The 104994-nt window shown below is 33.9% G+C and overlaps 16 protein-coding genes across 21 annotated transcripts; 11 read left to right on the forward strand and 5 right to left on the reverse strand.

The window, feature by feature from the left end:
• The first annotated feature begins 7793 nt into the window (after positions 1-7793).
• Positions 7794-11494, forward strand: LOC127900229 (cysteine-rich receptor-like protein kinase 10). 2 transcript variants are annotated; one of them, XM_052434655.1, is made up of 7 exons: positions 7794-8780; positions 9257-9419; positions 9521-9642; positions 9736-9946; positions 10121-10358; positions 10493-10643; positions 10773-11494. In XM_052434655.1, the coding sequence occupies exons 1-7, from the start codon at positions 7986-7988 to the stop codon at positions 11106-11108; spliced, it is 2016 nt and encodes a 671-aa protein (XP_052290615.1). In that variant the 5' UTR covers positions 7794-7985; the 3' UTR covers positions 11109-11494. The 2 variants fall into 2 exon arrangements, with proteins under 2 accessions (XP_052290615.1, XP_052290614.1); XM_052434654.1 differs by having other exon boundaries at positions 7795-8817; positions 9282-9419.
• Positions 11495-12381: 887 nt separating this feature from the next.
• LOC102622319 (cysteine-rich receptor-like protein kinase 44) lies at positions 12382-15535 on the reverse strand. The gene is made up of 7 exons (XM_006467898.4): positions 14523-15535; positions 14289-14426; positions 13999-14117; positions 13689-13899; positions 13134-13371; positions 12898-13048; positions 12382-12810 (listed from the first exon to the last, which is right to left on the reverse strand). Exons 1-7 carry the CDS (start codon positions 15319-15321, stop codon positions 12484-12486), a joined length of 1983 nt encoding a protein of 660 aa, XP_006467961.2. The 5' UTR covers positions 15322-15535; the 3' UTR covers positions 12382-12483.
• A 6448-nt stretch (positions 15536-21983) lies between these two features.
• Positions 21984-23303, forward strand: LOC102622014 (cysteine-rich repeat secretory protein 38-like). The gene is made up of 2 exons (XM_006467897.4): positions 21984-22904; positions 23048-23303. The coding sequence occupies exons 1-2, from the start codon at positions 22028-22030 to the stop codon at positions 23119-23121; spliced, it is 951 nt and encodes a 316-aa protein (XP_006467960.2). The 5' UTR covers positions 21984-22027; the 3' UTR covers positions 23122-23303.
• A 2809-nt stretch (positions 23304-26112) lies between these two features.
• On the forward strand, positions 26113-27059 carry LOC102628783 (cysteine-rich repeat secretory protein 38-like). Its single transcript, XM_006468164.2, has one exon. It carries the CDS (start codon positions 26150-26152, stop codon positions 26903-26905), a length of 756 nt encoding a protein of 251 aa, XP_006468227.2. The 5' UTR covers positions 26113-26149; the 3' UTR covers positions 26906-27059.
• A 12213-nt stretch (positions 27060-39272) lies between these two features.
• Positions 39273-42688, forward strand: LOC102621729 (cysteine-rich receptor-like protein kinase 44). Its single transcript, XM_025094880.2, has 7 exons — positions 39273-40436; positions 40537-40653; positions 40862-40980; positions 41070-41280; positions 41506-41743; positions 41924-42074; positions 42169-42688. The coding sequence occupies exons 1-7, from the start codon at positions 39926-39928 to the stop codon at positions 42514-42516; spliced, it is 1695 nt and encodes a 564-aa protein (XP_024950648.2). The 5' UTR covers positions 39273-39925; the 3' UTR covers positions 42517-42688.
• A 4003-nt stretch (positions 42689-46691) lies between these two features.
• LOC112497188 (cysteine-rich receptor-like protein kinase 44) lies at positions 46692-50146 on the forward strand. Its single transcript, XM_025094879.2, has 7 exons — positions 46692-47630; positions 47720-47848; positions 48002-48135; positions 48524-48734; positions 49088-49325; positions 49423-49573; positions 49669-50146. Exons 1-7 carry the CDS (start codon positions 46865-46867, stop codon positions 50017-50019), a joined length of 1980 nt encoding a protein of 659 aa, XP_024950647.2. The 5' UTR covers positions 46692-46864; the 3' UTR covers positions 50020-50146.
• A 1250-nt stretch (positions 50147-51396) lies between these two features.
• On the forward strand, positions 51397-54649 carry LOC102628483 (cysteine-rich receptor-like protein kinase 10). Its single transcript, XM_025094876.2, has 7 exons — positions 51397-52441; positions 52525-52638; positions 52724-52926; positions 53168-53378; positions 53622-53859; positions 53977-54127; positions 54217-54649. Exons 1-7 carry the CDS (start codon positions 51610-51612, stop codon positions 54532-54534), a joined length of 2067 nt encoding a protein of 688 aa, XP_024950644.2. The 5' UTR covers positions 51397-51609; the 3' UTR covers positions 54535-54649.
• Positions 54650-60982: 6333 nt separating this feature from the next.
• On the forward strand, positions 60983-64143 carry LOC102621436 (hypothetical protein). Of its 2 annotated transcripts, XM_006467895.4 has the most exons (4): positions 60988-62008; positions 63200-63334; positions 63451-63600; positions 63680-64143. In XM_006467895.4, exons 1-4 carry the CDS (start codon positions 61205-61207, stop codon positions 63986-63988), a joined length of 1398 nt encoding a protein of 465 aa, XP_006467958.2. In that variant the 5' UTR covers positions 60988-61204; the 3' UTR covers positions 63989-64143. The 2 variants fall into 2 exon arrangements, with proteins under 2 accessions (XP_052291200.1, XP_006467958.2); XM_052435240.1 differs by lacking the exon at positions 63200-63334 and having other exon boundaries at positions 60983-62008.
• Positions 64144-64371: 228 nt separating this feature from the next.
• Positions 64372-66880, reverse strand: LOC102621154 (transcription factor ILR3). The gene is made up of 5 exons (XM_006467894.4): positions 66472-66880; positions 65644-65706; positions 65420-65497; positions 65183-65345; positions 64372-64893 (listed from the first exon to the last, which is right to left on the reverse strand). The coding sequence occupies exons 1-5, from the start codon at positions 66606-66608 to the stop codon at positions 64627-64629; spliced, it is 708 nt and encodes a 235-aa protein (XP_006467957.1). The 5' UTR covers positions 66609-66880; the 3' UTR covers positions 64372-64626.
• A 485-nt stretch (positions 66881-67365) lies between these two features.
• On the reverse strand, positions 67366-69331 carry LOC102620863 (thioredoxin-like protein CXXS1). 2 transcript variants are annotated; one of them, XM_015526702.3, is made up of 3 exons: positions 69018-69331; positions 68817-68939; positions 67366-67746 (listed from the first exon to the last, which is right to left on the reverse strand). In XM_015526702.3, exons 1-3 carry the CDS (start codon positions 69132-69134, stop codon positions 67594-67596), a joined length of 393 nt encoding a protein of 130 aa, XP_015382188.1. In that variant the 5' UTR covers positions 69135-69331; the 3' UTR covers positions 67366-67593. The 2 variants fall into 2 exon arrangements, with proteins under 2 accessions (XP_015382188.1, XP_006467956.1); XM_006467893.3 differs by having other exon boundaries at positions 69027-69235.
• Positions 69332-70522: 1191 nt separating this feature from the next.
• On the reverse strand, positions 70523-75983 carry LOC102620602 (kinesin-like protein KIN-14C). Of its 2 annotated transcripts, none has more exons than XM_025094596.2 (17): positions 75691-75983; positions 75224-75478; positions 75002-75146; positions 74817-74926; positions 74612-74731; positions 74296-74499; positions 73950-74159; positions 73779-73853; positions 73498-73644; positions 73288-73426; positions 73088-73197; positions 72518-72679; positions 72216-72436; positions 71995-72067; positions 71799-71903; positions 71582-71686; positions 70523-70959 (listed from the first exon to the last, which is right to left on the reverse strand). In XM_025094596.2, the coding sequence occupies exons 1-17, from the start codon at positions 75733-75735 to the stop codon at positions 70780-70782; spliced, it is 2406 nt and encodes an 801-aa protein (XP_024950364.1). In that variant the 5' UTR covers positions 75736-75983; the 3' UTR covers positions 70523-70779. The 2 variants fall into 2 exon arrangements, with proteins under 2 accessions (XP_024950364.1, XP_006467955.1); XM_006467892.4 differs by having other exon boundaries at positions 71986-72067; positions 75691-75982.
• A 5257-nt stretch (positions 75984-81240) lies between these two features.
• On the forward strand, positions 81241-82347 carry LOC102620317 (oxygen-evolving enhancer protein 3, chloroplastic). Its single transcript, XM_006467891.4, has 3 exons — positions 81241-81639; positions 81733-82028; positions 82135-82347. Exons 1-3 carry the CDS (start codon positions 81333-81335, stop codon positions 82231-82233), a joined length of 702 nt encoding a protein of 233 aa, XP_006467954.2. The 5' UTR covers positions 81241-81332; the 3' UTR covers positions 82234-82347.
• Positions 82348-86313: 3966 nt separating this feature from the next.
• On the forward strand, positions 86314-87754 carry LOC102620034 (probable transcription factor At1g11510). Its single transcript, XM_052435569.1, has one exon. The coding sequence runs from the start codon at positions 86392-86394 to the stop codon at positions 87571-87573; it is 1182 nt and encodes a 393-aa protein (XP_052291529.1). The 5' UTR covers positions 86314-86391; the 3' UTR covers positions 87574-87754.
• Positions 87755-90332: 2578 nt separating this feature from the next.
• Positions 90333-91851, reverse strand: LOC102619757 (protein DESIGUAL 2). 2 transcript variants are annotated; one of them, XM_006467889.4, is made up of 3 exons: positions 91199-91734; positions 90915-91120; positions 90340-90824 (listed from the first exon to the last, which is right to left on the reverse strand). In XM_006467889.4, exons 1-3 carry the CDS (start codon positions 91295-91297, stop codon positions 90614-90616), a joined length of 516 nt encoding a protein of 171 aa, XP_006467952.1. In that variant the 5' UTR covers positions 91298-91734; the 3' UTR covers positions 90340-90613. The 2 variants fall into 2 exon arrangements, with proteins under 2 accessions (XP_024950508.1, XP_006467952.1); XM_025094740.2 differs by having other exon boundaries at positions 90333-90824; positions 90915-91851.
• Positions 91852-92292: 441 nt separating this feature from the next.
• On the forward strand, positions 92293-95032 carry LOC102619258 (hypothetical protein). Its single transcript, XM_006467887.4, has 5 exons — positions 92293-92610; positions 93037-93228; positions 93327-93537; positions 94335-94558; positions 94651-95032. Exons 1-5 carry the CDS (start codon positions 92479-92481, stop codon positions 94759-94761), a joined length of 870 nt encoding a protein of 289 aa, XP_006467950.2. The 5' UTR covers positions 92293-92478; the 3' UTR covers positions 94762-95032.
• A 138-nt stretch (positions 95033-95170) lies between these two features.
• Positions 95171-99194, forward strand: LOC102618954 (anthocyanidin reductase ((2S)-flavan-3-ol-forming)). The gene is made up of 6 exons (XM_006467886.3): positions 95171-95710; positions 97727-97893; positions 98003-98203; positions 98297-98456; positions 98530-98743; positions 98856-99194. Exons 1-6 carry the CDS (start codon positions 95584-95586, stop codon positions 98995-98997), a joined length of 1011 nt encoding a protein of 336 aa, XP_006467949.2. The 5' UTR covers positions 95171-95583; the 3' UTR covers positions 98998-99194.
• Positions 99195-104994: the final 5800 nt, after the last annotated feature.

The raw sequence follows: 104994 nt of genomic DNA on the forward strand, positions 1-104994 counted from the left end.
AGCTGTAATTATGAAATAAAAGTTAATAATATATAATAAATATAAATTTTAAATAATAATTTTATCAAAATTATTAAAGATATAATAAATTTTATATTATACAAGTGAAAAATTATATCAATATAACTTAAAAGCTACAGCAGCTAATATTTACCAAACACTTTAGTGCTGTACCTTTTAAGCTACAGCTGCCCAACCTCAATCCCAAACGCACCCTATAACTAGCAAGAGAAACAACAGTTTTTATCAAACAAACGATGCTGAAGATCTTTTGAGCTTTGTAAGCGTAAACAAGATAATATGTTGACACTTTCGCCTTTATTAATGCGAATATAATCACACACGAGTTAAAAGTTACACAAAATTTACGGACATTTCGGTTATGACTTGATAATATATAATTTGCAGGGTTGAAAACATTGGAGGGATGGAACACCTTTGTAGTTGTTGGATTCAAATCTGGCAGATTCATACTGAAGAAATGAAATGATCAGATGCATCCATATAAGCTTATTGTGTATCCAGGGAGATCCAGCTGAGAGGCCATCAATGGTGACATTTTCGGGGAGAGTATGTCTTTTTTTTAAATAAAAAAAAATGTTGTGTCATTTTAGTTTTGTTTTATTTTGTTTAATTATTTTTTTAAAAAATCTTTGGAAGCCTAGATCAGGCCTTGTTCCATAATGGGCCTGGCCCTGCTTTGGTCCATCAGACTTGAACGGACCTAGCACGGACTTTGGCCAATTCTCTCAAACATAGACGGACCTGGCCCGACCATTCACTTGCCACTGAAACCTGGATCTTAATTAAATAAATGGGCAATTTTCAGAAACCTCCCCTGAGGTTTGATATAATTTCACTTAGATGGCGAGTTTAATTGTATTCTCACTTACCTCCCCTGCCGTTAGTATACATACGGTTTGACCGTTAGTTGACGAGGGCAAATATATAAAAGACAAGGTGAAATTATAAAAAAATCAAATAACAATAAAAAATAGTTTAAAATCTATTGGACAATTGTATTAACCGATTAGACACAATATCCATTGTGTAAAAGAGTGCATTTCTCTTTCTCTTTTCTTTCCCCAGCACCAAAAAGCAATGGATGACATTCTCTCACAATTTTCATTGTACTCACCTACTCTTATTTGCTGGAACAAAAAGAAATACACATCAAGAGCATACATAACCCATGAAGAAGAAAAACATAGGTGGTCGGAGAAGGTCACCGACCAATGATGATCAACGGCGGCCGGAAGATGCCACTGTTATTGGAGTTTGTAAGAGGTTAGTTACTTTATCAAAGTCTAAAATTTTTAAATACCTTTGATTTTCTTGTTTTTGGAGTTTTATAAGTGGTTGTTGGTTGTGTTTGATTTGTCTTATTCATGGGTTGGTACTGGAAAAATTGATTAAAAGGAGAATGAGTTTAGCCATATGTGGCTATGAGTTGAAAAAATTTAATTATTAGCTATTTTATGTTTGTGATTTACACCATACATAGCGTAATAAGGATATAAAGTCAAAAATTTGTTATTGTTATGCAAATGGGTGTGTAAAATAGAAGTAGTCTTAGCTGTAATTTTTATTTTTCCCGCCGAAGTTTGCTTAAGTTGATATGTTTATGAATTTGCAGTGTTTATATGCGCCTGTCGCAGAAACACAGTTTCTGCGTTTGTGGGTGACAAGTTTGTCTCCCATGCGACAAGTCCTTATCGCACTAATACAAACTGTGTTTTTGGGTAACAATATTGTCGCATGTACGATGAACTGATGTCGCCTGTATTGAGTTTCTGTGTTTTTAGGTGACAAAATTGTCGCACGGGGGACAAGTCTTGTCGCACAAAAACACTGTTTTTGTCTGTTGTGCGGCGATATGTTTTTGTCGCAATACATTCTGTGTTTTTGGGCGACAGCTTTATGTCTCCCGTGCGACAGCTTTATGTCTCCCGTGCGACAGTTTTTTTGTCGCACGAACGCAATTTCTTTTTTTTTAGGCGACAAATAGGATTTTTGGGCGACAAGTGAAACAATATTTTTGTGTTTTGTGCCGTGACATGCTCTTATCTCACATACAGACATTCTGTGTTATCTGACATGCATATGACATGAAAAACATTAAAATGTATTACTATTATCATTTTTTCTTTATTACTTTAACTGTTGTTGATATTGTTTAGCAATGTCATTAATATTATTATTCATAATTATTACTTTACTTTCACTTATTAACGTGTGCTTAATCACATATGATAGAGACGAAAGGCCAGTTGAAATGGACTGCTTTGACTTAGCGGATGAGAATGAGTTTGCTCTCTTTTATTTGAATGATGAGGTTCACATTGAGCAAGTGACGGCAATAGAAGATTTTGTTGAGATGATGGCAACAAATGACGATAGAGATGTCTTTGCAGATGAATGTACATAAGATTTTTGTATATTTTGTATAAATGTGATACTAACACGGTGACAATGCCATGTATAAAGTATAACTCAGCTATCTATCATGGCACATTGTTAGTGTAGTTATTATTTTTGTTCTTTTTGTGTATATGGGCGACTTCTGGATGTATCGGCTGATGAAATTCAGTCAAATTGTGATTGTGACCAACTGTAAACTGCGGAAATGCACATGTGACTGTTATTTAAGTGATGGTGTCATTCTTGTTAGTGTTATTTTCCAATTCAATTAACTGATATTAATGTTTTTTAGGTCTCAGCACAAATTAAAATGTTTGTTATTTGTGTTGTCGGTTGAGTGACAAACAACTTGATGGATTCAATTTTAGTCTGTTGCTAAGAGAAGTAAATTATGTTGGTGTAGTTTTTTATTTCACCTCCAGGCAAACATCCTGTAATTTGGGGAGACAAGATTTATCTCCCGGGAGACGAGCAGTCGTCGCTCCAACTTTTCGAGAGAAGTATGCTGTAATTTGGGGAGACAACATTTATCTCTCGTGCGACATGTTGTTGTCTCCCCAAATTACAGCATACTTGGCTCGAAATTACATAAACAAGATATTGTCTGTAATTTGGGAAGACAACAACATGTCCCACAGGAGATAAATCTTGTCTCCCCAAATTACATGATGTTTGCCTGGAGGTGAAATAAAAAACTACACCAACATAATTTACTTCTCTCAGCAACAGACCATTCCAGTCTCCACCAGCAAGGGATTCAATTTTGCTACAAAAAACCAAACCACCAATATTTGACACAAGCTACTATTAACCTATAACACAACACAGATTCTCACCGACCAACATCTCAATGAAATTACAAAAAGAATGCAACTCATGATTTTCACCAAGCAACAATCAACTCATTAACACAAGGTATCAAAACAGACATAATAACAATATTAAATATATGAATGGAAATTCGGTCGACACAAGATTCAATAATTAATATAAAATATTAATATATCATTTATAATATAATATCACCATTAAATATGTCAATGACAACCTTCCTCCTAAAATATTATACATGCCAACTGTCAAAATTAAATTGTAACTTGAACATTAAGTACATCGTAAACATTAACATAAATACCCCACAATCACCGCTTCCGGGTTGTTGTTGAGGCACATCATCAATGCTCACCAGTTTCCAGGGTTCCGCACTATGTAAGTTTGGCCGGATGTCGTAAAACCCAACATCTTCCAGCCATTGGGGAAAGATAACTTGAAATGGCTTCAATAGCTGACCATACGTTTTGTCCTCGCGAAACTGCTTCATTGAGTCAAAGATAGAGATCTGCTTGCGCCGGAAGTCTACCCGGGCTAAAACCCAAAGGTTGTCTTCCAAGGTAATTGGAATTAAAACCTGTAAATAGCTTTTTAAGCCCTTTTTCGCAGATTTTTCATGCTACATGATGAGCTTACAAAATTTGTCTTCCCATCAATGTGTCATTCTACTTAATCTACTTAAAATGAGACAAACAAACCGTCATAGGCATTTTGTCGAACACCTTATGTGCCATTTTTTACCTACCAATTTAATTAAACCGTTTTTGATATTTACACAATAATCAATCATAATACTCATCTATAATCAATCTTACACTCATCTAGCTATCAACATCATTTCATTTCATTTCGGTATAAATAAATATGGTTAAAAAAGAAAAAGAAAAATGATTTATATAAAAGGAAGAAGGAGATGGGTTGAATCCACCTTTTTAATCTAAATATTGAGTACTTACAGTAATAATTAATTAAGAGAGCAGATGGGCTTGAGAAAATGTTTGTTCCTTTCTTGTAAAATTAAAAAAAATTAAAAACATATAAATTAATTGATTAATGGAGAATGGGGGGAAGCAAGTATTGTGTAATGTGTGTAGAATATATAGATGGATGAGAGTCCTAGTACCAAGAGCTGCAACTTATTCTGGAAAATCCGGCCAAAATGGGGAGAGCAAATCGTTTCTGTTTTTTGTCATAATATTCATTTATTTATATATGAAATACGAAAATAATATTTTATTACTTTATATTATAAATTAAAAACAACAATATATGTGTGTATTTTACTTAACTGCTCTTGTCTCTACATGTTTTTTAAAAAAATAATGGAATGAGGAAAAAACCTTTCCAGAGAGAGAAAGGTGATGGGGAAACAAGAGAGAGATTCATTCGTACTAGAGATAGACCTTCTCACCGAAAAAAAAAAAAACACATGAACATGAAAATGAACATGGTGATTTTTTTATTTTTTATTTTGTTAAAATGAGAAACAAAAGGAGTTTGCAATATAAGCATAGCCAAGATTACCGATAACTTGGCAGAAATATTACGGTCAAAATTGGCGGAGGTAGAGCCACGCGCTGCCGGAGATCAATTTGCTGTCAAAAGCCCGTCCACCCACCGTCGATTGTTGTCGGAAAAGTCAAGACCTAGGTTGAATTTGGAGAGAAGAGGAGGTAAATGTATGGTACCCTATTTTTGCCCATAAACACACTCATTGGTAAAAGCACCCGTATGAAGTTGTTGGTGCCAAATCTTAGGCTTTGTTTAAGTGGTTTGGATATTTTAGTAATTTTATAAGTCAACTAACAGTCAAATCGTATGTGTACTAACATCAGGGGAGGTAAGTGAGAATACAATCAAACTCATCATCTAAATGAAATTATATCAAACCTCAGGGGAGATTTCTGAAAATTGCCCTTAAATAAATCATCATGTAAGCTCTGGCCATATATACCCCAACATAATGGGCTGATTATAAAATACTCTCCAAAATCTGTTGAACTTGAATCCCCCAATCAGTGTGATTTAAATCTCGTTTCGCGTAAAATCAATTATCGAAGGCAACTGTTGCTTTTAAATTTAAAAATTATAATAATCAACTTTTCATCGTCGAAAGCATGTGTACGGTAATCGGACTGGATAAAGGTATCTCAATATTAGAATGAAGGCAAATGCTATGTTACAATTAATGTAACATACACACTCAACAATAACCACACAAATTATGTGGACCCATCATTTGTGTGGTTATTGTTGAGTGTGTATGTTACATTAATTGTAACATAGGAGCTCCCTAGAATGAAGGACCTGTCTATGGTACAGCTTCTGTAACAAACATTTCCCGTCAACCCACCATCCGATTGTCTATTGTTTAGTTTCTCACTCCACATCCAACCACATCCAACGGCTGATGCTGCAGTCAGTAGCTTACAGATTCTGTAAGCTAGTCAAGTCCTAGAATGAAACACTTGATTTGGCTAACTTGGCTTCTGAGAAACATCAAACGATGACTTTTTTATACCCGACCATCCTTCACTCTCTCTCTTTATTTTGAAAAAAAAAAAAAACAATTGTAATAAAATTTTGTTACGCCTATCTTGTGAAAATCGAAATTTAACCCCAACCTAATTTTGAGCTATTAATATTCTACAATAAGTAGTGGACAAAAATGAATAATAATATATGTACAATAATTAATACAACAATTAGTACAACATCCATAAGAGATCCAATATATATATATATATATATATATATATATATATATATCTTATAGTGAAAATTTCTTTTGTCTTATTGTTAAATTTTTTTGTCCTATAGTGATGTTGTACTAATTGTGGAAGGTACATCATTATCGGGACAAAATACTCTCTTCATATATCTTCAAAATTAGGAAAGATTGGGACTATTTTAACTTAAAAATTAAAATTAAAATTAAAATTTTTAAGAAAAAACTAAGCAATTAATTTTACATAATCTAATAATACATATTAAAAATCAAAATAGTATTTAATGGTGAATTTATCAACTATTTAATCATATAAAAATAATGAATTGAAATTGATTTAAAAATTAAAATAATTTAACCCATTAAAAAAATAATGTTGGGAATTCCGATAGTTGAGTCTAAATATCCAAGTAACATGTGTCATTCATTTATTAAATCATAAATTTTATAATTAGTCAAATTAATATTCTATCGTTAGCATTACTCATTACAAAATTCCACATAGCCATCGAAATGCTCCAACTCCCATAGATTCATGTGGAGGTGGCAAAATGGGTAAAACACAATTACATGATATGGATACATCACAATTTTTTCGCATTCATATTGACAAATATTGACACAATTAATAAATAAATTAACACGACGCCACATGATAAGAGAAGATAAATAATTGTGTTGTAGACCACCTCAACACAATTACATGTTTCTAACATGAATATCAATTAATATGTTGTAATATTATTAAAAAAATAATATATATATACCGAACACTAAATTATTATTCGTATTATATTCATATTGTGTTATAAACTTATTTGTGTCATATTAACTTTTTTATAAAATATTTTTAATAGTAATATTGACATATTTTTAATTTTTAATTTTTTTATATAAAAAATGCTGAACGGATAAAACACGATTAACATGATTAATAAATAATTTGTGTTTATGTTTTAATGTTTGATGGGGTTAATAAATATTAAATAGATCCTATTAGTAATTACTTAAATTTAACACCACATAATTACTTAGAACACCACACGATTACTGGAATTCACACCTCCGCTTCTGTCTTAATCAATTTAATTTAATATATTTAATTTATACAATGAAAATGACATCATGTAACATCTACCTTGTACCAGCCGTCACGCTCACGCATCCACTTCTGTCTTAATCAATTTAATTTAATATATATATATATATATTTTCTCATCTTAACCGTTCACAAATTTTGACTGAGATTTTCTGATTATTTTTTTCTCTCCATGTGATCAGAATTCAGAAACAAAACAACTATATGTAGTTGGAATGGGACCATTTGTTGACTTTGTATGCAGACTAGTGACAAGTCTACATTGCCAACAGGGAATATTATTGCAAGTGCTCTAAAATGTATGATCACTCACACCCGGCCGCTGGATGAAAAATATCTTTAAAAATATTTTAAAATGAATGAAAATACAAAATTCAAGTGAAACTCAATATATATAACCACTTAATCACGTGGCGATCGCTTTGAAAAGGTATAAAATTGATTCAGAAATTATGAAAATTGACGAAATTACGTGCCGAAAGCCAAATAAAACAAAAAAAAAAAATTGATACAAATTTAACGGTAGAAAAATGAATTACAAAATTTGAAGATTTAAATCAAGCAACCAAAATCTCTCGCCAAGTCCGAATTTCAGTCATGTTCTCGCCAAATTAAGAGAAAATCAAAATAATTTATGAAAATTCATTAAAAAGTGACTAAACACGAACTCACAAGAACGAGTCTCTTTTACAAGACATCAAAAGTCAAGGAAAGCTTTTATCCGGAGGATTTTGCTACCTTACATGTAATGTAAGGTAGCAGCTCCCTTATCCGGATCATTGAAAAGTTTTTTACATAAAATCTCACCACTGACATAAAAAAAAAAAAAAAAAGTACAAAACTAAAAACAATAAAATTAAAAAAGCAGAAGAAGAGATTATACTCCGTAGTTAAGTACGCAACAAAATGCTGGGAATTCAAATGCCTCCCTCGAAATTCTTCATGCTGTTTCTGTTTGTGATCTATCTTTCAATAAGCTTCCAATCCAGTTTTACAGCTGCAGCTGACCCAACATACGCTTATCATGTATGCTCAGCAAATTTCACCGGAAACAGCACCTATCAAACTAACCGCAATCTTCTGCTATCTTCGCTTCCCACAAACGCCAGCCGAGGCAATGGATACTCCAGCGGTTTCTACAACGAAACCACCGGTCAAGACCCTAACAAGGTCTATGGCCTCTTTCTCTGCCGCGGGGATCAAACTGCCAGCAGCTGCCAAGACTGTGTCACTTTTGCCACCAGAGATTTAGTTCAGCGTTGCCCAGATGGCAAACAAACCATAATATGGTACGATCAGTGCCTTTTGCGTTATTCAAATCGGTCTATCTTTTCAACCATGGACACAGTGCCCTATGTCTCTTTGTTGAATACACAAAATGTTACGGACCGAGGCAGATTTAACCAGATTTTGGCGTCTTTGATGAGCCAAGTTGTAAATCAGGCTGTGAATAATTCCAGAAAGTTCGCGACACGAACGGCAAATTTCACAGCCTTACAAACACTTTACAGTCTCGCACAGTGTACCCCTGACCTGTCAAGTTCTGACTGTAACGTATGTCTTCAAGCAGCTATTGCAGAGTTGCCGAATTGCTGTAGCGGAAAAACAGGAGCACAAGTCTTGATTCCGAGTTGTATTGTCCGGTATGAATTTTACCCGTTTTACAATTTATCAGCCACATCGCCACCGCCACCTGCTCCGGTTCTTCTTCCTCCTCCACCCCCTGGTTCCGCTCGAGGTAAAATTGAAGTTGAACCCCCAGTTTATATGGCCCTTTTTTATTTTTTTAAATTATTTAAGTTAATGCTTTATCCTTCTTAATGCTTTATTTATCTTTTTCTTTTGACGGGAGAGGGTACGGTCAGGGTGTATGATATTCTGTAATTTAAATATAATTCTAAGGGAAACAAACTGGGATTTTTTTTTTTAATTTATTTGCTCCTCTGTTCTGTTTATTCTATTGAAAGTTTGGCTAAGGAGTAAACTCAAGACAGAAAAAATAGCCTTCATTCTCTACTCTATCTAACTCAACACTAATAAAAAGTCGGATTTACATTGATTTCATAAATGGACGTAATTGATGATTTTAACCATTAAAGATAATGTTTTTTTTTTTTAATGTTTAATTATTCAATTCGATTCCTATATTTACACTCATGAATTTCTAGTATGCCTAGAGAAACATATTGTTGTTTCCTGCAGGGAAAAGCGGAATCTCATCATCAACAATTATAGCCATTGTTGCTCCAATTGCTGTCACTGCAGTGCTTTTTATTGTGGGCTTATGCTACTTTATAAGGAAAGCAAAAAATAAGTATAATGCTGTACCGGAAGTGAATGGTAAACACGAGAGCTACTTTATTACTAAATCAAACAATCTTTTGACAAGAGTACGTACGCATACAACTGTTGCAAATTCCTTTTTTTTTTCTTTTTTGCAGCGGATAATGATATCACAACTCTAGAATCCTTGCAATTTGATTTCGAGACAATTGAGGTTGCCACAAACAATTTCTCAACTGATAACAAGTTGGGTGAAGGTGGATTTGGTGAAGTTTACAAGGTATACCATCATTAACACTTCTGAAAGTTTCTGGTAGTTGCAAAAGGTTACACAGTATAGATTTTCTAATGATTGATTAATGTACATTTGCAGGGTGTACTTCCTAGTGGACAAGAAATAGCTGTAAAGAGGCTATCGAGAAGCTCCGGACAAGGTGGACAAGAATTTAAGAATGAGGTCGTGTTGGTCGCCAAGCTTCAACATAGAAATCTGGTTAGGCTACTGGGATTTTGCTTGGAGGGCGAAGAAAAGATACTTGTCTACGAATTCGTACCCAACAAAAGCCTTGACTACTTTCTATATGGTTAGATCATTTCCTTAAACTGTAAAGACTTAAAAAGAGTTGAACATCCAAGATTAGTATTGATTATTCAAATATTTTCATTAGTCTTCTCAAGAGTGACATAATTACTTTAGTTAGCATTTGAATTCAATTTCCTAATTTCAATTTGAAATTTTTATTTTGATGTAAGCACAGAGCCCGAAAAACAACAACAATTGGATTGGTCAAGACGCTACAAGATAATTGGAGGGATTGCTCGAGGGATTCTTTATCTTCACGAAGATTCTCGGCTCAGAATTATACATCGTGATCTAAAAGCTAGTAATATACTGTTAGATGCAGAGATGAACCCAAAAATTTCTGATTTTGGCATGGCAAAGATATTCGGAGTTGATCAAACTCAAGGAAATACAAACAGAATTGTTGGTACATAGTAAGTATTGACTACTATTTCATACTTTGCATCCCTTAGTAGAACCATTTAGCCTGGATGATAAATTAATTGGATAGAGTTGTTGAATAGTTTCGAAATATTGTCTTTAGACTGACTTGGTTGCTGGTTTACAGTGGTTACATGGCCCCAGAATATGCTATGCATGGACAATTCTCTGTCAAATCAGATGTATATAGTTTTGGTGTCCTCGTCCTGGAGATTATAACTGGCAAGAAGAACAGCAGCTTTTATCAAACAGATGGTGCTGCAGATCTTTTGAGCTATGTAAGCATAAATAGAGTTATAAATCTTTAAATTTTCCACTTTGTTAGTGTATACATCATCACTTACAAATAAAAGCACTAAAAGGGAGGTAGAAATTGCAACCCTGTTTCATTACACTTCACTTTTCAGGCTTGGAAACATTGGAGGGATGGAACACCTTTGCAGTTGCTGGATTCAAATCTGACAGATTCTTACTCAAGAAATGAAGTGATTAGATGCATCCAATTGGGCTTATTATGCGTCCAGGAAGATCCAGCTGAGAGGCCATCAATGGCAACAATAGTTCTCATGCTCAATAGTTACTCTGTCACACTTCCGTCGCCTCAACATCCTGCATTTTTCATAGGCAGTCGAACTGAGAGGGACTTGCCCACAAAAGAATTTGAGTGCTCTGATAAATCTACAAGCAAGTCGATTCCATGGTCTGTTGATGAAGCGTCAATTACTGAAGTATACCCCCGTTAACTTGTAAGAACTGTTAATGATGCTTCTTCTTTATGTTAGTATATGATCTACCGAGGGGCAGGGCTGGTACGGTATGGGGGAGAATGGCATGGTTTACGACAAGCAATAATGAAAAAGAGGAGGTGCCCTTCGAATTGAATTATGCCGCGTTGCTTTATCCAAAGTTTTTATTCGTTGAAGTATATGAATATTGTATGTGTGAGTAATGATACAACGTTGGGATATCAAATTTTCCATTACCATGTAGTTTTTGTTCTATGTCGTCTCGTTAGTGTCTGCTGGGTAGGGAGCCCAAAGTTCAGTGAAGTTATTCAAAGTGATAAAATGGCTTGGCCAGTATTGATATAACATCTTCATGGTTTTAATTTAAATTTTTCTTTGGGTCTTGTGCTATGTTTTTACACTTTAACATGTGGGGATATCAAGATTAGCTTTGCTGGGCATTCGATCTGAAACATTATTTTAAGAGTTGCATCAGCAGGTATTCCATGCCATATTTTTCTTCATTAGTTTGTGAGTTCGTTCTTTCTATGTGCATTCAGTGAAATAAAAGCCGAAACAACACTTATCATTCCAGTGGTTGCAAAATAACAAATAAGATTGACGAAAGTTGTTATACCCAACCTATTTTAATCTATTAATAATATTACACAATAATTAAAGGACAAAATACTCTGGAAAATATCTTCAAAATTTAGAAAATTCCAAATAGCCATCGAATTAGCCTGACTCCCACGCATGTACTGTTGTTTAACCTATTTTCTGCCTCAATCTATTTAATGTCGTTTTTCCTCGAGTGTTGATATTGAGTCCCACTTTGTTGACCCATTTTCCTGCAAACGGTAATTTGCCTGTCGTTTTTACTTCTGTCATTAACTCATTTTAAAATACATTCACACGTAAATTTAAAATCAAAGTCATTGTTTGATTAATGGCATGGTAGTCATGAACCCTTCGGTATCCGGTGGTCTCTGATCATGCTTTGCAACTTTTGGGATCAATTACAATTATACTGACAAGACTTAATCACAATCAACATAAAGGAGTGTAACAACATAAAGGAGTGTAACATGGGGTCAAAATCATGAAAATTATTTTGGCACTTAGCTTCAATTACCTAAAATAACGTATGGGACAAGATTTACATTGATTTGATGATATAATCTTTAAACTACTCTTGTTATATACAAAGTTGTGATGTTATGTTAATTTGATAAGAATATATATGTAATTAATTCTTAATTATCTTCTATAAGTAATTAACAATACGCAATGAGACAAAATCTTTAAAAGATTAGCATCGATCCAAATTCATCTCATACAATAAATATCATAGAACAAACTTGTTTAAAGATAGAGCCTCTGTCCCTGAAAGTTAGCGAGGGTCTAGCTCACTAACTGTAACTTCATTGACGGTAAAATGGATGGAACCGCTTTTAGATTGATCAGATGCGGTGAATTCCAAATTATCCTGCTCCATTGTAGTGTGCATAAAAAATGCAGGCTGCGAAGGTAGTGGCAGGGAGAGAGAGCTGCTATTAAGCATGACAACAACCGAAGCCATGGTTGGTCTATTTGCAACATTTTCTTGAACACATAGCAATCCGATGTGGATACATCTCATTATTTCACTACTGGAACCATTCCTCAGTGTGGGATCTATCAGATTTAAAGCTGTTCCTTCGTTCCAATTTTTCCATGCCTACAAAAAAATACAATGGCGTTAAATGTTTTGTTTGATCTCTAAACATTTCAGACTTTAGTATAGTATATGAAGATTATTACTTACGTAGGTCAGTAAGTCCTCAGCCTCCTCTCCAATACGGAAACTATTATTCTTTTGACCACTGATGATTTCCAAGACTAACACACCAAAGCTAAAAACATCAGATTTAATGGAGAAGTGCCCTCGCGTTACATATTCTGGAGCCATGTAGCCACTGAAAAAAAAAAAAAAAGTTGTCAATATAATTTTAGACTTCAAACATAAAATGAACAATCTGAAGTTCATCTCCGTATACTTACAATGTCCCGACAATTCTACTTGTATCGCCTTGACTTTGATCCATTTCAAACAACCTTGCCATTCCAAAGTCTGAAATTTTTGGAATCATGTCTGCATCTAAAAGAATATTGCTTGCTTTGAGGTCACGATGAATGATCCGTAACCTTGAATCTTCGTGAAGGTAAAGAATTCCTCGAGCTATGCCCCCAATGATTTTGTATCGAGTTTCCCAATCTAGTTGCACGCGCTTGATTGCATCTACCAATTTACAAAGGCCACAAAACTTATAATTTTGGTCGCAAAAAGGTAATAAACAACAAGCTACAGGAGATATTACACAAACAAGAATAGCAACATTTGATGCATTGAAAATTTGCATCGATGTCAAGAGAACTTTATTATGTATAGATGCTATCAAGTTCAGTGTAGATTAATAGAGTCCTTCATGACATCTGCCTTAACGAGATCATTTTAATTATTTAGACAAGCATCTAAACCACAAAGTGCAATATGAGTGAATTAGGATAACTGGAATAATATCTTTAAAAGCTTAAAAGGAAACGTGCAACCATTACCAAATATAAATTTATCTACGCTTGAATTAGGCACAAACTCATAGATGAGAAGCCTTTCGGTTCCTTCAAAGGAGAAACCTAGAAGCCTAACCAAATTTCTATGTTGAAGCCTGGCCACCAATAGGACCTCGTTTTTAAATTCTAGTTCTCCTTGAACCGAATTTTTAGACAGCCTCTTTACTGCTATTTCCTGTCCGTGTGAAAGCCTTCCCTGAAATCATTTTACCAACAAAACAAAACAGGGTAAGTGCCAAATGATTTGCACTAACGATCAGTATTATTTTCGACGTTCATGTAATGGTTCAAGTACCTTGTAAACAGCACCAAATCCACCTTGTCCAAGCTTATTATCTGTGGAGAAGTTATTTGTTGCATCTCTGATGGTGCTGAAGTCAAATTGCAAGGATTCCACAGTATTGATTTCATCAGCTTCAAAATAGCGATAAGTTAGCATATAGATTTGTATAAAATCAATAACAATTTAAAAAAAAAAAATCTTTATTAAAGAAGAACGCAACGGGCAACTTCTAATGACAGCATATTGGTTTCTTTGTTTCGGCGGAAGTCGTTTTATTGGTTGTAGCACATGTAAAATTTTACCTTTTGTGAGATCCTGCTTCTGCTTCCTCCTTCGTAGAAAGACACAAGTGACCAAAGCAACAAGTGCAATGATGAAAATACTCGTAGAAACAACAATGATTATGACAGTTCCAGATGAAATGCTATTGCCTCCTTTGTCTGCAAAAATAAATCATAGAGATATGCGCGAATGTTAACTCGTGTTGAGATTGGATATTAGTGAAATACTAACAGTGGCGGTGGGCGTGAAAATACCTTTGGTGGTTGTCGTATCAGTAGTAGTACTGGGTGGACTCAGAGGAGATGGCGATAAAGAATCGGCAGTAGCTCCATAGAATGGATACATTTCCCAGCGAAATATACAGCTGGGTCCCAAAACATAACTTCCTTTTTTCCCATAACAGCAACTCTGCAAATCAGCCATACTTTGACGTAGACAAAATTCACAGTCACTCTGGGATATATCTGGAGTGCACTGCATTAGTGCATAAATCGTTTCAGAGCTTGTCAAATTTGCCTCTTCAGTTGCAAATTTGAGCTTCGAATTTCCCGAAGAAGCTTTTGCCAGTACGCGATCCATTAAACTCCTCCAGATCCGATCAAACTGTGTCAAACTTGAAGTGATGTTATTTATATTATGGTTGACTTCTGTAGGTTTCAGCTCTAGTTTTCCAAAGAACGAGCGGTTTGAATAGCGTACAACGCATGGAAAATCCATTCCTCCCCATGAAATTGCTTCTTTTTGGTTCGGACAGTTCTTCATCATATCACGAACTGTGAAATTAAGGCAGCTGGCACATGATTCTGGAGTAGAATCTCCTCTGCAGAGTGCAAGACCATAAACTGCGTCGGGAATTTGGCCAATGGTGGAAGTGTAGAAACCCTTGTTCGCGGTTACGTTAGAAGCAAGAGATGAGAGAAACAGGTCCCGATTCTTACCGTAGGTACTATTAGTGGTGAAGTTTCCTGTGTCGTAACATGTCTGGCCGGAGGTAAGACGAATGATACTCAGAAGCATGTAAGAAACGAAACCAAGCAAAATTTTAAAACCCATTATATATCTAAAGTAAACTAGTTGAAGAGCAATGAGAGATCAGCGACCAATATACGGTTTAGAGCAAATAGAGCTAGTGCAGTTGCTTTGCCGGAAGGGCTTTTATTGCTTCCACAAATACATTAGCCATATTAATGTAGAGCTAGTGCAGTTGCTTTGCCGGAAGGGCTTTTATTGCTTCCACCAATACATTAGCCATATTAACATCTAATTGAGCAGGACATATCCCTTTTGCGGGGCAATAACTTTTTAATGTATCCAATCACGATTCCAAAAGGCAGTCCCCTCGTGTCTGCCTTCATTTCCACGTAAGATTTTCTCTTACAATCGAGAGGTTGACTTCATTTCCACGTAAGAGTCTTTGAGAGTTGGTTCCAAAGAGACGGCTGGCGGCTTCACTATATGTGTGGACTAGTCTTCTCAGTTAAGAGAGCGCTTACATTTTGGATTGAATTGGGAATTTTGAGAAGTGAGAATCATGAAATTAAAAGTGTGGAGTGGGAATGAGAGTATGTTATTTACTTACACTGAAATGAAAGTATGAAATTAAAACTAAAATCTAATTTATGTGTTTACATTGTCTTGAATTGAGAGTAAATGATTTTAAATTACAGTTTTACTCTTATTTAAAGAATTATAGTTTTTAATTACAAAATTAATATAAAATATATTTGAAATATAAAATATTCACTTTATTATATTTGTAAATTAATAATAATTATTAACATTCTTAATGATGTAAATCACAATTTTTTATTAATTTAAATTTAAATTATGTAAATAAAAAATTATTAATAAGAGCAACACAAATGAAACATTATTATTGATAATATAGTACAAAATTAATATTTTCATAGAATAAAATATTTATCATTATTAATTAATAATATTAAATAAATATAATACTATTATTTTTAAATAAATATAATAATATTATATTTAAATATGTTTAATATTATTATTTTTAATAAATGAAATTTATAAAATAATATAATAATAATATTTAAATAAATATGATGTTATTTATTTTATTTTATTAAATTTAATAAAATAACTATGTTTAATATTATTATTTTTAATAAATATAATTTATAAAATAATATAATAATATCATTTAAATAAATATGATATTATTTATTTTATTTTTTTAAATATAATATTTTTTTAAATATTATTTATTTTATTTTATTAAATATAAGGATAAAAAGAGAAGAGGAGGAATATATTTCCACTCTCACTTCCCCCCATAGAAGTGGGAATCCTTCACTCCAAAATTAGGTGGGATCCATGAGTGAGATTTCCACTCTCCTCTTAAAATTTGTAAGTAAACACCGGAGTGTGGGGAATTCACACTCCTCACTCCCACTTTAAAAAATAAACACTATATAAGCTTACGGAAAAATAAAGGGAAAATATCCACCGTCCACCCGTTTTTTCCGACTTTATCAAAAATACACAATTTTTTTTTTTTTTTGCCTGAAATCCACCTAAAATTACGTTTCGTTTCACTTCTCCACTTCTGTTTGCAGTCCGTTATAACATTACTAATGTCGTAGGGGTAAATCGGTCATTTCAGCAGAGCATTCCTGTCAACAACTCTAAATCACCCACGTCACTCTCGAAATTCTTCTCCCTTTTCACTTCCTCCACTTTCTCAACCCTCTCAATCCCAATCTTGTTCACGGTCAAACATGGCATTTTAACCTCAGAATCCGCAAGCAAATTCACTCCCCACCTCAAATTCATCATTACCTTTTTAGTCACCGACAACAATGTTCTTGCTTTTACAGCAATCCCACCTTTTTTTATCATCATCTTTCAACAATGACGTTCTATCTCTAACAAACCCAATTCCATCACTACGAATTGATACAACCACATTAAAGAAACTACCATTCCCATTGCCACTACGCGGCTCCAATTTCAAATCTTGCCACCCGAACGATTCATCCGAAATCGACCTATTTGCAAACTTAATATTGGAAGGCGACCCAGATTGCAAATGGGGCCCATAATTTGCAGGACTAGGGTTTGAAGACGACGTAGTTTTGTGAAGAGAAAAGTTGCCAAATTGAGGCTTGAAATGGAGTAAAAACGTAGGAGTGAAATTGGTTGGGTTTCTGTAAGAAAGAGAGAAGTGGGCAGAGAAGATAAGAGGGGTGAACCAAACAAACCAAGGCCTGATTTCAAAGAGAAAGAGAAAGGGGTTGTGCTTGTGCACGTTGTAGAGAGAGGTGTATGGTTGAGTTTGAAGGAAGGGCCTGATGGAAAGTTGGTGCCAAGAGAAAAGGAAAGGTGTTGACTGCCGGCGGTGGTGAGAGAACAAATGAAAGGTTGATTGAAAATGGTGATGGGTATTTTGACCTTTAGGATTGGTGGGTTTTGGGTGTTTTGGGAATCATCTGGGAGCTTCAGAGACAACTTCATCTCTCTGTGACTGTGTGTGTGCCTGAGATTGTGGAAGATGGTGATGGCTTTCAGTGATGAGGATATTGGGTTAATTTTTTTTTAATATTTCTTATGCTTGTTTGCTTTTTTTAGGATAACATTGTAATTTTTGTACTAGAGGCAAAATAGTCATTTTACTGAATTTCCGTTAGTTTTCGTAACGAGCTACAGACGGAAGTGGAGAAGTGAAACGAAACGTAATTTTAGGTGGATTTCAGACAAAAAAAAGAAGAATTGTGTATTTTTAATAAAGTCGAAAAAAATAGGTGGACGGTGGATATTTTCCCAAAAATAAATTGATTGATTGTTGATGCGAGTTATCCACGCATGCCGCGTCTACTTGCGCAAGGTGCATACGAGCTGTCGGCCAATCCACAACGACTCTTGAAGCCTTGCCAACTTTTCTTTTCCATCGCGCCAAATTGGCTAGTGTGTGAGAGTGAGGGTGGAAGGTCAGTCGTTGTGTGGTATCCCAACAAAATTGTAAAAATGTTCAAAAATTCTAATCTTAATTTCATTGGGTTATTCTATTGATTTTTTTTTAAAATGATGATTTCTGGAGATGGGCTTGGATTGTTGAATTTTGGAGATAGCTTCGAAATGACCCACGGCATGGATCAAGATAAACTGAGATATGGTTTAATTTGACGTTTTCTAATCGGATCAAAACCATGATACTGTTCGGTTTCAAATCAAGAAATTCCAACTTTTGCTATTTTAAATATTTTTTGTTGAAGGTTGATATTTAAAACCAGACGTATGACTTAATTTTAGAGCGAAGTTATTGGCACTCGTCCATTAATCTCTTAAAACTTCTTTTCTAAAAATACACCGTCAAATAATTTAAAGTATCATGTTACTTCTATTAAAACCTAATCAATTTCAACATATAAACCAACCCCCCCCCCCCCCCCCCCCCCCAAATCACTTTTGACCAAACCCCCATCTGTCACTTTCTGTTGCTTGTTTCAGTTTTCAAATAACAATTTCACGAATAAAACAAATTCATCTCCATGCTCATTTTCTTTAGCAGCTGCGTTTGTTGAAATTTGTCAATTGCTCAAACTTCTCATTTGAGCTTGAAAATTTCGAAAATCCATAGCGACAACGAGGAAGCTCAATATATTGTAGTGGCATAAATACTTGGGTGATGTAATAATTAAACTGCAATTTGCTGTATTGAATTCTAAACTTAATTATTATAAATTCGTCAGTACGTAGTTCAATATTTTTTCTAACTTATTGCAATTATTTCATAGGCACAAACAAATTCTTTTCAACTTCTTGAAAAGTAATAACCAATCAAATAAAATTATTTTTTTACTACTCGAGTAACCCAAGCACTTGACATTCTTAAGTTAAAACATACCAGAAATTCGGGCCAGGCCACGGACCCAGACTTTTGGGTTCATTAAAGTTGACCTACATCTTAGGATTTCTCAGTTTCAGTGTCGTCCGTTTGTGTTCATTAAAGTTGCCATCGACATGAAACTAAAATTCCCAGCTCCTAAGCAATACCCACATCCCAGTCCGAGTATCACTTTCATCCGCAACTCTTAGTTTACAACACTAGTAATTTAATATTACTTGGCTGAATGCAAAAGATTCTTGAAGCGAAGTTGAATATGGATCTAGTGAGTACAAGCACTTTTAATATGCGTTTTTGATTCAGAGAGGATTGTGCTAATAAAGTAGTTTTTATACATAATTTAAAAACAAAGAAATTTCTTATAAAAAAAAAATTTGAAGTTAAAAGTAATACTATTTTGGAAATTTGGCATTTTATAAGGATAAAAATATTAATATTAAATTGATGCTAAAGCAACCTTAGCAAAACTTAATAAAAAAATCCTTCTTCATTTAAATTTCCCATTTTCTGATTAGTTTAAAAATAAATATAGAGAGAGAAAGATAGACGACCGAGCGTAAGAGCAGAGGCCTCCAAATTGACCAAATTCTACTGTTTGGTTAGGTACGGGTCTTCCATTATCTGAGGGCTTAACAGTTCCTTATGTGGAAAGACACCAACACCGTAACACGCGCTATTTTTATCTCTTGGACTTTTGGCACCCATCGCTTTCTCATCCTTTCTGGAGCCACTAAATGAAACTCTTACACCAATCCATGCTATTCTACGTCAAGACTTCAAGGTAAAATTAACCTTAAAATAATAATAATAATAATAATGATTTCCTTCTTCGTTACTTCTACTCTTGCAAATGAAAATTTCCCATAAATATTCACGTTTATTATTATGAAAAATAAATGAAAAAATTATAATTCTTTGTGAGAAAATAAGAGTTATAGCTAAGTAAAGTGTTGATAGATGAGAGATTAAGAGATGTTTTATATATATTCATGTTTATTTTAATAAATTTATTTTAAAGTTATATACATTTTTTTTTTAAATTGCCTTAATTTAGTCTTGCATTTTGCCTTGAAAAATGAGTTAATTTTGAAGCCAAAGGTCTAGGTGAGTAGTAATACAATTTCATGGATATCTACTTTAAATATCTGGTAATTTGAATTTGTTTAGTACATTATTTGTGAGATGAATTTGATTATTTTCTTGTTAGATAAAATAAGTTGAGGATGATTGTTCTTGTATTGTTTACCATGAGATGGATGAGATGAGAAATTTGAAAATGATTGTTTTTGTATTTTTTACTAATATTTATTTGTTACAGATTTTAATTTCACTTTTTTTTATTTTACACTTTTAATAATAATTCCGTTTACTAAAAGTTATTTTAGTTTATCTATGTTTCCAAACATGAAAACAAAGGATGAAATAGTAAAATAATTAATAAAGTTAACATTATAATAACTTATAAAAGTAGTGTCGTGTTTAGACGTATTTTAAAAAGTTTAGAGCAGCACCAAAAGAGTCTATTTATTTAATTTTTTAAATATTTATTTACTTACTTATGTGGCAAACAAAAGAGTGAAAAAATAAATCATCTCTTAAAAGATTATTGAAATAAAAATAAGTTTATATTATATTTATTAAAAAAAATTCTCTACCAAAATAATAGCAATTATAACACTTTATCTTTCTTCAAGAATAAGAAGATAAAAAAAATATAATATTAAATGAAGACTGCAAAAGACTTTTTAAATAAAGGTTATTTAAATGAGACAATGCTCTTCTCTCTTCAATAATATTATTTGAAAGAGTGATGATACATCAACAAACTCTTGTATAAACTGACGTGACACTAATTTATTGGTTGAATGAAAATATAAAACAATAAAAATAAATCATGTGGGTAAAAAAATATTTAATTTTATCAATTTTATCATACCATATCAGTTTGTACAAAATAAATTTGTATAATAATTTATGACTATATCAGTACTCTATTTAAAAAGTTTTTTCGTGATGCTCTTTAGAGTAAATAATATGGTTATTTTTCTTAAATCCAAAGTATATATACAAGATAATAAAATCATCTAATGAAAATATGATATGTGGATTTTGTGTTAAAATATTTTCCACTTATTTGTTAGTTTTCAACCCGAATATATTGATGAATGAATTATTAATTTGTTGTATGGATTCATGTTATCTCAAATCTACTTGTGTTTATTATATATTCAATACAGGAGTCAACGGTATATATTTTTACATTAATAGGAGTCAACGGAAAACGGTGACCAAACGTCAAGATTGGAAAAATATATATAAATATATATTGGAACCAACTACAAGTTGCAGTGACCCACTTCTGACAAGACTAGCGGATCATCATTTCCAATGAGAGGTCTGCCCACCTTATCGTTTAACGTAGGGTACGCTCTCTCACACAGTTATAAAATGGGTCCTAATGAGATCTACTGCTGCAGACTTTACGTTAAATCTAAGGTTGCAGCCCCCTCAAACCAGAAAAGTTTTTTCTTTTTTTTTTTAATTTTTATTAAAGACCAAAGGACAAAGCAGCAAGCATCATGATCGGTGGAAAACTCATATACCAATTACTAAGTTGCAGGGACCCACTCCATGATCTCTTGCATTAATACGTATGTGTAATACATATAACTAAATTTAATACAACCATTTTTTATATAATAAATTTTAAGATAAATACACGTATATTTTTATATATCATAATATTATTTATTTATTACGTAATTGACATGATATTTTCAAATGTATTGTAGAATTTATTCTCACAAGACTAACGTATCATGATTTGACTCCAGCAAATTTTGTATTTTAAAGACCCAAACACGGAACAGAGACTAAAGCGAATTAGCAATGACTTCTTCAAGCTTGTTACTCTCGTTTTGCACCAATATTCTCTTACAACTTGTTGCTCTCACTATTGCCCAAGTCCAGGATACGTTACTGTACAGCGTGTGTTCAAGCAACCAGGGTAACTTCACCGTAAATAGTACCTACCAAGCAAATCTCAATCACCTACTCTCATCCCTCACCTCTAACACTAAAATCGACACTGGCTTTTTCAATATCTCCTACGGCCAAAATCTCGATAAAGTTAATGCAATGGGACTCTGCAGAGGAGATGTTAAGCCAGACAGTTGCCGCAGTTGCATCGCTACTGCTACTCTTGCGCTCCCAACGCGTTGTCCTAACCAGAAAGAGGCTATCATATGGTACGATAATTGTATGTTAAGGTACTCAAACCGCTTTTTCTTTGGCAACATGGAATTCGGGCCCCGGTTCTCGATGTATAACTTGAAAAACGCATCGGATGCAAGTACCTTCAATCAGGCTGTAAAAAGCTTGTTGGATAGCCTGAAAATTAAAGCAGCCCCTGGTGATAAATTTGCAACAGGAAATGCCAATACGTCTGCAGGTGCAGGCTCTCAAACCATATATGCACTTGTGCAGTGTACCCCTGATTTGTCTGAGCAGCAATGCATTGATTGCCTAAATAATGCCACCGAATTGCTTCCCAAGTGTTGTGATGGAAGACTAGGAGGGAGAGTTATCGCACCCAGTTGTAATTTTCGTTACGAGATTGATCGTTTCTATGACGTCACAGCTGATGCCCCGACGACATCTCCATCTCCATCCCCAGCATCATTACCACCCCCACCGACACCGACACCGACGGCTGATCAGCCGCCAGCATCACAAGACAAATCTACAAATTCCGCAACTCAGAAAGGTACCATGCACTTGCGCGCTCAAACCACATGACCATTTTTTTTTTTCAATTTTTTTGTCATGCTGAGGTGAGATTTGTAGATGTATATAAAAATTCCGTAATTTTTTTTCATTTTAATAAAATTTTATTCTTGGTCTTTGCAGGAAAGGCGAGTCCTTCGACATCTGCAACTTTTGTCCTCGTTTTAGTACCCTTATTATTTTGGCAATACTTGTAATCTGTATCTGCGTAGTTCTAAGTGATCCGAAGCCAAAGGGGAAAAATAAGGAATATCGTTTTTATAATTTCATGTTATTCAAAAAAGCTTGTACTCTGTTTTATTGCAATGGAGATCAACTGCTCCTCTAGAAATAAGAATAAAAAGAAATCGAAACTATTGACGCAAAATTTTATATTCAATTGACTGGGCTCAAATTTCTTTACAGTCGTTGCAGAAGCAATTCATCTTTTCATGAGCACAGAGCATATAGCTGGTGGTAATCTGAACATGAGTGAAAGTCTATTCAACATATTTAATTTAACATTTAAGAAATCATAGCTTCAAAGTTGTTGAATTTTTGTGAGTGAGTTTGGTGAAAAAGGGTTTGACTGACTCAGTCTACGGAAGGAAATCCTCATTTAATATTCCTATGTAATAATTGACCAAACGATTAAGCTCCAATTTTAACCTCTCGTTTCTAAAAAAATTGCACTACATACATAGATATCGGTATTCGCCAGAAGACCTTTCTTAGGCATGGTGGTCAACGGTTCGAAATGGCCTTGATTTCTCAGTTGACTGGTTTCGACGTTTCGTGTATTGTAATGGCAATTGTTTGACCAATACCACTAAGTAATGAATACTGATATTAACCTTAGAAACCACGGTAGAACTTCGATAAAAATTAATAGTTTTTGAACCATGAGAATTAAGAAATTTATTAATTTAGAAAATATTAATATATTGATAGATTAATAATTATTAATTTGTTGATAATTTAGTAAATTATTATTTTTTAAAGATAATATCACTTTCATAATAAAACTTTTAATGAAGTATAGAGATAGTACAATTAAATAATGTAGTGATTTTATCAAGGTGTCTAATACGATTTTGATATGATTTTGATTGAGTGAATCAGTCATTTAATAATCATTTGTTGGATCATGATTACATTGTAACTCATCAAATAGGAACTTTGCAGGCAATATATTTAGTCGATCTCTCTCTTACTTCTCTTAACATAACATATAGAATACAACAATAACTTCTTATATGAAAGGTATAAAGAAAGCAACAATGATCGATAAATTGTGTAGAGCGTTATCCCAATACAACAAAGAAAATTATAAATATATCATATGTATTTAGTTTTAAACTAGTTTATTATTAATTTATGTAATAATTGGGTCATACATAAAAATATTTTTTAAAAAAATTAATTTTATAAATTTATTAAATTATTAATTCATCACATTGGTCCTAAGTCGGGTTGACAAAAAATATTATTTAATCAAGTTATTATCAGATATTAATTTAAGCAGTATCTACTGTACTTAGGCTTCTAGAGAAAATTTGACTTTCAATCTCTTATACTTAGATTTCGGTGATTTCAACAAGTATGTGGTTTCATAATAATAATCAAATTAAAAAGCAATAAAGAATATTTGAGGGAAAAATAGGAAAGGCAATAGAGCGCCACGTGTCAACCAATGGAATGATTTCAGCACAATCGGAGGTACCCTGCACAATCCGAGGTGCCCGGCATGACTTGAGGTACCCCGTATAAATAGAGGTACCCTGCACAATTAGAGGTATCCCACACAAATAGAGGTACCCCATATAATATGAGGTACCCCATACGAATAGAGGTACCCCATATAAATAGGGGTATCCCGCGTAATAGGGGGTACCCCACGTAACTCGAGGTACCCGGCAAAGCGGATGTAAGAGAATCCACTGAAAATACCCGCCATGAGAAACGTCTCCGCCTCCTAAAAGATATTATTTGATTTTTTCAGAATTAGGAATCAAAAGCGACGTGCTAAAAGGAGGGACAGCCGCCTGCTACCTCTGCCAAAAGTGGTGGTCCCCAGCCGCCTACCCGACAGCTACTGCAGAGGTACCCTGGACCACTCTCCAGCGCGTGCCACGTTTCCAAAAGATGAGATACGCCGCGAACATGCAGATAATGGCCCAAAAAAATCATAAAGAGGTAAAAGAACGTTAGCAAAAAAGGATACGCCACGTGGCAGCTGAGGTACTCCATATATAAAGGCGCCTAGGTTTCATCCTCCATCATGCTCTCATTCGCCCAAAAACACTCACACTCCAAAAAAAAAGAGGTTTTCTTCAACCTTAAACCCTAATTTACAGAGGGCTAGCTAGCTCTCTTTGCCATAAAAGCTTGAGTTTGCTAACTTGAGCGTCGGAGTGTGAACGCCGGGGTACCCCGGCTTCACCTCTAACCTCTATTTCACTGTTTTGCTGGCGTGAAGCTCATTTTGAAGGACACCTCTCTTGTTTCTGACCTTCCACCATTGTTACCACTCTCTCTCCCCTTTTCACCTCCCACGAATCTCAGATACACCGCCCAACACACAATAAATCAGTGAGGTACCCCATCTCCCCCAAGAATATAAATTCATTGTTTAAGATAGATTTTAGCTTTTTCTACCCCAAAACCAGTTGAAAACAAAGAAGAAGACAAAATATAAACATAAATATATGCATCTATGCCAGCACGCATGATCATCCCTTTGTCCGTAGGGGCGCCAGAAACAGAAGTAATCAATGATGAATATGCACCAGTAAGAGAAGTAATCAATGATGAATAAATATTTTAATTTAAAATCACATTTACAAAAACACAATCAATTTTTATTTTAATGGCTTCCACTATACAACAAACTAGGCTAGTTCCCTGTTTAATTTGCTTGCTCTGCCACATCGCATTGGCATTCTCCACTAACTTCCACAACTTGTGTGCTTTAAAAAGTTTTAAATATTTCGGTGGTTGGGTTCAAACTTCAAAATGGCCGCGGCAGCTTATTAAATTTACTGCATCTGTAACGCAAGTTGTTCAACAAGAGACATAACATTAAAATCGAAGTGTCAAATAGTTGACACCTACCGACAAGATAATCACCGGCATAACGAGTAAGTAATATGTATATATATGGACAAGCAATCACTCCATTAGTTCCCACAAAACAAAAAGATATTCAATCCAACTCATTCTCCATTTTTTTAGCTTTCAAAGACAATGGCTTCTTCAAGACTGCCATTATTCTTGTGTTCCATTGTCTTACAACTGGTTGCTCATACTATTGCCCAGCAAGATACGCCTCTGGATGAACTTTGTTTAAGTGAAATGGGCAACTTTGCCAAAAAGAGTAAATACAAGGCAAACCTCGATCGCGTACTCTCCACCATCTCTTCTAACACTAAAATCAACTATGGGTTCTACACTGCCTCCTACGGCGGAAACAACGATCAAGTTAATGCAATGGCACTTTGCAGAGGAGATGTTAATCCCAACAGTTGCCGTAGTTGCATTAAAACTTCTGCTGTGGAGCTCCGGAAACATTGTCCCAACCAGAAAGAGGCTGTTATCTGGTACGATTATTGTATGTTAAGGTACTCGAACCGATACTTCTTTGGCAACATGGAGTTCGGGCCTTGGTTCTGGATATATAACTTGCATAATGTGTCGGATGCGACTACTTTCAACAGAGATGTAGCGACCTTGTTGAATATTCTTAAAAATAAAGCGGCCTCTGGTGATAATTGTCGTAAGTTTGCAACAGGAAATGCTACAACCACAAATTCTCTTACAATATATGCACTTGTGCAGTGTACCCCTGATTTGGAGAAGCAGCAATGCATTGACTGCTTAAGTAATGCCACCGCATTGCTTCCTAAATGTTGTGATGGAAGACAAGGAGGTAGAGTTATCGCCCCCAGTTGTAATTTTAGGTACGAGATAGGTCGTTTCTATGACCTTACTGTCACATGTTAGAATATTAAATTTACACTTCTAATTAAAAGGGAGAATATAAGTACCTTTCCCCATTATTGTTCGATCTTTTAGCACTTACTCTTCTATAGCTTTTGTGACATTCAGTTACCCACACGTCAATGGTTTTTCAGAAAAACTAACTCTGTAATTTTGGCGTTAGAGGAGGGGTAACGGGATATTATGAAAACTATAGAGATAGAAGATATATATGTGGTAGAACAAAAATATTGAGGGGAAAGTTAGCGATCTCTAAATAAAGAAACATATTCAGTTACCTTGATTGGAAAACTACTATATATATAACGTAATGATGTGATGGAAGCAATAAAGGTTTTATCCAATCTTTTTGTAAGCACTACTAAGTGGTTGTTTAATAATTTTGTGGAGATCAATATCTGAAGAAATTCTAAAATATCTTTGATGTATTACAACCAATTGATGCATGCATGATATGTGTGGTTGAATTTAATATAACAATCACTTGCATGATGGTTTTTTAAAATAAATTTACACATATCATAACATCATTTACTTATTGTATAACTGACATGGTACTTCTAATGTATTCTAAAAAATTTTCAATAGCTGAAGTGAGAATTGCTATGGAAAGGCATTAACGAATAATGCGCGTGATCTTTGGCGTTGGTGGAAGAAAGCTAACTCCAAGCATTATGTTTTTGCGACATTCTATTTGTGGGATGAATTACTTTTATTTTGGGGAGACTAATGTATATCTATTTATCCACAACTCGGTGCATTTCACCATCTCCATTACTTTAATAATCTCTTTAATTTCCATTGGTGGAATGAATCAAAGAAACTTGTCACTTTCAACGTCTTTAATAATTGTGGTTCACCAGCAATAGTTAGAAAATTTCGTGATTATTAATGTGAATGTCATGATTAAAAAACACGTTAATTTTAGTCTATTGTATAAAAAGATATTTTGATCATCTAATATATGAAACAAAAAACCACGTGATTTTAGTCTGTTGCACAAGAAGATATTTTGATCCTCTAATATATGCACTTTGTTTCTGTTATAAAAAAATGCATGGTTCAATGTAATTTGTTATTGATACCATGAAAATACAAAGAGAGGCTGGTTCAAAGAACTAGATAATTTTCCTTTTATTTCTCTTTGATTCTTTATAACGCTATTGCTTCTTCACAATCATATTTCTTTTAGGGCCAGTTTGGTAATGCTGCAGCTTTTAAAATAATTACTGTTAGCTGTGCTGTAGAAATAATCAGCTGTGAAGAGAATCAATTAAGTGTTTGGTAAATTTTATTTTCAAAAGTACTGTGAATTTTGAAAGCAGTTATGGGTGTTTGGTAAATCTTATTGTTAAACTGCTGTAAAAAAATAAATGACTAAAAAATAAATGACAAATAACAAATATTATAATAATAATAATTGCATAGCCATAGAATTGTTTATAATAAAAAATTCATATAAGAAAAACAATGAATATTATAATAAAAATTACATAGGCATAGAATTGTTTATATATAAACAAACCCAAATAAGACAAACAACAAATATTATAATAAAAATTACATTGAATATGCATGAAAAGGGTGATGAATCACTTACTGTTATTGAATATGGTGATGGAACATGTACTGGATCTTGCTTTGTTGCACTACAGAAGTTTTGATAGAACACAAAATATGAAGAAATATGGTAAACGAAAGGTGTGCGTTAATTACAATAAAAAATTATTAAAATATTGATTTTGTTTCCAATTTAAATAAGGATAATTTCGGGTTTAAGTAATAATTGTAAGAATATTTATGGAATTATATTAAATGATAAAATTGATTCTCAAAATCAGAATCTAAAAGTTACTCATTCCCTGCTTTTCAAAATTAGCTGTATGAGGAGCTGATTCTGGCAAAAGTGATTTTGATTTTTTTTTACCAAACACCAAAATTAACTTTTAGATTTTTAAAATCACTTTTAACCCTCCCAAAAGCAATCCCAAACGGGACCTTACTATTAGTGAAAATAAAAAAAGCAAACATTCTCACTGATCGCACCCGAACCCATTAGTGGATGAATCTTCAATTCTTTCATTATTAGGGACGTCATTCGTCCACGAGGATATTGTCACACCACAGTGATTATCTACTTGAATAAACTTAAAATTTAACATAAGAGTCTTCAATGGAATACTCTAATTGGTTCCGTGAGACAATTAACAATTTTATTAATGTCCCTGATGTGTGTCACGAATCGGCAGAATAAGATATAAATCTCAAAAATTAGTTTCTTGTGTCCATTTAGACTCACTAAATGTTAATATCTTATTAACTTTTCGTCGTTAGTTATATTTATAAATATTCTATTGTTCACGAGTTTCCTACCACTTTGACAAATATCAAGGACATTAATGTTTAATTTGTTAAAAATGCTTGCTCAGGACTCAAGTGATACTTTTAAAAAATGTAAGGAAATTTGTAAAACTATCTCATATTCCATATTAAAACAGTCAACACATGTGGTTGACCTGGAGAGACTCGGTTTGACGTGGTATACTGGAAAAACGGAGTCTGCAGTGATGTGTATTTATATGGACAGGCGGGCGATCAATCCGTTCTTTCTCAAAAAACCAACATTCTCTCCTCCGACATCAAGAACGAGAATGGCTTGTTCGATATCAAATTTAAAACTGCTGCTTTTCGTCTTCCTGTGTTTCATTAAAGTTGCCCAGCAGCAGCAGCAGCCATTGGACTCTGTTTGTGTAGGGCGCGGGCGCAAGGGCACCTTACCCAGAAATAGTATCTACTAAGCAAACCTGAAGCGCGTACTGTCCACCATCACGTCCCACACCAGGATCAACTATGGCTTTTACAAAGACTCTTACGGAGCTAAGCAAGATCAAGTGAATGCAATAGCACTTTGCAGAGGAGATGTTAATGTGGCCTCTTGCCGTCAGTGCATCTATAGGTCTACTTTTGTGCTCCAAAAACGTTGTCCCAACCAGAAGGAGGCTGTCATATGGTATGATAATTGTATGTTAAGGTCCTCTAATCGCTACTTCTTTGGAAACATGGAATTCGGGCCTTGGTTCTGGATGTATAACTTGAAAAAAAGTACCGAATCCAGGAGCCTTTACTCGAGCAGTAAGATCATTGTTGAATACACTGATATTTAAAGCTGCTTCTGGCAGCTCTCGTCTTAAGTATGCAACAGGATTTACCATGCGAAACTCTCCAAATATATACGCACTTGTGCAGTGTAGTCCTGACTTGTCTAAGCAGGGTTGCATTACGTGCCTAAACAACTCCATAGCATTGCTTCCAAAATGTTGTACTGGAAAACAAGGAGGAAGATTTGTTGCACCTAGTTGCAATTTTAGGAAGATTTGTTGCACCTAGTTGCAATTTTAGGTACGAGACTGGTCGTTTCTACGGATAACCTTACAATAGCTAGCCGGCCAGCACCAAAGACAATCTCCTTAAACGCTTGAAGTTGTTTTTTTTAGTTTATACATATATGGATAAAAAAGCATTAATAACTCCGAATTTCCCTTGCTTGGCCGTAAAGCTCGTGCCGCAGTTTTATCTTAAATAATGAGTTGAAATCTAAAGTTTGTTAGATTTAATAAGGAGTACTTAATTTTGTGACATATATTCTAACTTTTCAATTGAAGTATAATGATTTTTAATATTTTACATGTATATAACATAAATTTAATAATCTAATAATTTACATGAGTATTGCTCATAAAGACATTATCTTAGTTTAATTAAAGGTTAATAATCATACTAATAAAGTAGAATTGACCATTTGGAAATAATGAATTTTGTATAGAACAAAAAGAATGTTAAAGTAAATTTTTGGTGTGTTTACCCTTTAAGGGTAAAATAATCAATTTAAATTTAGAATAAAGCAATGTTAATAGTCAAATATAATAAAAAAATAAATTAAAATCTCAAAAAAATATTAAGATAGATTTAAATGATTAATTCTTTAGAATTTTTCTTTATTTAAAATTTTTAAAAATAATGTGGATCTTTTATACTTAATTTTTATAAGTGAGTTGGATTTACATAACTTCTATGGTGAAAATATCACCACCCTATACTTAATTTTTAAAATTGAAATAGATTTACAGAATTTCTGTAGTGAAAATATCACCACCCTGTAAAATATTATTTACAAAAATTCAGTGTCAATCAATGGCATGCATATTCTTGTTAAGATTTTTGTTTTTTTAATTTTTGCATGGGCCATCACAAGAGCAGGGATTGCCTTTTTTTCTTTTTTCTTTTTTTTGAATTCACTTCATTTCATATTTTTTTTCCGATTTCACATAAACATCACAGATGCATTTACTGGGCCGCCACGTCCTAGTTCTCCCATTATCACAACAACATCAACTCGGCTACCACGTCCTAGTGGTTCCCTCAATCAACATCAACCGTTGATTGTGCAATACTTTAAATCCTGTGGTTATTATTTTTTCCATATATTTAGTTCCACGCGGTCTGTCAATGGAACTGGTGCATGGCAGTCGTAGCCTTCAAATCTATAGCGAAAGCAAAAAGCCAAAAGAAAAAAAGCTTGATTTCCGGTAGGCTATAGCGTTAGCGTCACAGGCGGGTAATTTTGTAAGCAAAAAGTACCGGCGAAGAAAGACCTAATCTTTTATGTGATGTAAGTGTAACCAATCGGATGGTGAAAAGTCATGGCGAGTGGGAGACTCAGCCCTGCCGTATTGGTCAAACTGCAGCTTCATCATTTACTACCCACGTGCATAAGTGGGACCCACTCTGGGGCGGTTTTTAGCCCCTACCCCGATTTCCATCGCCATCGCCCGCTGCCCTATGCTATGTGATCAATCATCAATTCACATTCACAAGCCAAGCGCATGATTTTTTTCCTCCTGTTCATACGTAGCTCTAAACCCAGAGGGAAATTTACAGTAATAACTAAAAAAAATTTGTTTTTTTTCATCTTAACCCCTCAAAAATATTTCTATCAACATTAGCCATAAAACAATATCTGAGACCAAAATACCCCTCCCTCATCTCTCCCCCAACACTCCCTTTCACTCATCTCTCCCAAACCGATCCAACTCCCATCATCGGCGGCGACATCAACCCTCATCGGCGGCGGCTTCATCTCTCACCGGCATCCGATCTACGAACTACAACCTTCAACAAAACCTAGGTTAGTCATTTTTCTTATTTTCATTAATTTAAAATGAGATTTTAGAATAATAATAGTTATAGCTTGAGAAAAATAGTGGTGGTGATGATGTTTGTGGTGGTTGGTGGTGTTTGGGTGTATTGTTTTCGATTTTGGAGTGATTGCGCTTAATTTTGGGGGTGGGGAGGGAGGGGGCCGCGCGCGCCCATCGCTGGGCAGCAGCGCACGCCCATACGCGGCACGCTGTCGCACCAAATCTGGTGCGAAGGGCGCGCGCCTGTCGCACCAAAAATTAGATTTTTTTTTTTAACGAGTCAATTTTATTTCTGTAAATGTAATCTAAAAATTTAATATTACAGATACATGGCGAAATCAGAATCACCGGATATTGACGTAGGCAAGATGTATTTTTGTTATGCTGATCACTTTCCTGGTCGAATTTCGAGCATGTGTATGTTATCTTCGGTCGTAAAAGCCATCGAGGAAAAATTAACAAAGCGGCAGTTGACTATGTTCAAAAAGGATATATTTGGGCATTTCTTGGAGTGTCGAAGTTTTCCATTTAGTGGGGTAATTTTGCACAATCTTTTACTGCGGCAAGTGGCCCATGAAGAAGATAGCCGTGAGGATCAGTTATGGTTTCAAATTGGTAAGCATTTGATTCGCTTGTCAATTGTCGAATGGTGCTTGGTTACTGGACTTTCATTTGGTGTTGATACTAATGAAAAAAATGATGAAATGGAGCAGAGGCTACGGAATACGTATTTTGGTGGTGTGCATCGTAAGATTAATGTGAAGCAATTCGATGCAATATTTAAGGAGTTGAAATTCGAGGAAATTGACGATATGGACGCTTTAAAGATTGTGCTGTTTTATTTTGCGGACAGAGTACTAAATGTAAGAAAAAATCACTGTCAAATTAATTTCGATTGGCTTGACCAAGTTGATGATATACAGTACTTCCGAAAACGTCCATGGGGTCTATTGTCATGGGAAATGGTTTACGAGAGTCTTGACAATGCACTGTTCGAGAAAGACGAGAAATTTAAGAAGACTCGGTTGAAAAATCCAGATCATAATATTGAAAAATACAATCTTTACGGCTTTACGTCTGGGGTTCAAGTGCTTTTTTTTTGTTGTTTATTAATAAGTTTTATAGTATTAAATATTTGATAGTTGTTTTATTTGATTTTTCACTTTGGTTGTTGTAGGCTTGGATTTACGAAGCAATCGGAGGGTTGCCATCAACATGGGTCGTCAAAACGAAGAATAAGATTCCCCGCATTCTGCAATGGAAGCCCATGGCGTCTTCAAGAATCAACTTTGCGGAGGTTTATTCGTTCTTCAACGACGAATCTCGTCTTGTAAGTAATATGTATTACTTATTTTTTTAACTTTACTAAATTTAAGTTAGGTATACTTACTTAAAATTTTCAATTGAATTTATGGCAGGGGGACGTTTTACAAACTCTTGAGCCAAATTCAAAGGAGAGTAGCAGACAATATTGGCTCTCTGTGAAGAATTACTTGCCAAGCATTCCAGACTGGGTTCATAAGGTCGGTATACTCTAAGTACTAAAAATTTGGTGATCGAAATTTTTGGCTTTTCATTTACTAATTTTAAATGATACTTTATACAGCACCAACCCTCGATCAACGCGATGCCGTCGGTTACAAGGCAATCAGACGAGCATGACGATCATGACGACATGGTTGCTCGTTCAAACTTCTAGTTGCTCGAATACGCCATTTACATGATTCTGAACAACAGGGAGCCTCGAAACGTGTCGTAGTAGACCGTGCAATCTTGAAATCAAACTTATCTCTAAAGGCCACCTTGCGTAGTTGTAATATAAGCTCATTCTTCTCAGCAAATAGCTTACCCACGCTTATATCATCTGAGTCACAACTGCTAACAAAGCTTGGAGCAACCATGTTCGAAGTTAAAGTTGGAGCAAGACTTGTAAGGGGGTCAATTCTCCTTCTCGATCGAACCATAGAAGGAATAGGTCTATTGCCTCTGTTATTCACAGGAGTATTGTCTTCACACTCATCTTCATGCTGAAACGACGGAACATTCGAAGGACCGGCTCCTCCATCATCACCATCATTATTGAAACGAGTGCCCCGCCTCGTATTATTAGAAGGTTCTGCACAAACATTATCCCCCTCTGTCTCATAATTAAAATCATCATTGTCCTGAAAATCATTGTTGTGATACGGAGAATATCGTTGCTCCAACAACGTTGTTATTGGAAATATCGTTGCTCCAATATCCTGTAACGTAACGCCATTATCATCAATGTTGTCATAATTGTCGTGGATTGGAGAGTAATATTGCTGCAGCGATATTGTCCTCGGCAACACCTCTTCATCATTATCGGGGCCAGATATATTTGCTCTAAACGAAGTTTCTGTATCGACATGTGGCTCAATACCTTCGCTCGGAACTCGAGGTGATGTGGTCACGAATATAGGAATGCATCCAACATTAGCTACGTCAGATGCCATATGCAACACAACCCTCACCATTTCATCATCACATATATCCATGGGCATTGCACATATACGATATAATGTGTTACTAGACCTCAAAGTTGTCTTCATTGTGATACTATAATCATTAATATTTATTTGTAACACCTCGTATACTCTTGCCAATAACTGATCAAACAAATAATTTTTTCCAACCAAAAAAGCTCGATTTTTACCATTCACGTACTCCATACGGCCATTCTCTAATGTCTCCCACCAACCATCGTAACATAATTCAAGTACAACTGAATCCATTAAGCCTGAAATTATAAAAAAAAAATTATTTTGGTCCTATTAAAATAATACAGTTTTAATGAATCTCCAGGGTGGGTGCGACAGGCAACCTGTCGCCCGAATCTTGGTGCGACAGGCGCCTGTCGCTCCAAGCAAGGTGCGACAGGCACCCTGTCGCACCTATTTTTATTGCGACATTAGCCTGTCGGCAGATTCAGATTGACCCGACTCAGTTAAATAAGTTCAGAAAATAATTCATACCGGTCGATTTGTGTTGGATCTGTATAGAGTATGATCGAATATCACTTTTATCGTTGTCTTCTGCGGTCGCCGTTGGCTGATGATTCAAGAGTGACAAGCTGCTTTTGGTTTGGCGACATGGGAGAAACAATGGTGGTTTTGTTCTGTAAAGAAGGGTAATTTGGGAAGAAAGGCTTGTGTTTGGCTAATGTTGATAGAAAAAAGTTAACAGGATTATTTACGAAAATAATAAAATTTTAATGGTTATTTTCGTAAATTTCCCAAACCCAGAAGCTCTCGGGTTTCACATGTTAAAATTTTATACAAATCACGGTGCGTATTATTAACACATTCAAATCAAATTTATGCTCGTCTTGGTCATCAGCAAGCTTATGTTAGAAGCTGGGTGATCAACATTGTGGTTAGAAAGTGACTTCATGGTAGTCATTTGTCCCATTCGTTAATTAGCCGGACCACTTTCTTAATAAATCTTAATTTGGATCAACCTGTCATCAGCTGTTGGCTTCCCAAAAAAAATTTGATAAGTTGACACAATTTATTATATTTAATAGATTTCCCAAATAATTGCCCGTAATAGTCTCCCTTATGATAACGTATATTCTTGCTTGGTTGAGTGAGGAGCATTGGGCCGCGTAGTGTGCCATTTTACTGTAGGGTCACCAGCCCATAAAGAAATGATAGGACCGTCACATATTATTGGATCTATTTTGATATGTTTTATTGCATTATTGAGCAAGGGCCGTTATATGAACAAACGTTACGGGTTAGAAATGGGCCACCAATTTTTTAACATTTGGTGTTTCTTCTATATATATATGTTTTTTTTTTTTTTCCTTTCTAAATTTCTGCTTCATCACTCGATCGACTGCCTGCAGCTCTGCAAGTTATAAAAGGTATCATGCTTACTACAAATGCTCGACGGGTTTTACAAAAGCAGTACAAGCTATTTTCTTCATTTATCTCTCATTTTCTCAGTTGGAAGAATTTTGTTTAGTACAAAGAAAGCTTTACAAAATCTGGAACCCCTTGTAGTCATGAATTAAAGGTAACAATGGGACAATTATTTGAGTCATTCTTATAAACATTAAAATTAGGTGACTGATTGATGGCTAAAAGATTAAGAATGCTTAATATAATCCTAGTCATATACCATCACTAATGAGTACGCGTCATACGATTTATTTATTTTTTTTAAAGGGGCTTAAGATTTTTAAAAACTCACAAAATCCCAATTCATTAGAGAATTTTTAATCTTTATTATGACATCATCAGTAATTGTCATATTGTATTAGGTCTTGGTTGATGTAGAAGTGTGTGAGATTAATTTTTATTAAGTAATCATAAAAATTCACGTTATTTTTAATAGTTTTAAATAAAGAATAAATATGAATAATTAGCCCATTAAGTAATAAATATGAATTTAATCTATTAAATCTCCATTAATTATTTAAAATTATTGTACAAAGTACGTCTTTTGAGTTTAGTTATTTAATGTTATAAAGGTAAAATAATCATATAAAAATTATATTAAAACAAATTCAGTGATAATAATCAAGAGATTAATATAAAGAAAATGATTTGATTTATTAATTATTTAGATATCTTCTTTATTTTAAATTTTAAAAAATAATATGAATTTTTAGTATATACATATTTTTAAATGGGATAGACTACGGATGCACATATAGAAGTCATAGGATGAAGATATCTCCACCGTTACACATTATCATAATGCGAAATGGAAACAAAAAATATATTGAATTCTTGTCATTCTATAAAATCACCCATTCTATTGAGGCTCATCGCAACACCGTCACCATACATTCTTTCAAATATCCCAACTAAATTTTTAGTGATTAATATCTGTAGACTTGGAAGACTTGGAAAATGTCTGTAGACTTAATTTTGTTAGTTAAGTTTATTTTTTAGCTTAATGTAAATTAAATTTTTAGTGATTAAGTTTTTTTTTTATCTTTTTTAAAAAGTCTAAGTGACATTATTAAAAGACATTCTTTCAAATATCCCTATCAAATTGATTTATTATCATCTGTATTTAAACTTACTAACTAGTATATTGTTATGACTTTTATCTTTTATATTCTTTAAATTTACATTATTTACTTTTAAAATCTTTAATGAATATTTTTATATAATACATCATAAACTATAATAAAAATGATTAAAATGTTCTAACTTAGAATATTAAGGGATGGTATTTACTTGAGCATAATTTATATTATAATAAAACACTATCTTATTTATATTCTTTGAGATATTTGTCATATACTTAACATTTAAAACTTTGAGGGCACAAATGTAAAAAGGATATATACAAAATTTTCAGTCTTTTTAAGTTAAAAATAAATAACTTAATATTTATTATTGGAGAATCTGATAAAAAATAAAAATATCATTTAAATTTAAATATTTAATTATACTTAAAGCTTAAACTAATTTAAATCCTATAATACGTAGACGTGGGATCAAACTGTTGTTCTTTTCCAATGTCTTTCAACTTGTTTCTCTCACCTATTTACCAAAAGTATAAAGTTTTAATTCTACGTGATATAATAAAAGTACAAAATAGTTTTTCCATATCTTGATAATTAATTACGTGGAGATTTTTAAACCTCACTTTTTTTCTTATTTCAAAATCCGCCACGTTTTCTAAAAATAATTATAATAAATTCGAATTATTTTCAGAAAATATAAGTAAAAAGGCACTTTGGTTAATGAATTAATTAAATGCTTCCCACAATTTTTCTCTTTTTTCTTGTTTTTTGGGCTTAGGACTTTTGACAATCTTTGAACTGTACGTAATGATAAAAAAATTTAAGATTACTTTATTTTGACTATTTTGCCCTTATAACATAATATAATCAAGAGAAATTATCATTACACCACCTCTCTTTTACCTTATATTCATTCAACCATCACAAAATTCTAACATGTTCTTTGCACCATATTTCTTTTTAAATTTTATCAATTAGTCACTTTTGCACTAAGACCGTTAAATAATTTAAATTAATGATAATTTTACGCTTAAATAATTTAAAAGATCATTTTATCCTATAAAAACTTTGAAAAATAAAAGATTTATAATTATAAAAATACTCCTAAATTTAATAAAAAAATAGATCCCAAATAGAACAATTGATTTTTATTAAATTTAGATTTTACAAAATTTTAACAATTAATTTTATTAAAAACTTTAATTTTACAAAATTTTAATAAAAATAACGAATTTATTTATTAGAAATTATAAATTTTCAAAATTTTATTAAAATACTTGAATTTATTTATTAAAAATAAATGCTACAATTATTTTTATAATTTTAAGATTTATTTTTATTAAATTTAGGAGTATTTTTATTATAATTTTTTATATATTAAATTTTTTATAAATAAAATAATCTTTTAATTTATTTATGGGTGAAATTTTTATTTTATTTAAATTATTTAACGGTGTTAGTGCAAAAGTAATTAATTGATACAAATTTAAAAAATATATATGGTGCAAAGAATATGTTAAAATTTGTAATGATTGGATGAATATAAGGTAAAAAAGAGGTGGTGTAATGATAATTTCTCTATAATCAAATTGACACAAGAAACATATATTAGTGCATCTAATAAATTTACTTTTATGACCTAAAATCTAATATTTTACATGAAATCCAATAATTATGATACATAATAAAAAATGATACAAATTTATCAACACAAAATTTCAGAAGTATCATGTTATAAATATATTTTGTTCGTTTAATTGATGATTGATAATCATGCTAATAAAGTAGTTTTCGTACATAATTTAGAAACAAAGAAATTTCTTATCAAATAAAAAGAAATTGAAGTTAAAAGTACTATTTTGGAAATTTGACATTTTATAAAATATTAATATTAAATTGATGCTAAAGCAACCTTAGCGAAACTTAATAAAGAAATCCTTCTTCATTTAAATTTCCCATTTTCTGATTAGTTTAAAAATAAATATAGAGAGAAAAAGATGGACGACCGAGCGTCAGAGCAGAGGCCTCCAAATTGACCAAATTCTACGGTTTGGTTCGGTACACGTCTTCCATTATCTGAGTGCTTAACAGTCGTGTGGAAAGACACTAACACCGTAACACGCGCTATCTTTATCTCTTGGACTTTTGGCACCCGTCGCCTTCTCATCCTTTCTGGAGCCACAAAATGAAACTCTTACACCAATCCATACTATTCTACGTCAAGACTTCAAGGTAAAACCTTCAAAAAAAAAGAAAAGAAAACAATGATTTCCTTCTTCGTCACTTCTACTCTTGCAAATGGAAATTTCCCATAAATATTTTCTCTGAAAAGAAAGAAGTAATGTTCGTTGCTTATTGGTGATAACATGACAAAGTTGGTGGAAATACTCGAGCAGGGGCTAGTGCGTTCGGGTCAAAGCTGGAGGTCTGAGGTTAATTTTTCTGTGTCACAAGTTCTCTAACTTATGGCCTCTTCCAGATTGCGTATCTATGTTTTTCTCTTTGTAATACACTATTTTGCTCTCACAATTGCCCAGCTAGAACTTCAGTACCATGACTGTTATATCAACAACGGTAACTACATCACCAACAGTACTTACGAGGCAAATCTCAATCGCCTACTCAATTCTCTCACGGAAAACACTCGGATAAACTATGGATTTTACAATGTCTCCTATGGCCAAAATCCTGATAAAGTTTACGCGATTGCACTTTGTAGACCGGACATGGAGCCTAGCAGTTGTCGTGATTGTATAAATGTGGCGAGAAAAAATCTGACGTCTTTATGTCCCAACAAAGTCACGGCCATCGGAGGATATGATGATAGAGGGTACAATAATTGTATGCTGCGTTATGCTAATCGGAGGATATGATGATAGAGGGTACAATAATTGTATGCTGCGTTATGCTAACTACGACATATTTGGCTTAATGGAAAATGCACCTTATTTTTTCGTTTATGCTGAAAGTAACATCTCGGAAAATCTAATTGAGTTCAATCAGACGCGGCAGAGGTTGTTGGAAAGGCTATTTAGTGAAGCTGCAGCCCGTCCTTCTCCAAATAAGTATGCCACCGGAAAAGAAGCAGTTTCGGACATTGTAACAATGTATGCACTTGTGCAGTGTACGCCTGACCTATCCGAAGCTGATTGCAAGGAATGCCTGCATGATACTACTAAACTAATGTCAAAATGTTGTGATAGAAGACAAGGGGGAAGAGTCATTAACCCAAGCTGTAGTTTTAGATATGAGACTAACAAATTCTTCAAGCCTTCGATTGCAGGACCACCGGGCTCCCCTGATCCAGTAACACCGGAACCACCACCCAGTGAGTTCCTCTTAAACTTGCCCTCTTGATATTTCTAAACTTAATCCAATTTTGGTTACCCAACAGGATTTTAATCAGACAAAACTTTTGAAAACTGCAGGAAAAAAGAACCACACTATACTTATAACTGTCATTGTCTCGGTTGTCGCTTCTGTGATACTTATTACAGGCATCTGCATCTTTTTGAGAGTGAGGAAATTAAAGTTGGAAGATGAAAGTAAGTTCACATAGGACAGGGCAAACCCTGAGATAGATTTCCTTGTTTTTAACAGTCTTCTGAATTTTGATTTTTCATTAGAAACTTCTTCAGTACAATTGCTTCCCCCCCCCCCCCCCCTTTTTTTCCTTCTTCTAGTTGTAGCTCTTATGCTTTCAGACTTAACTTTTACTCTTTTCCTTATGGTTGAAACATTGCTTTTGTAAAGATGTGGAAGAAACCATTGCAAAGTCATTGCAGTTCGACTTTGAAACCATAAGAGTTGCAACAGATAACTTCTCTGATGCTAATAAGCTTGGGCAAGGTGGATTTGGTGCTGTGTACAAGGTAAGAAGTACATGTACATAGATACATTGTTTAATCCAAAACTATGATTTCCTTAATAAGTGGCGAAAACTCTTATTGATTTCCAACAGGGAATGCTTTCGAATGGGGAAACAATAGCTGTGAAGAGACTGTCTAAGAATTCTAAACAAGGAGAAATAGAGTTTAAGAATGAGGTCCTATTGCTGGCCAGGCTTCAGCACAGGAATTTAGTGAGGCTCCTAGGCTTTTGTTTGGAACGCAAAGAAAGGATTTTAGTCTACGAGTTTGTGCCTAATGCCAGCCTTGATCACTTCATATTCGGTATGTTTACGCTTCTTTATAGTTTAGAATGAATTTCTAGTCATTCTATTCTGAAAGCACTTCTACAAGATTTAGCTGCAACTTTTTGTATCGTACAAAAACATTTCTGACCTTCTCAGCAATCTCAATGATCCAGATTTACAGATGTGCATATGCAATGACGTAGTGTGAATCTATAATTCTGTAACTACTCACTCTTCCATACTCTTCTAACACACTCTGTAGATCCAATAAACCGTGAACATATGACCTGGGAAAAGCGTTACAAAATAATCGAAGGCATTGCTCGAGGGCTTCTTTACCTTCATGAAGATTCTAGACTTCGGATTATTCACCGTGATCTCAAAGCTAGCAACATTCTGTTAGACTCAGAGATGAATCCTAAAATTTCAGATTTTGGCATGGCAAGATTATTCGAAATGGATCAAACCCATAGTGATACAAACAGAGTCGTGGGGACCTTGTAAGTTCTGTAAAAAGGATACATTATAACACAATCCTCCTGGTAGATTTCATTTTCTAGATGTCTTATATTACTACATATACGCTTCTTGATAATTGAAAGATTTCTAACTTGGATTGAAGAGCTCAATTATCTCAATCAATGAAAATTAAAATAGACTTCTCTGATTATTATATGCAGTGGGTATATGGCTCCAGAGTATGTGATGCATGGGCGCTTCTCAGTAAAGTCAGACATCTTTAGCTTTGGGGTTCTGGTTTTGGAAATTGTGAGTGGTCAGAAGAGAAGTAGTTTTGGCACTGAAGAGGAAACAGAGGATCTTCTAACCTATGTAAATCCAAAATGAATGGCAGTATTTCTCAAATTTCCATTGGCTTTGAACTAGAATTGCGCATAAAATGGCATATGTACTTTGTTGTATGCAGGCATGGAGAAACTGGAATGAAGGGGCAGCTTTAAATCCGATGGATCCAACCATGAGGGGTGGCTCAACAAGTGAAATGATGAAATGCATCCACATTGGGTTGCTATGCGTTCAGGAGAATGTATCAAATAGACCAGGCATGGCTTCAGTTGTTAACATGCTTAATGGAGACACTGTTACTCTACCAGCACCATCAAAACCTGCATTTTTTATGAAGTGTTCGGTCATTCCAGAGACGTCATCACCTTTAGACGTCATCACCGGATCAACTGAATCCGGTGGACACGGAATTGGAAATGTCCCATTATCAAAAAATGAAGCTTCAATCACCGAGCTGTCTCCTAGATAGTGTTATTAATGAGATGAAATTATTCATCATTTTTGTGCTGCTATTTATTTGTACTCCAAAGTACACTGTTACCACAGACAGGGCAAACGCATTGGGAACTGCCAACAATCATTATCTTCCTGATGGGAAAAGAAATACAAATAAACCCTGAAATTTATATATCATTGACTTATTTGTTGTTTAATGTTTATGTGTTTTGAGTCTTTTGATCTCCCTCGTCCAACCGCAGAGCAGTTCCGATTCCATTAAATGAATTTGAAACTTAAGATAGCCGCCGCATAACGAATAGGACAGGCAAATTTTGACCAGAGGTTCTCAGATGTACAACATATAACAAGGCGATGCAATGATTAGGAGGTAACAATATTTTTAAAGAATAAGGCAAATAAGATGTGTTGAACCCGTTTTTGTTGTGATATCTATTGCCGGTTTACCAAATTAGTGCACTACTGTTTTCTTTAGCATGTAGTAAACTTTCATATATAAAATTTGTTTCTCTTTCTCTTTCTGTTTCAACGTTATCAAAAGAATTTCAAAGAATATAATTGTCAAATTAACAAGTCCGTCAGCTAATGTAACACCCCAAAAATTTACCCACGAAAGCACAAGGATAAAATTGAAATGAAACCTCACATCATTTATGTTTATTAATAAACTTCAAGATAAGCAATCATTATTCATATTTCAACTGAATCCTTACATAAAACATCTGAGATAAAGTCTCCAAAGAAAAGTCTCTAATCCAAAATAAAAAGTCTTGCCAAATTTAATTTTTAAAGCAACTCCAAAGATACACTAAAAAAAAAATCTTCACCTAAGTACCCAAGCCACATCTCTAATCAATCTGCAAAATATTGGAGACGAGAGGTGAGCCGTCAACTCAGTAAGCAAATCCATGCACAATATTTGAAAACCTTTTTCATTATACCTTTAAACAATTTAATATCATCTTATAATAACATTTTCATTTAGCATAAGGGATGGATTGGTGTAAGAGCATTAAAAACATTAAAATATTTATAAAAACATTAAAACATAAATATTTGGTAGGTCATACCTCGTAGTCATCATCATTCATCATTTAGGGTACTATATCCCGCATTATTCCTCATTCGGGATATTATACCCCGCAATGTTCATAACATCATTGCGCACAAGATCATCATCATACTAGTAAGGTGGCCATAGCATTACATCACATCATAACATTAGCATCACATACATTACTACAAACTGTGAGCCAAAACATTTTTGAATCCATCTTACATCCTTTCATAAATAGCATTTAAAGTCTCTTAAAACATTTAAAAACCTTTCTTTGATCATTTAATTCTGTTAGAAAATTCTTTAAGAAAAATTTTATTTAAGAAAACTAATTTCTTAAGAAAAAATCATTTTAAAATACCTTTTTATAAATTCATTTAAAATTGTTTTTATTTTACAAAATTCTTTTAAATATTTTAGAAATCAGTTTTGTAAAAATTTTCATTTAAACATAATTTCATAACATAAACTGCATTTATTATAAAGCACATCATGCATGAATTTACTTATCTCGATCCGCAGCAATCAACTCAATACCTCAAGAACAAACCAACGAGCTCACTCATGTCCTATAATCATCATAAAAATATCCTTATCAATATTTTCTCTAACTTTAAATATAATCTCAATCATCCTTAAATGATAGGCACTTATACTAGCTCAATACTTATACATATTCTAAACATAAATATGAGTATCTTGCACATGCTGATTTTTAATAACCTATACACATATCAGATTACTATGAAAATTTATAGAGGTACTGTAAACATGCATAGCATTGCATACAAAATTTCACAAAAATCAACACAAGTGAAAATCAAATCAAAATATTGACATTTCACCAAAGTAACAAAATTGTCCAGCATTGACCAAAACATACCTTTTACCACTTAGGAAATTCATAAAATAGTCTCTAGTACTCGAAATAATCCATTTCTCTTTCTAATTACAATAAACACATTCAAAAAGCATATATTAAAATTCAATATTTTGACACCTTAAACTATTTTAAAAGCGTTTTATTTCCGAGAACATCTAACATGTCCAAAAAAATTCCAGATTTGATGACATAATTTTAAAAATTCATATCTTTTATTTTACAGGCCCAAAAATCGCGATTCTAGCTTTTAAAGACAGAGAAAGATTGAAATTTCATATCAAATCCTAACATGGCATATAATGTTCATAAATTAGCTCAAACTGTTACATGCTCCAGCTTCTGCAATTCTGGAAAATAGTTTTCAGATCTGCAGCAGCCGTAGGTTATGATTTTTAATAATTTAACTATAATGAATAAAATCACGAAATTAAATACCCAGTTATGCGAGATATAGATCTGTTGATAAAAAAATCGCCATAATTTTAAAGATGTAACCTTACAGAAAAATTTCCAGAAGTGAGAACTGCTGCTGAAAATTGGAATTTTCCAGCACCAGTAACCCAATTTCGAAAAAGATCATAACAATTTGCATACTCAGAGGATTTCAACACAAAACCTATCAATGGAAAGCCTAGGATGTCTAGTTCCATGATTTATAAACGTATTCATGTGATTCTAAATAAAGAAAACGATTTGAAGCAAAGAATGCACACTGTTCATATCATCAAAGTATTACAAACACACATATATTACCCAAATCATACTACAAGTAATTAAAGGCAGATAATTAATAAAAACAATTCATATAAGTCAAAGAAATATTTAATACCTTAAGGTAAAGACCAAGAAAAGAAGTTATAAAACTTTATTTTCCTTCTCCAAAAACTTATGTTTCTTTCTTTTTTTTTTTCCTTGGGTTTGTAAGGGTGTAGAAAATATAAGACGTCTTTCTCTTAAAAAGACGACTTTCTCTTAAATACTTTTGGTAATTAATAAATATTTTAAAAAAATAAAAAGTAAGAAAACGTGAGTTTTAAGAAAATTTCTTTTTTAATAAAAGTTAATAATCTATGTAACTTATTTAAAACAAATTGATAAGCTTTACTCACACACAAACAACCAATAATAACTATCCTATCCAATTTAATAAGGGTAAAAGAGGAAACAAATAACGGGTGTTGCAGCTAAGGTATATATGCTGCTCTAGTTTAACCCAGGGCGAGCTAGTAATATGATTCTTGAGATGCAATTGATATTCCTAAATTGTCTTTCCACCTTGTTCAGTAGGTGGAATTCTAGATGCAGTGCGATTGACTTTCAAATTCTAAAATTATATTAGGGTAAGTAAACTGCTAAATTTTATGATTTTTTTTTATAAAGATTTTATAAACTGCTAACCAGGCGCAACAATGTCATTTAATTGAAAATTTATGCATTTTTATAGTAAGCGGGCGGTCAATTTAGGACGCTTACAATCCAATTTATGGTTCCTATGATATTTCGGTAAACTTTTTTATTTAATTATAGACCAATTCAAACTTGCATAAATAGTTTATATCAATAATGTTATCTTTCAATCAGATCCAGCTCCCGAGATCGGTATCGGTTGTTAATTTATACTCCCACCAGCATGTGCAGCGGAGCTTACATCTAGAAGATAATGGCCCGTAAATTGTTTAAGACGCCGCCTGCTTTTGGCTAAATTAAAAATCTATGATAAATCATATTATATAATAAAGAAAAGGGTTAATAACACAGGGGTTCCTAATTTTTACAATTTCACAAATAAGGACAGAATGCCCATCCCTTATAAACAGAAGTCCCTATTAAAATTTAGTTACATGCATGCTATTGGTCAAAAACTCAAGATTCAACACCATGTGAATAACTTTGGCCATTTTTCTTCGACCTACGGATTTATTTGATACGAACAGACAAAGTATGTCCTCATGAAAATATAAACAATTAGCCAATCCAATGATATTATCTCAATTATTTTAAAAAAATAATATTATCTCAATAAAATGTATATAAATATGGGATAAATAAAACTCCGCGTTTGGCAGGGAAAAGATATTGACACGGTCCATATCAGCTTGCTTGTCTTCAACAACTTCTGTCCCCATCAGCTCTCTTTTACATATATTTGAAAAGTCCAATACGCTTGCATGGTCAAGACTTGATGAATATAAAAACTAAAATATATGACGTTTTTGTGTTTAATAAGGTAGAAAGAAGCGAGCTTGATATATACAAATAACATAGATGCATCTTTCACATCGTGGAAAGTTCTTAGGCTTTGAATACGTAGTCGCTAGCTGATCACCACGCACTTTATAATTAGTTTTCCATTTTATCATCAGTCTTGCTTTGTATAAATTCTTATCTTACGGGATCGGAGGCTAATTAAAGGGTGTTCCAATGGCGAAGGGCTGCTCAAGATTGGTTTTCTTCTTCTCTTTCCTCATACTTGCTGTGTCCATTAATGCCCAGAACGTCTGTTCAAATGACGTTGGTAATTACACAAGTAACAGTCCCTATAAAACAAACCTTAACAGTGTCTTATCGTCCATCGCCTCTAATACAGCCGTAGACTATGGGTTCTACAATGAGTCTGCAGGCCAAGAACCTGACAAAGTCAACGTCATTGCTCTTTGTAGAGGAGATATTGCAACCGATGTTTGTCGAGGTTGCTTAGAAAACGCAACTCAGGAAATCTTGCGAGTTTGTCCCAACCAAAAGCAAGCAATTATATGGTCTGCTGAATGTATGCTCCGCTACTCGAACAAAACAATTTTCGGTGTGCTGGAAACTGGACCTACTTACTACATGTGGAATATGAACAATGTCACGGACGATGTGAGCCTGTTTAACCAGGCGCTGCAGGATTTGTTGAGGAGATTACGAGGCACAGCTGCATCTGGGAATTCTCAAAAAAAGTTTGCAACAGGAGATACGACAGCAAGTTTTAGGACGATATATGCACTTGAACAATGTACTCCTGATCTGTCTGAGCTGCAGTGCTCTGATTGCCTGGATAGGGCTATTGGAGAAATTCCAAATTGTTGCAGTGGGAAGATAGGAGGGAGAGTTCTTAAACCCAGCTGCAATTTCAGGTTTGAGACTGAGCGTTTTTACAACCCAACAGCCAACTCACCACCACCATCGCCACCCCCACCGGCTGAAGGTCTACTATATATTTACTTACATGTATTTTTTATTCCCATTTTGATTTAAGTCAACTTACTTTTAACTGCTTTTCTTTTGGTTTTGAAGGAAACGGTAGTGACACAGCTCGAACGGTCATCATCATCCTTATTCCAACAGTTGGTTTTGTGATTCTTATTATCTTCATCTGTTTCTTTTTAAGAAGAAGGAAGCCAAGGGATAACTCTAAGGTTAAAAGTAAGTGAAGACGTGTCAATTTTGGAGATTTAACTTAACAATTACCCAAAAATTTTCCAGAGAAACTCCTCTTTTTTACATGTTAATTTGCAATATATCTGTATGTGTATGTGCGCGCGCGTGCGCTCCCACTAATTTTCCCATACATGGTAGGCGAAGCTGCCGCCGGGGACGAAATTAATAGAGCAGAATCCTTACAATTCGACTTCAATACAATTAGAGTTGCAACAGATAACTTCTCCGATGCAAATAAGCTTGGACAAGGAGGATTCGGGGCTGTTTACAAGGTAATTACAATACATATAGAGAGAAAGAGAGAGAGAAATAGTTCATTTTTATTAAGAAAATCCTTATTTTGAATATACTAAGGACCAAACTGAAAGACTGATTATTCAAATTTCAATACACTATCAAATAAAATACACTATATTGAGGTGTTTGTTTATATATATATATATATATAATAGTTTTCCGGTTCAGGATGTTAAAGTTTGGAAAAAATTCAGGAAAGTTTTAAAACTGCACAGTTTATATGTTTCCCGGATGATCCCGCATTTTAAAATTTCAGATTAGAACATTTTTATATATATCGGTCAAATTCGTCCCAAGCATATAATGTTAAAGTCCATGCCTGAATCTCAAGTTACGGACAATATTATTATGCTGTGATTTCAGGGTAGACTTTATGATGGAGCAGAAATTGCTGTGAAAAGGCTGTCTAGGGATTCAGGACAGGGAGATCTGGAATTTAAGAATGAGGTCCTGTTAGTGGCCAATCTTCAACATCGTAATTTAGTCAGGTTGCTTGGTTTTTCTTTGGAAGGAAATGAAAGACTTCTTATTTATGAGTTTGTGCCTAACACAAGCCTGGACCACTTCATATTCGGTATGCTTGCATTTAATCTGCATGCAATTTTACACGTATAATTTATGTTACTTTTTCGTTTAGCTAGATCCTGATCATATTAAAGTCAGGATCCCTTATGCCCTCTATCCTTGGGCTAAGGTCCAGTCTCTGGACTTAGTGCAGTGAGATAGCTCAGGAAATTGTAATTGATGACTTTCAAAGACTTATATATATAGTTATATTTCTTTTTTATACCACAAATTAAAGCAGCAATATATGCTTCATAGATATCATATGTATTCAATTTGACATTAATAAATATAAAATTAATCCTATTGATTGTTTAAATATTATTTTAGTACATTGAATTATATAGTTTCATGAACGTGTAGATCCGACTAGGCGGGCACAATTAGATTGGGAAAGGCGATACAAAATTATTGGAGGCATTGCTAGAGGGCTTCTTTACCTTCACGAAGACTCTCGTCTTCGGATTATTCACCGTGATCTCAAAACTAGTAATGTTTTGTTAGATGCAGAGATGACCCCTAAAATAGCAGATTTCGGCATGGCCAGGTTGTTTGAGATGGATGAAACTCAAGGCAATACGAGTAGAATTGTAGGGACCTAGTAAGTACATCTCTCTACAAGCTAATAATGCTATAATTATTGCAAATGCTGTTTAGATTTGACAAATATTGACTTACCAATTAAATTGAAAATGCAGTGGCTATATGGCTCCAGAATATGCAATGCATGGACAATATTCAGTTAAATCAGATGTTTTTAGTTTTGGAGTATTGGTTCTCGAGATCATAAGCGGTCAGCGAAATAATTGTTTCCGAAATGGAGAGACAGTAGAAGATCTTTTAAGCTCTGTAAGTAGTATAAACAGATAAAAACGGAAACATTTCAGTTATTCACGACAGAGAGGATTGAATTGGGGATTAATAATTTTGTGGAATTCCTGCAGGCATGGAAAAATTGGAGGGAGGGAACGACAGTGAATATCATAGATCCAACATTGAGTAGTGGTTCAATTACTGAAATGATAAGATGCATTCACATCGGATTATTATGTGTTCAAGAAAATGTAGCCAGCAGGCCTACAATGGCTTCTGTTGTTCTCATGCTTAATAGCTACTCCCTCACACTTCCAGTACCTTCAGAACCAGCATTTTTTATGGATAGCATCATTGAATCCGACATGTCATTCTCACTAGCCCACGACTCAAGAATCACGGAAACCGATCAGCCCGGCTGTGAAAATCTCCTATTGTCAGGCAACAACGAAATTTCAATTACCGACCTGTATCCTCGATGATATTGTGAATTGGCCTCATTTTTAAGCTTTTTAATTTACAGTTATTATTGTTTGTTGTGAGGAGACCATCCATCTATTCTGTCTATACCTATTTGCTTTCTAAAATTATCTTCCTTCATTTGAATTTCCTTTTCTTTATTGCTTCACAAATTAAATATTAGCGATAATGAGTAATTTTTAGCGAGGGATCTTTAAGTCGTTAAAATATGAGATAAGATAAAATTAAAAAAAAATATAAAAAAATTCAATCAATCGCGTATGTTCTCAATATTTCAACTTTGAAGAAACGATCACAAATCAATTTAGCGCAGGATTTAAAGCATAAACCCTTTTATCTTTTAACTAGTCTTCACTAAATAGGTAAGTTCAAAGTCAAAATTGGGAAGGATTTTTTGAAGAAAAAAATAATAATAATAGAGTAAAATACAAACAAACGAACTGAAGGACCACGGCACTCGCTTCTGCAACTGCAAATTCCCAGGAGGTGAAAGCACAAAGATCACACAACCCAGTGCAAGCCAGATTCCAAGGTCTGATTATTCGCTCACGGTGCTAAGAAGCCCGATCCAATTAGATGCATTACACACGTTTTTCCTCCGGTAGACATGAGCAATAGAAGAATTAATGGTTCGACTTGCAAGCTGCAGTTTACATAGTTACTAAAGATTAAAGGATATGAAAAAGAACATGAATCTACTTTTGCTTTTCCCAGCTTTGCACTATGGATAAATATGTATAAATCATAGATAGTATTATACATTCCATGTTGGAGGCTGACACTGAATTATGGTAGGACAGTTGTAGTTGAAAAGTTACAGTTAAAGTGTTTAGTAAATACTTACAGTTATAAATTAAAAGTTAAATTAATTTTGTGTCATATGTAAATAATGAAAAATTAATAATATAATTTATTATTTTCTATCAAAATTATCATCTAAAACATGTATGTATCTTATGTTATCAATTTTTATTTCATAATAATAGATTTTTTTATTTTTTTTTTTAAGGTCCAACATTGGCCTATATTTCTTGGTCCAACCCTTTTGTTGACCCCCGTTTCAAGTTCCAACAAAATCTTTTAAGGTAAATATAACGCTGAGCGTTTATCCTCCGCAGCTGAGGCCTTAGAGGCATCCTCGAGGAGCTCCTTAACTTCAACAGCTATAGGAAAGAGTAAAAGAACGGAATTGGTTTGTCAGAATATTGACTAATAGATTAATATAATTATACGTTAATTGAACAAAGCGTCTCTGGCTAACTAACCACAGACGGCAGAGGCACCAGTTGCCACCTTTTCTATAGCGACAACTTCTTGACGTTTGCAGCCATAATCTTCTTCTTTTTTTTCTTTTTCAATTTTTTTAAGTGTCAAGTCTCACCAAATAAATACAACGGCGTAATCAAACAAAAGAGTAAGACACATCAGCTAAGCAATCTGCCAGTAGAAACCCCTAATTCTAAATTTTAAAACAAAAATAAGCAGTCAAAGATAGCTGCATTGACAACTATATAAATATTTAAAGAATAAAAATATATGTTCTACAGGTGCCTTATGGCAAAAGGAGACGCGTCTGTACTCACTCCAACCCAATGAAACTATCAAATATCCATAATCATGTTGCTCAAAATAATCCTGTGTGTCAAAACAAAGCAACAAAAATGTTTGTTCAACAGATTTCAGGAGCCTTCCATTTATTCTTGATCACAATCTTTGCAATTGCTTTCTCCATTAATTGCCAGCCAACGTACAATACACATATCTGCCTGGGTCCAGAAAATGATACAGCCTCAGCGGAGTACATATCCAGCCTTAACTCTCTATTTGATTCTCTATCATCTAAAGCTTCCTCCGAGAGCTTTTACAACGGTTCATCAAATGGAATCTACAGCCTCTATCTCTGCAGAGGAGATGTCTCAACTAGTACATGTCGAATTTGTGTCAACAATGCCACTCAACAACTCAGACAACGTTGCCCGTCTGATAAACGTGCAATCATATGGTACGATGAGTGCATGTTACGCTACTCTAACATGAATTTCTTCGGAAGGGAACAAACACTTCCGCGGCTGCTGATGTGGAACAGTCAGAATAATACTTCACCTGAGCAACAAAACTATGGAGCATTGGGTTTGATATTCTCTTTGGTAGATTCTGTCCCACGTACGGACTTGATGTTCGATACAAAGGATGGAATTGTGGATAATGTTCAGCGAGGATATGCTCTGCTGCAGTGTACTAGAGATATTAATAGCAGTTCATGTCGATCTTGTTTGGCAACGTTGACTAATGAAAGCCAAAATTGTTGCCAAATTAGGAGAGGATGGCGGATTTTGAGCCCGAGTTGCAGCCTAAGGTACGAGGAATACGGTTTCTATGAGCAACCATCAGCTCCAGCGCCGCAGTCAACGCCTGACGGTGGAGGTTAGTAACCAATTTAAATCAGCAAGACTACGATTCTGGTTTCCCCCGACTTTAAATGAATATGTTCAATAACTATCCAATAGGAAAAAACACAAAGACGATTGTAATCGCCACTGTATCATCAGTAGCAGCTGTTGTAGCAGCTCTTTTGGGTTTGTGGTATTATTTATTCTGCTGCAGGAGGAAAAGCCGAAGAGGTACATATAATTAGGTTTGGCTAGTACTAAACACTATCCTTTTAAGTTGCTACTTTCTTGACAAAATGATTTATGAGGTTTTCAGGGGAAGGAATAACTGAGGAAATTCTATTACGGAATTTCAAAGGCTCGAATCGGCCAGAATTAATGGAGGGAGGTATTCTTGTGACAGAAGGAGAAGACAGCGGAGAGATGCATTACATCGGTTTAACTACTATATTGGCTGCTACAAACAATTTCTCTAATGAAAACAAGCTTGGGGAAGGAGGCTTTGGCCCTGTTTACAAGGTTTGACATGTGTACCTTTTTTATGCATTTGCAATGACGAATGGTTCGTACCACATAAATTGGTTCATTGTCTGTAATTTACTTTGACTTTAAGAGAAAAGAAGCTGTCAAATTTGAATAGGCACCTGTTTGTGCACGAAAATTAACACTGAACCTTTTTTGTGATGATAAATAGCTGTTAAGTGCCACTAAATTAAGATACAGTCATTTCTTTTGTTGACATTGTTTGTAATGCTTTCAGGGTAAGCTGCCAAACGGAAAGGAAGTAGCAGTTAAAAGACTTTCATTGAGATCAAGCCAAGGACTTGAAGAGTTCAGGAATGAAGTTATTTTAATTATCAAGCTTCAACATAAAAATCTTGTGAGGCTTTTGGGATACTGCTTGGAGGGAGATGAAAAGCTTCTAGTCTATGAGTACATGGCCAACACTAGCCTCGATGCGTTTCTGTTTGGTTTGTTCCTCTTCTCTCTCAGACATGTGCTCTTAATTTGAACTTTTTTCTTCCTCTTGATCATGTTCTTGTGGTAATAAGGAGTAAGGCCAAGAGCTGTGATTCACTTTTAATTGGGTAAATAGACAGATCAATGTTTCCATTTTATAGTTCTCTAAATGCTGCGGTAACATTTTTCATATCCATCAACTCTCAAATAATTTATCAAGGGGTCTTATGCTTCCTAATTTACCAACAATGCAGACCCAGTTAAAAATAAGGAACTAGACTGGGCAAAGCGTGCAAACATAATTAATGGAATAGCAAGAGGCCTTCTATACCTGCACGAAGACTCTCGGCTCAAAATCATCCATAGAGATATGAAAGCAAGCAATGTGTTGTTGGATGATGAGATGAACCCCAAAATATCAGATTTTGGCACTGCAAGGATTTTTGGAGGCAATCAGCTCGAAGCCAACACTGAGAAAGTTGTTGGGACATAGTAAGCCATTTCTATCATTCCTTTCTACCATGAAATTACTCATATGATTTGAATCACAATTCTTTATTATTTCCTTGATGCTACAGATTTACTCCAATGAATTCTTTTCCTTAACAGTGGATACATGGCTCCAGAGTATGCACTGGAGGGTTTATTTTCAATAAAGTCTGATGTTTACAGCTTTGGAGTCCTAATGCTAGAAATCATAAGCGGTAAAAAGAACAGAGGAATTTACTACTCTGAGTGCGGCCAAAGCCTTCTAACATATGTAAGTTTGGCTTGTAATTTTATGCACTTAAAAAGTTAGAACCTTAACCATAAGGACAGTGGAACTTCATCAAACATGATACTTAACAGGCATGGCGACTATGGAACGAAGGCAAAGGCATTGAGTTGGTTGACCCAAACTTAGTTGAAGCTTGTCCTGTTAGTGAGGCTTTAAGATGGATACATATTGCATTATTGTGCGTTCAGGACGACCCAGCACAAAGACCAACCATGTCAGTAGTTGTTCTCATGCTTGGAAGCGAAGCAGTAAATCTTCCCCAACCATCAATAGCGCCATATTCAGCAGGTAGATATACCACCATGTCTGATCAATATACAACTTCGACATCTGGGGTGCGAACGGGTTCTCTCGCATCAGATCAAACTTCAACTAGTATTTCTAGGTAATAAGATTGTTGATTGATTAAAGCATTTTGTTCATTTTAATCAACACAAGACTGCTCTGTGAATTTTACAAATTTTTTTGACTTGCAAATACATCTCGTGCCATTGCTTGTGTAAAGAGTTCTTCCAGTATAAATTATTTGTTTATTGTACAAAGGTAGAAGCTAGTTTCTCCGGGCTTATGATCATTAGGTTCTGTCGGGCTCCTTTATGCAACTTTGTTCACTTCCAGGTTTATGCCATTTTATTTTTAAGAAAAAGTACCCGTTCTGTGATTTCAGGCCTAGGTTATATCAGTATGTCTCCAGTTTTGATGACTTCTTACAATGGCTCCACATATGTTGGAAAAGTTTGCATAAACAAAAATAACTTTTATGAAATTAATATCAGTAAAAACTTGATTCATAGTTCACCTCTGCAGCGCATGGCTCTTCCACTCTCCATTACAGAAGTTAAGAACTTGTGTTCGTTGCTCAAGCAGCGAAAATGAAATGAACCAGAAAAAAATAACAGTTCCCTGGATTGGCATAGTCTAACTTTCTTATTAAACAATGACCATCCGTTGTCCACAAGCTAGAAGATTAAAAGAAGCTTTAGCACTGCCACAGTCACGCCAGTTGCAGCCACTGGAGATGGTGATAATCTTTTAACACCTATTATCAAATAAACTACTACGTAAATACAGAATAAGTAACAAAAATAAAAGTAAAAGGGCGGTCAGCCGGTCACATTACTCACTTTTAGTAGAGATGTTGAATAAAATTGAAAACCGTGGTGCTACATGCTACAACTTGACCCATAAATTTCCCATTCTCTTTTACTTCCAACAGTGGTTCTAAAAGTCATCAATTGATCATTCAAGCATTTGCCACAGACACTCCTACTGATATCTCCATTACACTGAGCCATGCAATACCTCTTCCCACTTTTTTCTGCATCCAAAACCGCAGTCCCAGACATTAGACGCCATCTTGGAGTTGTAATTGCAAGTTCAGTTATCAGGATAAATCCTCTTGCAATCACAAACGGATAATCAAAGTTGGTTTCATTGGCCTTGCCCAGTTAACTTTGATCCCAAACACCAAAAAAAAAAATCCTTATCTGAACAGCGAAGAAAACACCATTTGAAGCAAATTTTAACCTTTTTGCTCTGTGAACACTCACCGAAGGCTACATTAATGGACTCCTTGGTACAATTAGCAGAAGCTGGGGCAGAAATATCTCCTCTACCTTGTACAAGACAGTAAATTCTGCTTGAGCTTTTCCCTTCTGTTGTGTTGTAGAAACCATTCTGAAGAGATCCTTTTGCAGACAGAATTTAAATGATTGTTGAGACTGGTCCCGAATGCACTTTCAGAAGTAGAATTGTAAGTTTCTGAACATTCCTAACACTGGCATTAGCAATTTAGCATCAGCATGGCGAGGGCTACATAGTGTCAACTTGACAATATATTGAACCATATTACTTTGAGATTCAGCATCTTCATCTCTTTGATATCTCAGTAACTACTAGGAAAATTGAAGAGGGAAACCATGAATGGGCCAATGTGAATGAAATCATGGCAGTATCGCTTTTGAACGTTAAAAGTAAACTCTTCGTGCTATAATGCTCACATCATACAACGGACTTTCATGCTTAGCATTAATAATAATTGAAAAAAAAAAAAAACTCAATTCAACTAGAGTGTTTTATGGTTCAGTGAATAGAATGTATTACCACTAATTTTAAAAGCAGTAGATAACAAAAAGGCAGCTAGTTTACATGAGATTATAAAATCAATATTTGATTCGAGAGAGAATATAGGCATAATAAAGCTAAAAAGCAGGCAATTGCATCTGCATGTGGAGCCCACTTATTCTATTTATATGGATAAATTATAGCCTAATACCCAATCGAAATAGAACCCAAATAATAATTATAATAAATAAATAAATAATGTGAACTTCTTAACCCCCTTCATGGTCGCCCATTCAGATTAAGATATTATTCTCATTTGAGTTTTTTATGAACTGCCTCACATAACTTTTAGTGATAATATATGATTAAAATTAAACTTCACCTATTTTTTTTAAATTTTTTTAACCACCAATCAAACACATGAATATTATTGTCAAGGAGAAGATAAGAGCACTAAGAGGATTCTAGTCCCATCTAATGAAAACCCATTGTGAGTGCGGATTGGATAACAAATTAACAATTAACAATCGAAAGGATGCAAGAAACATGGGATTTATTAATATTTATTTTTTTCTCCTCCGGGAAGAAGGGCCATTGAATGAATATTTGTATCAACTGGGCCATAGTTCTACTAAATGGACTTATGTAAAGATGATTGCTCAATACGGCCCAAGGCCTTTTCTTATGAGCTGTGAGTCTGTGACCCAAAACGCAGAAAGATTCCTTCGCGCGAAAAAAATCAAAACTGAAAGAGTTGAGATGAAAGACGTTTTTCCAAAAAAAAATTCAACAAATCCGCAATAACAGGCATCATTTAAATCCACAACTTTGAAAGCTCGTGGGGGACAGAGATACACTCGTGTGAGATCAGGCAGAGATACACTTGATTGAGATCGCCATACTGGAGGTGATACACTGGGCTAATGGTGCTTTACCCATGTGGTAAAGCAATGAGCTCCACAATCAGAAGTGGTTTCAAAGTGGGATTTTCTTGTTGGTCACATTTAGAGACCCAAATTTTGTCACATGTCAGGATGTTGCGGGTCTAGTACAAATTATTCCCTTTTAATAGCGCACAATACATACCACTTGACAAATCAATATGTTTATGTACACAATTTTTTTTTTCTTTTTAGTGGCATTACAGAACCTCGTTTAATTGTTATATGACTAACTAATTATTTTGATTTATTCTAAAATTTCTCGCGTTACTAATGTTGTTGTATTCCACCTTGGAATCCATCACCATTCCTTGGCCGGTAAAGACTTAAAAAATTTAGTGGCTTTCGCATTCGAACTTTAACCGTAATCCAATTAAAACAAGAGAATGTGATTGAGAGTGAATGAAGCAAACCAAATTTTCACAGCTCGGTGGCGAGAGGCGGACATGGGTTTCCACTTCCCAGACGTGTCATTTTCTTTTTATGCCGGTCCTATCATCTCCCAAGTTCTCAAGAAAACAAAGAAAAATGTCGAGGTCATCAGAATGAGTGTTCTGAGACAGCAATCGCATAACCAGTAATTCATTTTCAGTGTAACATGATTAATAATAATAATAATAATAATAAATCAGCCCTCGTACTTACTTCCAGAAGGAAACTTCCATCGGCTTTCCTTTTCATTTTGGCACCCGCAACGCACTTGTACTATCGTCACATGCCCGGACAAAATTGAGTACGCCTTCATTTTAGAAAAGAAAAGGCCCAAAACTTTTTGCCAAATCTCTTTTTCTTCAAGGCTAATGCAAGTTATCTGTAGCGGTACCTATAATCACTAAAAAATAACATAAAAGTGGGGAATAATAAGTTAATAAATTAGATAGGGTTTGTCTCAATATTTTTATCTTTACTTTTAGCAATTGGAAGTTAAACTAAATATATAATTTCAGGAGATATTTTTTATATTATCAGACGGAAGCAGGAGGTAGGCCACTGGGGCCCATAAAACAATGGAAAATGAATTCTTTTATATGCAAATGTTTTACTAGAATATGGGTTTATGGAACTTAAAAAATATTAATTTACTAAATTGTCGACGATCTAATCACTCACAACACAATACGTCTGACAGCCCGACAATAATCAAACTGTTAATAAATAAGTCAATTTTAAAAATAAATGTGTTGGGCAACTAGGAATAAAGCTAATGCAAACACGTTGGGCAACCGGCGGTATCGGTTTGATAACTTATAAATGAGATAGAGAAAAATATATATATATTAAGATAATAATATGATGCCAGTGGGGTGTGTGTGGATGAGAAATACCATATGCGTACTTAAATAATTTCTGGGTCTATTTAGCCTTAATTTTGCCACAAGTTAATTTAATAATTAAAAGTAATGTAATCTTGAGTCCAGAGAGTGCTTTTTTCTCTCCATTCATGAGAGATAAGTTGTAAATTCTCTCTTCAGAATTTATGTATGTATCCCTTTAATTAGCTTGATGCATCTATTTATAGGTAGTTTCTATTGAGAGATCTAATCTCAACTTTTCTTTTTCTTTTCATTTAATATGATCTTTCTTGTTTATTTATTTATCTCATGACTCACATATTTTTTCTTTCAGAGTTTTTTTTTTTTTTTTTATTACACACATCCAAAATCTCTAAATTTATAGTGCTTTTCATAAACATGGTGTAGTGTAAGTGGCTAAAATATACAGTACTGATATAGTACTTACGTACCTAAAGAGAAAAAAATAAATATACTAAATAAGGGTTGTGCTTATATTTAAATGAGTGTAAAAAGTAAATTTTGATTTATGAAAATGACTTAATGAATGCAAAGAGTTAAATTATGATCGTAGTATTATTTGACTGCAAGTTGCCCTGCCTCTTTTATAAACCATCTTATTATTTAAAATATCATTGACAGTTAAATAATGAGATATTATAAAGAGTAATGATACAGCCACAAACTCTTGTACAAACTTATTTTGTACAAACTGACGTGGCATTAATTCATTGGTTGAATGAAAATATAAATTAATAAAAACAAATAATGTGGGCCAAGTGATATTTAATTCAACCAATCTTATCATGCCACATCAGTTTGTACAAAATAAGTTTGTACAAGAGTTTGTGGCTGTATCATTACTCTATTATTATAAAATATCCACCTAATATTTTTTGACATTTCATTCTACCGCTAAGGTTTTCTACCAACTATATTTGATCATCTAATATTTCAATTGTTATTATTTTACAACCAAATAGTTAACTTTGTTTAAAAAATAATGACGTGGCAAAGGTATTTAAGGTACTTCAATTTGATAAATTTAAATTGCAGTGGTGATTTAATATAAAAACAAAAAGACATATAGTAATTTGATAACTTCTCCATAAGTCAGGTGGTAAGTTGATAAATACAATTATTTAAGATTATTAAATTAAATATTTTAATTGATATTTACTTATTAAATTGATTTACATAGCTAAATACAAATGTTAAAAGAACAAGCAATTAAGATAAAAGTAATTTTCTGAAAATAACTATTTATTTTTAACAAAATTTTATTATAATTTATTTTTAATTATTAAAATTGATATAAATATTAAAATAGCATTACTTTCTTAAGTCATTTAATTCCAAAAGCCTTAACATTGAAAATATTTGATTTTATAACTTTTTGATTCTTAGAAATTATTTCTACTTCAGAGGAGAATTATTTTTCTATACACTTAAATGGTTTAACGGATAAAATAGTTTTAAAAAACAATCTGTCACTTTTAAATATTGGTGTTAAAATGATAATAATTGAAACATTAGGTGATAAAATATAATTATAAAAATTTGTAGTAAGTAAGTGATATGTAAGAAAAATATTAGGTATATATTTGATAATATCCTAAAATAATTACAGATGAAAAAAAAAATCCGAACGGCATCAAACACTGCGTTTTCAGAAAGACATCTGCAGCCGGCTGGTAACCGGTGAGATGGGTGTTTTCATTACCAGATTGGAACCAGAGAAGGCAGCTTTCAACCACACTACATTTTTACACGTGGTGCACTCTCAACAGATTTCTTATGACTTCACGGGGTGCATAAATGAATCTTGAACATATCAAGACAAGACCCCCTCCATAGATGATAACTTCGAGACCACTTGCACCAATCATTGGTTATTATGATCATATGAGTACAGGACACTGGTTTGTTTGGCCCACTTATTTAGTACTCAATTTTATCTTATTTTTGTTGATTGTAAATTATAACTTAGAAATTTTCTGAACTATTATTATTATTATTTTTTTATTTGAATCTGCCACTGACATTTAAAGAACCATCCTTTTAACCACAATTAATCGAATAATTTTAGAATACATATGTTGTATTATAATAAATTAATACATGTATGATATGTGTTGGTATGTGTAATTGAGTTTAATACAACTATTATTTACATGATAGTTTACAAAATAAATACACACATGTTATGACATTATTTAATTATTGCATAAATGACATAATACAACATTTGTATTCTAAAATTTCTCCAATTAATCACCTAACAAAAACTAAACTAAATTAAATGTAACGTGGGTTATTTACTAAAAGAAATGTTTTGTGCAAGTTTTGACTTTATGGGTTTTAAGTAATTTTACTTAATTGATTACTCAAAAATAGAGATCAGGGGGCTAAAAATGGATATATAATTAAAATTTTTTTAAAAAAAAGTCTAGATTTTTAAACAAAATTAAACATCTAGTTTAATTAATGTATAACTAAGTTCATGAACAGATCAATTAACTTTTGAATCTTCTGAATAGACGAAAAGGCCATATCCTTCGGTTTACGTATCCATATCCAATGCCAGCATTCTCTATAATAATACTCTCACTAGGCAATAGGCATCTAGTCCTTCCACTTTTTGTTTCCCTGTTTGTTATTTTTCTAACACATGCTGCCAGCCTTCACCATCTCTTGATATTCACTTTCACAAAATCACAGAAGCACCAGCTATTCCAAGCAAATTTTATTTTTCTTGAGCCATGTATTCCAAGAAATCCAAGACTCAAAATTTCCTAACATCGGTGACTCTTTTTCTTGCTATTTGTATCACTTTGAGGCAATCACATGCAAAAGAAACGCAAACTGCTTCAGATAATCAGTTACAAAACAGAACTCAACAATGGAGGAGTCCCCAGACAGAGTTTCAGGATACCAATTTGAAACTAACTGCAAGAAGTGCAATTGCAGGAGTTTTTTGCTTCATTGCCGCCTCAATATCCAGTGCTGGAGGAATTGGCGGTGGCGGGCTCTATATTCCTATATTAACAATATCGGCTGGTTTGGAACTTAGAACTGCAACAAGTTTTTCAGCATTCATGGTGACGGGAGGGTCTATTGCCAATGTTATGTGCAATATGTTGGGGACAATTGGTGGTAAGAGTTTTATTGACTATGATATAGCACTTTTATCTGAGCCATGCATGCTGTTGGGCGTGAGTATTGGAGTTATTTGCAATCTTGTTTTCCCAGAGTGGTTGGTTACTGTTCTATTCGCTATTTTTCTTGCTTGGTCTACATTTAAGACCTGCACAAATGGCTTTTCTTTTTGGAAATTGGAGTCAGAAAATTTGAAGAGAGATCATACTTGTGGAAAAATTGAAAATGGGATTGTGAAAGATGAGAATTGTGATGGAAGTGAAGGGGTTAAAAGTTATGAGGAACCTCTGTTGAGTGTGGATGAAAGTAACCAATTGAGTTTTCCATGGATGAAACTTGGAGTCTTGGTTCTGGTCTGGTTCTGTTTCTCTGTTCTTTATCTTTTTCGCGGCAACCGTGATGGGCAGGTATGCTTTATTGTTCGCATTCTGATACCTGCGTGATCTAGTTTATGTTGGCTGCAGATGTTGTGGTAGGATATATATCGTATCAAACATGATGATATACACGGTAAATTTTTTAGTAATGATCAAGTGAAAAAGCTTAGTATAAGAATTGATTAGTCTTCCCAGTTTCATGACCCATTGACGTTTAATTTTTATTCATTTATTTTCATTGTTTTATTTTTAATTACGTCGAATATGCTTCCTGGTATACACTTTGGACAATCCCTCTGAAAACGAATTGGGTACAATAATGGTGGTTGCATTTTCACTGTCCCTTTATGGAATTGTCCATAGATTCATGGTCCCATGGTTTCCACTATCGGTCTATCGCCATGGGACAATCTAGTGGTGGGGAGGGGGGCGGGGACGCCTGCTGAAAGATACCCTTGACATAAAGTTGAGAATGACACAAAGTTGAGAATTTGGCAGTTTCATAGTTGGTGCATCCAAAACAAGACTAGGAAGCAGATTTTATGTACTAAAGTGGTTTCAATTTGTTATGGATAACGATCGCAAAAAGACTATTTCTGTTCTGCCTCTATCTGCGTGATACCATTCTTTATATTCTATATTGGTATATCATACGAACTTTTATCTAGGTTGTAATATAAGTTAGGAACTTTGGATTATATTATGAGCTAAGTCGTTCTGAAAGTAATGTTGATCATTGATCCATATGAAGATTTACATGTATAAGTGCATATGTAGGTTGTTGTTGGCCTGCATTTGATCAAAGTCCAGGTTCCATCAATTCCAAAAGTCTCTTTCTGTTGATGAAGGAATAGTTACAGAAAGGTACTTCAATTTTGAGTTCCCAAACAAGGGATAAGCTGCTGGTTAGGCATAGGCCGGGTTGTGTATCATAGAGAGTATCTGTTGTATGAAGATAAATTGGGTCAATGTAACCTATATAATTTGTCATTTCAGTACTTTCTTTCCGTAGATCTTAGAAACCAATAACTGAAATAATTACGAATTTCAGCATAGAGGCCAAGTAATGGTTCAGCAGCTCATACATTTAACAATTGAATGAAATATAAATAAGAAAAATCACGTAAGTGTTTATTGCTCATTATTTGAATGAAATTGACTCTTTATTCATGTATAGTTCACAGTAGTTCTGGTGTGTGACTATTCAAAAACGTGATGCAGGGTATAATAACCATGAAGCCTTGCGGAGTAGGATACTGGATTCTCTCATCCCTCCAAATTCCTCTAGCCATTGCATTTACAGCATGGATCCTGTGTAGAAAAGAGAGCACCCAGTATCACGCTCCAAACCAGCAGGTGCTCAAACGAACACAAATTACAGCCAAAAATTGACAAGCATCTTATTAGATGTTTACTGTTTAATCCCTTTATGTGAGGGTATAACTTGTCTAAAATTTAAGCTCTTTGTGAAGGGCATAGGAGACTTAACTAGGAGAGGAACGTCTAACAAGCTCATTTTCCCATTGATGGCGCTGCTGGCGGGGATATTGGGTGGACTCTTTGGAATTGGAGGTGGAATGCTTATTAGTCCACTTCTTCTTCAAATTGGGACAGCACCTGAGGTAATTCTGGCATCAATGTACTCATCCAGATTGTACAATGGCTAGTATGTAACCCAAGCTATCACTTTTCTTATGATAGGTAACGGCAGCAACTTGTTCTTTCATGGTTTTTTTCTCATCAACTATGTCAGCATTCCAATATCTATTGTTGGGCATGGAGCAAAGTGGAACTGCTCTCATCTTTGCCATCGTTTGTTTTGTTGCATCTCTTCTGGGATTGCTGGTGGTTCAGAAAGCTATACAAGAATTTGGAAGGGCATCCCTCATTGTATTTTCAGTCAGTATAGTGATGGCTTTGAGTACCGTCTTGATAACCAGTTTTGAAGCTCTTGATATTTGGAGGGACTATACGTCTGGGAATTATATGGGGTTCAAGTTGCCCTGCTAGAAACAACCATGTATACAAGGTCAGCAGACGAACTGAATTTTGTTACCAATTTTGAATGGACATAGGCCCTTACTAAAAGTAACGTTTGTATATGCTTAGTGATGGGCATGTAGAAACTGGGAACTTTTTGAAGAGAAAAATAACTCCAATTTAAATCTCTATTCATCCATCTTCAACTTCAAAAATATTCACATTTCATTGTCTAGTCAGTTGCCATAATTTCCTAAGATGTTAATTTTTCAGATAACCGGCTGTTTGAAGCCTTGCAAAAAGACATTGGTTTTACTTTTACATGCCATTTGAAGCAAGTTCAACTTCTCATCCCTTCCCCGGGTTCGATAAACGTAAAATGTCAGAACTGTACTAACATCTAAAACATTCGATAAAGAATGACCAAGCAAGCCATCAGTTTGACCGGTCAAAATTGGTACTAACAAGATTTGTTTGATGGGAATTACATGTTATCCGAACATTCAATGAGTTCCAAGTTTCCCAATAAAATCAGTGTACTCTCATAGATCCCCAACTTAAAGCAAATAAAATTGTGAAAACAACACCGAGATCTCTGTCAAGATTCATTATCAACAAATTAAGGCATCTAGTGCTGAGGGAAGGCAGACCTAGAAAAGCCTGCAAATTTAAGCAACTGGAGGACGGAGAACATGATCCTGTGACGTATCGACAGCAGCAGGTGGCATGAACTGCCACATGGAAACTCCAGGATAGCCAACTAAGGGCACCAATTTGCCACCAACAACTTGACCTGGTGCAGAAAATGGAGCCGGGACTGGAGGAGGATGAGGTAAGAAGGCAGGCTGAGAACTCAAGGCTTTTACTTGCCTCTCAAGATTTTCCTTCTCATTTTTTAGCCTCTGTTTCTCGTCACGAAGCTCATTCTTCTCACACTACAAAACAGAGCCTATTCAACATAACCTAACAAGAACTGAATGAACACACACAATCTATGACAGAATCTATTTTTTTTATCCAAAGGAAAACACTGAAACAGAAAAAAGATGCTTATTTCCGCAATCTCTTAAATCCTATGTTACTGATCCTATAGCACCAAGGCTCTCCCTTCAAATTTTAAGTGTTCCTTTAGTACTAATTCTATCCCATTCAATTGCCTAGTAAAGCACTCACATTGCACTCAACAATATGAGAAGAGCAACTGATAACGAAATTGAAGCACACCTTTAATTCATTGATCTTCCCCAACAGCTTTTCATTTGACACCTTAAGTTTTTGAGCTTCATCACGCAGTTGAGTCACCATCTGAACAGCATCAGCCAATAAAACTGTCTTGTCCATTTTAGGAGGCCTCCCAGGATCCAGAATAGAAGCCAATTCCATGAACCTTAAGATAAAGCCAGATTCAGTACATAATACAGAGAGGGAGAGAAACAAAAGCTCTATAGATTCAGGGCATGCCTGTCATTCAGCCTATCTCTTCGCATTTTCTCTCTACAAGCTTTAGAACCAGATGCACTGCAGGATCCAGATCTCACCCTGGCATAGAATCATTCAATAAAAACTGAAACATGAAAAAAACAAAAGCATAAAGAGAAGGATGGCACAACAAATATTTTCCAACACTGCCTATACAGAGCAGCTATATAGTAACTCTTAACAGATGAACATAAGCACCTACGTACCTTTTCCTGGAGCCAGTTTCCTTGAAAGCATCCAAATTGCCAAAGGAATCATTGAATTCCGCACTGTTAAAATGATAAGAAATACATAAGTATGTCTTTAAAGCATAAATTATTATGCCCTAGAGAGCACATAATCCCAACAAAAACAAGTGGAAGTTTTCTAGCCCCTCAAAATAAGTATAAAGCAAAACAAGATAAGATGGTAATGCATTTAAGTTTTCTTTCAAAAAACTGAATAGAGACACCACATAGGAGTGTCAACACAAATGCATAATCAAGTGATCAAACATGTCAGACGATGATAAAAATTAAAAAAAAATCAAAATTATCATACTAATAGGAATTTAAGAAGTGAAATAGTATAATGGTTCTGAACAGTTTCTTCTCTTTCATATTAGATTAGCTAACTACACGTATGATATTAATATTAAATATCCTTTTCACATCCGCTTAAATACATCAATAGAAAAAAATGATCATCATTTATTTTCTTTAATTTCCTCTGCCTTTCTCAAGCTTAACACTTTGTTTGAAACAATGATATAACATAGATTTTACTTATATCAATCAAAGTTAACTGAAATAGCAGTAACATGATCAAATTTTCTAGTACTGGTCCAATAAAAAGATTTAACCTTGCCGACCATTACAAGTAAAGTAAACGCCTAAAAATTAAAACAAAGACCTTACATACTCATCCGGCATTGTTGCTAAAAGTAACTAACAATGAAATAGCTAAATTTTAGGACTAGCCAGTGCATGCGCATAAAATTGACAAGCAACATGGAACAAACTTTAAACGCATAATAACACCGCATGCATGGATACCTGAGAGGAGGATTTGAGGTGGAAGAAGACCAAAGAACCTCCGGAGGATCAAGGGAGGGGAGGTCGCCACCAGAGACTCCAATGTCATCTAACAAACCACAATCGAATATCCAGTTGGAATTATAGGGTGATGACATATCTCCTGCTCCGTTATAATGCGGCTGAGTCTCACTGGCAATGGCAATGTGATGATGATGTTACGAGTCAAACGGCGTGCCTTAGGAATGAAAAAGATCATAAAAGTGGAACGAGTGAACTGGGTTGGTTCGTTTGATGGCAAAAAAGATATAGAAGAATAATGAGAAAGTGGAATAAAAAGGATTTTCTGAGAGGGAGACACACCCCACATGATCTTCCACCACCACCACAAGAAAAGAAAGAAAGCAACGCAGCATTGTCTTCATTTTTATTTTTTCATTTCTTTAATTTAAATAAATATGGCGACGAAAATAGATGTTGGGCCTTCAAGCGGTAGCCCGTTTCCATTTACGCAATTGTGAATAAGCCCCCCGATTGCACTCCTATTCTTGGATAAGTACATTGCATCAGAGACGGAGGGTGGGTGACTGAAAATGGATAGATAGATAAACCATTATTATACGTATACTACGGCATTATACTGCAAGGAAATTATTCACATCACATCCGAACTGTTAAAAATTATTTGGACAAGGACAAGCTGATGAAAAGAGATTATAATCTTTATCGATAATTTGTAACCCGCAAGCCTTTTTCTTTTTAGCAAAATTAAGCAAACACCGCCATGACTACAGAAGCCTAATTCAGTACATAATCCCATAATTTAAACCTTATGAGCAGAAATAAAAAAATTTCATTTATGGTACATGCAAAGTATGCACGTAGATAACCCAAAATTCAGACATCAAACAGAGGTTACACAACCAACTTTGATAAATTTATTGTGAAATGTATGTAATACAACAGGGTAGGGTAAAATATCAAAACAAAAGCAGGTGCATTACATAATTCCGGATTGTAATCGAGACACTTGAAAGCCAGAATCCAACAACTTAACAAACCTGTTTAATGCAAAAAAGAAGCACAACCACATATTTCACAGGTTCAAGCTATGTACAAAAACCACAGAGCAATCTGATGTTACTAGGCTACATATACTCGGATGGATTGAACAAAACTATCAATCCTTTTCCTTATCTCTTCTGGATTGGCACCCACTAGCTTGTCGACTACAGCCCCTTCCCTCATCAGCAAAAATGTTGGCATGGCCTTTACCTCCAGTTTAGACGCCACATCCTGACCAAGCAGGCAGAAAGATCACAGAATAAGAATCAAACAATCAAGCATTAATTTACTGGGCCTCTCTTTATCACATAGTTATTACAGACAGATTGAACAATGTTCATGAACTACCTTGACAACTCTAAGGCAGCTGTTAAGTTACATTACATGTAACTTATAGTTGACCCAAAAGTAGTTTCCCATGACCCCTAGTTATTTGACAAGCAACAACTGAGTCATACAAGAAAACTTGATTTTGGGTAGTTAGCAAGACCCCTAACTTTAACAGGTAAAAGATTTATCCAAAAACATGAACACCGCATTCAAAATATGGTTTTTATTAGGTGGTTATGATCACCTAACTTTCATGACACTTGGTAATGAAAGATTCTCAAATTGACCATGGATAAGAAGGAAACTTGAAAAATTATAAATTGTTTAGAACTCATCAGTTGGTGAAAATTGCAAAAAAAATTAATTATAGAGTAAAATAATTATAATATCTGCTTTTCGGTTTGTCCGACTCAAAAAAACACTTTAGTTGCTACTTGGTAGCATTTTATAATACATAGCAGCATTACAGCAAATCTGAACTTTAAAATCTATAACCATGTCTGTAATGACACAAAAAAAAAAAATCCTAAAATCTGTGAATTCAAAAAATGTATGTAAGAACTTACATTAAAATATATAGAAATAAGAAAACTATCTAATATCCTAGAGCAGCAAATGGAAATTGCTCATATATAATATAGCTATGGGAATGGAAGGAAAATGGTAGCTACTTGTCATATAGCAACCTATCTCTATCTAAAAGGCAGATACTTATCATCAGCTTCGCATGTTGTCACCTGGCAGGCGTATATTTAAAAGATAACCCATTTAGTCAGTTTATCAAACTATGGCGGAGAAACCATATCAAAATTGACTGTGAAAATCACTTTCCCAATCAAAATGAAAACATACCCAATAGACAGTGCATCTGTTCTGTGGCGAAACATTCTACGAACTACAACATAAATAGCGAAAAAAGTAACAAAGTGAAATGAATATAACATTATATAGTGGAGGGGGAAAAAAATTACCTTGACATCGTCAACATCAACAGAAAGAAACAGGACATCAGGATACGCTGAGGCCAGTTCTTCAAATAATGGATTCATGGCCACAGAAGGCATGCACCAAATAGCAGTAAAGTGTACAACTACCTGCAATAATAATCAGCGAGACAGTGTTATCGATAGAATGACGTTTTGATATGAAAATTGAAGGATTGTGAGAAGAACATTGCGCACAGGGCAGCCTTGATTGTTGGCTTGGGAGACAAAAGTTTCCCAAGATTCAACTGAATCTACTTTCACAACTCTCGATTTGTTCTGCTGCTCCTGTGCCGCTGCTTCCATGTCTTTCTTCTTCCTCTTCTAGGGTTTGGAAATAGACAGATAGATATTGGTTCGGTGTAAGTAACAACAGATCACCTTCGGGTTCTAGAATGGACATTTAGATCATTAGACAAAATATGAATGGCTTATGAATGGGCCCCACTCTCTTTCTCATACCGTCCTTATCAGGTTTGGTCCCACTTTCATATTGGGTGTGTTTGTTATACAAAATTAACAAAATATTTTTGTTTTTCTTCAACTTTACTTGATGGAACTGACTTTCTAGCTCAAAAGTGAAAATTAGAACCATTTGAGTTTGTTCAGGACAACTTCTCCCTGACGACTTTATTAAGAAATACAAATCACAAAATTCGGGCATACACTCACAATAAAATATTGGATTTTAAAAAGTAGGATAAGGAGCAACAGGAAATTATTGCTCGTCATTCATCGCCCAATCATTCGAATATTAAAAAAATAGTAATAATAAGAAAAACCATCGGCGCCCACTGAAGGTCTTTTCTTAAGAAAATACCTGCGCAACTGTATTTATATTCCACAGAAATACGCAAGCAAAAGCTCCCTCAAAGAAAAAAAAAAAAAAAAAATTATCGGTCATATATTCTTAAATAATACTTGTATCAAATATGTGTAAACACTTTTTAAGTGTATCACTCATATATCTTAAGTTGACAAAACACTTCTACCGTCCACCATTCCATCAACTTTCGTTTGCAAGCGTTGACATCATAAGGATAATTTAATTTTTAAGACTGACGAAACTTTGATAAAAAAAAATATATAATCTCATTTACTTAGTAAAAAATGACATGTCATATGATATATATTGATAAAAATAATATGTCATTCCACTTATCGGATAATTGTTAATAATTACTAAAAAAAATTATTTTACAATCGAATCTAGTCCTCCAAAATTTAATCTAAATTTTTAAAAATCTACTCCTCCAAGCTCCAACTGAAAATTTTTATGGTATAATATGTATAATTATAAATAATATGTTGCTAATAATTTTTTATGATATAATATAAATATTTTTTATGAATAATTATTAATAATATGTACCATTAATAATTCATTTTTTAATAAAAAAATATATTGTTAATAACAAAATAAAAAAAAATTGTGTATTAAAAATTTACATTAATTTTTTGGATAAATTTATCTTTTTACCTTATTTTGAGTTTCAAAGGTAAAATAGTCAATTTGCTACAATTCTGTTAACCTTCTAACGGAAGTTAATGGAATGGTGAACGGCAGAAGTGTTTTCTCAACTTAGAGTATACAAGTGATACACTTGAAAAGTGTTCACACACATTTGATACGGATATCATTTAAGGATATATAACTGATAATTTTCTAAAAAAATAAAAAGTACAAAATAACAGAGTGAAAAGGACTCAATTTCACTATCAATAAAAGTACATATTACAGAAATTGCTTCCGCGGTTCTACCTTCAAATTGTATTCATCAACTGATGAACTTTGTCATACAACAAACAATAGTCACCTTTATAAGCCAATAAATTAACTATCATGCAATGAAAAGCAAAATTAAGATCCTATAATCTCACCATGACAACCCACTCCAGTGCATGTGGGACACAGTCATTATGAACATGACAAAGTAAACACGTCAGTATTTCAACCATAACTCAACCGAGAATCAGCAGCCTTCAAAGTCAATTGGCGACTGGGAACCCCAATTTCGCAGGCATTGACTCTCGCAGCAAACCGTAGAGAGCAAAGGGACTCACCAACGGACGGAGAATCAGGCGAGATGTTAACAAACATTAAAGTTTTAGAATCTCTCCCAAGACACGGCTGTTCAAAATACGAAACACAAGTTAGAAAGACAAATTGATTCCAATAAAAAAAAAATTTATGAGACCATTCTTGCAGATATTCCCGCCGCTTTCTCTGAGTAAGAAAGGCAAGAATCTTCCCATGTATTCTTAATTTTGCTTTTTACAAGCTTCATTAAGAATACTGTATTAAAAGATGTTGAGGACAAACAATCAAAAGAAACAATAGAAAACAAACAATCAAAGAATGAGCTCTATATGCTCACTAATGCTCCCAGTGATAAAGGATCGGATACAAAATTATAAGATAGCAGTAATAATTACTTTCGTATTGACTGCTTCTGAGGTTCTACCATACACAAAAACTCTTGTGATTTCAAATTGTATGAAGGGATAGGCCTCCACTGCTTTAGATGTGGGTGTTATGGACATGGAGAGGAGAATTTTCTATTAGGTGATAAACTAACTACGGAAAAGTACAAATGATATGTTTACCACATACTGAGTGTGGTATAATATTGGTTTCTCTAACTAATGTAATCTATTTTCTTCCTCTCAGAAGTCTTGAGGAAAATGTCGGTGATTATGAATTAAAAACATGCAGAACACACAAGGTCAAAGCTGTTTCGAATCCGCCTTACCTGAAGAAGATATGTCAGCTTCGAGTTCCTATATGGAATATGATCCTCCTTCTTTGCCAAGGCAAATATAACATCACTCAATGATGACAGGCTTTTATTTATGGCCTGATTGTGTAGAAACATCAGCATGATCATAAAAACCACATGAATAACATATATAGCAAACACAAAAAGAAATTCCAAAGGCTGAAGTTAAGATATTTTACGTAAAAGATACCTGAGTTTCTTTCAAACGGTCACCAGTCGCCCCACTTCTTGATAATCGCTCACTTCCAGCTAGATCAATGAGGTTTAAGACACCCTGTACTTGTTGTTCAGTTGCCTAGCAAAGCAAGAGGAGATATGTCAACAATATATTAAAAAATAATAAAGAAAAATGACTGTAGTGTTACAAGAGAATGTACTTCATTTACTCCAAATATTCGTAACGTGAAGACAAAATGGCTTCTTGATGAATACTCATTCATTTGAGTCTTGCCCACAGACCTAGCCAAAAAAAATATAAATATATACGAAAGTTTCAATAATTTTACTCTGTTCTCAGTTAAGCAATCAACAAAAATATTGCGTATTCCCATTACCTAATGAAAATAATGCATTTTAGAAAATAGAAAAAAATCTGCTAAAGCATTACCTGCTCTGTGCAGCCTGCCTTAAAAGCGATGAAATCTCTGATATGCTACAGACATCAACAATCGTAAGGTCGCTGACATGAGTGTTTCCATTTGCATCATGTTTAATTGCATACTGCTTTCCAGGAACACCATTCTCCGTACGTGTCAAATCTGAACCACCAGCTCGACTTGTGGACAACAGATCACGGATAGTTTCATTATATATCTCCAACATTGAGGCCTTCAATATTTAGAAATGAAGTTAAAAGTTTAATAAACACTTGTTAAATCAAAAAATTAAAAATGCCGTGACTGTGTGTACCTGCATTTTGAACTTCCAGCCCTGTACTAAAAGGAACTGACTGGTTTGGAATATCTGCTCCAATGAGCGTGGAATCAGCCCTTTATGTTCCTGTGCTTCTGGCTTACCCATCATAGTATATGTTTTACCAGAGCCTGTCTGACCATAAGCAAATATGCAGACCTGCATAAAGAATACATCACACAAAAGATTAAAGACAAGTTATAAATTCATGTGACAATTAAATTTCAGTTTCTATTTCTATGCAATTTCTAATAGGACTTTAACAAATTTCATAATAGATAAGCAATAACAGAAAATTATTGTTTGCAAAAATTAAGATGTTAGCATTGCCAATGAAACTATACCCATATCCAACAACAGCCACAACAACCAAATACAACTAACCCCACCCTTCAATTAGGACTTCTTAAGATGGACCTTTAAAATAAAGAACTTGATCATCAACGGGAAAATCAGTTAGCTTACTCAAGTTTTTAAACCAAAAATTAGCTATTATCTCTCAACCAAGACCATGGTCCAATGAACAACTTCTGTTCGATTTTTAAGAGGTAAATACAAAATTGTCACCTTATAACCGTCAAGGGCGCTTTGTACCAACTGTGATATTTCTAAAAAGACATCCTGCTGCGAAGCTTCATGATTGAAAACTTTGTCAAACGTAAAGGGAAATTTCTGCCCTGCTCATAATATAATAAAAAAGTTAAGGTACGATAAGAAATGAGTTAAAAAAACTAAATGTTAAAAAATATGATAATAATACCACGTACCATTTTGTATCAAATCGATGCCCCTTCCTTGAGATTCTAAAGATGTGGGATAAGAAATGATCGAAGCATCTGCTCCAACCCCATCATCTGGTAACAAAGGACGTACTCGGCAAAACACTCGAATATTTCCTTTTAGCTCCTGCAATAGAAAATCGCTGATTATGACTTTTGCAAAATACACAACAAAAAGTATGAGCAAAAGAGCAGTACCAAAATAGTATTATGCAATTTTTTCCGTAATTTCTCTCCTTCAATCAGTTGATGTTCTGCCTCTGCCAAGCGTTCTTGTAGTTCTTGTGCTACTCGCTGTTTCTCCTCAAATTCTGCCCTTGTTTCCATAGATGATAAATCAGCCATCTAGAAAAAGCAAAAGTGTGTTATTACAGTTAGCAATGTGAAACAAGCAATTAACAACAAAGAATAAACAGATGATATAAAGATAACAACCAATACGTAAGCCACAATTTTTACACTTAAAACAATTAATTTACCTTGAGTTTCTCATTTGCAGCAGCTAGCTGAATCTCCATAATCCTTATCTGCTCTCTTTGGGATGAACACGTCTCCTGTGAAAGAAGCCAATATGTCATAAATATAACCATCACAAAATGTATCTACATAAAACTTATAAATACACAAACTTAAAATATATAGCAACAAACCTCCAATGATTTGGATTTTGTAGTCAAGGAATTCAATTCCATTAAGGATTTTCCAGTACTTTCTTGATACTTCACTATTTCAGCGGTTAAAGTCTGCACCTGTGCTACTTGGCGGTCACGATCATCTCTTACTTGTTGCAATTCGCCGCGAAGGCATCTGACTTCATTAACTAATGAATCTTTCTGTTTAGTAGCTTCATCCTGTGAAGCCTGAAACAAGACAATGTATGACAAAACAGTAAGTATAAATAAAAAATTAAGGGAAGAAAAATAGTTATAAGAATGTAGTCCTAATAAATTGTTGTTGATTCAAAGTTAGATAAATATCAACACCCTAAAAACTTACTCTGGACAAAGCTAATTGCTCCTGCAACGAATTATTGTGACCCCTTAAGGTGCTTAGGTTCTCGACTATGGTCAACTTCTCCTTTTCTACACGTTTATTCACCTCATTAGCTGTTTCAAGATCAGATTGAAGTTTAGCATTGTAGAGTTGTAGACTCTGATTATACTCCTGTAACCGTTTGTACATATCGTCAAGAGAGACAGCCTACAGTGTAAAACAAAGTCGAAAACATTAGATGATTCTACCTAAGGAACTTACTAAATTCAGAGAAGAGCAAGATAAATAAGCAAAAGACATAAAAACCAGTTATTATTACCCTCTGGTTGGCAGCTGCAATGTCTTGATGAGCTTTTTCAAGCTGTTCTGAGAGAGAAGCTTGTAACTTTTCAGCAGCAACTCTAGCTTCCTTTTCTATTCTATGATTTTCAATTGCATCCTAATTGTCAAAAAAAAATAATTAAATAAATTAATAACTCGAAGAAATGAATAAACCACTAACATCCAATTAATGATAATCTTACCAGCTTTTCTGATTCTTCTTTTGCAACTTTCTCTCGCAAATGGGCATTTTCTTGCCTCAAGTCTAAAATAGTTCCATTCAGTTCACTCTCCCTATTCTTCATCTCCATTTCTAATAGCACCAAAACTGAGTCACATAAAATGCTTTATCTGGCAACACAAGACAAGGTAAGAAAATTCACATTACCAGTATCAGATAATTTCTTCTCAGTAGACTCCAATGCACTCTGAATCTTTTGCTTCTCAAGAACATGGTTTTCATCAACTTGCTGAAACCATTTGATGCAAAGCTTGAACCTCTTGTTATGCTCAGTCATTTGCTCAATTTTTGCCTACCACAACAAAATTCAACTAATTAGAATCCAAAACAGAAAAACAAACAAACAAATTGAATTACCAAAAAACAAACCTTAAGATCAAACTTTTTTGTTTTCGGCTTCTCATTCAACAAAGCCTCAACTTCCTCTTTTGTAAACTCAATAGTCCCACAATCTGAACCCTCGGTGCTTGCCATATCACTTGCTGCCGATACATCTTGCCTATTATTAACGACAGCAAATGCCTGCCGCGGACGTCCAGTTCCAGTACTTGTGGCCCCCGTTGTTCTTCCTGCCCCTATCCTCCTCCTCTTATCAAATGGAACATCATCTGTACCCTCTTTCTTCTACAAAAAAATTCAAAGCACAGAGACTAAACACAACACTAGCCAAAGCATATAACTTAAGACAACAAATTAACGAAGAAATCACCTAAAGATTATGTTATAGAAACTACAATTTTGAATTTACAAATCGAAAAAAACAGAATGCATTTTTCTTCAATTTTTTGAGTAATCAAATGAAAAGAAAATTGAAATTGAAAGAGTAGAGGGTTTACAATAGATGGGCTTCGAGGAGGTCTGTTCTGGTTACGAGACGCCATATCTTAGCAAATCAATAACAAGCTCCGGGCGATTATTGGGAATGCTCCAAAACTTGCATAATCCAATTTCGATCTTCACCTTTAATTTCAGAAACTCAAGGTAGATGATGCAAAAGAAGAATTACGATTATTGAAATTTGAACAGCTTCCTTTTTTGAATATTTTTTTTTTTTGGAACGTTAGGGTTTGCAAAGGAACGGGAGTGCTTGGGAGCGCGAGTTAAAATTTTGAATTCATTTGAAATCAGATCTGGCGGCCACCGAGAGCAATTAAAACGTTTCTCTCTTTTTGGGCCCAATTGGATCGGGTTACTGGCCTGAATTTAAATGATCCGAATAGCCCCACGATACTTTAATTTTTTCTTGTTCCCACTAGTTGCACCCCCTCCATTTTCATGAAATTGACTCATATTTTATTGATACATTGTAAATTTGTAATTACAAAATTACAAGTTGGTGAAATTTGAAGTACATTATACATAGTGATGATAATGGGAGGGGTTTGGGGTAAGGATCCTGATCTGGAGCCTTATCTCAAAATCTATAGTGATCCTGAATATGTTCCATACATGAAATTTATTATTTTGGGATGAATCAGAGATATTCTCTAAAAATATCCAAATGATGTGGGGGGGATAAAATAAGAGTTTGATTCCCAATTCTCTCAATAAAGAGAAAATGTTGATAGGTCTTTACATTAAAAGAGATTACTTTTACATACTTTTACAACATCTAAACATACAACAAACACATTCTAGAAAAACATAAATACATTTCCAATATTTACAAGAGCCAAAGATTATCAAAACAGCCAAAGAATTACCAAAAACTCTACTCAATCTTATTTTACAGATGTATTTACATAGTGGGTCTTGCAGAGTTTTGATGTTTTCTTTGTTTCAAAAGCAAAGGAAAAAAAGAAAAAAAAGTCAACAAAAACAAGATCAATGCTGATACTTTTATTTTCTTTCATTCAATTTGCTTTCAAACCTGCGAGAAAACTACTGAAGCAAAGTTATAAAACAAAGAGTGTATTGAAAAAATATTTTTTTTTCATTTTTTGACCAAATTTTCCATTTTTCTTTAATTATTTTTTTTTTAGATGCAAGATACTAAGAGTAAAAATTAAAAATTATGGTTTATTCTTTATTTTTTTAAATTTTTAACTATTTTTAATATCGAGATGAGTTCAGGGACCTGATTAAATCTCTAGATTCGGCCTAATTTTTTTTTTGTGGGCTTTAGGCCCATCCAAATCAGCCTCGATTAGAATTTTGGAGTCTTTTGGCAATTAGCACGGGCCCACAAAAATTGTTGCTATCGTATGACATAAAAATTAGATTATATAAAGAAATAAATCAATCTACATTGATAAAAATGATTCATTACAATATCTCAGTAATTTCAAGGGGTCGATAAAATTATTTTACTAGGAGGATTTCTCTTTTTTTAATTAAATTTTAACATTTCAATCAATAATTTAATGTTTTAAATTGATAAAATAGATTTTAATATAGAGGCTCGAATGGGTACTACCACATTGGTTTCTACTTAGTAATTAGTACGTAATTTAAATTTGCCAACTGTTTGACAGAATTTTGAAGCCCGTGGAATAGCTTGGAATGTGATGTATGTGCGCGTTCGTGTTATTATTGTATTATTATTCTTTTAATTACCGTGGTTTGTGAATTGGAATTAGTTCACAATAATATTAGCAAACGTGTTATTGTTGTACTTGCCTATATGTACATATATTGCTGAAAAAATCCAGTTGGGGCTTTATTAAATAATCATAGCATTGTTAGTGTTAAGATAGCATAATTGAGTTGTTAGTTTGTTAAGCCGAGTTAGTTAAACAAGCTAATATATAGCAATTGGTTATTGAGTGTCAGAGATTTGGTGGAGACTGGAGAGGGTGAGATTTATAGATAAGGAATCAGGGTTTAAAGAAGAAGAAGAAAGATCAGTCATATTTATGCTCGTAAGAGTGGTGGCTCTAACACCACGAAAGTAAGGAAGAGACAAGAGAATTGTATAATGGCTTGTATAATTTCATTACACTTTTAGATAGTATTTATACACATTTAGTAGACAACATTAGTCTTGCCGTGCAAAGACAATTATGTAGTGGGAGTGAGGAGTGTGGATTTCTTCCACTCCAGTATTTACTTACAATTTTTAAGATAGGAGTGGGAATCTCACTTCGTGGGCCCCACTTTGTTTTGGAGTGAGGAGTGGGATTCCCATTCCTATGGCAGGAATCCACTCCCACCTCTTCCCTTTTTATTTTTATTTTTAAAATAAAATAAATAATATCATATTTATTTAAATAATATTAGTATGTTATTTTATAAATTAAATTTATTAAAATAATAATATTAAACATATTTAAATATAATATTATTATATTTAGTTAAAAATAATAATTTAGATTGATTCTAAGTTAAAATTACTTAAAAATAATATTATTATACTCATAGAGAATTAATAATATTACTATATTCTATCTTTATTTGAAAATATAATATTATTATATTTATTTAATAATAATAATAATAAATATTTAATTTTAAGAAAATATTAATTTTGTACTATATTATCAATGATAATGTTTCATTTGTGTTGCTATTATTAATAATTTTTTATTTACATGATTCAAATTAAAATTAATAAAAAATTATGATTTACATAATTAAGAATATTAATAATTACTATTAATTTATAAATATAATAAAATAAATATTTTATTTTTCAAATATATTTTTATTAATTTTGTAATTAAAAATTATAATTTTTTAAATAAGGGTAAAACTGTAATTAAAATTATTTATTTTCAATCCAAGACAATTCCATACTCCCACTCCAGTGTAAGTAAACAACTTACTCTCACTCTCATTCCACACTCTTAATCCTAGGATTCTCACTCCAACCCAAAATATAAACGCTGCCTTATATATTTAAACCAAAAAAAGTTATTACAATGGATTTGAAAAGATATAGATACTATAGTAGAAACTTTGGTAACTTGATCCTCCAAAATCGTGGTGGGCATATTTTTCTTTATAAAGCTGACGTTCAGTATACTTGCACGCCGTATTGATTTTTTGGCTTTTGAACATGTTCTTAATGAGGGATTCAACTCTTTTACTCGCATGTTGTAAATTATCATGTTTTTAAAACTAAAAAATATATATAATTGGGGATCGGGCTCCATTACACCCATTAAAAATTTATTGGTAATATCTCCACATTATTTTCAAATAAGAATTTTTTCGTATAAGAGCGGATTCGAGGATTGCTTCTAGTTCGCGGGGGTGTTAAAACAGAGCCATCCCTCAACACACCATGAAACTAGTCTAGTATTTGATGAACAGAGATTGACCTTTTATTTTCCCCTTTTCTATGGATCCGTCTGTCACCGGTGGCTATTGGCTGATGCTTGGATATATCATCATTGAGTGGATGTTCTGTACAATTCACCATAACAGAGAGGCGAATTAAGAGTCAGTTACGTCTTTAGAATTTGGGATCATAGCGAGCTTAAAAGAAAATTTTGTTGATTTATGTGCTTATTTATAAATGCTTGAAGGATGCTGTTGATCAAGTAATTTAGGCAAGGAGCATTAAGTGCGATAGATGACCACAAGGATATATTCAGGAGATTCAGACGTAGAGAAATTTTGGTTGAGAGACGTATAACTCTTCAAGACTGATTGGAGTTTTTCTTGCTTTTACAGTGGAGGAAATTTCTTTAAATTGGCGATTGAGCCTTGGAGAATATGAAGAACAAAGTAACCATCTCTAATAGGAGCGCCAATTAAAGCAAGTTCATCACACAAGGCATTTGGCATCATGCATATATTCAGTGATGTTTGTTCCTGGAGAGAGAAGGGTGAGGGACTCTTGTGTCTGAATAACTCAACTACGAACATAGTGGCCAAATTTGACCATGTTTCACTAGAGTTTTGACTGTTGCAATAAAAGGGAGTAATGCCTTCAAACACCAAAGACAATATTGCATTAAGCAGTAATTGGTCTTGTTGGTTCCAAAGAGAGTAAGCAGGGTTGAGGATGGTTGTATCATTTTCAGTTTTAGTTAGAAAAGGGCAAGGATAAGTTCTGTCTATGTAGCCTAAAAGATTGTAACTGAAGAGAAGTGTATTAAACTGTTCTCTCTAAGATGTGTAGTTTGAAAAAGTGAGATCTAACTAAACGATTGTGGCTCAATTGGCGACGCTGGCTGGGTAAGTGGGAATAGCTCTCTGGTTCGATCCCCACTAAACACATCATTTGAGAGGAGTAAAGAGCCTTAACTGTGACTACACCCTGAATTCGGATTAGTTGGGGCCCAATGCGGTTGCTAGAAATCGGGTGGTTTAAAAAAAAAGTGAGATTTAACGGAGCCCGAGCAGCTATGTTAATATATAGCAATTGGTTATTGAGTGTCAGATGTTTAGTGAAAATGGTGGGATTTATATATAAGGAATCAGGGTTTAAAGAAGAAGAAGAAAGATCGACCATATTTATGCTCGTAAGAGTGATGGCTCTAACACCATGAAAGTAAGGAAGAGACAACAGAATTGTGCAATGGCTTGTATATTTTCATTACACTTTTAGATAGTATTTATACACATTTAGTATGCAGCATTAGTCTTGTTGTCCAAGATAATTATATATTTAAACCAAAAAAAGTTATTACAATGGATTTGAAAAGATATAGATACTAAAGATATTTTTCCTTATGAAACTAACGTTCAGTATACTTGCATGTCGTATTGATTTTTTGGCTTTTAAACAGGTTCTTAATGGTGGATTCAACTCATTTACTCGCATGTTGTAAATTATCATGTTTTTAAAACTAAATATATATATAATTGGGGATCGGGCTCCATTACACCCATTAAAAAATTATTGGGAATATCTCTGAATTATTTCCAAATAAGAATTTTTTCGTATAAGAGCGGATTCGAGGATTGGTTCTAGTTCGCAGGGGTGTTAAAACGGAGCCATCCCTCAACATACCATGAAACTAGTCTAGTTGTTGCCCTACGGATTATTTTTGCCTTTGCTATGAATCTGTCTGTCACTAGTGACTACTGGCTGATGCTTGGATATATCATCACTTAGTGAATGTTCTGTATAATTCACCATAACAGAGAGATTAATTCAGAGTCAGTCACGTCTTTAGAATTTGGCATTGTAGCGAACTTAAAAGAAAATTTTGTTGATTTATGTGCCCATTTATAAATATGCTTGAAGGATGCACTTGATCAAGTAATTCATGTGAAACAGCAATGTTAGGATAACAATCTGGTGGAATCCACGTGTCAAAAATCCACCGGCCCACACTCAGACCCAATCCAACTTGTCAACAAGAAAAATCATCAATATGACACGTGTCTAAAAGCAATTGGCAAAGACCACAGCCAACTTATCCAAGTAGAAAACGGCGGATAAGGTGCTGGCCCAAAACCAATCTACATCGCAGAACGCAAAGAACAAAACTTAAACCACATCACCCAAGTATCCAAAAATATAATTTCACCTTACTGCTTCAATTGAAAGAAGCAAAGTTTCTGAAACCCGATTTAGTGAAAAATGGCACAAGCTATGGCGTCAATGGCTGGCTTACGTGGATCCTCCCACTCGCAGGCTGTTCTTGAAGGTAGCTTCCAGCTCAGTGGCCCAAACCGCTTGAACGCCCCTAGCAACAGCAGAGTTGCTGTGGCTCGCCCTGGTTTCACTGTTAGAGCCCAGCAGGCATCAAACGAGCCTGAAACTAGCCGCCGTGCTATGCTTGGTCTTGTTGCTGCAGGTGTGGCCTCAGGTTCCTTTGTTCAAGCTGTACTTGCTGATGCCACTCCCATCAAAGTTGGTCCTCCTCCCCCACCCTCTGGCGGATTGCGTAAGCTTTACCAAATATATGCCAGTCTTTATTAGTCCTTGATATTCAAAATGTTTCTTTATGAAATTTGGAAATCTTGATGTTGGCATGCAGCTGGAACGTTGAACTCTGATGAGCCAAGAGACCTGGATCTGCCACTGAAGGAGAGGTTCTTCATCCAACCACTTAGTCCAGCCCAGGCAGCAGAGAGAGCAAAGGCGTCAGCAAAGGATATTCTTAATGTCAAGGAATTAATAGACAAGAAGGCCTGGCCCTATGTTCAGAATGATCTCCGTCTCAGGGCCTCATACCTTCGCTATGACCTCAACACTATCATTTCTGCTAAGCCCAAAGATGAGAAACAATCCCTCAAGAACCTCACTGGAAAGCTCTTCCAGACCATCGGCAATGTGAGTTTTTTTTCCTTCTGAAGTTGATTGCTTGTTAATTTATAATTAGTAATCTTAATGTGAATATTTTGGATTTTTTTTTTTGTTCTTTTTGTTTGTCTGCCAGCTTGACCATGCGGCAAAGATTAAGAGCACTCCTGAAGCAGAGAAATACTATGCGGAGACTGTATCTACCCTGAACGATGTTCTCTCCAAGGTTGGCTAAGCAGAATTAATATAATCTGATGTAAACTATATTTTTCATTTTGTGAGGCAACAACTTCTGTGAATTTTATTGCAAGCTGGCGTTCCGCTCAAAGTATCGAGAATAATTTGTCCAGGGTGAAATGTCTATAATTTTAACTGCTAAGAAACTGGCAGGCAGGCCCTCAAATATGGAGCATCAATCTTGTAGTGTTGTTGTGCATAAATTTTTGGTGACATAATAAAGTGCAAGCGAAGCTCAATGGAGCAATCCATACTATTTCGAGCAGAGATGCAATCCAAAAACAGAAACCAAAAAAAAAAAAGAAAAGTAAAACAACACTCGAACGATATAGTCACAGCAGAAGACAATAAAAACTAAATAGCATTTCAATTGAAATAAAGAAAAGTATAGAACGAAAGATAAACAACAAGAATAAGAGAAGATGACTAATGTGCGACCCTGTTTCAACTTTACACTTTCCTTTGTGGTTGTATCTTCTCTCTGTTAGCATCCCTTCAAACGTTACTAGGCTAGGCAATAGCTTATGCATCTCCGAAGTAGCAAACCTCATATTCGATATTCTTCTCAACAGAACATTATAGGTAAACATTTTTCCTATTATTTGATGAATTATAGAATAACTTCGCTTGTTCTAAGGTTGTGGGAACAGGAATAGCATTCTTTAAATCTTGATTTTCTCTCAGAAATGTCAAAGGACCAATGAGGCAATAACCTTCTTTTTTTTTTTTTTTGGCCCCCAATCCACTCGAGCTTTTTTTGGGGTCTTCTAATACAGGGGCATGCAGCTTCTCTTCCACTATATCAGCATTTTTGTTCAAGAAAGAGAAATCAAGTATTACGCAAGAAACACTCACTCCCAATATCATCATATCAAGACTCTATATAACAAAGTAGCCATTGGATCCTTTAATGTCATTTTTTTCATAAAATATAATAAAGAGCCTCCAGAGTTCTTCTAAAGGATGAAGACTTCTTCTGCTCACGGATTTACCCAGAAAGATACGAAAAACTCGAGTTTAAAGAGAATTATTATTAGCAATGCCAGTAAGAGTAGAGCACTGATCAGAGCATGTATGGATCGGGGTGACCCGGTTTAAGGATACGTTTTGTAAAGCATACAGCAGCTTTTCTAAGTAAACCTTTTACCAAAGAAAAAGTTTTTGAGTGACGCTGTTGGTACCCCTCTATATCTCTTATGAAACCCCATTGTTTTGTATTTATAAATTTATTTTGTATACTTTTTTTTTTTTTATATTAATCACGAGGTATCCTGGGGAGGGCCCCAACTGTGGGAGGCACCTTTAAGCCCGTACCACAACCCAGACTAGAAGTCCCCACTCGAACCGGGAGGCACATGTTCTCCCAACAAAGACGACTTCCCTGCGACTCGAACTGGAGAGCAAACCCAGTCAAGCCACTTAAGGGGACTCCATTGCCAGTGGAGCCAACACTTTGTTGGTTATTTTGTATACTTTAAATTGTATTAAACATTAAAGTTACCTAATTAAACACACCTACCTTGTTTTCTTAGTCTTTTTCTCCATTATAAGCCCTTTAAATCTATAAATTTTAAAAAAACAATGAATTTTCATAGAATAAGAATTTGATCTAAATATAAACTAAGTTTTTGTAGGGAAGATAATTTGATGAAGTTTGTTTACTTAGGCCAATTTTTTTTTTTTTTTTTTGGGATATGCATATACTTCTCTTTATATATATAGATATACATTCAAGTTATTACATACTAAGAAAAACTAAGAGAGATGGCAATAAAAATAAAAAAATTCATGAATGCTATATCGAGAAAGAAATTGAAAATGCAACAAATAAGGGTTATTTTAGGAATTAAAAATGATATATATAGAAAAGGGGTTTGAAGAGAATGTTAGAGGTGTGCCACTAGTCCCACTCAAAAGTTTTTTGATTGTAAATTATATAGATTTTACTAAAGATGGTTTAATTACCCCAATAATTAAATATTTTAATTTTATATGATAACAATGAAAAAAAATATATATAAAAATGAATAAGAGTATTTTAGACCATTTGACCTTTTTAAAATTTAATAGATATTTTTATTTTAAGATAATAGTTTGATTAGTTTGACTCTTAAGGTACGTTTGACACACTATATTGTATTATACTGTATTGCACTATTTTAATGTTGTTGTATTATATTATGTTGTATTGCATGATCACTGTATTATATCAATATTATACAATGTTTGGTATTGCACTGTACTATATTAATTTTTAATTAGACTATATTTGGTGTTGCATTGCATTATATTAATTTTTGTGATTAATTAAATTAAATAATTAGAAAATAATATTTATTAATACTTAAAAAATACTAAATATAGAAATCTTAAATTTTAGAAATTTAACAATTTTTTGGTAGATGTTAAAAATTAATGATTAAATTTCTAAAATTTGTATTATAATTACAATAAAATAAAATTTATAAAAGTTAATATTATATGTAAATAATAATTTTATATTATAATTGTTAATATAAATTAATAAATTTATAATTTATTATCCAATAATGTTATATTATATTTTAATTTATAATATAATATTTTATTTTATTTTTGAATGTATTAATAAATTTATAATTTAATATAACTAATAATAAATATTTAAAATTAAATAATATTAATTTAAAATTAATATTACTGTAAATAATAATATAATAATATAATGTTATTTTTATATGAATCATTAATATATAAATATAATATTATTATAATAGAATATAGTATTATTAAATAAAATAATATTATCATATAATTTATTTTTATAATATTTTAATAAAATAAATTTGCCTCAATTGAGGCAAAAGCTCCCGCATTTACACAAATCCGAGGTTCCCTCATTGTGATGCATTATAATGCACCACAATGAGGTCTCAAATTTTGCCAAACATTCCCTTGGTAATAAACTAATGTGAATAGTTTTATAATACCACATAATCTTAGGTTCCAAACACACCCTATAAGAAAACAATGAAACTAAATATTACAATGAAATTAAAAAAAAAGGATAAAAAACAATGAAATTAAATATTACCTTCTAACCATGAACTGAACTCTTAGTAGCTATTATAACAGGAGATTTTAAATTTCAAGAAACAACAATAGGTAGCTAAAAATTTAAATACTTTGGAAACAAAGTTTCAATTAATTTGATTGCCGACATTAAAAAAAAAAAAAGTTTGTATGCACAAAGAAGAGAATTCATGGGAAATGGAGTCACAACAACGAATTTCAAGTTTTCAACCATAACAGAATTTGTAATCTGCTGTGCGACATTCGGATATATTAAAAAGTGAAGATTAAAAATATCAATGTAATCTTTGTATTAAACAAAAGAAAATTAGGAGGAATTTAGTAATAGTATAGTTTTTAAAATGATTGATGATATCTGTGTTATAAAAATAATTAATTGTGGAGAGAGCTGATTAAATGTTTGATAAAATTTATTTTTAAAAGTACAATAAGTTTAAAAACAATCATATGTCTTTGATAAATTTCACTTTTAAGATATTGTAAGAATGTAAATAACTTAAATAAACATAATGTTCAATAAAATTTATTTACACATATATATATATATAATTATGTGTATATAATAATATTTTTATGTGTATATATAATAAATAAAAATTAAATAAATATTTTTATTTTATTAATTGCATGTATATTTTATGGTTTTATTTCTTATTAAATAAGAATAATTTTAGATTTTCATAATATATGTTAGTATGTATATAAAAATATATTAAGTATAAAATTAAATTTAAAAATAATATTTAAAAAATTATTAAATATCAAAATTAACTTATATTTTTTTAAATTTATTTTTAAGTCTCTAGAGCACAATCCTACACGGCCTTACTAGGGTAAAGAATGGGCCAAGCGCAAGTAGGGGGGCTTAGGCTGTCGTCCGAATTTCCCAAGGAAATCAAATCAGAAAGTATTAAAATCCAACGGTGACTAATTGCCTTGCCTTACGGCTTGGATCTACACAGACAATAGATTTAGAACAAACGTACACACTGTTTTCAATTTGTTTTATAATTTATAAGCCTCTCCGCAAACCCTAGTCCTCGTGCTGTAACAACACTCATATACTATCAGTCTTTGTCTTTCTATGGCACCGAAGAAGCCGAATCCGATGGAAGAACCTCCAGCTGCTTCTTCATCAGAAGAAGTGGAAGAAGACGACGACTCTTCGGGGTCAGAAGAAGTGTCGTCATCTGATGGCGATGGAGAAGAGGACGCTCAAGAGCCGGCAAAGACACAATCTCCTCCACCGCAAAAATCCCATAAGCAGTCGGCTGTTAAAAAGCCTGAAGCTACCCCAGCAACTCCTCAGACCAAGTCCCTCAGCTCCGGAGAATCTGAGTCGGAATCTGAATCCGAGTCCGAACCCGATGCTACTCCGAAGCCGATAGCCACCAAGCCTATGGAAGAAACTCCAAAAGTAACAAAACCCAGGTCTAAACCATTGTCGTCGAAACGCCCGAATGAGACCGAGGAGTCTGCAAAAGATTCGAAACGAGCTAAAAAGAAGAGTCCGGAGGCGGATCCGGACGAGGAGGAACAGAAAAAGCCTGGAGAGGATACAAAGAAGCAGCTTTTCCAAAGGCTGTGGAGTGAGGATGATGAAATTGTCGTGCTAAAGGGAATGACTGATTATTCGACAAAAAAGGGTCTTGATCCGAATCAAGATATGCAAGGTTTCTATGATTATATCAAGAATTCGCTTCACGTGGATGTTAGTAAAGCTCAATTGGTGGACAAGATTAGGAGATTGAAGAAAAAGTTTGAGAACAATCTTGGAAAAGGTAAAAAGAAAGGAGAAGATCGTACTTTTTCGAAGCCACACGAGCAGAAAGCCTATGATTTGTCTAAAAAGTTTTGGGGAGGTGAAAGTACTGGTGGAGTCATTGAATCAGCTGCTAAGTCTAATGGGAAACCAAAGAAGAATCAGAACCAAAAAGGGAATAGTAAGTCATTGGCGGCTTTGAAAGCAGAGTTGACTGACGGGGCAGAAGGAGATAAGATGGAAGTTGATAATGATAAAGGGAATGCTGTCAACAAGACTGTGAATTTGAAGGACAAAGACAAGGTTTTGTTTGATAAGAGTCTTGGTGTGGCTGGTTTGGAGGAGTTTGTGCTCCATGATGGATTGGACATGATTGAAGGAGCCAAAAAGGCCGAGTTGGAGGAAAGGTGGAAGGAATTGCAGGTTGCTCAGTTGGAGTTGTTCCTGCAGCGGAATGAGTTGATAAAGGAGCAGGCAAAGTTGATTTTGGAAGCCATGAAGTAATTAAGCTGCTGGTTCTATTTAGGTATAAGTTATGGTTCTTGCAGTTGTTGTTTTGAGAATAACAAACATATTAACCGTTTGTTGATTGTGGAATTTTCTGGTATAGGTGGCTATATCATTGTCTTGGATGGATTGTAGTTTAATCTTCCCATGGCCAGATAAATATATTTGATGTTTGTGATGTGCTCATTTTGGTTTAATTATCCGGCAGGGACCTCTAAATTGTTGTTTCTTAATGTTTTGTCCTGTTCCTAGTGAATACTATTATATTACTGCTTAATTTGTAGATATGGTTATCACTTTTCATCTTTGCTTTGTTGATGGTAAATTCTGAATATTGCTGGAATATGGAGGTGGAGACCATGCGTTGATGTCTTGATGAGTTGATCCATCTTTAGGCTGTTTGTTCCATTCATGTTAAGCATATATAATTGTGTCTTTCTTGTTAAATAGGGATTCAAATAAAGTCTAAACCAGTTTCATTGTACTATAATAGCGTATTGCTTTTGGGCATGGTCTCTGAAGTTAATGTTGGATATTTTATTTTTGCATCAATTTTGTTTGAGATAGGTGAGGTTTGGAATTAAATGAATAGGTAAATGTAGAAAACTGGCTTTTACAGCCTTTCTCTGTGACAGCAACCTCGCTTCTCATCTTCAGTTGTCACATGTCCTGAATGTGTTGTCATTTTTTCTGAAACACTGCCCGTAAGCTGTAACTGAGGAGTACTACCATGCATTTGAGTGCTTTATTTGGAAACTAATTAGCTCATAAGATAACAAAAAAGATTACTTATTAAAATATATTGTAGTTAATTTTTGGTTATGGAAAATCAGTTTTCATTATACATGGACATCTTCTGATTCCTTCTTTAAAGATTAAACTATTGCATTTCGGGAGGCAGTTGTTGATCTGTTTTGGAAGGATATGGGGAGTGTGGGGATTGTTGCACGGAAGTTTTTCTTTCAACTCTCAGTTGCCTTCCTAGTTGTAGGTTTTAGATATTGTGCACGGAGACTTGTCAACCATGGATTTGGAAGAGGGCAGTTTAGGTGCCATATTGAAGATAACAGAATAGTTTATTCATTTTTGTACCGGAGAGATTTAGATATATGAGACTTTTGTTCCTGTAAACCAAATTTCACCGTATGAGTCTAGGATTGCTTGGTTTTCTAAGGGAACTTGTGATGGACAGTGGTGTTCCCATTCACATAATTGATACCACTGGTGGTTTCGGAAAAGATAGGAAGTTACTCTTAATCTGAATGGAGGTATCTGACACTGGCTTCTGTTGGTTTAGTATTGGGTTCCGACACTGGCTGGATTGTCAAGAGATCTTTTGTAGGAGTCAAGAGGAGGATTCGTCTTGGGAAACCTCTGATGAGTGGAGATCTTGTTGACATTTTATCAAATGAAGTATTCACCTTAAGAACTTTGTATTGTTATATACTTTGCATCGTCAGTGAAATTATGTGGAATGCTGCTGTTTTTGCGCTTGAAACATCCTCTTATTGATTACTTAAAACCATTTGCACTCTTTGTAATTTGTGTACAGCAAATAGGGATATTGCTTTACAGAAGTTATAAGATCTGTCTTCAGTTCTGATGATTGCTGAATGGCTTGAAACTTCCTTTTTGTTTGGACTGTTGTCTTTGCTACTTGGTAATTGGATGTAATCTGAACTCTGAAGAATAAGTTAGATTTCATTACGTACAAATCCTGTTGTTTGCTGATAGTCTTGAATTTCATAAATGAAGACTTAAAACAGTTTGGTTTCAATTAAACACGGGGAAGTAGTGTAATGTTGATAAATTTGAAATATCAACATTCTTAGCTTTGACCGAGGGTGGTCTGACATTAGAACTGCAGCACTACAGCTTACAAGGTAGCGTTTACTTTTTGGATTGAATTGGGAATCCAGAGGAGTGAGAATCCTATGATTGGGAGTGTGGAGTGGGAGTGGGAGTAGGTTGTTTACTTACACTGGAATGGAAGCATGGAATAGAGATCAGAATCCAATTTATGTGTTTACTTTGTCTTGGATTGGGAGTAAATTGTTTTAAATTATAATTTTATTCTTATTTAAAGAATTATAATTTTTAATTACAAAACTAATAAAAAATATATTTAATGAATAATATTTATTTTATTATATTTGTAAATTTATTATAATTATTAATATTCTTAATTATGAACAATAAATTATTAATTGTAATTTTAATATAAAATGAAATGTTATTTTATTTTATTTAATATAATTATATTAAATTTATTATTATATAAAATAATAATATAATATTATTTAGTACAAAATTAATATTTTCTTAGAATAAAGTATTTATTATTATTATTAAATAAATATAGTACTATTATTTTTAAAATAAATATAATAATATTATATTTATTAATTATCTATTATTATAATAATATAATTTTAAAATAATTTTAACTTAGAATCAATGTAAATTATTATTTAGTTAAATATAATATTATTATTTAAATAAATATAATATTATTTATTTTATTTTATTAATTATAAAACATAAAATTAAAAAAAGGGTAGAAATGGGAGAGGTGGGAGTGGATTCCCATTTCCCACTCCCACCTCCCCCAATGGGAGTCCCACTCCCCACTCTAAAAATGGGTGAGACCCACGGAGTGAGACTCCTAATCCCTCCCCATTTTAAGTAAGTAAACGCTGAAGTGGGAGGAATCCACACTCCTCACTCCCATTCCAACAAGTAAACACAACACAAATTGTTTGGCAATTGTCCTTATATTATTTAGTCGTTATGATGAGCGAGGGTAATGAAGAGTGAGTGTTCTTAAAAGGCGAGTTGTATATTCACAAAGACTCTAAACTTGTGAATTGTGATGATCAATAATAAATACATTTGGTGTTGGAATCAATTTAACGTCAACAAATTCAGCAACTTTTAACTTATTGATCATACTACAAATTTTAAATGAAACAATCATCCTTCTATGTTTTGGGAAAAATAACAAGAAAGTTTGAAAGCAAGAAGAATGCAAATGTACTTAAGCGTGGCCACCATGTCCAGCCAATTTTTCTTCCCGAGCCGAGGCTGTAGCGGATACATAATAAGCAACTGTGAACAATCCATGGATAAAGCAAATAATGCCGCCTACGGAGAAGAAACGATGGTGAGCTATCCCGCATGATTTTCTTGATTTTGAATTTGCCATTGTTCCTATGATTAGCAACGAGAACCCAACCGCTAGTGTGATCCTGTTATTTAACAACAATTGATATAATAAATTTTGGGGTAAATTTTTCTTAGAAGTGATGATGAAATTATCAGAGGATGAGACCACATACCAAGCGAAGATGAGAGAAAACACAGCTAGTTGCCTGTTGGCAGAAGCTTTTGCCATATCCTCTCTAGACCAGAAGCAAACGCACCCACCAAGCAAATTAGCAATAACATGGGCAAGAGCCAGAAGCACAGCAGCAGCCAACCCTAGATTGAAAGCTTTGTGACTGGGTTCTCTGCACTCGAAAATCCATAGCCTCAAATGTTTCACCTGTTGACGGAACAACTCAGGGTTATTATTATCAAAATGCTGAAACAATAATTTCAACTTAAAATTGCTTAAACATGCCTTGTTCTGAGCTACTTCAGCTTCAATGCCAAGTATGCCAGCAGTAATGTCAAGAGCCATGATCAAGAGACAGATCAAAAACCCAATGTTTTTCGGCATTGTTGCGGTAAGCAAAGACCCTGTGGAGGCTATTCTGAAGGGGGAAATGGCAGGAGAAATCTTATAGCTAGGGAAATTTTTTGTTTCCCTCTTGGTTAGATAAGCTTTACGAGTTATTGTTGAAGAGGAGAATACGAATAAAGTAGGAACAGGTATGAAAATTAATAACAAATGTGTGAGAGATTAGCTGTGAGTTACAGAGTAAAAGCTTCTTTTGTCTTCATATTTTTCTTTATTCCTCTTCTTTTTTCCCCGTAACTCTTCTTTTCAAATTCTGATTCCTTACATGGGTGACAAGGAAAGTAGAGTATCACCAAGAGGTTGAGTAATATACGGTGTAAAATTGATGAATTGTTCAATGCTTAAGGCGATCATAGCTGTGTTCCCAGCTTCCAATGGTTTATGGAGGCTTCAATGATACATGAAATCTTTGCTTTCTGTTACCCTTGGTTATAATCTACATCTACATATATTATAATATGAAGTTTACTGGAAGTAAGATTTATCATATGTTTGTAGTGCAATTAAAAAATCTATCGAGGCGAATTCGGAAATCTAATCCTAGAAATATTTGAAAAGATATTTTCTGAGTTTATGACCTCAACTTTTGTTGAGAGAACAAGCCCATCATTAAGCCAAGCTTCAATAGCATCTTACGATTTTGTTTATTTTTTAATAAAGTTAGTAGAAGTTTGGGTGGGAGTTACTTTAATGTTACATAATGAAAGAATAAAACAGTTCTGGTTTCACATGTAACCTGTAAGCAATCTTTTTCAGGAAGCAGAAATATGCTAATTTGCTAAGATAGATCATTTCCGTACAGAAATACTGAAATAGAATCCGTCCAGCCGTTTCGTTCATTACATTTTGGGCCCCGCCTTTGATTGGACGGTACGGTCCAATTTCGGAAAGGCTTGGCCCAAATTGTATTTTGAGCACAAAATTTTGGGCCCATCGAACAAAGCGGTGATTGAATTAAAACACAAACGGAAAATAGAGATGACGCGGGGACACGGGAAAATACAGGAAATAGAAAAACATTTTATTTTCTAGAAGGAGCTCAAGACATCTCCAGAAAACTAGCCATTTCTTGATTAAAAAAAAAAAAAAAAAAAAAGTAAGATAAAATCGAAGAGAAAGATTGAGCAAAAGAGAAACAGAAAGGAAATCAAACGGGATCAATGTCTGGGTATTATTACGGATGGAAGAGCTTCGACGAGGACGAGGACAGGGCAGAGAAACCTCGGAGGTTCGGTGTCACCGAGATGAGAAGTCCTCATTATACTCTCAGCAGCAGCCATAACGTCCTCGAGGTTTTTCTCTTTCTTTATTTTTTATGAACTGAACCTTCTTTTTATAATTTGTTATTAAGTTGATAAGGTACTAACTTACATGGCATAATATGATGATAAGAAGAGTGGAAACTCTTTTTTTTTTCACTCTTTCAATCATATCGCAGCCACTTCAATTCGTACATATGACTTGCTATAGATGAGTTGCTCTCCAGATGCTATGCCTTCTGATATAAATTGATTCACCTACCTAAGATGGATGAATTTTTTAATAAGCTTATGACTCCAGCTATATGGTCCTTATTTGTTGTTAAAAGACATGGTTTATTGTTTTGCTTTGAGGTACTGATGTCCTTGGTTAATGGAGCACGATTGATGTGTAACTCTGGGAGGTGATGCGGTTGGAGCGGTTCTACCGGTTCTTCTGACTGTTATTATGCTTTTCAGGACATTTTTGAGTCTATGGGGCAGTTTGTCGACGGATTGAAGTTCTCTGGGGGTTCCCACAGCCTGATGCCAAAACCCTTTATCGAAGAAGTTGTTAAAAGGGCACACCAACATGATGTATATGTAAGTACAGGTGACTGGGCTGAACATTTGATTCGTAATGGTCCATCAGCTTTCAAAGAATATGTTGAGGTAAGTTGTGCTACAACAAACAACTATTGAGTCTCTTAATATTATTGCATAACTGATTTGGATATCCCCCCTGTGATATCTTTTTTTTTTTTTTAAAGGATTGTAAGCAGGTGGGATTTGACACAATCGAGCTAAATGTTGGATCACTAGAGATTCCTGAAGAAACTCTTCTCAGATACGTCCGCTTGGTTAAGAGTGCTGGTCTGAAAGCCAAGCCTAAATTTGCAGTAATGTTTAATAAGTCAGACATTCCCTCAGACCGTGATAGAGCATTTGGGGCTTATGTTGCTCGAGCACCTCGGTCGACTGGTATGACCATGGACTTTCGTTGATGATCTGCTATTACAACATGAAACTTAGTATTTTTTTTTTTTTATTTGTCTGCTTTTCTAGAGGTTGCCTGTTAACAATGCGGATATATATTTCTTATGATAAACATTGGCTGCAGATAAACTCTTTCTGGCATCTAATCCAGAAATCGAGGTTGGTGTAGGTATCAACAAATCGAGGTTGGTTGAAAGCATGTTTAGTTTCTACTTGTGGGTAGCAGAGGTATCCATGCTATCAAGGGTAGTGAAGGGTCAAATTTAAACCCATAAACACCATAAGATTAGCTCAGAAAACTGCTACATTGCACCTTCCTTGAAATATATACTTTATTGAATGAATGCAAATATGGGACCTTTTAGTTAATTTGTCACAAATTGTTACAAAACTTTATTTAGGTGAGTGTTTAAGCAATTTCTTGTTTGCAAACCTAAATGGGCCCTATTGAGTCATGTTGGCAATTATATGGGCAGAGGTTCGTTGTTGAGGTCAAGATTGTTTGTATAAGTATCTCCAACTCAAGAGACCCACACCAAAAATAAATAAATAAAACAAAAAGAAGCAAAGCTGAATGTTTTAATGAAATGCTTGGTTTGTTTGAAGCCCTATCACTTTTCTTATCTTAAATTGCCTAAGTTGTGCTGAACTTTGGAATATTGAATGGGAAACTAGTGGTTGTCAGATGAGATATATTGAAAGAATTACAATCTGTTTAGGAAACTGATAATGACAAGATTGTAAACAATCTTTCTAATGATGCATCACTTCTGTTTCTAAAGAATATGTTGAAGATGTGGATCTTTTGATCAGAAGGGCCGAAAGATGCTTAGAAGCTGGTGCAGACATGATTATGATTGATTCTGATGATGTCTGCAAACACGCTGACTCTTTGAGGGCAGACATAATTGCAAAGGTCATTGGACGTCTAGGTCTTGAGAAGACCATGTTTGAAGCAACAAATCCAAGAACTTCTGAGTGGTTCATCAGGCGCTATGGTCCGAAGGTATAACATTTATTGAGTGTTTCATTCCATTACTTAACTGGAGTCTTAGATGTGAATGACATACTTCTGACTGGTGGGGATCGGATTTGCAGGTAAATCTATTTGTGGATCACTCTCAAGTGATGGATCTAGAATGCCTCCGTGGCCGTAACTTGGGTAAAAGTCACAGATCTGTTTTGAGTTCGTCATATTTCCTGCTCTGAGTGGCTACCAATTGTTGGGCCAAATCTGTGCCTTGGTGCAGCTGGTTTGTTATTGGTGTAATAATTTGTGTGTTGTGAAAATGTTGAAAATTGTGAGTGTATGAGTGTGAACGTGGCCAATAAATGCCTCAAAGCTTTTTAATGTGACATAAGATGGTTAATGTAAAACCTGGCGTCAGAGGTGTAAATTGCGTGGTGTTAATCCCAACTGAAATGGTGCTTTGGAGAATGATTAAGGCATTATAAAAACTCAAACTGGGAATTTGGATAATCTATGAAGCTACCGTTCTATAATTTCTTTCACCTTTCCCGTTGTTTTGACTTTTTGAGGACAAGGAACTACAAAATAAAATAAATCTATCAAAAACTGGGTTGGTGAAGTTTGAGTTGCGACACCAACCGAACCAGAGCTGCATGCTACACAATCTCAAAGCGAGTGATGCGTCTTTCGCAGGTTGTCTTGCCGCCCGCCTGATTTTATTTAGGGAACAGAGCAGATCCAATTCTTAAAATTCATTGCATTTATCACCGATTTAAAATGACGAATTAAAAAAACCTGGGGTATTTTTTTACGTATATACACCGATTTAATGGCCATGCAATAAATTACGTATAACAAATACAAATTGAAAAAAAAACCTGGGGTTTGAGTCGTTGGTGGCGCACGAGTTCACGTGCGTACCTTCTTCCTCTGGGCACAATTTGAAATGACGAAAGTCTTTGTTAACTTTGAGCTCTATAAAATGCACTTTACCTCTAAAATATTGTAACAGCGCACACGGTCAGATTACAGTTAATAACAGTGCAGTATCATCATCAGTCATGGCGACCCAATCCACCCAAAAGAAGACGGCATGTGTTGTGGGTGGCACAGGATTTTTAGCTTCTTTGCTGATCAAGCTCTTGCTTCATAACGGCTATGCTGTTCATGCTACTGTCAGGGACCCAGGTTTGGTTCTACACACACACACACACACACACACATCTTCTTCTTCTTCTTCATTGCTAATTTGGATTTGGCCTCCATGACCAAAATTCATATTTTTCTTACCTATAAACTGTTTCCCTGTAAATCTGTAGTAGTTAAAGCTTGAGTACAATGTTTTTTTTTTGGGTGATCATTTCATGCTGAAATGTCGAAAGTTACGATTGTCTGATTGTCTCAATAATATGAAAATTCATGAAGCATGAATGAGTGCGAGGGTATGATAAGTATCTAATTTCATACGGAAAAGCTCAATGCGACATGTGGGCCTAATTTTAAATGGACATTGGACAAGCGATTAAGTGGGCATATGCGAAAGTGCTCCTTTCTGTTTTCAGGCCCAATTTTTGTCGGTTAATGTAGTGTTGTGACTATGCTCCGCTCTTGGCTCACAAGTGTAGAATTATTATTAACCCTCTTAACAACTTCTAAAACTCCCTTTTCTCAATTAACCTCAATTAAAGTATTAAAAATATATTTATATGATTTTTATAACAATCCATTTTTTCCTCAAAATAACCTTAATTAGTTTTTTTTTTTTTTTAACTTTAGTAATGCCGCCATGGCGGTGAAATTCTTAAAGCTGGTTCTTCTTAGCACCAAACCTTTTTTTTAAGTTTAAATAACCAGAGCCCACGATCAACTAATTATAAAGTTTATTGACCCTCTTTTTTTTTTTAGGAAAATTATTATTACACCACTTATGTTTTGGCTTATGTTCATTCAACCACCACAAAATTTTAATATGTTCTCTGCACCATCTTTCTTTTTAAATTTGTATAAATTAGCCACTTTTGCACTAACACCATTAAATACTTTAAACGAATGACAATTTTATCCCTAAATGAATTAAAAGACTATTTATTTTATAAGAACTTTAAAAATATATTTTTAATTATAAAAATACCTCTAAATTTAATAAAAAATAAATCCCAAAATTAAAATTTTTATTTTTTAATAAAAAAAATATAATCATAAAAATAATTGCAAATTTTTTGATATAATAAAAATCCCCTAAATTATTAAAATTTTGGGAATTATTTTTTTATAAATAAATTCAGTTATTTTTTATTAAAAATTTAGAAAATCTAAATTTAATAAAAATCAGCTGAGCACCTCTTTTTGGGATTTATTTTTATTAAAATTATGGGTATTTTTATAATTATAATTTTGTTCAAAGCATAAAATGGTCTTTTAAATTATTTAGGGGTAAAATTATTATTTCATTTAAATTATCTAACGGTGTAAGTGCAAAAGTGGCTAATTGATACAAATTAAAAAAAGAAAGGTGATTTAAAGATCATGTTAGAATTTTGTAATGGTTGGATGAACATAAGACAAAATAGAGATAGTGTAATGATAATTTTCTTTTTTTTCAAGTCTTGGTGACAAATCATTTGATTCATCTCCATGTCTTACTTAAGTTTTATTAGTGTCGACTTTACTACAACTACAGAGAAATTGTGAATTCAGAACTTCAGATTTATTATGACCGGAGGATCTGAAAATCTCTAAGTCTTATTAATTTCTCCGTACGCTAAATATACTTTGATTCAAATTTTGCAAATACACAAGTGAAAAGAGTTTTCATTTAAATCATACTATAAGCAAGTTTTACTAAAATGGAAATGTGTTTTTAAGTAATATCTCTTATGGGTAAAAGTGTAAATACATGACAATATCAAATAACCCTCGTGTTGTTAATTTAATAAATAATTTCATTAAAATATAATACGGATTCGAATATCCAATTTTTTGGAGTCATTCGTATTCAGATTCAAATTCAAATTCAAATTCAAATCTATATGGATTTTAAGTTTTAGTATTTAGATTCACCCTTTTTAATGAGCGGATCTAGATTTTCTAGAATTCGGGCAGGACCCAGATTTTTTTTTTTTTAATTTGGCCATCCCTGGCAATTTCATGAAACAATATGGCATGGAACAATGTACTATAGTCTAATGAGTTTGTATTATCCAGAGAACCAGAAAAAGATCTCTCCCCTTATAGCACTTCAAGAATTGGGCGAACTGAAAATATTTAGAGCAGATCTAACTGATGAAGCGAGCTTTGATGCCCCTATATCTCGTTCTGACATTGTCTTCCATGTTGCAACGCCAGTCAATTTTTCATCTGATGATCCAGAGGTACAATGTATTTGGTGTATATGTGTTTCTAGTTTTATGTGCATCAAAATGAAGCTGCTTGATTTTCAGTTGCAAGTATTTCTTTTTTCCATTTTCTTTTTCTCTACAGACTGACATGATTAAGCCAGCAATCCAAGGAGTAGTGAATGTGCTGAAAGCCTGTACAAAAACAAAAACTGTTAAAAGGGTTATATTGACATCGTCAGCTGCTGCTGTATCAATTAATGCGCAAAATGTAACAGGTTTGGTCATGGACGAGAAAAACTGGACCGATGTTGAGTTTTTGAGTTCTGAGAAGCCACCAACTTGGGTACTTAGGAAAATTCATTTCAGTATCGTTGGATATGCTCTGTGAGTTTTAACTAGTGTACATGGTCCAAAATGAACTAATCTGAGCGTGCAGGGGTACGCTGCATCCAAGACCTTAGCTGAAAGGGCTGCTTGCAAGTTTGCTCAAGAAAATAACATTGATCTCATTACCGTCATCCCTAGTCTCATGAGCGGTCCTTCTCTAACACCTGATATTCCCAGCAGCGTAGCCCTTGCCGCGACTTTGATTACAGGTACTGAACCAGACCTCAAAATGCATGCAATTGTAAAAATTGGTGTGTTGATGGTATATCACCACTTTTGCAGGAAATGACTTCCTCTTAAACGGTCTGAAAGGCATGCAAATGCTCTCAGGTTCAATCTCCATTTCACATGTGGAGGATGTTTGCCGTGCCCATATATTTTTGGCGGAGAAAGAATCTGCTTCTGGCCGCTACATCTGCTGTGCTGTCAATACCAGTGTTCCTGAACTTGCAAAGTTCCTCAACAAACGATTCCCCGAGTACAAAGTTCCAACGGAGTAAGCCTCCAGCCTCAAAAATATGCTTCTAATATATAATGTTAAACGTATCAAATTGTTTACACGTTTCAGATGATGCGTTGCCGTCTAAGTCCTCTGCTCGTAATTGCAGTTTTGGAGATTTCCCCTCCGAGGCCAAGTTAATCCTTTCCTCAGAGAAGCTCATCAGTGAGGGTTTCTGCTTCAAGTATGGGATTGAAGACATTTATGACCAAACTGTGGAGTACTTGAAGACTAAGGGGATGCTCAAGTGAAAGTCTTGTCTATTTATTTTTGCCCAAGTATGGAGAAAAATAAGTATTATTTTATCTATTGAGGGACCGCTTGACCCGAAGCCTAGTTGAAACAGCTCGCTCGCATGTAATAGAATGAAATTTCTGATTTGTTTCGGCTATGATATCACGGCACTAATAAAAACCCAGGCCCAAACATGCTGTCTGGAGCACTTGGGTCTAGCAGGACATTTTATCTGGGCCTGCAAGGTCCAGATTTAACGTTTTGTTTTTTATTATTTATTATTTATTATTATTATTATTATTATTATTATTATTATTATTAGTAAATGAGTAGAACTATTATAGCATCTTTTTTCTTTATTAAAATAAGAGGATTATTGATATTTACAATTAGATAATACTTGAGACTATTTTAATTAAATCTATGAAGTATAGCCTAGATAATAATTCTTGGGACTATTCCACATTAAATTTATGATGCACAACATAAATTTTTGACTTTGAATAACTAATATTTAAGAGATATCTACTTTATTTATATCTTGTAAAGGGAAAAACTGCTCCACCATATTAAAAATAATTGAGGGAAGAAATACCCACCACTTGGGCAAAGCCGAGTGGCTTATAGCATCCCTTTTAAAATCCTTACGACCCCCAAAAGAACAAAACTCAATTGAACCCGAGGATAGTGGACAATGATCTAGCTTTCAAGAACCCATCATCATGAAAATTGAGGGCCGATATTTCAACTTTAGTATAGAGAAGATGTTAAAGTGAAATTAGGGGAAAAAAAAGGGTGGGGCTATTTGAACCCACTAAACTACTCAATAAACCCACTTTTAAAAATAATTTTTTATGACTAAAATACTCTTAAATTAAATTACAATTATGGACATTAGAATTTAATATAAAAAAAAAAAACAGAAGTTTTATTATTTGAACCCATCTTTATATTCAACGTAGTTTTATTGAATCCTAATCATATTTTTATTAAACCTTAATCAATCAAGTAATGTGATTCTTCTGTCAAGCAATATATTTTTGTTAAATGGGCACATGTGATTTGATTCAGAGTAACAAAGTTGGTTGTTATTGATTTGATGGATATTGATTTTATGGAGGAACAAAATAATATTGACAATAATTTGAACCATGAACATGTATGAAATAGCCAAATATTAATCCACATGATAGCAAGTATTAATTATAGAAGTATAACATCTAATAGAATTCATTTTATCATTTCAGTTTTTTAGTCCAAAATAATTCCATAAACTGAATTGGAACATGCCAAAGAGCAAAGTTGGATGCATATGCGATGCTAACTTTAATGTACCCTACTTCATCATGAATGTATTCAAAAATCATTAAAAGCAATAACCTCATTTCCTTTCCTTTTGCTTCTTTTTTGATTTTTTTCAGAAGAATCTTGTTGACTTATATTCAACCGATTTTTACAAAAGAATTTAATGGGTTTATAAATGAATTTAATGGGTTTAATGAGTAAAATTACTATTATTATAAAAATTGGGTTTAGTAAGGGTATATTAGGTATTTAAATGGGTTTATTGAGTAAAATTTAAAATTTTAAAATTTGAGGGTGGTTTTTTTTTTTTAGTAAATAGGTATATTAAGCACTTTGGTGGGTTCAAATAGTCTCACAAAAAAAAAATCAAAACAAAATGTTAGAAAAAAAAAAAACATTGGCAAGCCAAGAGAAAATATCAAATACCATTAACAAAACCCTTGGAAGAGTCTATTAATTGCAAACAACTACATTGTATAGGGAATTTAAATTAGAATGAAATATTAAAGACAAGTCTTAGTATTAATATGAGATAAAAGATTATTTACTCTTTGGCTGAATGATGAATTGCTTGAGTCTCCTTATGGGAACTCAACTTTATTCTCTCAAGTTAGAATTGGATAGACGTCAGCATCTGCCCTTCTCTGTCTCAATATATATGTTAGGGATGACAAATTGGTCCATCCAAATTGGATATCTATATATCCAAATCAATTAGATTGGATAATATCCATACAAAATCTTTTTGGATATAGATATGGATATCTTAAAAATTATTCAATTAGATATTAGATGGATATGGATATTTAATGGATATCCAAAATTCAATTCATTTATCCAATTTTAAGTTAAAAAAATTTATATTGGAAGACTAAAATGAAAAAAATAAAAACAAATGTCATAGATTATTGATTTAACAAACCCTCATATTATCACCAGCCGCTCGTCGCTCGTCGGACGCTCGTCATTCGTCGCTCATTACTCGCCGTTCATCTCTTCTCTTCTCTTTTCTCTCTATCACTGAGGAAAAGGAACAAGCGGAGGCAAACCTGGAACTCAAATCTCTCTCTTTTGACATCTGTATATGTAACTCAAATCTCTAAAACAGACATAATATTGAATAAAATTTATTTATATATTTATAAACATGTATATATAATATCTTTTATGTGTGTATATAATAACTGATAACTAAAATATTTTTTTTTGTTATTTTTTAAGTTGTTATATCAATATAATTGACAATAATAATTTTAATAATTTTATTTCCTAATTAAATAAGTATAGCTTTGATTTTTTTATAATATACGTAAGACATATATAAAATTGCATTAAGTATACAATTGATTCTCAAAATGAGACTTTAAAAAGCTAATCCTCTCATATTTTTCAAAATCTTCTATAGGATAAGTGATTTTATTAAAAGTGATTTTGAAAATTTTATCAAATACCAAAATTAACTTTTATTTCTTTAAAATCATTTTTGAGTATCTATAAAACAATCTCGGACAAACTTTTCATGTCTTATTCGCCCTTTCTCACTCTTTGCAAATGAGATGCGTAACTTAATTTTACCATATTAGGTTAGTACGTTTGACTAACGTACTTGGTTAAAAGGTAAATTGAATTTATCTAAATAAGTAAACTTAACGAAAGTTAATGCACGTGACACGACTCAAAAGTGTATTACTCTCAAGTATAAGAGTGTCTAGTTATAATATAACCCAGTGAGACCGGGGTTGAACCACATGGAGTTTTAAATCTAGTAAAACTAAGAAAATTAATTGTGGGAAAAAGAAATTATTTGAAATCAATTTAAAAATAAGCTAAGGTTTAGGATCCACTCTCTGTATTCAAACTATAATTTTAATACTCTCTCATTTATATTTTGCCTCACTTTTACCAATTAATTATTATATCATTTAATTTTATGTGTGTGGATAAATATAGAATAAAGTACCTAATGTGCCACACTATATTAATGTGTCGACATTATGTCAAAATACTATAAAATCTAATGAAATTTATAAATTAACATGATATAAAAATAATTAGAAAAGAATTAAATAAACTTAAAAACTCATTTGAGAAAATAATAATAATTAATAGTTTGAAACATTGAGCTTCACCCTAGCTTAATAAAATTAGTTACTCATATTGAAAGAAAACACAACACTCTTTTTATTTGATAAACTTTTTAAAATATATTATAAAGAAAATTGATACAAACAGAAACAAGAAAAGAAAAAAAAGATAGAATTTCTTCAGTCTCGGCTTCAGCTCTCCAAAATAGCTCCCTCGTCCCCCGACTTTTATAGGCAACAATTGCCTCCTCTTCATTCTTTTTATTCTTATTTAATTTATTATTATATTATTATTTTATTTTTTATAAATTAAATGAATGTTGAGAAGTGTGATGGCCAGGTGGCGTGATGGCCTCCTGACCATCACAGGCAACCAAAACATGGTTGCCTTTTGCTTTTTTGTCATTTTATTCTTTTTTGTTTTTATTATTTTATTATTACATCTCCTCAATTTTGTTCTAGTAGTTCTTCTTTGTTCCCGTTTTTAATTCCAATTCCATCTTTATTCCTGAAAAATATTTACAAGATAAAATTTAACAAATTACAAATTAATTTAACATAAAATATATTTGGGGAGTATTAAAATAATTTAGAAATAATGAACGCATTAATCGACACAATAAGTGAAAAACTAATAATTTTATCCTATTAAATGTACACTTTTTAGTGTCAATCCGCACGCCTGAGAGAATGTTAATGACAGAGTTAATAGTAACCATATTATTATTTTATATCGCTATTTATTTACAAGAAATAGTTAATTACTCCACCGGATACATGAATATCAAAACTTGTCTAATTTACTAAAACAATTGATGGATACCATCTAAATAGCTTTTCATTATCAACGTGTATTAGATTAAGTTACGAGTTCACGTAGAATAATATTATTTGTACTAGAAATAGTATAAAATTTAGTACAAAATATTAAAAAAATTATTTTGTAACGAATTTCTCTTTTATCTTGTAGTGTTTATATATATATATATATAAGGGTCCTTCTATCTTACATGCATGTAAGATACATTCCTCTCACATGAATAGTGTGTGGGTCCCACACATGCACTATTCATGTGAGGGGGATGTATCTTACATGCATGTAAGATAGGGTTTGCCTATATATAAATGTGCTGTTTTTCTTCACACACACACACATCAGTACATCACTGTTAGTTGACATATCATTGCACGCATAAGTTCAAAATGAAATGCCACGTTGCTATGTGAACTGTGAAGGAAAATCTACGTACTCTCAAAGTATGTAGCAGACGCGGAGCATGATGTGATGGTACGAGGACGGAGATACACCGTGATGATCAAACAGATTCTTCCTAAATCCTAATCTGCACGCTAGCGATTAATTAATTTCAATTGATTTCAATTTTGGATCATTTACCTGATTCATTCAAAGGGACCTTACAAACGTACGTGTGAATGCATGCATTCAGTGGATTGGACCGATGTGTTGCCTTCATCTGATTGAACCAGCCACCAGACCACATGGGCTGCTTCCCTATGTGCAGATAAAACGTGTTTCATGCTTCTAGCTCCGGCATAATTAATTTTAATGATCGTTGAAAAATCCGAGGCCAAGCTCAAGATTGACGTGGTAGTCAATATCGCCATTTATTAGGGATGGCAATTTCCGGGTCCGGGTCCGGGTCCGGGTTTAGCCATTCCGGATCCGGACCCAGACACCAAATTCTCATTACCGGACCCGCATTGAATCCGGTTTTTTTTCCATCCGGGTCCGGTCCGGGTTCAACCCGGAAAATCCGGGTTTCCGAATTCCGGGTTTTGAACCCGGATTGCTTTCCTTAAGTTGCTGGAAAAATGAAAAAAAAAAAAAGAACACAATTACACCAACCAGAACCAAATTGCTTCCAGAATTCAGATTGCTTTAGTTTAGTGCAACAAAATTTCAAATACAAAACATATAACTTCAAATCCAGGTTCTAAAACAAATACAACAGCCGCGAAATCCACCCCCACAGGCCACAGAACACAGCCCAAAATCCACCCCCACAGGCCACAAAACACAGCCGCAAAATCCACCCCCTTTTGCTGGCCGCGATAGAGTGAGAGATGAGACGAGTGATGCTGATGCTGATGCTGATGAGTGATGAAACAAACACAAGCGCACCGTGAAGGTGATGACAGTCATGCCGCAGAGGATTTGATTTGAAGAAGAGAAATTACAAGAGAGTTGAAGAGAGAGTGAGAGAGATTGAGTGAGAAACGGGTGAGAGAGAATGAGAGAGGAACAGCCGAACATATGAGAGATTGAGAGGAGAAGTTGAAGAGAGTGAGAGATCGAGAGAGGAACGAGTGAGAGAGATTGAGATTTGAGAGAGGAGTGAACGAATGAGAGATTGAGAGGGCTAGGGTTTCATTTTTTTCTATTTATATTTAATAATTTTTAAAAAATTAATATTAAAATAAATAATATCCGGATCTGGGTTCCGGATTTGCGGGTTCACCTGAAACCGGATTCGGACCCGAAAATATGCGGGTTTTGAAAAACCGATCCAGATTCCGCATAAAATTTGTTCCGGTGCGGGTTGAACCCGGATCGGATTTTCCGGGTTCATTCCGGATCCGGGTTTGGTTGCCATCCCTACCATT

This window comes from Citrus sinensis, chromosome 2 (genome assembly GCF_022201045.2).
Source record: "Citrus sinensis cultivar Valencia sweet orange chromosome 2, DVS_A1.0, whole genome shotgun sequence".
Lineage (NCBI taxonomy): Eukaryota > Viridiplantae > Streptophyta > Magnoliopsida > Sapindales > Rutaceae > Citrus > Citrus sinensis.

What these genes read in the sequence shown, in the direction of transcription:
- LOC127900229 (XM_052434654.1), top strand. Translation starts at nt 7,986, where the DNA reads ATGCTGGGAATTCAAATGCCTCCCTCGAAATTCTTCATGCTGTTTCTG. An exon ending in TGCTGTACCGGAAGTGAATG is followed by an intron (nt 9,420 to 9,520) that starts GTAAACACGAGA and finishes TCTTTTTTGCAG; the next exon opens with CGGATAATGATATCACAACT. An exon ending in AACAGAATTGTTGGTACATA is followed by an intron (nt 10,359 to 10,492) that starts GTAAGTATTGAC and finishes GCTGGTTTACAG; the next exon opens with TGGTTACATGGCCCCAGAAT.
- LOC102622319 (XM_006467898.4), bottom strand. Translation starts at nt 15,321, where the DNA reads ATGGGTTTTAAAATTTTGCTTGGTTTCGTTTCTTACATGCTTCTGAGT. An exon ending in GAAGCAGGATCTCACAAAAG is followed by an intron (nt 14,118 to 14,288) that starts GTAAAATTTTAC and finishes GCTATTTTGAAG; the next exon opens with CTGATGAAATCAATACTGTG. An exon ending in CTGAGGACTTACTGACCTAC is followed by an intron (nt 12,811 to 12,897) that starts GTAAGTAATAAT and finishes ATTTTTTTGTAG; the next exon opens with GCATGGAAAAATTGGAACGA.
- LOC102622014 (XM_006467897.4), top strand. Translation starts at nt 22,028, where the DNA reads ATGACTTCTTCAAGCTTGTTACTCTCGTTTTGCACCAATATTCTCTTA. An exon ending in AAATTCCGCAACTCAGAAAG is followed by an intron (nt 22,905 to 23,047) that starts GTACCATGCACT and finishes TGGTCTTTGCAG; the next exon opens with GAAAGGCGAGTCCTTCGACA.
- LOC102628783 (XM_006468164.2), top strand. Translation starts at nt 26,150, where the DNA reads ATGGCTTCTTCAAGACTGCCATTATTCTTGTGTTCCATTGTCTTACAA.
- LOC102621729 (XM_025094880.2), top strand. Translation starts at nt 39,926, where the DNA reads ATGATGATAGAGGGTACAATAATTGTATGCTGCGTTATGCTAATCGGA. An exon ending in ATTAAAGTTGGAAGATGAAA is followed by an intron (nt 40,654 to 40,861) that starts GTAAGTTCACAT and finishes GCTTTTGTAAAG; the next exon opens with ATGTGGAAGAAACCATTGCA. An exon ending in CAGAGGATCTTCTAACCTAT is followed by an intron (nt 42,075 to 42,168) that starts GTAAATCCAAAA and finishes TGTTGTATGCAG; the next exon opens with GCATGGAGAAACTGGAATGA.
- LOC112497188 (XM_025094879.2), top strand. Translation starts at nt 46,865, where the DNA reads ATGGCGAAGGGCTGCTCAAGATTGGTTTTCTTCTTCTCTTTCCTCATA. An exon ending in GCCACCCCCACCGGCTGAAG is followed by an intron (nt 47,631 to 47,719) that starts GTCTACTATATA and finishes TTGGTTTTGAAG; the next exon opens with GAAACGGTAGTGACACAGCT. An exon ending in AGTAGAATTGTAGGGACCTA is followed by an intron (nt 49,326 to 49,422) that starts GTAAGTACATCT and finishes TTGAAAATGCAG; the next exon opens with TGGCTATATGGCTCCAGAAT.
- LOC102628483 (XM_025094876.2), top strand. Translation starts at nt 51,610, where the DNA reads ATGAAACTATCAAATATCCATAATCATGTTGCTCAAAATAATCCTGTG. An exon ending in GTCAACGCCTGACGGTGGAG is followed by an intron (nt 52,442 to 52,524) that starts GTTAGTAACCAA and finishes ACTATCCAATAG; the next exon opens with GAAAAAACACAAAGACGATT. An exon ending in GAGAAAGTTGTTGGGACATA is followed by an intron (nt 53,860 to 53,976) that starts GTAAGCCATTTC and finishes TTTCCTTAACAG; the next exon opens with TGGATACATGGCTCCAGAGT.
- LOC102621436 (XM_006467895.4), top strand. Translation starts at nt 61,205, where the DNA reads ATGTATTCCAAGAAATCCAAGACTCAAAATTTCCTAACATCGGTGACT. An exon ending in ATCACGCTCCAAACCAGCAG is followed by an intron (nt 63,335 to 63,450) that starts GTGCTCAAACGA and finishes CTCTTTGTGAAG; the next exon opens with GGCATAGGAGACTTAACTAG. An exon ending in AAATTGGGACAGCACCTGAG is followed by an intron (nt 63,601 to 63,679) that starts GTAATTCTGGCA and finishes TTCTTATGATAG; the next exon opens with GTAACGGCAGCAACTTGTTC.
- LOC102621154 (XM_006467894.4), bottom strand. Translation starts at nt 66,608, where the DNA reads ATGTCATCACCCTATAATTCCAACTGGATATTCGATTGTGGTTTGTTA. An exon ending in ACCTCAAATCCTCCTCTCAG is followed by an intron (nt 65,707 to 66,471) that starts GTATCCATGCAT and finishes TCATTTTAACAG; the next exon opens with TGCGGAATTCAATGATTCCT. An exon ending in GAAACTGGCTCCAGGAAAAG is followed by an intron (nt 65,498 to 65,643) that starts GTACGTAGGTGC and finishes ATTCTATGCCAG; the next exon opens with GGTGAGATCTGGATCCTGCA.
- LOC102620863 (XM_015526702.3), bottom strand. Translation starts at nt 69,134, where the DNA reads ATGGAAGCAGCGGCACAGGAGCAGCAGAACAAATCGAGAGTTGTGAAA. An exon ending in AAGGCTGCCCTGTGCGCAAT is followed by an intron (nt 68,940 to 69,017) that starts GTTCTTCTCACA and finishes TTATTATTGCAG; the next exon opens with GTAGTTGTACACTTTACTGC. An exon ending in TTGATGTTGACGATGTCAAG is followed by an intron (nt 67,747 to 68,816) that starts GTAATTTTTTTC and finishes CTGCTTGGTCAG; the next exon opens with GATGTGGCGTCTAAACTGGA.
- LOC102620602 (XM_006467892.4), bottom strand. Translation starts at nt 75,735, where the DNA reads ATGGCGTCTCGTAACCAGAACAGACCTCCTCGAAGCCCATCTATT. An exon ending in GAAGAAATTATCTGATACTG is followed by an intron (nt 74,927 to 75,001) that starts GTAATGTGAATT and finishes TGGTGCTATTAG; the next exon opens with AAATGGAGATGAAGAATAGG. An exon ending in ACCGTTTGAAAGAAACTCAG is followed by an intron (nt 71,687 to 71,798) that starts GTATCTTTTACG and finishes CTACACAATCAG; the next exon opens with GCCATAAATAAAAGCCTGTC.
- LOC102620317 (XM_006467891.4), top strand. Translation starts at nt 81,333, where the DNA reads ATGGCACAAGCTATGGCGTCAATGGCTGGCTTACGTGGATCCTCCCAC. An exon ending in CCCACCCTCTGGCGGATTGC is followed by an intron (nt 81,640 to 81,732) that starts GTAAGCTTTACC and finishes GTTGGCATGCAG; the next exon opens with CTGGAACGTTGAACTCTGAT. An exon ending in TCTTCCAGACCATCGGCAAT is followed by an intron (nt 82,029 to 82,134) that starts GTGAGTTTTTTT and finishes TTTGTCTGCCAG; the next exon opens with CTTGACCATGCGGCAAAGAT.
- LOC102620034 (XM_052435569.1), top strand. Translation starts at nt 86,392, where the DNA reads ATGGCACCGAAGAAGCCGAATCCGATGGAAGAACCTCCAGCTGCTTCT.
- LOC102619757 (XM_025094740.2), bottom strand. Translation starts at nt 91,297, where the DNA reads ATGCCGAAAAACATTGGGTTTTTGATCTGTCTCTTGATCATGGCTCTT. An exon ending in TTTTCTCTCATCTTCGCTTG is followed by an intron (nt 90,825 to 90,914) that starts GTATGTGGTCTC and finishes GTTAAATAACAG; the next exon opens with GATCACACTAGCGGTTGGGT.
- LOC102619258 (XM_006467887.4), top strand. Translation starts at nt 92,479, where the DNA reads ATGTCTGGGTATTATTACGGATGGAAGAGCTTCGACGAGGACGAGGAC. An exon ending in GCAGCCATAACGTCCTCGAG is followed by an intron (nt 92,611 to 93,036) that starts GTTTTTCTCTTT and finishes TATGCTTTTCAG; the next exon opens with GACATTTTTGAGTCTATGGG. An exon ending in CTTTCAAAGAATATGTTGAG is followed by an intron (nt 93,229 to 93,326) that starts GTAAGTTGTGCT and finishes TTTTTTTTAAAG; the next exon opens with GATTGTAAGCAGGTGGGATT.
- LOC102618954 (XM_006467886.3), top strand. Translation starts at nt 95,584, where the DNA reads ATGGCGACCCAATCCACCCAAAAGAAGACGGCATGTGTTGTGGGTGGC. An exon ending in TTTCATCTGATGATCCAGAG is followed by an intron (nt 97,894 to 98,002) that starts GTACAATGTATT and finishes TTTTCTCTACAG; the next exon opens with ACTGACATGATTAAGCCAGC. An exon ending in CTGAGAAGCCACCAACTTGG is followed by an intron (nt 98,204 to 98,296) that starts GTACTTAGGAAA and finishes CTGAGCGTGCAG; the next exon opens with GGGTACGCTGCATCCAAGAC.